General features: G+C 42.4%; 1 protein-coding gene across 1 annotated transcript; it reads left to right on the forward strand.

Annotated features, from left to right (window-relative positions):
• Positions 1-55578: 55578 nt before the first annotated feature.
• RAB38 (RAB38, member RAS oncogene family) lies at positions 55579-118710 on the forward strand. The gene is made up of 3 exons (XM_040256529.1): positions 55579-55864; positions 80997-81277; positions 117802-118710. Exons 1-3 carry the CDS (start codon positions 55663-55665, stop codon positions 117952-117954), a joined length of 636 nt encoding a protein of 211 aa, XP_040112463.1. The 5' UTR covers positions 55579-55662; the 3' UTR covers positions 117955-118710.
• Positions 118711-138561: the final 19851 nt, after the last annotated feature.

Here is a 138561-nt window from a genome sequence, read left to right on the forward strand (position 1 = left end):
AAACCCCTCCAACCTTTCCACACTAGGGATCTCCTTACGTGTAGGACACGGAGTTGTTGTGCGTTGTTCAGTGGCTAACTTGTGTCTGACTCTTCACAGTCTCATGAACTGCAGCACGCCAGACTTCCCTGTCCTTCACTATCTCCCAGAGTTTGCTCAAGCTCATGTCCATTGAGTCCAGGATGCCATCCAACCATCTCATCCTCTGCCACCCTCTTTTCCTCTTGCCCTTAATCTTTCCCAGCATCATGGTCTTTTCCAAAGAGGGGATTATTGGCTAAATGCAAAACTCCTCTGAAAAATGTTTACAAGTGGAATGCCTCTAAGATACTCAACACCTCCTTCTGAGCTTCACATTCTTCCTTAAATGTTAATAAATTCAATCAGACAGGAACAGTTCTGCTGGACTGTAAATTATTCAGACTTGTTCAGTGATTTTGCATATGTCAGCCCCAATTTTAATTTCCAGGGGGCAAATTCATTTCCATAGTATTTGGTTTTGAGAGGACTAACAAACTACACCACCTCCCCCCTTGCTAATACCACCTGCCATATCGAGGCTGTGATTTCATTTGTTCTCACAACCAAGCTTTGAAGTCAGTATTAATCATCCTTATTTTATTCACAAGCAAGCAGATGTTCAGGTCAAGTTACTTGGCCCAATGATGGAACTGGAATTCAAGCCCAGGTTTGTTTTCTAACTCCTGCTTTTTCTGCATACTACCCAAAGGTTATGGTATTGAGCTTTTATTTAAGAGTTGACTTAATGAAAGCTTTCAGTGCTAGAGCAAAGTCTGACAACTCCCAAGGGTCCATCTGGGTTTCTGTGGTGGCTCAATGATATACAATCTCCCTGCAATGCAGAAAATGAGGGTTTGATCTCTGGGTTGGGAAGATGCCCTGAAGAAGGAAATGGCAACCCAGTATTCTTGCCTGGGAAATCCCATGGATAGAGAAGTCTGATGGGCTCAGTCCATGGGATTGCAAGAGTCTTGGACATGACTTAGCAATTAAACAACAACAACAAGGGTCCATCTAGCTCCAAGAGTATATGATTCTTTTCTGCACCTGGCTTTGTTAGACCTCAGAACTGAGACTTTTTTCTAAATAATTCTGAAAAAGTTATTGCTCCTGGTTATTCAGGGATGATAAACTGTGACTGAGTTATCTTTCCAAGTGCCTCAGTTATTCACTCCGCTGACCTTGGGATCACGTTATTCGTCCACGTTACTCATCGTGTTTCCTTCTTAACACACTTTTGCATCTGACATCGATGTTGCGCGAGGAATGAGAGTAACTTTCTAAAGACTGTAAAAGATCTAATTACCCATATTGACCCTGCCCAGAAGCAACCACAAACAATGCTGTAATTAACGGAGTTTGGCTATAAATGAGAGACATATGGGTGACTTTTATTACACAAGAGAAAAGGCAAGCTCAGTAAACTGATGGATAATTTACTTAGCATTCTGAAATGTGTGCAGTGCTGCTATATCTGCCTTTTTCTACTTGCTTCCTCTCTCTCCCCCATTTTTCCTTATTAAAAAAAAAACATTTATTTTCCTATTGTGAAATTAAACAGACTATCATCAAAGAACATTTTTGAAGTGATAGAAATATGGAAAGTAAAAAATATCCATTTTTACTATTTAGAAATGACTACAGTTAACCATGTAATGTATCTTTCCCTTTTGGCTGTGTGTGTGTTCCTATGTAATATATTTTTGGTTTGTTTTAAGAATATCAGTGTATGCTATGTTTAAAATGGATAACCAACAAGGACCTACTGTGTAGCACAGGGAACTCTGCTCATTGTAATGTGGCAGCCTGGATGGGAGGGGGGTTTGGGGAAGAATGGATACATGTATATGTATAGCTGAGTCCTTTTGCTATTCACCTGAAACTATCACAACATTGTTTGTTACCCTACAAAATAGAAGTTAGTTTTTTTTTTTTTCTTAAGAAGAATATCAGTGAAGATGTTGTCATCTGCATCAGCCTTTTTGACCTAAAGGATCTTTGCCTTGATGTACCTCTCTGTTTGTTTCCAAACCACCTGGGATTTGACAGATATGTTTTGTAGCTGTTCTTAAAGAGACATGCACTAATCACAGAACTGCCTGCACAAGTAAGGCCTGGAGGTGTCTGCAAGTTACTTTTGGTGGCTACCATGCTAGGATCTCCCCTCAAGGTGGTTTTTGTTTTCTGTTAGGCACAATCTGTGCTGTGTGCAGAGAAGCCTGGAAGACTGTGCATGCCCCAGCTGCCCCAGGCTGTCCCTGAAAATCTCTGCCCCTTTGCTTGAGCCCTGCCTCCTACACCTTTAAAATTCCCTTTCTCCCCTCCCTTTGGGAACAAGGTGTTTTTAGAGCAGAGCTCTCCCTTCTCCAATCCTAGTTCAATGATGACATTTCTGCTCTGCCATGTGGAGCCCTGTTTTGTTTGATTGGCATTTACAACTTCCAGCAAAGGACCCACTAAGGGGTCACATCCCTTTGCTCTTGTTGTTCCGTTGCCAAGTCATGTCTGACTCTTTGCAACCACATGGACTGCAGCACGCCAGGCTTCCCTGTCCATCACCAACTCCTGGAGTCTGCTCAAACTCATGTTCCTTGAGTCGGTGATCCCATCCAACCATCTCATCCTCTGTCATCCCTTTCTCCTGCTGACCTCAGTCTTTCCCAGCATCAGAGTCTTCCAGTCGGTCAGCTCTTCGCATTAGGTGGTCAAAGTATTGGAGTTTCAGCTTCAGCATCAATCCTTCCAATGAATCTTCAGGGTTGATTTCTTTTAGGATGGACTAGTTTCATCTTGCTAGCCAAGGGACTCTTTTGTATCCCTTGGGGATCAATAATAATGCCCTCTGGGGGAAACACAAGTGGCCACTGGGAGCCCAGTGGGAGGCCGCTGCAGTCTTCAGGCCAGGACTCATCGCCAGTATGACCCCTGTCTGTCCTCTTCCCCATCCCCACTGTCCAGCACCCCTTAGGAGCAGCCTGGTGCCTCGGGAGCAAGGCCGAGAGGACAGCAGGAGGACCGGGCTCTAGACAGCGGTTTTCCCCTGCCTCTTGCTGGCTTGCTATTCACATCTCCCCTTGAGTTAAGGTCAGAAATCTGAGGCTTGATCTCAGATCAGACCCAGCAGATTTCTCTCCAGTGGCAGCAAGAGTTGCTAAGGAAATAAACAAGACAGTAGGGACTTCAGCCCTTCCCCCAGCCCCCCAGGTCTCAGGAAAGGAACTCTTCTCCAGGCTGAAGGACATGGTATCTTACTATAATGGAAACCTGAGCAATTCTCTGGCCTATTAAAAAGCTTTGCCTGCTCCCCGCTGCTCCTTTTTCAGGCTTGCAAACTGTGTGCCAAGTATCGCTGTATTAAGGATTTCCTGTTTATCACCCCCTTGAAGCTTTTAGCAATCCTGTGACAAACTCGGGTTGACTCTGGCCTGCCAGACCCTGCGGAGGTCTCCATCTGGAGTCCAGGCCTTGGCTGAGCTCTCCAGCTTCAAGGCTTGCACTTCTAAGACTCCTGGCCCTTTGATTTTCTGGTGATGCAGAATCGTCTGTGGTCCCTGGAAAATAAGCTGTCTCATATATGGGTCTCTTCTCTCCTTCCTATCTCTGTGCTCAATTCCTACCCATCCTTCAAAACTCAGCCCAAACTCAGGCCCTGTGTACCTGGGGTGCATGCTCAGTCCCTCAGTCATGTCCAGCTCTTTACAGCTCCATGGACTGAACCCCGCCAGGCTCCCCTGTCCAAGGAATTTTCTAGGCAAGAATACAGGAGAGGGTTGCCATGTCCTCCTCCACGGGTATCTTCCCAACCCAGGGATTGAACCCATGTCTCCTGCATCGGCATGGGGATTTTGACCACTGAGCCACCCTACGATCTCAATTTGCTTTCACTGACAGTCTGTGTTTTGACCCCAGTTTTCAGCTGAGTCACACCTAGGTGACTTGAGATGGTAATTCTGTTCTCTTTGGGTAGGCGAATATATTTTTAACTCTGGGCAGGTATGTAACAAAAATTACAGTACAGACTGTGGCAACACATTTTGTGATATTGTTTTGTATGCATTCTAGAAATGCACTGTTCAAAAGGGCGGCCATTAGCCGTAAGTGGCTAGTTAAATATAAATTAATTAAATAAAAATTCCATTTCTCGGTTGTTCTAGTCATATTTCAAATGCTCCACAGCCACATGTGACTAGTGGCAACCTTCTTGAACATCACTTGTATTAAACATTACTATCATGACAGCAAGTTCTCTTGGATGACACTGTATTCTGGTTCTCCAGAGGGTGAGCTGAATCCTCATCTCACAGACAAGCTAAAGGAGTATATCTCAAAGTCAGGTCCAAAAGGACAAAGTGGGGAAAAAATATTCACCACTTATTACTAAGGGTTAAGCTCCCTAATAAATAAAGAGCTTTCAAAAATAAAGTCTTCCCAGGTGGCGCTAGTGGTAAAGAACCTGCCTGCCAGTGCAGGAGACATAAGAGGTGCAGGTTCTGTCCCTGGAGGAGGAAATGGTGACCCACTCCAGTATTCTTGCCTAGAGAACCCCATGGACAGAGGGCTACAGTCCACAGGGTCGCAAAGAGTCAGAGATGACTAAAGCGACTTAGCATGCAGCATGAGATTAAAAAGGAAAAGACCGACTATCCAATAGAAACATAGACAACTATCCAATAGAAACTATCCAATAGAAACATAGACAAAGGAGATGAACAGACAGTACAGAAACTGACACGTTCTGTAAATACATGAAAGGACATTCAAATTCACCCAAAGAAAGAGAAAGTCAGCTGAAACTTCCCTGCGGTGCCACTTTCCACAGATGAAAAAAAAAAAAAATCCAACATTTGAAAACAAGGCTGTAAGAATGCTCTTGTGCACGCGTGCTCAGTCGTTCAGTTGTGTCCAATTCTTTGCGACCTCGTGGACTGTAGCTTGCCAGACAGACCCCATGGAATTTTCCAGGCAAGCATACAGGAGAGGGTTGCCATGGCCTCCTCCAGGGTATCTTCCCAACCCAGGGATCAAAGCTGCATTTCCTCCATGTCCTGCATTGATAGGTGGATTCTTTACCACTGAGCTACCTGGGAAGCCCAAGAATGCTCTCGGACATGGCCTAATAGAAACGTTTCTCAAAATGGCAAGTGCCTATTCTGTGTGACTCAGAAATTACCTCTAAGAATTCATCTTACTGCACATATGTGAAATGAGAGAGGCACTTTGCGGCATTGTTCAGAAACAACAACTCCCCACCCGTCACCGTTAATAAAGAACTGCTAAACCTAAGTTGGTGACATATATGTGTAGCTATTTAAAAATATGTTGCACAGTTCTCTATATATTGAAGCAGAAAGATTCCCCTAGATAAGTGAAAAAAGCAAATTCAGAACAGTTTGCATACAATGCCACCTTTTCTGTAAAAAAGGAAAAACAAGGAGAGTAGAGCCCAAAAGGTTCTGAATGAGCTTGTCTATGCGTGAAGAAAGCTCTTAAGAACCGCACTTAACTTGGTGCCAGGAGCAGAAGTAAGAGCGAAGCTTTCGCCAGACACCAACTTGGACTGTTTAACTTTTGAACTGGGCGATTCTGTATCATCTCTTATGATTACTAAATTGAACCTGATTCTGCTTTGGTGACTGGGCCACCAGATCAATGACAATGCCCATCGAGGAAGGAGCGCGCTGACCCTCTGCAGAGTTCCAGTCCCGCAGAGGCCCCGCCCCTCCACGCTGTGGACAAGCTCCGCCAGGGTTCCCACGCATCCTGCCTCCTCGGGTCTGTTCACACAGAACTGGATCCAGGGGCCCTGGAGTCCTGCCCTTCTCGGCTCACAGAAGGACTAAGACCAGAGGAGTTTGTCGGTCTGCGCCCCTTCTCAGCCGCGCCTGGCAGCCCGCAGAGGGCGGCCCCGCGGAGGCCCAGGCTCACCTTCCCACGCAGTGTCCGGTGGCAGGTCCGCGTGGAGCCTGCGGTCCCTGGCAGGCGGCTATGGCACAGAAGTTGGGCGCAGTCTCCCGTTCCTCATCAGGGGCGTTCTTCGATGGAGAAGTTGTTGAGAGCAGACGGGGTCTGGCGGGGCCCCAGGCGCTCCTTCCATCCAGCGAGGAGCCCTCACTCTTAGGATGTCCGGCGCCTACGGGTCTTGGTGGATCCCCCGTGCTCCTGGAAGCAGCCTTCTTTCTCGATAGACGCCTAGTTGATGGTGGCAGCGGGACCCACTGTCAGCTCGCGTGAGGCAGCCCAGGGCCGCAGGGCCTGCAGGAGGGGCGCAGGAGAGGGCACGGCCTGTCCCTGAGGGTCCCCCATCGCCACATCCCGGGCCGGGCTCTGTGTCCCTCCGTGGCCGCCCTCCTCGCCGCTCCCGCCTCCTGTGTTTCCAGTTAGGGCAGGACCGGCCCGGCATCGGGCTCCAGCATCTTCTTAACCACATCACTTGGAAATAAATACAGGCTGGCCTTAACCATCCTCCTTGTAGATGAAAACACAGAATTTTCTCGGGAAAATCAGAGACTTGCCCAAGATCACAGTCTAATTTAAGACAGAATCTTGCTTAAGAATTTAAGGCAAGGTTCTTCGGAGAAGCAGAATCCAAGGTTGCTAGTTTCTGACACTGGGTGGCTTTCCTGTGCCCCAAGCAGCCTCTGGTCTTCTGGTCCCTCAGTGTGGTCCAGCCGCAGACCCCATCGGAGCAGCCAGATACAGATGGATCCACAGCCAGGGAGAACAGGACCGAGGGTTTGCACATGTGCCATGCCGGGCTCCAGAGTAGATTTCCGGTTGGTGACATTTCAAACATCTTACCTATTGTCGCTGCATGCCCTTTCAGTTCTCCATCCGTTCATCCATCCATCGTCAACGCTGTCATTAACATCATGGCTATTGATATTGAACATCTATTTTGTCTGCTGGGATAGAAAGTCATAAAGTCAAACAAGAGTCTCTGCTTTTAAGGAGCTCATGGTCCAGAGGAAGAGATGGGTATATAAACAAATAACTGCATTATAAAATGGGTTTTACTCTGGGATCCTGAGAGTACCTTATGAATAGAACATGCAACTAGTGTTACCCAACTGAGCAGAGTTCGGTTGCTTCCCCCACCCCCACCCCACCACACCCCACAACTGGAGACATCTGTCTTTTGTAGGGAGAAAAAAGGTTTTATTACATGGGGGTCAAGCAAGGAGACAGGAAGCAAGAACTCCCAAATCTGTCTCCCGGATGGCAAGATGAGGTGAGTATTTAAGGATTGGGTCCTAGGGCTGTGAAGAAAAAGGGAGGGGTGGTGGTCGTAAAGGTTAAGGAAGTGATAAGTTTTTCTTGTTGTTATTGTTGTTTAACTTTTTATTTTATATTGCAGTATTGTTCATTAACAATGTTGCATTAGTTTCAGTAAACAGTAAAGCGATTCAGTTATAAATACACATGTATCTATTATTTTTCAAACTCTTTTCTCATTTAGGTTGTTACACAATACTGAGTAGAGTTTGCTGGGCTATACAGTAGGTCCTTGTTGGTTATCCATTTTAAACATAAAAGTGTGCACCTGTCCATCCCAGGCTCCCTAACTATCCCATCCCCCCTCATCTCTGTTCTCTAAGTCTGTGAGTCTGTTTCTATTTTGTACATAAGTTCATTTGTATCATTTTTAAAAAGATTCTACATGTAAGTGATATCATGGAATATTTTTCTTTCTCTGTCTGACTTACTGCACTCAATATGATGATCCCTAGGCCCATCCATGTTGCTGAAAATGGCATTATTTCATTCTTTTTTAATAGCTGAGTAGTATTCCATTATATTTGTGTACCACGTTGTTTTTCACTCATTCGTCTGTCCATGGACATTTAGGTTGCTTCCCTGTTTTGGCGGTTGTAAATAGTGCTGCAATGAATATTGGGATGCCTGTATCCTTTCAGACCATGTTTTTCTCTGGGTACATGCCCAGGAGTGGGGTTGTGGGACCCTATGGTAGCTCTATTTTTAGCTTTTTAAGGAACCTCCATACTGTTTTCCACAAGTGCTAAGATCTCATGCACAGATCCAACCAGACTTCCTGTGTCTTCGTGTGCAAATTCCAGGTGTGTTGGTATGAAGCATGAGGCAGAAAGTTGGGCTGTGTTATTATTACCATCCAGGATTCTTGGCCTCCCTCCATAATCAATAGAAATTGATCAGAGGCCAGACAAGAAATTCAGGCAAGGCTTTGTTGAGGCCTCTGCTGCAGCGGTGGAGGAGCAAGAACAAACATGTTCCCTTGCTTGCCCGCTCACTCTTTAAGGAGTGGACAGGTAGCTGATTCCTTTGTGGACCCCTCTGTCAAGGTCACAAGTGTGGAGCCTTGTACCAAGGTCACAGATTCGTTGGAGCCCTGTACCAAGGTTCCGGAAAAAAACCTCCAGAACTGACAGAGCCGCAGAGCAACTGTTACCACGAGCCCTGCCCTGACCTAAACTGGCCACTCCCCAGCTCCATACTGGGTGAAATGTCCACTGTATAGCACCCTAATCAATCACCTGATGCTGCCTTGCTAGAAGCAATTTTCCTAGTTTTGAGGCTATAAAAAGTGGTTGCTGCTGCTGCTGCTGCTAAGTCGCTTCAGTCGTGTCCGACTCTGTGTGACCCCATAGATGGCAGCCCACCAGGCTCCCCCGTCCCTGGGATTCTCCAGGCAAGAACACTGGAGTGGGCTGCCATTGCCTTCTCCAATGCAGGAAAGTGAAAAGTGGAAGTGAAGTCACTCAGTTGTGTCCAACTCTTTGCTACCAACCCACAAAAGGGGTCAGCTTTCCCTGGTCTGTCAGGAGGTCAGCCCACTATATTTGCAGTACCCTCATTATCTCTGCTCTTTGCTCTTGATGAACTCCCTCTGTTCTGAAATACTCTGTGTCTGGAAATTACTTTCCATCCTGTATGGACCACAAGACTTACATGGGGTTAGGGGAGGGGTGTGTCCAGGGAGTGGGCCGGAAGGATGTCCAAGGTGATTTGCTGTCCCCTTAGGTGGCAGTGGTCATGTATGGATGTGGGAGTCAGACTGTGAAGAAAGCCGAGCACCGAAGAATTGATGCTTTTGAACTGTGGTGTTGGAGAAGACTCTTGAGAGTCCCTTGGACTGCAAGGAGATCCAACCAGTCCATCCTAAAGGAGATCAGTCCTGGGTGTTCTTTGGAAGGAATGATGCTAAAGCTGAAACTCCAATACTTTGGCCACCTCATGCGAAGAGTTGACTCATTGGGAAAGACCCTAATGCTGGGAGGGATTGGGGGCAGGAGGAGAAGGGGACGACAGAGGATGAGATGGCTGGATGGCAACACAGACTCGATGGACATGAGTTTGAGTGAACTCTGGGAGTTGGTGAGGGACAGGGAGGCCTGGCTTGCTGTAGTTTGTGGGGTCACAAAGAGTTGGACACGACTGAGCGACTGAACTGAACTGAACTAGGTGGCCGTGGTACAGAGGCTCATTCAGCACCCTGCTTTTGCTCCCAGATATTCAGGAGTGGGGGTTGGGCTTTTTGGTCTTTTTGTATCTTGTCTGTAATTTGCCCCACCTGCCCATACAGATCGCTATTTTCAGTCCCTTTTAGTTTGTATTTGTTACTTGAGGAGACCTTTGTCCAGGTGTGGGCAGTGCAGCGAAGCATCCCAGGCTCGAGGTCCCATCCTGTCTCAATTTCAACAGGCCACCCACTGGACAGGCAGGTTTATTCTGCCCAAATTTTCACCAGCTATATTGGCTCCACCTGGAGGAGAGCATGACAACCCACTCCAGTGTTCCTTCCCGGAGAATCCCATGGGCATAGGAGCCTGCTGGGCTACAGTCCACGGGCTTGGAAAGAGTGGGACACAACAGAGTGACTGAGCACAGCACAGCACATTTCCCTCCATCTGTTTTCAGCCAGTTTTATTGTGTTAGAAGCAGAGGGTATTTCAGCAAGTTGGTTCTTTATCTGCTCTCCTAGAAGACTAGCCCAAGAATTTATGTTCAGTGCTAGGTTGGGTTTTTTCCTTCTTTTTTTTTTTAGCCCTATGGGGCAGGTTCTCACTAGTAGGGAGGAGGAGTGTGATGTAGGGAAGGCCTTAATGGGGAGAGGTCACCTGAAGAATATGTAGTTTGGGATGAGGAAGAAGAAACGGTCTTTGGAAGTGAGGCTTGCAGAGAGGCACAGAGTTACTGAACGTTCTGGTGTATTTGGAGAAATGCATGTGTTTTCAAAGTACTGGAGTATAATGTATGAGGAAAGAAGTATAGAAGTTAAGGAGGGGAGGGGTCGGGGAGAGATGGTTCACTGCCAGGATAGATATCATAGCAAGAGGGGATCCAAGAGGAGGAGAGCTGATTTTACAAGAGTATTTCTCTCTGTGTGTATGTGTGTGTGTGTGTGTGTGTGTGTGTGTGTGTGGTGTCAGAGCCCTAGACTCTGAAAATGGAAATGGAGAGAAGACAAAGGGGTCTCAGACTTATCTAGAGTAGAAAGATAAGTTGTTGGCTTCTTCAAGATTCTTAGATCCTTCTACATTAACCATTCTCCAATCTAGTTAATGCTCTTGCTTTTAACTTATCACTGTTATAAATAAACCTTTATATGCAAGTAGCTTTTTCCGTAATTTCCTTAGCTTTGAGTCCAAGGAAACAAATAATGACCCTAAGTATGTAGTAGTTAGGAGTACAGGTCTGGGAGCCAAACAGACGAAATATCAAATTCCAACTCTGACATTTACCGGTGACACAATTTATTTTTGTTGTTATCTTGGCATTTTCTTTTGAAATATTGGGGTAATTCTACCTAACTAACAAATTTACTTGTAATGGATAGGTAAACTAATCCTTATATAAGGCAATTGAAACAGGTCCTGGAATAAGTTAAGTGCTTTGTTATTTCAGTTTTACTAGATTACTGGATTTACATTTTAATTTTACTAGATTATAAAAATGTTTCCTAAATGTTCTTTGCAATATGGAATGACACAAAGTGTGAGAGCACCAACCTGCTTTGCATATTATCCTCTGTGAATGTTATAGGAAGTTTCTAATTTACTTTTTACTTGCAATTTACAAATTTTAAAAATGAAGATGCCAGTGTCTAATTAATCTTTATGTGTGGAGGTATCGAGCATCTCTGATTAGAGTAGCTATTACACGCTATGTACAAATATTTAACTTACATAAAAGCTCTCTGTCAGAAGACAGATCTCTTCTGTTATAGAGATAAAAAGATAGTCTCACTTTAGTTTTTCTTTAAATGTAGCATGTCTGAGAGGAATGAGGCAATGTAGAAAGAGCAACTTTTTTTTTTTTTTTAACACTTTTGTGTATGCCAGAGATTTTGCTATAGGTTTGAATCACATTTTCCCCTAAGGTCACAATCAACCCTGTCTGTTGTGTTATTCCCATTCCTCAGATCACGGTGCATAATTGTGGCTTATCTGTTACGTTCTTTTCTCGGACAGAGGCGTGGTAGAATGAGGACAACCATGGGCAAAGGGAGCTGACAGGATTGGAAGGGCAGAGAAGCTTCCGGTGACAACCCATGATGTTCAGTTTTGTCCTGTAATCCTCTTATCCCAAATCCCCATACCTTCTCATTCTGATTGTGCCCATTAGGCAAAGCAGTCTGTGCCATCTTCCCCCATGGAAGCAGAAGGCAGGAAACTTTTCTCTGAGATCACACAGTTTGTCAGTGGAAGAGCTACAGACATTCCTTTCCACACACGGCCCAAATCCCTTTCCATAGCTGAAGCAGAATGCTGAAATAAGGTCCCTTTGATTATCCAGTGGGAAGAAGCCTGGATACCCTCACTCTAATGCACACTGTTGCAGGCACTGACCATGAAGCCCACTTCCTTTGGCTAAAAGAATATGACTGCGGAACACAAGCTAATTAATGTTATGCCAATACTGTTCTGCTTTGCCACTGAGGAGACTGATTGTGTGTGTCATGTTTTTATTTAAGCTGTAAAAAGCAGAGACATCACTTTGCCAACAAAGATCCATCTAGTCAAAGCTTTGGTTTTTCCAGTAGTCATGTATGGATGTGAGAGTTGGACCTTAAAGAAGGCTGATCACTGAAAAATTGATGCTTTTGAACTGTGGTGCTGGACTTGACTTGAGTCAATCATAAAGGAAATCACCCCTGAATACTCATTGGAAGGACTGATGCTGAAGCTGAAGCTCCAGTACTTTGGCCACCTGATGGGAACAGCTGACCCATTGGAAAATACTTTGATGCTGGGAAAGATTGAGGGCAGGAGAAGGGGACAACAGAGGATAAGATAGTAGGATAGCATCACTGACTCTATGGACATGAGTTTGACCACACTCCAGGAGATGGTGAAGAACAGGGAAGCCTGGCGTGATGCAGTCCACGGGGTCACAAAAAGCCAGATCTGACTTAGCGACTGAACAACAGCAACATCTTTTCCATTCATAACTCTCGTGACAAGATGATTACTGTGGCAAATGCAAAGACCCACAACAAAGCAGACTCTGGGTGCTGATTTGGGGTTTCTACTACTGTTACCAGCCAGAGTCAGAACCCAGCTGATCACTCAAAAGTCAGCGTTTGAGAGACAAGGGTTGATGGAAAAAGTAAGATGCATTGTGCAGGAAGCTGGCAACCTGGGATAATGGTGGACTACTGTCCTCCAGAGTAGCTCCCTCTTATCAGTCAGAGGGAAAAGGGTCCCATAGGCAGGAAGTCCCAGGGCTGTGCAGGCAGGGGCCATGGGCAGAACAGCAGTCAGCTCCAATAATCATCTGGAAACTCTGTGTGTCCCTACGTGGTGCTAGTGGTAAAGAACCTGCCTGCCAATGCAGGAGACTCAGGAGGTGCTGGTTGGATCCCTGGGTGGGGAAGATCCCTTGGAGGAGCGCATGGCGACCCACTCCCGTATTGTTGCCTGGCGAATCCCCTGGACAGAGGAGCCTGGTGGGTGGCAGTCCATGGGGTCACAAAGAGTCGGACACAACTGAAGCTACTTAGTTCGCACACACAGCCTTCAACTCTAGGGTCTGTTTGTTCCCTTTTCCTTCAGGCCAGTTCCCGGGATTGTGCAAGCCGTAGACTCAGTACTGCTCAAGATGGAGACGCTGATGTCATGGTTACAGTCTGGTCACCATGCAGGTAGCTTTTTCCCTTTGGTGGTGGCTGTAGTATCTGCAAAGCAACTCAGGGATGTGCTTCGGACACCGTTATCTATGTCCTTCAGCTAGGAACTAAAGATTCTGTGACTGTGTTGTCCTAATTATTAACTGCTTGAACCTCCTCTTTGGTGATTCAGGGGAGGTCTGGAGGCTACGGCTTTTCTACAGACAAGACAGGGTACATGGAATGGCCTCTGTATCTGGCAGGGTCTCACAGGGCTCTGCCTGGTTTCACTAAGGTGAATGTGTGACCTAGTTTAGTTCTTTTCCTGACTGGCCCCCAGATGCCTCCTCTGTGAAAATGAACGGGTTGGCTTGTCACTTTCTTTGGTCTTTTCCTGCATGAGCACGTGATAAAGTGATTAATAAAGGCCCGAGATGACCAACTCCGGGAGTTGGTGATGGACAGGGAGGCCTGGCGTGCTGCAGTCCATAGGGGAGAGCCAGACACGACTGAGCGACTGAACTGAACCGAGATGACCATGTGTTTTATGGGGCTCCGCCTAGTGGCCTTGCCCCATATTGCAGTTCTAAGTTTTCTTAGGCCTTTGGTGAGATGCTTCAGATAGCTCTGGGTTGCCCATCACACAGTAGGTTCGTAATTAGTAAAACAGGGGAGAATGGGGAGGAGTGGTAGGTAGAAGGGGAGAAGGAAAATACTTACTTTGAGAAAGACTCTGCTTGCAATGCAGGAGAGCCGGGTTCTATCCCTGGGTTGTGAAGATCCCCTGGACGAGGCCTTGGCAAGCCCCTCCAGTGTTCTTGCCTGGAGAACTCCATGGACAGAGGAGCCTGGTGGGCAACAGTCCATGGGGTGGCAAAGAGTCGGACACGACTAAGCACAGCACAGCTCAGACATCTGTTGAGTCTGTGAATGGCTGTGTTTACGCATTAATTAATTAAATGTAAAGGCCTAAAATGTGTTTACCTAAAATGTGATCCAGTTTCTGTACCCATGCTTCCCAGGTGGTACTAGTGGTAAGGAACCCACCTGCCAGTGCAGGAGACATAAGAGATGAGGGTTCGATCCCCGGGTCAGGAAGATCCCCCGGAAGAGGGTATGACGACCCACTCCCGTATTCTTGCCTGGAGAACCCCATGGACAGAGGAGCCTAGCAGGCTACACCCTACAGGATCGCAAAGTCAGGCACGACTGAAGTGACTTACCACACAGCAGCACGCACATCAGTATCAGAACTGCAGCCTCAAATGATGGGAGTAAGCTATTCTTGCTTTGGAGAGATTTCATACATAGAGACCGCAGTTAGTGCATTCCAAGCAAAGTTCTACTGTGGTAGAATCCTTGAGAGAAAAGTTCATAGGGGAGGTAAGAAAAGCATGTCAAAATACTTAGTCCTATAAAATGGTGCAGATGTTTCCACCATGCACCTCCTTTGTTGAGCAAGGGACATAGAAAGATCCAGGAGACACGGTTGCTATTACCCTCAAGAGACTGGTAAGTCAGGAGGAGAGGCAGATGTTTATAAACATATTCATGATATTATATATAAATATAAGATCTATAATAAAGGTTTTTTTTTCAGTAACTACAATTGTACTATAACAGAGACATGTATTTTATTAGGAGACTTAAGGAATCCTTCATTGAAGCAAACACAGAATATTGTAGGAGAATAGAGTAGGAAAAAATCCCTCACAGAATAGAGGCTGGTGCTTAAAGGATAATTCAGCGTTTTCTAACAGGATGGAAGGAGCTCTTCAGAGAAATGGAAGAGCACGTAACTGCACATGTTAGGTGGAAAGTGATTCACAGCACTGATGTCAAATGTACGAGTGTTCAAAGACGGAGGAAAGTAAATTTATCTTGTTCCTGTTTCATTTGCTTCACCAAAAGCCCTGCCCTTATATGCCTTTTCTTTCTCTAAAAGGACTGAAATCGGTATAACCATAACTCCTGTGTACGTTTGAAGGGGGTATGATGTGTTTGTAAAGAATATGGGCTTTTGAGGCTACAGATCTTGCTTTGAGTCCTAGCTCCGTGCTTTCCAGCTAATTAAACACTGACAGCATCTTAGGTCTTCAGGATTCCTTTACTCCTACCCTTTTGTAAAGGTGAGAAATAATAATACTCATTACGTATCACTGTTATGAAGATTAAATGTGAGCACAGATATCAGGAACAAAATTGCTGATATCTTTATTCGCTATGAGAGAAATTAAAATGATAAAAATAATGGAAGTTGTTTGCTAAAAACTATTGAAATTTTGATAAAATGAGTAAGTTACTTTAAAATTCAATTTATTGTAACATACACAAGATATAAAAATTGAATAGTCCTGTACTAGTAAAGAAATGTGTGTAAAAATAAAAACGTTCCCACAAAGGAAACTCCAGGCACAGATAATGTTTCAGTTCAGCTCAGTTCAGTTCAGTCGCTCAGTTGTGTCCGACTCTTTGTGATCCCATGAATCGCAGCACGCCAGGCCTCCCTGTCCATTACCAACTCCCAGAGTTCACCCAAACTCATGTCCATCGAATCAGTGATGGCATCCAGCTATCTCATCCTCTGTCATCCCCTTCTCCTCCTGCCCCCAACCCCTCCCAGCATTAGAGTCTTTCCCAATGATTCAACTCTTCGCATGAGGTGGACAAAGTATTGGAGTTTCAGCTTTAGCATCAGTCCTCCCAATGAACACCCAGGACTGATCTCCTTTAGGATGGACTGGTTGGCTCTCCTTGCAGCCCAAGGGACTCTCAAGAGTCTTCTCCAACACCACAGTTCAAAAGCATCAATTCTTCAGCACTCAGCTTTCTTCACAGTCCAACTCTCACATCCATACATGACCACTGGAAAAACCATAGCCTTGACTAGACGGATCTTTGTTGGCAAAGTAATGTCTCTGCTTTTGAATATGCTGTCTAGATTGGTCATAACTTTCCTTCCAAGGAGTAAGTGTCTTTTAATTTCTTGGCTGCAATCACCATCTGCAGTGATTTTGGAGCCCCCAAAAATAAAGTCTGACACTGTTTCCACTGTTTCCCCATCTATTTCCCATGAAGTGATGGGACCAGATGTCATGATCTTCGTTTTCTGAATGTTGAGCTTTAAGCTAACTTTTTCACTCTCCTCTTTCACTTTCATCAAGAGCCTTTTTAGTTCCTCTTCACTTTGTGCCATAAGGGTGGTGTCATCTGCGTATCTGAGGTTATTGATATTTCTCCCAGAAATCTTGATTCCAGCTTGTGCTTCTTCCAACCCAGTGTTTCTCATGATGTACTCTGCATAGAAGTTAAATAAGCAGGGTGACAATATACAGCCTTGAGGTACTCCTTTTCCTATTTGGAACCAGTCTGTTGTTCCACGTCCAGCTCTAACTGTTCTTCCTGACCTGCAGTGGTAAATTATTCCCAACATTCAACAAAAAAATAACACCAACTTCTGCTAAACTTTATGAGAATAAAAAAGAAGGAATACTTCCAATTTTATATTTCCGGTATAATCTTGTTAACAAAATCTGATGCAAACATTATAAGAAAGAAATATGTCAGGTTAATATCTCTCATGAACATAGATTCAAAAACCCTAAATTGTATTAGCTGGTAACTGAATCAAGTGAGATTAAGGTACGTTTGTTTTAGATTGTTTCAATATTCAAGAAATATTCACTCTAGTTAGAACATAAAGGAGAAAATCGTATGATAATCTCAATAGTTTCAGAGAAAAGCATTGATACCTCTCCTCACTCATTCATGTTATAAACTCTTAGCCTGTTAGAACTAGAAATAAACTTCTTTAAAATGCTAAAGAACGCCTATCAAACCTTTACTGTATACTTCACAGTTAAAGGTAAAATCTTTGAAGTTTGCACCGTGAGCTCAGGAACAAGGTCAAGATGCCCACTCTCATCTCTCCTGTTTAACGATGTACTGGAGATCCAGTCAGGACAAATGGTGTGAGTACTGCAAAGGAAGAAATACTGTCATTATTTGTGGATATCATGATTATAGATGTGGAAAATCCAAAAGGATCTCCAGACCATTTATAAGAATTAGCAAGTGAATTTAGTAAATTTGGCATACAAATATCAATTTGCCCTTTACATACCAGCAAAAAAGTGATTAGAAAAACAATTAAAACTACATAGCTAATGAGTGATATACAAGGCCTGCCTATACACAGAACACTTTGAAACACTATTGAGAGGTTCTAAACATACTCAGATCCAGATCAAAAACAAAAACATTAAAAAATGCCCATGAAATGTTATTTCCAATTTCATGGAAGCCCCAATCAGGAGACAACCTATTAATTGCTTATCAGAGGATGGTTTTCCAAAAAGTTTCGTGAAAAAACTCGTTGATTTCAAGGCTTTGTTCATCTCTGGCAGGAAGGGTTGTGATATGTCTTATGAGTGTCTCGAACATCAGAGGAGCTAAGGAAGATAATGTTAATAGTGATCTTCAAGGTGCAGCTGATGAGGGGTGAAGAAAATGGAGAGGGCGGGTAGAACAGATGAATTCATGCCTGTGTAGCTGCCCCGAGGGTCCAAAGGCGAGCAGCAGGTCACCTGACTTAGGTTTTCAACTGTAACCAAAGCACAGTATTAACAGCAATTTCTGTCTTTTGAGTCAACATTGATGTGCACCCAAATCTAACTTTTAGGGTACTAAAAGTCATTTATAGTCTGTCCTCTGTGAAACTAAGCCCTCGTGGTGAGGAATATTAGGACAGTGTTATTCAAAGCGTGGATAAATTTTGTGTGTCTGTGGTTAGGCTTGCAAATGTATTGAACACATACTGTGTGTTAAGTGCTCTAGAAGAGATTTTACACATATAACACCTGTCAGATATTTTGGTACTTTTCTTAGAGATAAGGGACTGAGACTCATAGAGTTTATGCAACTTGCTCGACGCATCCAGATACTTGAGTCAAAAGTCAGTTTTGAACTCAGACTTACCTGACCCTAACCCTAAAACCTGAGCTCTTTTCTTTACACCATGATGCCTACAAACTTGAGGTGTGTGACAAACCATTTAGTTCAGTAACCGATACATCATTAGAATTCAGTAAGTTCTATTCTTATTTCATTGTTATTAAAACATGGCTGAGTCTCCTAAGGAGTCTTTTATTTATTTATTTTTTTAAATGAACTAGAGTCTGAATCTCTTATCCAATGATTGATAGCTTCTTGGTGGTATACATTGTGAAAAACTATAGAAATGATAATACAAAACATGACAGAGAGAGATTTCTCTAAGCTTTTCTCTCAAGAATTAACAGTAAGTGAAGACAGCTGAGCGCCGAAGAATTGATGCTTTTGAACTGTGGTGTCGGAGAAGACTCTTGAGAGTCCCTTGGACTGCAAGGAGATCCAACCAGTCCATTCTAAAGGAGATCAGTTCTGGGTGTTCATTGGAAGGACTGATGCTGAAGCTGAAACCCCAATACTTTGGCCACCTCATGTGAAGAGTTGACTCATTGGAAAAGACTCTGATGCTGGGAGGGATTGGGGGCAGGAGGAGAAGGGGACGACAGAGGATGAGATGGCTGGATGGCATCACGGACTCGATGGACATGAGTTTGAGTAAACTCCGGGAGTTGGTGATGGACAGAGGGCCTGGCGTGTTGTGATTCATGGGGTCGCAAAGAGTTGGACACGACTGAGCAACTGAACCGAATTGAACTGAACTGAAGACAGCTAGGATTTAAGAAAACCTGTACTGTGGGCTGGGCTTCCCAGGTGGTGCCAGTGGTAAAGAACCTACCTGCCACTGCAGGAAAAGTAATGAGATGTGAGTTCAGTTCCCGGGTCGGGAAGATCCCCTGGAGGAGGGCGTGACAACCCACTCCAGTAGTTCTTGCCTGGAGAGTCCCATGGACAGAGGAGCCTGGCGGGCTGCAGTCCACAGGGCTGCAAAGAGTCAGACACAGCTGAAGCAACTTAATATGCATGCATGTCCTTTCCCTCTACTGTATTCCCTTGGCAACAAACTCTTAAAACTCTGTGATACTCTTCAAAGAGAAGAGAGGTTTGCTCCAAATGCCGAGAATCAGTTTATCCTTGTGGTATATTAATCATTGGATAAAACCTTAACTTATTTCATAAATAACAATTTGGAAAGTCTTATAAATAAATAGCTAGGAACTGAATTAGTTCTTCCATCTTGAATGAGTTAGGTTCTTGTGGCCACTGAGTTTGCAGTAAAGGAATCTCTTCCTGCCTTTTGAGTAAGTTGTTGTTTAGTCGCTAACTCATGTTTGACTCTGTGACCCTGGGGACGGACGCCTGCCCGTCTGCTCTGCTTATGGGATTTCCCAGGCAAGAATTCTGTAGTGGGTTGCCTTCTCCAGGGGATCTTTGCGATCCAGGGTTTGAACCTGTGTCTCCTGAATTGGCAAGTGGATTCTTTACCACTGTGCCACCTGGGAAGCTAAATTCTTCATGAAAAGAATTATTTTTCATTTTGCTATTCTGAAAAAAAGTCCAATAGAAACACAAGAAGATATTTAAAGCGTTTGCATGACAAGTAGAAATGAATAACCATATTTCTAATTTACCAGTTATTTTCAAGGAAAGAGAAAGGCAACTTTTTATTTAAAAATACCATTAAAAAATATTACCCACATGTGAACTCACATTGTGGATTGTATGTGACAAACATTTCATCTTCAGCAATCTTTTTATATTGACACTTGGCATTCCAAATAAGAGAGAATCCTTGTTAGATTGTCCCATTTCTCTTTAGGAAGTTCAAACACTTTTTAAATTTAAGTGTAACAAAACACAGTTACTGTTTCTCTAATCGTTCTTTCCTAGATTCATTTCATCTTTCACAACCTAACAGCTACTAGTGTTCTCACTTTACACCTCTTTCTCACGAAGCTCATCTGCTGTTAAGAAACTCAGTTAGCACATTATATAGCTGGCTGTTGTTTCAACACTCACCTTTATCCCGAGCTCCAATCATTTTTTCTGTAAATGTAATCAGGCAGTGCCCCTTGAATGCCCTACCCCAAAATCAGGTTCAGATTGTATTGACTTTCTTTGTAAAATTTTTTAAAGCTCTACTGAAGTGTAGTTGGTTTAAATATTGTGTTAATTTCTGCTTTACAGCAGTGATTCCTTCACACACAAATATATTATTTTTCATACTCTTTGCCATTATGTTTTATCACAGGATATTGAACATAGTTCCCTGTGCTGTACACTAGGGCCTTGTTATTTATTAAACTGACGTTAAATACCAAGTATCTGTCAGGCAATTTCTAGGCATGCTTATTTCTGTTCTCCAAGTGCAAACTAAAAAGTATCTTGAATTTAAATTTCATAGTCTTCTTTCCACCCCATACGACGTTGCATTATTATAAGAGCTACTGTGTATTGAACCACATAACTGTGCTCTATATACTGTACATGTTACTCTGTATACAGGAGATCTCTTTAATTAAAAAATAAAGGTAGATGATATTATCTTGATTAAAAAATATTTAGATTCAGAACATTTTATGTGCCCAGTTCAGTTCAGTTCAGTCACTGAGTTGTGTCTGACTCTTTGCGACCCCATAGACTGCAGCACACCAGGCCTTCCTATCCATCACCAACTCCTGGAGTTTACTCAAACTCATGTCCGTTGAGTTGGTGATGCCATCATCCTCTGTCATCCCCTTCTCCTCCTGCCTTCAATCTTTCCCAGCATCAGGATCTTTTCAAATGAGTCAGTTCTTCACATCAGGTGGCCAAAGTATTGGAGTTCAGCTTCAACATCAGTCCTTCTAATGAACACCCAGGGCTGATTTCCTTTAGGATGGACTGGTTGGATCTCCTTGCTGTCCAAGGGACTCTCCTCCAACACCACAGTTCAAAAGCATCGATTTTTTGGCACTCAGCTTTCTTTATAGTCCATCTCTCACATCCATACATGACTACTGGAAAAACCATAGTCTTGATTAGATGGACCTTTGTTGGCAAAGTAATATCTCTGCTTTTTGATATGCTGTCTAGGTATGTCATCGAAGAAGGCACTGGCACCCCACTGCAGTACTCTTGCCTGGAAAATCCCATGGACGGAGGAGCCTGGTACGCTGCAGTCAGACATGACTGAGCGACTTCACACTCACTTTTCACTTTCATGCACTGGAGAAGGAAATGGCAACCCACTCCAGTGTTCTTGCCTGGAGAAACCCAGGGATGGGGAAGCCTGGTAGGCTGCTGTCTATGGGGTTGCACAGAGTTGGACACGACTGAAACGACTTAGCAGCAACAGGTATGTCATAACTCCTTCCAAGGAGTAAGCATCCTTTAATTTCATGGCTGCAATCACCATCTACAGTGATTTTGGAGCCCAAGAAAATAAAGTCTGCTGCTCTTTCCCCATCTATTTGCCATGAAGTGATAGGACCAGGTGCCATGATCTTCGTTTTCTGAATGTTGAGCTTTAAGCCAACTTTTTCACTCTCCTCCTTCACTTTCATCAAGAGGCTCTTTAGTTCCTCTTCACCTTGTGCCATAAGGGTGGTGTCCTCTGCATATCTGAAGTTATTGATATTTCTCTCGGCAATCTTGATTCCAGCTTGTGCTTCCTCCAGCCCAGCGTTTCTCATGATGTACTCTGCATATAAGTTAAATAAGCAGGGTGACAGTATACAGCCTTGACGTACTCCTTTTCCTATTTGGAACCAGTCTGTTGTTTCATGTCCAGTTCTAACTGTTGCTTCCTGACCTGCACATAAGTTTCTCAAGAGGCAGGTCAGGTGGTCTGATATTCCCATCTCTTTCAGAATTTTCTACAGTTTGTTGTGGTCCACACAGTCAAAGGCTTTGGTATAGTGAATAAAGCAGAAGTAGATGTTTTTCTGGAACTCTGTTGCTTTTTTGATGATCCAGCTGATGTCAATTTGACCTCTGGTTCCTCTGCCTTTTCTAAATCCAGCTTGAACATCAGGAAGTTCACAGTTCACGTATTGCTGAAGCCTGGCTTGGAGAATTTTGAGCATTACTTTACTAGCGTGTGAGATGAATGCAATTGTGTGGTAGTTTGAGCATTCTTTGGCATTGCCTTTCTTTGGGATTGGAATGAAAACTGACTTTTCCAGTCATGTGGCCACTGCTGAGTTTTCCAAATTTGCTGGCATATTGAGTGCAGCACTTTCACAGCATTATCTCTTAGGATTTGAAATAGGTCAACTGGAATTCCATCGCCTCCACTAGCTTTGTTCATAGTGATGCTTCCTAATGCCACTTGACTTCACATTCCAGGATGTCTGGCTCTAGGTGAGTGATCACACCATCGTGATTATCTGGGTGGTGAAGATCTTTTTTGAATAGTACTTCTGTGTATTCTTGCCACCTCTTCTTTATATCTTCTGCTTTTGTTAGGTTCTTATCATTTCTGTCCTTTATTGTGCCCATCTTTGCATGAAATATTCCTTTGGTATCTAATTTCCTTGAAAAGATCTCTAGTCTTTCCCATTCTATTGTTTTCCTCTATTTCTTTGCATTGATTGCTGAGGAAGCCTTTCTTATCTCTCCTTGCTATTCTTTGGAACTCTGCATATGTGCCCAAGATTTCATATAACAGAGAAAAGATTCGAGCCACAGTTTTTATGATTTCAAAGTTATTTCTTTCACTACTCACTGCCTCTAATATTCTCTCTCATTTTTAAAATACAGTATAGTGGTTAAGAATATTTATGAGTCAGCCCTCAGTTATATCTGACTCTGGGACCCCATGGACTGTAGCCTGCCAGGCTCCTCTGTCTATGCAATTTCCCAGGCAAGAATACCAGAGTGAGTTGCCATTTCTTTCTCTAGAAGGTCTTCCCTACCCAGGGATCGAATAGGGATCTCCTTCATTGCAGGCAGATTCTTTACCATCTCAGCCACCAGGGAAGCCTACTATTAAGAGACATTTCTAAGTATAAAAACAGGTCAACTTAAAAAGTATCAGCAGATACATGCTTGACTTTATCTTATAATCTATAGAAAATAGAATATGTCATGAATCCATACAGCTTTTCCAAAGGAATACCCAAGACAGAAGTAGCAACAAAGTTATAAATGACAGTCATCAATCCAGTGAAACAATTTAGATGAAGCTTATCTGTCTCCAAGAGATGGGGACTGGGCAAGTGGTCAGGAAGTAAATACAATGTGCTTTTAACTTTGGATGAAAAATAATGTTCAGTTCCATGTTGCGGAACATAGTTCTGTTTTTGCCAAATAAATCCTCTACTTCAAATTACTGTGCAAATGCTTAATTAAAACGCCGCCTCTGGCCTTTGTTTTGGAATCTGTTACTTTTGTTGCCACCTCCTGATAGCTGTCCTTGGAAGCTCCCCCTTCTTTCCCGTGTCCCTGAAGCCTTGGTTTCCCTCCCGCTGCCCTTGGAAGCTGCGACATCCTTCCCGTGGTCCTTCCAGCTCTGGTTGCCCCATGCCACCAAAAGCTGCCAGCGCCGTGAGTCGTGCCCCTTTTCATGTACTTCTTCTTCTTTTTTTTTTTTTTTTCATGTACTTCTGTCCCTGCTGCAGTAGGGCTACCCAGGCAAGCACCCTGCTTTCCTTTGAGAAGGACCATTCCCCTCACTTTGGAATCAATATCCTCACCCAGCTGCTCTTTAAGTTCTTTCCAAGCATAACTAAGCTTTGACATTAGAGTTGAACATTCTCAGGTGGTCTTACCTATTCCTGTGGACCTCAGATTGATACACACTACTCCTCTCTCTGGGGCTTCCCGGTTGGCTGGTGGTGAAGAACCCCCCTGGCAGTGCAGGAGACATGAGACCTGGGCTCGATCCCTGGGTCAGGCAGACCCCCTGGAGGGGGGCACGGTTACCAGCTCCAGTATTCTTGCCTGGAGAATCGCATGGACAGAGGAGCCTGGCGGGCTACAGTTCAGGGGGTTGCAGAGTCCGACTCGACTGAACAGTCTTAGCACGCACACACTCCTCTCCCCACACGACAGCCTGATGCCATAGTCCTAGCCTTGTCCACCAAAGGACAGATTTTGTGAGTCACATCTGGCTTTAGGGGAAGAGACTATTGGATACTCGGTTCTCCAAGGAAATATCATGCTCTCCTTACTGTTACCGTTCACTGATTAATCACAATCTGTTGTGAATACACTGCAGGTAATTGTTGACATTATCAAAATTTTGTGGAAAGATAGTTGTGCTGTGTATTCATCAAGGTAATTAATTCTAGCTGCTGGGGAAAACAAACTCAAATCACAGTGGATTAAAAAAAAAAGGTTTATTTTTTACTCATGTTGCCATCTGCCTAGGGTCAGGTGACCTGCTGGAGATCTTGAGGAAGTGCTGGCTTCCAAGCAGTGACTCAGGGAAACTGGTTTCCCATCACGCAGCACGATTCCCCGCATGGCACACAGTCATGAGTGCGTTAGACTGGGAATCAATCACTGGAGTGGTTTACAGCTGGGGTTACATAATAGTCACTGTGGACAGTGACTGCAGGGGCCTCCCGGGTGGCTCAGTGGGTAAAGACTCCACCTGCAATACAATAGATGCAGGAGACATGGGTTCAATCCCCGGGTCAGGAAGATCTTCTATAGGAGGGCGTGACCACCCACTCCAGTATTCTACCTGGAGAATCCCGTGGACAGAGGACACTGGCAGGCTACAGTCCATGGGGTCACAAAGAATCAGACACAACTGAAGAACTGAGCACATATGCAAAGTAACTGCAGCCATAAAGTACAAAGATGCTTGCTTCTTGGAAGGAAAGCTACGACGAACCTAGACAGTGTAGTAGAAAGCAGAGACAGCACGTTACAGACAAAGATCCCTATAGTCAAAGCTATATAGTCACATACGGATGTGAGAGTTGGACCATAAGAAGGCTGAACGAGCACTAAAAAATCAGTGCTTTTCAACTGTGGTGCTGGAGAAGACTCTTGCAGACCCTTGGACTGCACGGTGATCAAACTAATCAGTCCTAAAGGAAATCAACACTGAATATTCACTGGAAGGACTGAAGCTGAAGCTCCAATACTTTGGCCACCTGATGCGAAGAGCTGACTCATTAGAAAAGACCCTAATGCTGGGAAAGACTGAGGGCAAGAGGAGAGGGGATGACAAAGGATGACGAGTGGATAGCGTCACTGACTCAATGTGTTATGCCCAAGGTCCAAATCCCCAAAACTGAGGGAACAAGACCTCCACAGCAATGCAAACGCAAAAAGGGAATTTATTGCTAGCTTGAGCTAGGGGCCCAGCCACATCCAACGCAGTGGAGTGGAGCCAGAGCCCCGAGCCTTGGATTACAGTAGTATTTATAGGTTTAGGACAAAGACAGGGAGTTGGCAAGAGTGGATTGGTTACAAGGGTTTTTTGGCATCTACTAATTGGCTAGATTTTCGTGTGTGCGGGCTTTCTTAGGGGATTTCTATCCTCGTCCCGATTGGCTCAGACCAGGTTACGGGGAGCATGCTGATAGGCTGAGTCCTCCCGTCACCGGCGGGGGTGATTTTGGTCCCGCCTGGGCAGTGTCTCAGCTGTTTCCGGGATACTAGCTCTGGCCTATTTTAGTCATGGCTTCTATCAGGCCTCAACAAATGGACCTGCATTTGAGCAAACTCCAGGAAGTAGTGAAGGACAAGGAAGCTAGCATACTGCAGTCCATGGGGTTGCAAAGAGCTGGGCACCACTTAGCAACTAAACCAGGGGGCTCAGATGGTAAGGAGTCTGCCTGGAATGCAGGAGAGCCAGGTTTGATCCCTGGGTCGGGAAGATCCACTGGAGAAGGGAATGGCTACCCACTCCAGGATTCTTGCTGGGAAATCCCATGGACAGAGGAGCCTGGTGGGCCACAGTGCCTGGGGTCACAAAAGAAGCGGGCACAACAGAGCGACAAAGACAGAGGGGGTAAATGACAACAGTGAGTTAATAGTATATCTCCATTGACATTTTTATTGGCCAGATCCCAGTCACGTGACCTCAGCTCAACACCAGAAGCTGGGGGTTACTTTTCTTGTGTTCCCTGGGAGAGGAAATGGAACTGATCAGCCTCTAGCTTGTCTGTGACCCGTCAACAGTTTCCCCTTGACTGGTATCGATCCGCAAGACTTCTGTGAAGCTATCTCTTACCTGCTCCACCTGAAACCTAGATCATGTCTTGACTATTCCAGTCACTCCCAGATAATAAAGCATCACTTGAGTTCCAAGAACAATCTCAGTCTAGTAATTGAAATGTCCAGACTGACTCTGAAATCCATTTGAAACTAAAGTATTCCTCTTTCCATCCTGCATCCCCATCACAGTGAGAAGCCAGGTATGGAGCAGGAAACACGGTGGGCTTCTCTTCACTAGCGGTGATTCCTGAGACGAGGATCGGCACTGGGAGGGAACCCAGAGGATACACTCAGGGCATACCAGGTTTTACCTGTTTGCTCGAAGTCTGGAGCTAGTGCTCTCTGGGTATGGTAGATGATAATAATCTTTTTCCCCTTCATGTAGTACATTTATGAGCTCTTTGGAGATTTCCCAGTTAAGGACATTTGATTTCCTCACCCTTGATGTTAGTAACATCTTCATCTCGGCTGTCTCAATGACCTCTATCTCTCTTCTTTGTTTTGTTTTTAACTTTGTTTATTGATTTTTGGCTGCGCTGGGCCTTCGTTGCTGCACATGGGCCTTCTCTAGTTGTATCAGTCAGTGGGCGGGCTTCCCATTGTGCTGGCTTCTCTTGTTGCAGAGCACAGGCTCTAGGATGCTTGGGCTTAGTAGCTGCGGTGCACAGACTTGGTTGCTTCCTGGCACATGGAATCTTCCTGGACCGGGGATAGAACCTGTGTGCCCTGCACTGGCAGGCAAATTCTTAAACTCTGGACCAGCAGTGAAGTCTGATCCTTACCCTTATGTTTATGCATCTGATAAACATGTTCATAACGAGACTGACTCTTGGACAGTTTATTTATTTTTTTAAAGAATCCTTCAGACTGGCTCCCTATTATACAATCTTTCTTGGCTTCTTGACAAATCTTCTGATATCAGTGGACACTAAGCTTCTTCCCACTGTAGACAGCACATTTCATTCTGGGACTAGGACGATAGTCCCAGCCTATTCATTTTAGATTTCTCAGGCATTTCTTTGCAAACTCCAAGGTGTAACAGAAAGTGGGGTCCGGCTGCTTGCTGCTCAAGAATGAGGCGATACTGGTGGAAAGGAAAGTTGGCTTTATTTTGGATGCTGGCAGCCTGGGGAAGGGTGGACTCCTGTCCAAAAGCTGACCCCCTTCACTGACAGTCAGTGGGCAAGAGCTTTTACAGTCTGAGGGAGGGGTCTCCGTGCAGAAACAGCACAGTCAGCTCTGACCATCATCCTGAAATTGTCTGATCAGCATTATCTTGGTTAGATACAGTTAATCTTCAGGTTCAAGATCAGTTTGTTTCCTTTTCTTGAGGCCATTTCTCAACATTGTGACAGTGTATGTCATGGCTATAGCCTGATCATCATGTAGTTAGCTTTTTTGCCTGATGGAGGTTCCAGTATCTACAAGAAAGCTCACAGGATATGGCTCAGAATAGCATCTATAGCCTTTGAGAAGGAACTAGAGGTTCTTGACTTGACTTAGTGACTAGACTAGTATTATTTGGTCTCCTTTGACTGTTTTCTTTTCTGAATGTTCTCACTTCTCTGATTCAACTTATTCTTTGATTAACGTTTTCCCACAGATGAAAGGCAGGCAGAGAACAAGAAGGACAGGGAGCATAGGGTCTTGCTGCTATTTGAAGGGATGCATGAGAGTGAAAGTGAAAGTCGCTCAGTCCTGTCTGACTCTTTGCAACCCCATAGACTATACAGTCCATGGAGTTCTCCAGGCCAGAATACTGGAGTGGGTAGCCTTTCCCTCCTCCAGGGGATCTTCCCAACCCAGGAATCAAACCCAGGTCTCCTGCATTGCAGGTGGATTCTTTACCAGCTGAGCCACCAGGGAAGCCCAAGAACACTGGAGTGGGTAGCCTATCCCTTCCCCAGCAGATCTTCCTCATCCAGGGATCGAACCCAGGTCTCCCGCATTGCAGGCAGGTTCTTTACCAGCTGAGCCACAGGGAAAGCCCAAAGGGACGCAGACCAAGCTGTATAAGTGGTGTTTTGTCTTTTTAATTATTTCTTTGACTGCCTCAGGTCTTGGTCGCGGCGATTCCTTGCATCACGTGGGGTAACTGTGGTACGTGGACTCTGTGTGTGGGCTGCGGGCTCAGCAGTCCTGGCTCTGTGGCGTGTGGGATCTTAGTTCCTCAACCAGGAATGGAACTTGCATCCCCTGCTTTGCAAGGATTCCTAACCACTGGATGACCAGGGAAGTCCCTATAAGTGGTTTCCTGAAACCTTTCACAACCTGCCTGAAATAAAGAACATCTTTTCCCTTATGTAAGAGCAAGTGGTGAGGAAAAAATATTATAACATTCTCAACTGTTTTCCTTCAGTATTTCTCTCATCCTTCAACCTCATCTTAGGAGGTTGTGGCTTTTTAGTTACATTGTTTGAAAGATCTGCATAGGTGGTTTGAATTCCTTTTAAATTTTAGGGGAGTGAATGTTGACATATATTGCGTTGTTTCTCTAACCTGAGACAATACTGAGAAAATTATCAGTTTAACATATTGTTGGCTTAATAATAAGCAAAATATCCAAGGAATGATTTGCTTTTAAGAAATAAGTCAGAGTGGATTGTCTAAAAGTCATGGCTCACTCATTTGCATTCTGACTGGGAAGGAAAGAGGAAGAATTAGACCTTAGTGCATTGGGCATCATCTTCAGATTTTTTCCAACCCTATTTATTAATAAACCTACGTTTCCCATTTCTAATTGATTTATGATTAACATACCATATTATATTAGTTTCCAGTATATAGAATAGTGTTTCAATATTTTTAAACCTTATGAAATGATCACCTCAGTAAAACCAGCTGCCATCTGTCACCATACAAAATTCTGACAATATTATTGACTGTATTCCCTACGTAGTCAATTATATATATATGTGTGTGTGTATATGTATCCCTGTGGCTTACTTATTTTACAGCTATAAGTTTGTACCTCTTAAGCCCCTTCACCTATTTCCTCCAACTCCCCAGCCCCTCCTCCCTCTGGCAACTGTTAGTTTGTTCTCTAGGAGCCTGTTCCTATTTTGTTTCATGTATTTGTATTGGTTTTGGATTCCACGTGTAAGTGCGATCTAGTCTATTAGTTTTCCCCTTTCTGGTTTAGTTCACCTAGCACAGTACCCTCCAGGTCCATTCATGTTGCTGCAAACGGCAAGATGTCATTCTTTTTGACGGTTGAGTAATATTCTATTCTGTGTATATACACCACATTTTCTTTACCCATGTATCTATGGAGAGACACTTAGGTTGTTCCATCTTGGTTATTGTAAATAGTGCTGCAGTGAATAGGGCTATATACGTCTTTTTAAATTAACGTTTCATTTTCTTCAAGTAAATATGCAGAAGTGGAATTCCTGTATCATAAGGTAGTTCTGTTTTTAGTTTTTTCGAGGACACGCCGTACTGTTTTCCATAGCGATTGTACCAATTTACATCCCAGCCACCAGTGTTCTCTTTTCTCCACATCCTCATCAACGCTTGTTGTTTCTTGTCTTTTTGATAATAGCCTTTCTGATAGGGGTCAGATGACAACGAACTGTGGTTTTGATTTGCTTGTCCCTGATGATTAACAATGTTAAGCATTTTTCCATCTGCCTGATGCCTGTCTGCATGTCTTCTTTGGAAATGTCTATCCAGGCCCTCTGACTCTTTTTTTTCATCAGGTCATTGGTTTGATATTAAGGTGGTTGGGGACTGAGTCCTTAACCTGTGGAATCTGATGCTATCTCCCAGTAGATAGTGTCAGGACTGAGCTGAACTACAGGACTCCGTGGAGAAGAGCATGGCAACCCACTCCAGCATTCTTGCCTAGAGAATCCCATGGACAGAGGGGCTTGGCGGGCTGCAGTCCATAGCGTCGCAAAGAGTCAGACACGACTGAAGCAACTTAGCAAGCAAGCAATAGGGCACCCAGCTGGTGTCAGACAATTGGTGCTGTGGGCAGTTCTCCAGCACACTGGAAACGGAGGGCAAGATCCCTGTAGCCTCGGAGGTCCCTCAAGTTCCCAGTTTGTTTTACACCAGCCTTGCATGATTGCTGAAAGCTTCCTGGTGTCTCTTTCCTTGGCAGAGGCCATAGGTTTGGGCTAACCCCAGGCCTCCGCTTGCTGTCACAGTGCGCAGATGTCCTTAGCAGGAAAATGAATGGAGATCATCAGCTCACTTTCCCAGGGCACTCCTTTCCCTGAAACTCTAACCTAGTTCCTGTTGTTCTCACACACTCTTGCAACCACTCTGAAGTTGAGCTTTCTGTCCCCTGATATATATGTGTGTGTGTATCTAAAACAAATACATGTATGTGAAAGTGTTAGTCAGTCAGGTCTGACTCTGTGACCCCATGAACTGTAGCCCACCAGGCTCCTCTGTCCATGGGATTCTCCAGGCAAGAATACTGGAGTGGTTCAGTCCAGTTCAGTTCAGTCGCTCAGTCATGTCCAACTCTTTGCAACCCCATGAATCGCAGCACGCCAGGCCTCCCTGTCCATCACCATCTCCCGGAGGTCACCCAGACTTGCGTCCATCAAGTCCGTGATGCCATCCAGCCATCTCATCCTCGGTCGTCCCCTCCTCCTCCTGCCCCCAGTCCCTCCCAGCATCAGGGTCTTTTCCAGTGAGTCATCTCTTCGCATGAGGGGGCCACAGTACTGGAGCTTCAGTGTCAGCCCTTCCAGTGAGCACCCAGGGCTGACCTCCTTTGGGTGGACTGGCTGGCCTTTCCTTTCTCCAGGTCTCCTGCATCACAGTGGGTCCTTTACTATCTGAGCCACCAGGGAGTCCATATATATGTATACATGTGTATTTAAAATTTTCATGCTATCTTATCATTTATTTATGTCTATTTCCATTAGTGATTATTCGTGAGGGTTTATTATTTCATTTTCATGACACCTAGCATTGTAACTGCTCTTAGAACACAATTAAGAAGCTTTGTTAAGTTGAAATATGTTTGGTTTATGGACTAGTCTGCCACTTCCTTGATTTTGACTAATTTTGGAATTTACTTAAATTAACACACGTTTGAAATAAAATAGAATACAAGGTAGTGAAGAATCAGATAGGAAACTTGCTTAAAGCACCTAAAGTCTAGAGTAGAATGAAAGTCATAATGCCACCTCTGAGGTGTCTCCATTTACAGAGGGTTTCTTATTAATTGTCTGAGGGTTAAGGAATTTCTGGGTGGCATATTTCCATTTCATTACTCTCTTCTACCTCTTTCTCCTGGATTCCATTTCTTCTGGTACTTTTCCCAGCAGGCTTGAGAATTTCAGAAATGTAGAGCAAGCCCCCTAGCTACATGTTTACTTAAGGAAAAATTCTACGTAAGATTACTTTTCAAACTTGAGTAAAAAATGTGTTGTACATGCTAAGTTGCTTCAGTCCTGTCCGATTCTTTGTGACCCCATGGACTGTAGCCCACCAGGCTCCTCTGTCCATGCAGTTCTCCAGACAAGAGTACTGGAGTGGGTTGAGTAAAGTATAAACCTCCCTTAATAGGAAAATATTTTCATGGATTTCTAGTGTTGTCTTAACTTATTTTTATTATAGCATTAATAAAGTATGCTTAAGAACAGGTTTAAATTCACTAGCTCTTTTAGAACTAAAATAGCAAAACACATTATAGATTAGTTATATGCATGTGGGCTTCCCAGGTGGCTCAGTGGGAAAGAATCCGCCTGCAATGCAAGAGACACAAGAGATGTAGGTTTGATCCCTGGGTCGGGAAGATCCCCTGGAGGAGGAAATGGCAGGCTGCTCTAGTATTCTTGCCTAGAGAATCCCATGGACCGAGGGTCTTGTCAAACTACAATCCATAGGGTTGCAAAGAATGGTGCAAGTTGAACAACACAGCATATATAAATATAACATTTTATTAAAATGAAGATATTAACTGAATGGGATAGGTGATGTCATCTTTTAAATTTAAAGGCCAAGATTGAATTTAATTGTACAAATATGCACTTGCTCATTTGCTGTTTTACTTTCTGTGTTTTTTTCTATTTACTTTTTCTTGAAGTATAGTTGATTTACAATGTCATGTTAGTTTCACATGTACAGCACATGATTCAGTTTTATACGTCTATTCATTTTCATATTATAGGTTATTATATAATAGTGAGTATAGTTTGTTGTTCTATACAGTAGGTCCTAGTTGGCTGTCTGTCTGTTTTACTTTCTGTGTACTTGATTTTGTTCTTTTGAACTGCTCAGATTGTTTTTTGGTTGTTATTCCTATCATTTTAATTTAATTTTAATAGAACATTTTTGTAACTACCAAAACATGATTTCAGTGGGCCAATTAAAGTAATGTTGCATTATGGAGTACAACACTGGAACATTTTAAGGACCATTTTAAACATTTCTTCATTTTTTATTTATGACTATACATATTGCCAATGAACTTGTATAGGTTGGTAAGCTGACACAAATGATCTTCCCAATGCATTTGCTTGCAACTTGGACTGACTGTTCAGGCACAGAACAGTGTGAGTTCAACATGACCTGTTAACATGATGCTATGACAACTTTCAGCTGTCACAGCACCAAACTGATTATACATCCAAAAACAAACTAGGGAACAGAATTAATTTTTAACTTGGTTCTCTTCAGGGGTCCCCAACCCCCAGGATCTAAGGTCTGATGATCTGAGGTGGAGCTGATATAGTAATAACTGAAATAAAGTGCATCATAAATGTAATGCACTTGAATCATGCCGAAAACGTCCTCCACCCCCACCGCATCCATGGAAAAATTGTCTTCCATGGTAGCACAGTCCTTCGTGCCAAAAAATGTTGGGACAGCTGCTAGATGGTCTATTTTATTCTGTGTTTGGTCTCCCAGATTTAATGAAACGTCACTGCTGTTTCTATGAAACCTGCTTGGGTACTGCTTCCATCAAGACACTTTCTCAGTCTTGGTCATTGTTGGCTACAACACACTGTATGCTGAAGAAGTCACTTTTATTTCTTGTCTCGAGAAAAGGAAAGATGGCATAGTAGCATTTGCCACCTAAGTATTTTCCACTCAAAATATAACACTTGCTCACACTCTTTCTCCTTATACCAGCATTTCCTGTGTTGGCCAAAAGAATTCCTTGTGTCCTTTGGTCCTACAAGAGGTGTGACACAGAGTCCTTCACCCTTGGCTCTCTCTGTATTCTATCCATGGCTTGGTATATGTGTGCATGCGTGCATGCTCAGTCGCTTCAGCTGTGTCCAACTCTTTGTGACCCTGTAGGCTTTCCTTTGTCCAAGGATTCTCCAGGCAAGAATACTGGTGTGGGTTGCCATGCCCTCCTCCAGGGGATCTTGCAAACCCAGGGATCAAACTCACATCTCCTGCATTGCAGGTGGGTTCTTTACCCACTGAGTCACCTGGGAATCCCTACATGTGTGCAGTTAGCTATAGTTAAAGGTAGAAAGACTTGAACATTCCAAGAGACTTTTATAAGATAAAATTGTATAAGATTTCAGATAAGTGACATTCCTTTCATTTAGGATATTTGAAAAGATATATTGAAATATAGCAAATGATAGCAAATACTAACAACCGTGCCTCATGTTCTGGTTCCCCCGATCCCTAGCTAGCATGCAGCTTTCTTCCCTTTTCCTACTAGAGTCTCTCTGCTTGATCGCCAAGATCAGGGTCTACACAAGGCTATGTAGTAGGTTTGTGCGAATGAGAGAAAGGTGCCCCCTTCTCTAGGTGAATGCAGGCCAGCACCAGATTGCATGGTCTAGTGAACAGAGCACAAGCTGGTTTCCGCCCGCATTTTTTCTGTTGGTTGAATGCCCCTGTTCAAGGGGTAACATGCACAGTTGTCTACGGCGGCATTAACCATCATTCACTTAGATATTGTACCATGAATCAACTTAGACTAATGCGATAACGTTAATGGAGGATTTGGGAAATAAAATTCTCTATGGAAGCTACTGAAAAAGCCACTCAGTCTCACTGGACATGAATAAGAAAGAAATAGCCTTAGTTAATGCAGGTTGCTGTCATAGGATCATGAGATCTTGTAACCAGGCCCAGCAGGAAGCTATATTAGGTATAACATACAAAGACACAGAAATGGCTCAAATACAGTACAGGTTTGTTCCTAACTTACATCGTTTAAGTCTTTTATTGCTGACATCCAATCAAAAATTGCCAGCACCCAACAAGATCTTTGTGTCCCTATAAACATTGTTGAGGCTTCCCAGGTGGTAAAGAATCCACCTGCCAATGCAGGAGACGCAAGAGAGGCGGGTTCAATCCCTGGGTCACAAAGATCCCCTGAAGTAGGAAATGGCCACCTGCTCCAGTATTCTTGCCTGGAAAATTCCAAGGACAGAGGTGCCTGACGAGGTAAAGTCCATGGGGTCGCAAAGAGTCAGACATGACTGAGCATGCACGCAACATAAACATTGTTGAGCTTTGTTCTGGGGTGGTCTTATGTTAGTTAGAAACAGTTTTATTCTTTTAGGTTTTGCTTTTAATATTTGTTAGGAACAATGAGAGAGCCTTTAGTTTTGGGCTAATTTAGTCCCACTGCTGAGACAAGACTCTTTTGAAAACTACTTAATACTCCCATGAATTATGAGGGTTTTCAGCCTAGCTGGTGAGTGTATGTGTTAGGCACTCAGCTGTGTCTGACTCTTTGCAGCCCCATGGACTGTAGCCCTCCAATGGAGTTTTCCAGGCAGGAGTACTGGAGTGGGTTGCTGTTTTCCTCTCCAGGGGATCTTCCCAACCAAGGGATTGAGTCCAGGTCTCCTGCGTTGTGGGCAGATGCTTTAACCTCTGAGGCACCAGGGAATCCTTAGCTGGTGAGAAGAGGCACTAATTTCAGCCCTGTGTGAGTTCCAGGTATTGTTCCTTCTAGAACATTCTTTTTCCAGACTCAAATAGTTTCCTCACATGTGCTGATCAGTACTGTGCTGAACACTCAAGGTGTACCCTCTGCACGCTTCCCAAGGGCTCTCTCTCTCTCTGTGCCCCTCTATCCTTTATGATGCTTTATCCTGTGAACTCTAGCTGCCTAGTTACCCCCAGAGTCCTGTCTCTGACTCCTCCTCCAAACAGTGTGCTGGGCCCTGCCTGAAGTCTCACTCCCTGAGCCGTGTCCCAGCACCTCTCTCTCCAGGGTTGGAAGGATGGGGCTGATCTTGCTTAGCTTCTCAATGACAACTGTTCTTTACTGCCTAAAGTCTATGACCAATGCCTTGAAAACCACTGTTTCAAATATCTCGTCCTGTTCATTGACTGCTTCGGGAAGGAGGGTAAACCCAGTCTCTTAACTCCATCTCAGTTAGAAGTGGGAGCACCCCAGCTCCTTACAGCTCCTGGCTCCCTGGATCTCAACACAAATCTTGCAGGATCTCTGTGCTCTTTTCCGTCAAGCCGCAGAAAGAGAAAATGCACAAAGGGTCACATGTGGGTAATTTTTATGAGTCAGGTCTGAAGGGGGGTTGCTCACATCTGTGACATCTCCCTGGCCAGACATGGATCACATGGCCACATCTAACATAAAGGCTAATGGGACTTTATAGTCAAACAGAAAAAAGGAAATGGGTTTTGGTGAATGTCTAGCCAGTTTCTGCCACGTTGCATTTTTATGGACACCAAATGCCTATTTTATCCTTCCTTCCACACAATAGAAGACACTTATTCTGTGTCAAGGAAGATAGTCATCCAGGTATTATGATCTTCAAGTGATGCTTGCTCTTCTCCACTGAGTCTGAATAGCACCTCTAATTATCTTGCAGCATATGAAACAAACAAACAAAAAATAAATTATTTGCCTCCCATGCCCACCCAGCATAAAGTATTGGAGCAGAATCCATTCAGACAAAGGAAAAGAGTTGGAATCTACTGTAGCCCATAGCATTGATAAATGCTCTGCCAGCAGGCACGGGGAGGCCCCTTTCCCCTAACAAATAGGGCAGGTCCTTTGATTAGACTTTATTCTAGTTTCTGAAAAGAACGTTTTCATCTTTTGCTTTCTGCAGGCCCTGGCTCCTCCTTCTGGGAGGTGCTTCCTTGTTAATTATCCTCCCTGATCCTTTTTAAAAAAAATTAATTAATTTATTTTAATTGGAGGCTAATTACTTTACAATATTGTAGTGGGTTTTGCCATGCACTGACATGAATCAGCCATGGGTGTACATGTGTTCCCCATCCTGAACCCCCCTCCCACCTGCCTCCCCATCCCATCCCTCTGGGTCATCCTGGTATACCAGCCCTGAGTGCCCTGTCTCATGCATCGAACCTGGACTGGCGATCCAGTTCGCATATGGTAATATACATGTTTCAATGCTATTTTCTTTTATGGTATCGTGACAGCCGAAATTCTGTCCTGAGGAGCAGTCCTTTCTCAGGGGGTACATAGATTTCATACTTCTTTTCTGTTCATGAAATTTTGGAACCTGTGTCTGAGGCATGTGTGGTCAAGATATCTTTATTTATTTTATTTGTTTTCAAACTTTAAACTTTTTATTTTGTATTGGGGTATAGCTGATTAGCAATGTTGTGGTAGTTTGAGATGAACATCAAAGGGAAACGCAGCTATACATACACATGTATCCAGTCTCTCCCAAACTCCCCTCCCATCCAGGCTGGCACATAACATTGATCAGAGTTCCATGGGCTGTACATTAGGTTCTTGTTGGTTATTTCTTTTAAATGCAGCAGTGTATACATGTCCGAAAAAAAAGAGTCCGAAATGCAGTACTTGGATGCAATCTCAAAAATGACAGAATGATCTCTGTTCGTCTCCAAGGCAAACCATTCAGTATCACAGTTATCCAAGTCTATGCCCCAACCCGTAATGCTAAAGAAGCTGAAATTGAACGGTTTTATGAAGACCTACAAGACCTTTTAGAACTAACACCCCAAAAAGATGTCCTTTTCATTATAGGGGACTGGAATGCAAAAGTAGGAAGTCAAGAAACACCTGGAGTAACAGGCAAATTTGGCCTTGGAATGCGGAATGAAGCAGGGCAAAGACTAATAGAGTTTTGCCAAGAAAATGCACTGGTCATAGCAAACACCCTCTCCCAACAACACAAGAGAAGACTCTACACATGGACATCACCAGATGGTCAACACCGAAATCAGATTGATTCTATTCTTTGCAGCCAAAGATGGAGAAGCGCTATACAGTCAACAAAAACAAGACCAGGAGCTGACTGTGGCTCAGATCATGAACTCCTTATTACCAAATTCAGACTTAAATTGAAGAAAGTAGGGAAAACCACTAGCCCATTCAGGTATGACCTAAGTCAAATCACTTATGATTATACAGTGGAAGTGAGAAATAGATTTAAGGGCCTAGATCTGATAGATAGAGTGCCTGATGAACTATGGAATGAGGTTCGTGACATTGTACAGGAGACAGGGATCAAGACCATCCCCACGGAAAAGAAATGCAAAAAAGCAAAATGGCTGTCTGGGGAGGCCTTACAAATAGCTGTGAAAAGAAGAGAAGCAAAAAGCCAAGGAGAAAAGGAAAGATATAAGCATCTGAATGCAGAGTTCCAAAGAATAGCAAGAAGAGATAAGAAAGCCTTCTTCAGTGATCAATGCAAAGAAATCGAGGAAAAATACAGAATGGGAAAGACTAGAGATTTCTTCAAGAAAATTAGAGATACCAAGGGAACATTTCATGCAAAGATGGGCTTGATAAAGGAAAGAAATGGTCTGGACCTAACAGAAGCAGAAGATATTAAGAAGAGGTGGCAAGAATACCCGGAAGAACTGTACAAAAAAGATCTTCACGACCCAGATAGTCATGATGATGTGATCACTAATCTAGAACCAGACATCTTGGAATGTGAAGTCAAGTGGGCCTTAGAAAGCATCACTACGAACAAAGCTAGTGGAGGTGATGGAATTCCAGTTGAGCTGTTTCAAATTCTGAAAGATGATGCTGTGAAAGTGCTGCACTCAATATGCCAGCAAATTTGGAAAACTCAGCAGTGGCCACAGGACTGGAAAAAGTCAGTTTTCATTCCAATCCCAAAGAAAGGCAATGCCAGAGAATGTTCAAACTACCACACAATTGCACTCATCTCACATGCTAGTAAAGCAATGCTCAAAATTCTCCAAGCCAGGCTTCAGCAATACATGAACCGTGAACTTCCTGACATTCAAGCTGGTTTTCAAAAAGGCAGAGGAACCAGAGATCAAATTGCCAACATCCGCTGGATCATGGAAAAAGCAAGAGAGTTCCAGAAAAACATCTATTTCTGCTTTATTGACTATGCCAAAGCCTTTGACTGTGTGGATCACAATAAACTGTGGAGAATTCTTCACGAGATGGGAATACCAGACCAGCTGACCTGCCTCTTGAGAAATCTATATGCAGGTCAGGAAGCAACAGTTAGAACTGGACATGGAACAACAGACTGGTTCCAAATAGGAAAAGGAGTATGTCAAGGCTGTATATTGTCACCCTGCTTATTTAACTTATATGCAGAGTACATCATGAGAAACGCTGGACTGGAAGAAACACAAGCTGGAATCAAGATTGCTGGGAGAAATATCAGTAACCTCAGATATGCAGATGACACCACCCTTATGGCAGAAAGTGAAGAGGAACTCAAAAGCCTCTTGATGAAAGTGAAAGAGGAGAGTGTAAAAGTTGGCCTAAAGCTCAACATTCAGAAAACGAAGATCATGGCATCCGGTCCCATCACTTCATGGGAAATAGATGGAGAAACAGTGGAAACAGTGTCAGACTTTATTTTTTTGGCCTCCAGAATCACTGCAGATGGTGACTGCAGCCATGAAATTAAAAGACGCTTACTCCTTGGAAGAAAAGTTATGACCAACCTAGATAGTATATTCAAAAGCAGAGACATTACTTTGCCGACTAAGGTCCGTCTAGTCAAGGCTATGGTTTTTCCTGTGGTCGTGTATGGATGTGAGAGTTGGACTGTGAAGAAGGCTGAGCACTGAAGAATTGATGCTTTTGAACTGTGGTGTTGGAGGAGACTCTTGAGAGTCCCCTGGACTGCAAGGAGATCCAACCAGTCCATTCTGAAGATCAACCCTGGGATTTCTTTGGAAGGAATGATGCTAAAGCCGAAGCTCCAGTACTTTGGCCACCTCATGTGAAGAGTTGACACATTGGAAAAAACTCTGATGCTGGGAGGGATTGGGGGCAGGAGGAGAAGGGGACGACCGAGGATGAGATGGCTGGATGGCATCACGGACTTGATGGACGTGAGTCTGAGTGAACTCCGGGAGATGGTGATGGACAGGGAGGCCTGGCGTGCTGCGATTCATGGGGTCGCAAAGAGTTGGACACGACTGAGCGATTGAACTGAACTGAACTGAACTGATACATGCCTGTCCCAAACTCCCTAACTATTCCTTCCCCCCATTATCCCCCTGGAAACCATGAGATCATTCTTTGAGTCTGTGAGTCTCTGTTTTGTAAGTTTATTTGCATCATTTCTTTTTAGATGCCACATATAAGGGATGTCATACGATATTTCTCCTTCTCTGACTCACTTTACTCGGTATGACACTCTCTCGGTCCATCCATGTTGCTGCAGATAGCCTTATTTCATTCTTTTTTAACGGCTGAGTAATAGTGTACCATATCTTTTTAATCCGCTCCTCTGTCAGTGGACACTTAGGTTGCTTAGGAGAAGATGTCTTTAATATCGGTTCATGGGCATGTGTAGCCCATGCACGCTTCTGCACGCTTTCTCCTTCCACAAGCTGTTAGATTTATGCCACTTCTTCTTGGCTGCAACACAGTCACATGACAAAACCTAATTGTAAGGAAGGCTAGGAAATCATACAGTCCACTTGCCTCCTCATCAGGAAAAAAAGCTAAAAACTTTGGTGAGCAGCTAACCAGTTTCTGCATGTAAACCAAAACGGTGGAAGGTAGAGTAGGAAGATCAGAAAAGTGAAATCCTTCTTGACATCCTTGAGCTACTCAATCAAGTTCATTGTATTAATAGCACTGGATTTTTCAATGATGTTAGCTAACATTCTTTTTATTGCTGAAGAGTTTTAGTGGGGTTTTCTACGACTTGCTATGCCAAGTATTGTAATTAATACAGTTCAGTTGCCAGAAGAATTTTCCATTAACATCAACTAACAAACCAAACATCCTGTGATGCCTCCCTGTTATCTATTTGTGTAAAGCAGTCAGAATATCTCATGTTTGGGTTCTCATTGAAGCACCTAATGTATCAGGCTTGCATCCTGGGAGATTCAGCTTGGTCCATGGGATGAGGCTTCAAAATACATAACACAAGAGTTTGGAGGTTGGCTAATTCCAGGTTTGAAGAACACTTGGAGTTCATGTTTATCTGAGAGTTAATCTCGAAGTAGAAATGCGATGTGTGATGCCCCACTGGTGGTGGTTTGCTTGCTAAGACACCTTTACAAGTTTACCTTTACACCTTTACTTACAAGTCACTTTACTTGTCTGACTGGTTTGTCACCCCAGGGACTATAGCCCATCAGGCTCCCCTGTCCATGGAATTTCCCAGGCAAGAATACTTGAGCGAGCTGCCATTTCCAGGAGAAGAAAATAGCAACCCCGACCTCAATTCCCAACTCAGGAATTGAACCTGCGTCTCCTGCTTGCCAGGCGGATTCTTTACTCCTGAGCCACCTGGAAGTCCATACGGCGTCTCAAGGTCTCAGAATCTACGACCACATCTTTGAACTTCTCAAGAGCAGAAGAAAACCCATAGCTTAGTCACTGGTTCAAACTTGACTCCAGGTTTTTGTTTGTTTGCTTTTCCCGGCTGAGAGATCAGTTGAGTCTTAGCCACACTTCTTGGTAATACCCAATCTGAACTCAGGTCTTAAACTAAATTCAAACAATCTTACTTCTCAAGGCCAAAATAAAACTGAGCACAGTTCTCACTTTGTGGTTTCTGCTTCCTTTTGTCTCCTTTGTCAGCAGAGAAGTTCACTGATGTCTGCCTCCCTTTGCTTCCTTATTAAGTAGAGAAACTCATTTTCCCATCTCCTTTTTCTGTTTTTGGGAATCATCCATTCATTCGTCAATTCAGTCAACAAATATTTACTGAATGTCCACTGTGTATCAGACTCTGCACTGTGCTAGGAAAAAAGCTAGACTGAGCAACTTCCACAGATCAGAAAGGAGAAAAGCTCATAGAGCATTTAGGCAGCTTCTAGAGTGGTGCTGTGATATTATAGGGGGAAAATAAGGTGTTGAAATTAGATACTATTGAGTTTAACCTCCAACTTAATTCTTTACAAATTGTGTTAACTGTGAAATTAAGCTATCCTATCTGTACTTTAATTTATTTGTTGTAAATGTGTGGATAATACCATTATTTCAAGGTTAGATTAATAGCTAAATGATACAGTGTTAGTGAAAGCGCTTGGCACAGAGTGGGGCATAATAAATTCTCCCTCTTTCCTCTTTCTTTCTTCTCTCTCACCTTCCCTCTACTTTCTTTCACCTTCTCTTCTTCTCTTTCTCATTTTCTGTTTTCCTTCCTTCTTTTTCAACATCCTAATTTTCTACCTGTCTTTTGCAGTTAAACATGCTAATGGCTAAATTTCCATCCTCTAAGGTTAAACTGAAATTCCAACAAATAGTCATCAGCACAAACAGCACAGATTATATGCCCTTTAAGTATCTAATCAAGACTATAGATAAAAATATCACTTATGAGATATGTACTTTCTTTCCTTCCTAGATATTGCATAGTTGTTTTTTTTTATTCTGACTCCAAAAGTAACACATCACTGTCCAACCAGGTTGATGGTTTAGTGCTACTTCCCAGACATGTCACAGAGGTGTTACTGTAGAGAGCAACTAGACATCCAAAATAATAATCAAAAGTTAAAATGATGATGGAGCAAAATATTTTAAAGGAAGACAGAAAAGCATGAGGACTTAGTAGAGTTTTTACAGCTACTCATTTATCTAATTGACCATACTTGATAAAAAATTACTATTTGGATCTGTTTCATTTTAATAAATAATTATCATAGGTGAATAATGAAAATAAATAGGCTTGTTTGATTCCATTTGCCATATCTTCATCTTGAAATAGATTATTCATTTTAGTGCTCTAGAATTTGAGTATATCATATATTATCATATATTACAGGTAGCATCTTAAAAAGGATATCTTGTAGAATTTATTTGTTGACTATCACCCCAAATTAAATCTGTAATTTAAAAAAACTTTGTCTTTATTAAAATGTGTGAAATGCTTTGAGGCACTCAAGATAAAGAGTGCCAAATACTAAGTATAATTAGATGTAGAAAATTTTCATGTGCTAAAAATTATGTTCAAAGGCCTCATTGATTTTTTTATTGTGAAATTCACATTTTGAATGAATTCCCAAAATATATGAAAGGTAATTTTATAAAGCCCAAGAAGACTTTTTATTACTCCTTATTTATTTTTTTTAAAAGCCAGATGTTTTATTATCTCTTGAATAGGAAATAATATTTTCCTAACATGATATTTCCTGTGATATATCACTTCCTACACAATATGATAAAAGTCAAGAAAAAACTCATTAAGGCTCCTGATGTTATACTTAACAAGCTTTATTTGGGTTGAGAAGTGATAATTTGCTAAGCTTCATCTTGCTGCTGCTGCTGCTGCTAAGTCGCTTCAGTCGTGTCCAATTGTGTGTGACCCCATAGGCGGCAGCCCACCGGGCTCCCCCATCCCTGGGATTCTCCAGGCAAGAATACTGGAGTGGGTAGCTTCATCTTAGATACAGTTTTAAAGGACAACGATCTATGATTGTTTGGGGAAAAAATTTATTTCATAATGTTTGAAATGAGGGAAATCCTCATTATGTAAACAAGTAGAATTAAGAAATCAAGGTACATATATAGTTTGTTATAACTATATTTATATACCTACATATTAAATATACATTTTAAGAATAGAAATAAATAATAAAATAACACACAATATAATGTTGGCAGTAATTGTGTTAGATGATGAAATTATGGCTGGTTTATTTTTTCTACTTTTGATACTTGCCAAACTTCCTGAAAATGAATGTAACTACTTTAGGAATGTAACTACTATTTGTCTTGGAGTGGTGAGTGAAAATTCGGTGTTCAGTATACGTATCAGCAGAAGCATTTATGACTTACTAGTAATTCTGCAAAAATAAATTTTCTTTTTGGTAATTATATTATGTTCCTTCATAAAATGGATACTAGTATGTTACAGATTGGTGAAGGGAAGTTCAGAAAACTATTTCTTATGAAGCAATAAGAGTTTAGATTTTTGAGCACCTACTCTACAAACTTTACATTCTTCTACTTAGTACTCAGAACGACCCTACTAGGGAGTACTAGTTTTATCTCCATTTTACAGAGAGTACACCCAAGCACAGAGAGGTTATGTATCTGGCCCATGGTCACACAGCTAACAAATGACAGCAGCAGAATGAACCCAGGCAGTTTGGCTCCAGTGATTTCCCATGATTATCAGGTAGAGAGTGATAGAGCCACAATTCAAACTCAGGTCTACTTGATGCAAAAGCAGCATGCGTTTTAGACTTTCAGAGGGGCTGGGGAATCACTTTTAGTTGACAGTGCTTAGTGATGCTTTCTTAGGGGAAGTTGAATTCTTTTTGTTTTTTAGATTTATATATGAGCTTTAGAGTTCTTTTAGCCCTACAGGATAAACCTCATAGCTAGTTTTACAGTGTTTAGTCTTATAACAGAGCGCTTTTCCTCTTACAGTATGGGCAATAGGAAGAAGTAATAACTGACTTTTGTATAGTGATCTCTCCAATTTCCTAAACAGTTGTTTAGTCGTTTATCTGATTTGATTTTTACACCAGGGAGGATGATAATATTCATCACATTTTACTGCTAAAGAATCTGAGGCTCAGGGAGATCCAATGACAGTTCAAGGTCATACTCCAAGTGAGTTTTAGAGCTGAGACTTGACCCAGGAATTTATCTTTTTGGTGGAATTTGAAGAATCACGTATGCAAAATTAAGAGTTATTGTTGACCTCCACATTTAGTATGCCCCAAGGATCAGTCCATGGGGTTGCAAAGAGTCAGGCACGACTTAGTTGCTGAACAACAATAGCAAGGATCTGTAATATATGTTTCCTTTTCTCAGCCGAAATGACCACTCCTTCCTTTGCTCGGACCTGTAATTATAACCCTTTTAATAATGCTTGTCAGCCCAGTGTTCCAAATCTTGTTTTTCCTAGTTCTGCTAACTTCTTGTATAATAAATACCAGGCAGCACTAGCTAATTAGCAAACAGCAGACACTGCACACCGATACATAACTCTTACTCTTCCACGGCCCCTGTTTGCTGTGACTTGTGACCTCACCATGAACCCAGATGCAATAAAGCCACCACTGTGATTAGGCTTAGAATACATGTAATCTTCTTAGCCTTAGTTGAAACTGTGAAAATCCCTTTCATCTTCAATTATTATTTATTTGGCCCTTTTCTTCAGAGGGCAAGGGGCTGTCTAATCCCCCAGGCTGAGCCTCAGGAGTCTGTTTTAGCAGGAAAGAATGCCAGCTTTGCATACCAGGAGCTGGAAGACTGGGCGATGGAGCAGAGAGGCCATGACCCTGGTGGGACTGGAGGTGGGGAACTTCAGGACCTTGCTTGTCTGATGGGTATTTTCCAAGGGAGCTGCTTGAAACATGACCCGTGAAAAGTTCCTGGCTATGTAAAATTCTCCTACCTGGAAGAGAATTAACAAACTGTAAAACAACAACAATGATCCTTAAATTGAAATGCTAACAGTGACTCAGGAGTCACTGGTTCAGAGGATTCAGCTGATTGAATTATTGCATTCCCAAAGGACCTCAAGTCAGCAAAGCCAAGGTATGCTCACTGAAGATGCACAAAGTTTATTTCAGAACAGCTGAGCATGTTGGAAGATGTGTTCCTCAAGACCATATGCCCAGATTGAATCGCCTTGGAGGAACTCGGCTTTAATGAGTCAGTGGTAAAGGCTTGGCTGAAGAACTGTTTCATCAGATGGAGGAAGTAGCAGCAAGACAGCTGCCAATGCTGCAAACACTTGTCTAACGGGGCCTGGAGCTTTAGCTTCACATGATCCTGATCTTCCTGAGACTGCTGGAGGTCCTGGTACCATTTTTGGGGGGAATTTATTATGGGATTATCAGCTTTAGGAAGCCTAATGGACAAGTCCGGGGGCATCCGACCCTCTCTATACCATATGCCACGTTGTGCAATAGCATGCCTTCCCTGGGGAAGATGATCCCAGCTGTCAGGATAAGCATCTCTTCTCCAAGGTGCACTGACTGAAGGAGGCGGGTGCCACTCAGTGTGGCTTCTGACTCAGGAACTCTGCTGCTGGCACAGATCTGGAATTGAAACCCTGATCGACAGAAAGGTATTCCAACACCTTTAGTGGGTAGACTTAGTCTATACAGACCAGAGCTAAGAATTTGTTTTTTTTTCCCCTGCTTTGGAAAGAACAATGACAAAAGCAAACTCCCCTCTCTGCTCATTGAGACATTGTCTGTCTTTCCTTTTGGTTCTTCCTAAACCAACTTTCTAAAATAAAGATGGTCATTAGATGCAGAGAGGGTGTAGGGGCAGGGATTACTGAAGGACAACAGAAACATGTCATTTTATCCTGTCTCCCAGTTTGCCCCAAGTTGAGTTCAGCTCAATGAAAGGGTCTTCAGTAATACAGTTCAAGAATTCCTATTTCCCGCAGACCATCTATTATCTGTTTCACAAAACACCTAGGTTGCAGTTAAGGCTTGGGCGCATTAGGACTTGAAAATCTATAGGCAATTTACAATTTCATATGTAAACACTTCCAGTGTGGTGCACTAGGCGTTGAGAAGTGCTGGGTAGTAAACTTTCCAATAATTTTTAGGAAGCTGCTATGAGATTGTTATTAAAAAATCAACTTAATTGATCAAGTTGTATAGTTATGTTTTAGGAAGCTATTACATTTCTTTAAAAAGTAAATAGATCTGAACATTTCTTGGAAATCAAGTAACTGCTAAGAAAATAATCAACTAATAAAACACTCTCAGTGGAAGACTTGGAAAAGTAAGCTGAGGAAATCTTCCAGAAAGCAGAATAATGAGACAAAAAGAATAAAACAGTAATTTTTTAAAGTCTTAATAATGCTGGTCTAGAGTTAGTTAGAAAAAGGTAGAAAAAAATTGTCTAAGAAATAATGCAACGATGCTTCTGGAAAATAAAGTGCATGAGTATCTGGGTGTCAGAAACTACTTAGTTACTTAAAAAAAGGTATATTATGTAAAATCTCAAAATGGCAAAAGTAAATAAAAATAAATAGTAAATCCTGAGAGTTCCAAGATAATCATACATTAATTTTCAACACTTTTAAAGTCAATATATGTATATTATAGAGAATTTAGAAAAGTATGAAGTTGAAAAATCACCAATAAGTCTATCATTCATATTTTCTTCCAGCTATATGTATAACCACGCACATATGTTTGCAAAATAAGGTTGGGTATACATATGTATGTATGTATATGTACACATTTATATTTCATATGTAATTTTATGTCTTGCTTTTTCCAGAATAATATTGTATCCTAAACATTGCATGGCTCTAAATATTCTACATAAACATTATGTTTAATGGCTGTAAATATTAAATTTTATGGATATGACATTGTCTTTTTAACCAGTTTTCTATTGATTGGTACTCAGATGGCTACTAAAATAGTGCTGCATTAAATAGCTAGTGCATAGAGTCTGAAAGACTGTCTGATTATTTCCTTAGGATGGACTCTTACAAGTGGAATAAATGTTTAAATGGCATTTACTTTCTGTTGGATGATTATGCCTGTATTTAAGACTCTTAATGCACATGGCCAGGTTATTGTTGAGAAAGTCTGGACAATCTGGTGAAGCCGTTTGAAGCGGGTTCCAGGTGTATGAGATGAAGTGACCAGACTAACTTGGGAGTTAGTAGCAGAGGCACAAATGGAACACAGTTCTTAAAACTTGTAGTCCAGTAGTCTTTGGACACCCTGCCCCTGCCCCCTTCGCATTGCTTTCTGCAGAAGCTGGTAGCAATGTTTAAGTTCCTTGTAGAAAAAAACAGGCAGTGTATAGCACCCAGGACTCTAAGTGATTCAGTTCAGTTCAGTTCGGTAGCTCAGTCATGTCCGGCTCTTTGTGGCCCCATGGACTGCAGCACACCAGGCCTCCCTGTCCATCACCAACTCCCAGAGCTTGCTCAAACTCATGTTCATTGAGTCGGTGATGCCATCCAACCATCTCATCCTCTGTCATCCCCTTCTCCCGCCTTCAATCTTTCCCAGCCTCAGGGTCTTTTCTGGTGAGTCAGTTCTTCACATCAGGTGGCCAAAGTGGCCGAAGTGATTGGCAGTGACGTAAGATATGGTTTCATATCGTTCATGGTTTCCATCGTCATTAAAGCATTTACTATCTGTGCCAATCAGGGCATTTAATGTCCTGCAGTAGCCGGAATGACAGAATGTCTTGAGCCCACAGTTGGAGCATGGCAGGGGCTGTGCCAGGCGCTGGTAGGGTATAGAATTGGTAGGATATAGAGTGGGAAGAAATCTACAAAAAGAATGCCGATAGGACATGCTGAGACGGCATAAATATAAACTACTGTTTTATAAGTGTGCTTGGGACAGAGACGACCGTGTCCTGTCTTATTCAGGGAGACTTATCATTTGCAGTTTTCTTTGGCTGCATAGGACAGAAAACACAACTCAACAAAGGGTTAAATAAGATGGAATGTTTGCCTCTCACACATAAAGTAAGTTCAGAGACTGTGAGTGGAAGAATGCCCTACTGAAGTAATTTATTTATTTACTTATACACATATTTTTTCTGGAGTATAATTGCCTTACAGCGTTCATTTCTGCTCTCCAGCAAAGTGAGTCAGCTCTGTGTACACACATATCCCCTCCCTCTTGGAGCTCTCTCCCACTCCCACCCATCCCACCCTTCCAGGTCATCACAGAGCACCAAGTTGAGCTCCCTGTGCTTTACAAAGAGGATTGATCTGGGAATAGTGGCAGGTGCAAGCAGGGAAAATGGAGGCAGGGAGATGGCTTTAGGAAACTGCTACTTGGTGAGACGTTAGGAAGGGCTGAAGTGAAGAGGACAGGGTAAATGGGAGAGAGTCTGGAGGGGAGCATCAGAGAATCGGTGTCAGAGTGGAAAAGGGAAGTCGCTCAGTCGTGCCGACTCTTTGCGACCCCATGGACTATGCAGTCCATAGGATTCTCCAAGTCAGAATACAGAAGCGGGTAGCCACACCCAGGGGATCTTCCCAACCCAGGGATCGAATCCAGGTCTCCCGCACTGCAGGTGGATTCTTGCAGAGCCACCAGGGAAGCCCCAGAGTGGAAAAGTGGGGCACAAACAGGAAGGGGGCAGAATGACAACAAGGTTTGGGAGGCTGTTCCCCTGCGGGAAGACGTCAGTCTCCTTCCGGGCCTACACGCCTTGCAGGGAGGCTCCCGTCAGGGTCTGGCCTGCCAGCCCAGCTGCCGCAGCAGCAATCACTCCAGGACAGCATGGGGACCTCGCTGCCCCGGAAATGGAGCTTTGGTTCTCTGGGGAAGGCACGCCTCTCAGCACTGATAAGATAAGTGGAATCAAGATGAGAAAAGGTTGGCTGCAAAATTACCAAAACTTAAAACGCTGATACTCTGTACTTCCTGGAGAGACCTAGAAAAAGTCATTGCGATGATTGCTGGGAATCCTCCTCTAAGATCCATTCAGTGCGCATTCATTTTTTTTTCTTTATTTTGTTTTCTTCTTTTGAAAACAATAATAATTCCTGTAAAAATAGAAACATAGAAAAGTAGAAAAATACATAATAAAGCAAAGCAGTAATTTTGTCATCTAGAAATCATCTCTGATAACATCGGTGTATGATTTTCTATATCTTTATGTGTGTGTTTGTGTGTATGTATAATGGAAATTATGTATTTTATGCCAAACTGGGTTAGTTCAAATATAGTACAAATATAGAGATTATCAGCAGACACTTGATAGTTGAACAAACTGGGTATATATTTTGTAATTTTTTCCAATTTTAAAATACTGTGAAAAATATTGTGACTATCTTTCCAGATAATTCAGTATTTTTCTTAAACATCATTTATAAAGGTTGTATAATATGTCATCACAGATTTATAACATTGTAATATTTCACCTGATGCACATTTAGAAAATGCCAATTGTTTTCTATGATAAAAAACATTGTAATATGCATCCATGGAGTTAAATTTTTATAAACTTCTCTCTTTAATGATAGATGTTCATAAATTCCTACAAATAGAATTTCTAGGTAAAGAGGCCCATGCATTTTTAATGGTTTTGATACATATAACCCAATTTGTCTCTAACAGCTTTTTCTTAAATTATAATCCCACCAGGATCATGCTAACATCCATTCTTTGCATCCTCACTGGTATTAGATATTTTTAGTATTAAAACATATATGTCAGTTTGGAAAGTGAAAAATGGTTTCTTGTTATTGTTCTTCTGTTCTTATTACTGTGAAAAATAATTTTTTACATTATTATTGACTTTTTGTGTGGTCAGTTGTATTCATTTGTTTATTTGTATCCCTGTTCTTTATCTATTTGGATATATTAAAACAATTTACAAAAGCTCTTTATATATAAATTATAAAGTATATTCAAGGCAGGCAAAAATCTTCCCTATTTTGCATTTGCAAAATGTTTTCCCTCTTATGATTTCTTCCTTTTGCATAATGCTTAAAAATCCTTTGACCACAATAACATTGACTAGGTCTTCACCTCTATGTTCCAACAGCACCTTTATGGACTAGAAGAAATTGTACTGAGGGACCTGAGATAGAATCAGAAGACTCCGGCTGCTGGGATGTGTGGCAATAAAGAGGGAGGAGTCGAGTGTGGCTGTTTCCAGGCTTGGTAGGCTTTGGGGAGGGTAGAACCAATGACTAAAACCAGGAATACAGGAAAAGGAACAAGTCTGTTGGGGCAGATAATGACTTCAGCTCTGCACATGTTGCATTTGAGATGTCTTCCAGAAAGCCTGGAAGAAATGCCCAAAAGGCAGTTGGAACAAGGGTGCAGAAGGCAGGAGTTGGGTTGGGGTTTTTAGTACAAACACAGAGATCATCTGCAGACACTTGATAGCTGAAGAGCATTTTCGACACATCTCCTGGGTCAAACAATGTGCTGAGCATTTTACTCTATTATTTCCTTTAGGCTTCTTCCTTTAGGAGGTAGAAATTATTATCCTCCTTGTATTTAATTAATTTATTTCTTAAGTAAATATTTATTTAATTTTTGACTGTGCACGTCTTCGGTTGTAGCCCAAGGGCTATTCTCTCTGTGGCCCGTGGGCTTAATTGCCCCTTGGGTGTGTGGGATCTTAGTTCCCTCACCAGGGATTGAACCCATGTCCCCTGCTTTGGAAGGCAGATTATTAACCACTCAATCACCTGGGAAGTCCCTATCCTCATGTTATACATGGCGGGACAAGCCTACAGAAGTTAGATGACTTTACTAAGGTACTACGCCTGGTTAGTGGTAGACCTTGGCTGTAAAATGAAAGAAGACAGTCTGATGGCTGAGTTTAATCTCTAGCCGGTTTTGCTCTTTTATCACGGGAGTGTCCTCAAGCAAGGAAAGTCCAGGTCCTGAGGGTGGAGAACTGCCCTCTGGAGTGGTGGGCAGCAGAGAAGGGGAGAAGCCAGCGAAGGGCTGTGAGAAGGAAGCAGAGGGCCGTGTGTGCGTGCCAACTGACACTCCAACCAGGATGCTCACAGTTTGATGACAGGGGCTTATGTTCTAAATATTCTCGTAGACACATGAGACCCAACTCCTCAACCTAACCCTCAAAAATTGTGTCACAGTGTTTTACACAAAAATATATCTTGATTTGACCCTGATGCTGTGTCAGCAACTTTCTTGAGTTACCCTCTGAGTCAGACCATCCCAGTCCCTGGGTCCCCACTTGTTATACATGAGGGGCTCGTTGCCTTTTTGCTTGAGTTGTTGAATGAGTATGAGTATGAGCATCCTTTTACCTTTGAAGCATACATTTTTCCCCTCTTTTATTAGATATTTCCCTACATACTTAGGACTGTGTAAAATATGCAGTCAGCCCCTTTTCTTTGCAGTCTGAATGTCTAGTGTGTGCCTGCATAGTTGTATCTGACTCTTTATAACCCCATGGACTGTAGCCTGCAAGATTCCTCTGTCCATGGATCTTTCCAGGAAGAAATACTGGAGTGGGCTGTCACTTCCTCCTCCATGGAATCTTCCCTACCCAGAGATCAAACCCATGTCTCTTGTGTCTCCTTTGCAGGTGGATTCTTTACCACTAGTGCCACCTGGGAAGCCCAAAGAGTGTGGCATATTTCTAGACAACTGCTGCACCCCTGAATCAATACTGGACCTAACTCCCGTTGCAAGTTAACACAGGTTTTAGACCAGCCTAGTAGATTAAAAGCAAATTCTTCAAAGACAATAAAGAAATGAACTGCAGCCTTAACTTGGCAAAACTGTTTATTAAAATAGTGATTTAGGAGATTTTTTTCAAATTCCACTCTCAGCTGTATATCTCATTTGAGAACGCTAATCCTCTGCTTCAGGAATGAACTCTCTTTAGGACATCCCTGACTTGTTCTTGTGGTTTGGTATAATTATTAATAGTGACCCCTTTCACTCTCAAGAGTCCCAGTTTGGATGATAAAAATTTATGGTCTCCTCCAACAGGCCTTTTGGAATAAAGTCCATGTCTTTGAAGATTGTGTTAATCTAAGAAAAATCACTTTACCTGTCCTACAACAGAATATTTGGCACCCTACCTTGCAGACATTTGCATATTTCTTCAGAGCAGCAATTAAAAACCACATAAGCTAATGAATAACTCCTATGGCTCTCTTTATTGTTCAAAGCAAATAAAGTAACTTCATAGGGGCTCACCTAATATAGCAGGCTTGGGAGGGAATCGTGAGGGTTTCAAGTTTGTGTTTGCAAAACCATCATTTAAATTAGTTTTTCCACTTAATATGTGCAATAATTTGTTCCCACACTGGACAGCAAGGGAGCAGAATCTTAGAGAAATCTGACTCTGTGCCGTGTACGGCACCATTCATCTTTGAATTCTGAGCCCTTTGTGGTTTCCTACACCTTTTACAGACTTGAGTCACCTGCTTTACTGTTTTTCAGGAGAGGGAGTGCTGTGGTTTAGCAATCTGAGGGTAGTCAGATTGTCAAAACATCCCCAAAGATGTTCTGAGATTTACTGCAGAAAGCAGGTTTCATGGTGCCGGGCGGCTGCTGGGAGGAGGTGACTCACGGCACGGCAGCACACCCTCCTTTCTGGAGGGAGAACGGCTTGCCAGGATAAAGCTGGGTACCCTTGTGGACAGTCTGAGGCACACGGGGTCTCAGGAAGCCTCGTGATCTGGGGGTAGTGGGAGGATGGGAGACAAGGATGGTCTGCCTGCTTGCTAAGACCCTTGCAATCTAAAGAAGCTCTAGCCTGACTCTAGTTTAAATTCTATCCCCCCTTACCTGGGTCCCTGTTTGCAACCTACTTCTGAGCAAAGGAAATAAGTTCAAAGCAAAGCAAGGGAGAACAGACGCATTTGCCCTCCAAACAAATGTGCTTGGAGAGCGCTTATCTTGGGGGAGAAATATACAGCAGCTGAGCAGCTTACAGAGTCACAGCCAGGAAACTAGAAGAGAACTACGGCGTAAGGTTTGGTTTGAAAAGGCCTTTGCACAGCCTTTTTCCACCTCTCGGGTAATGGTGCCATGGTGGGGGTGGTTAGAAGGCTGGGCTGTCACTTGCTGGAATACATCCAGAAGACCCAGAATACTATTTTAGAGTCAGCAGTGCTCTGCAGAGATCTCGCAACCCAACTCTGTCATTTTACACAGAGCCTTTCAGAATTCTAGCCTGTGAACTGCTAGACCGTGGTTCTCGTCAAGCCACTTTGAAAGTGAAAAGTGAAAGTCGCTCAGTTGTGTCCAACTCTCTGCGACCCCCATGGACTATATAGTCCAGGGAATTCTCCAGGCCAGAATACTGGAGTGGGTAGTCTTTCCCTTCTCCAGGGGATCTTCCCAACCCAGGAATCGAACCCAGGTCTCCTGCATTGCAGGCAGGTTCTTTACCAACTGACCTATCAGGGAAGCCCTTCAAGCCGCTTTAGTCTAAAAGATTTAAAAATTGTAAACTGAGAGTCATTTCTTCCCGCTGGAAAGAACTGTCATGAGACCTAACTGAGTGACTCTGGAAACAAGCTGCAGCACTTCCTGCCCAGCAGGGAGCTCGCTCACTGTGACCGACCACTGTCCTCGCAGAGGCAGCGAAGCGAAGTCGAAACCTCAGGACCCAGTCCTCAATTTTGCATTCCCTGGTGTAAAGAGCCCTCTTCCCCTCAACTGTATAAACTCCAGGTCCTGAATCTTGGTCAGCCTGCTACACACAGTAAATCTAAATGTCTGATGTTCCAACAGGCCCTGGTGAGAAAAGGAGAGGAGGTGAGGATGATTCAGCCAGACCCGGCTGGGAGAACACGCTGGGGCCTGTGATGTTGGATCAGGCAGAGCGCTGACGGCTGGCTCACATGATGTCTCAGACGGCCACCCCCTCCTTGCTTCCACCACCATTAGCTTCTACTTCTTTTTTTAAATTTTAACTTGTGAAAACTTTATTGTTTTAAATTAACTTTTAAATGCAGATCCAATCTCTAATCCACATAGAGTGAATGATTTAGCTTTTCCATGTTTTGGGGGGGTCAATTTTGTTAATTGTGTTTTTCAAGGAGTTTGCCCATGTTGCTTAAATTTTTAAATTTATTCACATAGATCTGTTCACAATATATTTTCATTCATTTTTTAAAAAATGTCTATAGGAACTCATACTGCCAATTTGTGTTTTCTCAAATTAGTACTGGGAGACTTAAGTTTGAATTTGGCTTTTTCATCACAAGCTGTTTGCCCCTACATACGTTACTTAAAATGTCTAGGCTCTTTACTGGATTAGAAATATATATTAGAGGCTAGGATACTATAATATGTTCCTTATTATTTAGTTAGTTTAAAGTGCCATGAGATATGAAAAAAGAGTAATCACTGTAGCCGATATTATTCTTGGAAGGTATCACAAGACACCGATATTTGACCTGAACATTTCAGGGTATGTGAGCTAGCCTATAGGGCTGCGTATGCACACCCCAAATGTCTAGGTCTTGTTTTCCTTATTTGTTTCCCTCATTTCTTCAAAATGGGAAGAATAATCATATCCATTTTTAGTACTGCTGGGATGATTAGATGACATGTGTATAAAACCTGGCACACACCAAGTGCTGGATCGATGCTTGCTCTTATTATCATGTAACATAATCTGACCAGTTGTCTAAACTGTCTTTCAATGCTGCTCAGACCATTTAGGAGAGGAGAGGAGGAAACTAAGCCATGGATGCCCTCAGCACTTACAGCCCAACTATCCTCCTGGGTAGACCATTAATTGGGCTTCTCCTGTGGCTCAGCTGGTAAAGAATCCGCCTGCAACACAGGAGACCTGGGTTCGATCCCTTGGTTGGGAAGATGCCCTGGAGAAGGGAAAGGCTACCCACTCCAGTATTCTGGCCTGGAGAACTCCATGGACTGTACCGTACATGGGGCTGCACAGAGTCGGACACGACTAAGCGACTTTCACTTCATTTCAGACCATTAGTAGTTGAATAGGTGTGAAGGCGTTCAGCGTTCACACTCTCAAGCTGATGCGTCAAAGGATTACCATTACCAGATCACGGAAGAAGAGGCTGGGGCAGTTCAGATGACTAGTGTGAGGTCACTCACCTCGAAAACCAGGCGTGTCGGACCCAAACCCAGCTGGTGGGCCTCCTGAAACTGTTTTGTGTGTTGCCTCGCCTCCAAATTCTGTCTACCCCGCGAGGCGGAGGCGCAGCCCACGACCTCAAGAATTTTGTGTTCCGCCAGACCGGTTACCTACCGTCTGTCTCCCCGCAATTCACTTAACTTTTTAGACACTCTCACTTGCCAAACCTGAAAACTGAAACCCACACCTCCAGCTTTGTGGCCAAGATTACAGGCGAGAAAAGCACTTCGGAAACTGTCAGGGGCTGTAACGAATAGCCTCTGCAAAAGGGCCTCTGCGCGTGAGCCTCCCCAGTCCCGGGGGCCCAGGAATCGCTCGGGTCTCCCCCCGAGCCGCGCGGGCGGGGTGAGCAGGGGTGTCAGCCCGCGGGGCGCGGGTCTGGGCGTTTCTGCAGCGGCCGGGGAGGAGTTCCGCCCTCGCCCCCGTCCCGCCCCGCCGCCGCCTCGCGCCCGCACTCGCGCTCCACGAGTCTCTCCGGCCCGGCCCCCGGCGGCGCTTCCCGGGTCCGCAGCCAGCACCGCGCGGCGGGCGGGCCGCCACCATGCAGGTCCCGCACAAGGAGCACCTGTACAAGTTACTGGTGATCGGCGACCTGGGAGTGGGTAAGACCAGCATCATCAAGCGCTACGTGCACCAGAACTTCTCCTCGCACTACCGGGCCACCATCGGCGTGGACTTCGCGCTCAAGGTGCTCCACTGGGACCCGGAGACCGTGGTGCGCCTGCAGCTCTGGGACATCGCCGGTGAGCCCCGGGGCCGGGAACTGGGGCGGGGGCACCTAGCAGACCATCTCCTGTGCCAGGGCAGCGGCTCGCGGCCCCGCGGAGACCCGGGTCTGCCTCCCGGGCGCTGCGCCGCGAGAGACTTTCCGGGGTGGACTGCAAACTTGGTTTCAAAGGAAACAAAAAAAGTTTCTCCCTAGCGCGCGGCAACTTCACGTGCGTCCCCTGGAGCTTTGCGGCGGCTGCTTTCTCTCCCTCCCACAGCCTCCCCTGGGATCTCTGGGCTCAGCGCGGGCCTCCCCGGGATCCCCAGGGAGACCCTCCGGAATTGCACTCGGTTCTTGATCCCCAGCTCACTTTCCAGGCACCGGCAGTCCTTCGGGTGACGGCGCCCGGAGGGTCCCGCCCGCCCTTTCCAGCCGGTGCCGGGACCGCCGAGGGGAAGCCCCTAGACCGGGTCACAGCGGGAACCCGGAGAGTTCCGAACTAGAGGCGTTGCCCAATTCCTGTTCCTAACTGCTCCCTTTATTCCAACTTTCGACACCCCCTTTTCTACCATTCAGTCAAGAAAGCTGGAGGTTCTCTGCTTTGAGACAGCCAAGGACCTTTCTGTGTCTGCTTTGGGGGTAAATCTCTCACTGTTTCTGTTTGTCCTTCTGTCTCTCTCGTCTATGAAAAGGAGATTGAGTATATATATTCCTGTTAGGGTCACTTTTGTCTAAGGGTCTATTCTTTGCGACCCCATGGACTCTAGCCCACCGGGCTCTTCTGTCCATGGAATTCTCCAGGCAAGAATACAGGGGCGGGTAATCATTCCCTTCTCCAAGGGATCTTCCCAACACAGTGATGGAAGCCAGGTCTCTTGCGTTGCAGGCTGATTTCTTACCGTGTGAGCCACCAGGGCAACCCCTTTCTATGACATTTGCCACAGATTTCTTGATTTGTTCCTAAAGTTTTCACTGAGAGGTCTGGAAAATGAGGAGCCTCTTACAATGTTTGAAATCAGAATTTGATTCCCAGGGTTTGTACCAGGAGTTGGGGCTTCAGTCTAAGGTGGAGGTGCAAAGAGTCCCTGGACCCAGACTGTCGGGGTGTCCAACCCCTCCCTGCCGATCCCGGAGCTCACCATCCTGCTCCCCACAAACCCCTTCAGCTCAGCCGCTTCCCGGTTAAGTTGGAAGTCAGTCAGACAATGGCAACTTGGGGACCCTTCTGCTAAGAAATTTTCAGGTCCCCTGGGATTCCTTGTGAACCCCTTCAAACAATCAGTCCACTTCACCTGGGTCTATTTCATAGTCTGTGGCACTAGGAACCTTTACAAGTGTTGGACCCAAACCGGCCACTTCTCTTTCAGAAAGTAGGTTCATTTTAGCAGGTGCATTTGACTGGAAACTTTATCGTGGCTCGAAGTGAGAACATATGTGGGAAGTTTTCCAAAGGGCATTTCTCATTCTGGGGAGTCCAGTGCCTCTTTACTCGCGAGCTGCCAGGTCTTATGATAAAACTTGGCATGTGAACAGGTTCATGCCTTTAGTGTCATCGTTAACTGCTCTAGTAGTACAGGGATTAGCGGAGACCAGAAGATGTCGGTGGCCACTATCTGATTGGGCTCTATATCTAGAAAGTCCTCTGTGAGTCTGGGCACTTTGCTGCTGCTGTTTTTAGTGTCTAACACCTCTGATGTTGCATCAACATCTCTAGGACCCAGGTGTAGAATTAGCTTACTCTTTGAACAGGGGTGTAGCTGTAATTTAGTTTTTTATGTGAAAATCAAATGAGGATGTGACCTCAGACATGTTACATAAATTAGTCTGTGAGTCTCAGTGTCCTAAGTATACTAGGGTTTAGAGATGAAGAGCCTAAATCCCACTCGAAATGCTTCCATCAGAATCCCTGTTTCACCTCATATTTCTTGGGCAATTTTAAGTAAGTTTCCTAACTTCCTAGTCTCCGTTCCTTATCTGTAAATAGAATGCTTTCTCCCAACAAAGGAGAAAACGAGAGGAAAACCGACAAATGCTAGCTGAACTCATTAGTACTTAACTCCCTAGGAGAACTGCAGGAATTGTTGCTATACTAGCTTTGTTTGCTATTTGTTTTTTTCAATATGTGTAAATGCTAGGCAAGAAGGACATGATATAAGTGTGCTAATTAGATCTTATTAAATGATAATTCCTGATGAACGAATATAACCTGTTCTAAAACACCCAGCACCATTTTCCAGCTTTCTCCATATTACAACATGCTGTCTTGAGCAATTTCATTCCCAAGCTTAGAAATACCTCCTTCAGTTCTGAAGTTGCTGTGGAGGCTATAGTCGCAGAAGTCTGTGTATATAAGAAATCCAAGGAGCCTCGGAAAGTCAGTTCTATAGATATGGTGGTGTACACCATCTCTGTAGGGAAGTTTATTTTTCCCAGAGCTTTGATGTTCAGTGCTAACCTGTCATTTCAGCCTCCAGCCCAAAGAGCCCTGCGGGCTGGGTTTGAAGTTCTTGGTGGTGCTGGTGTAGTCAGTCAGTTGTGTCTGACTCTTTGCAACGCCATGGATTGTAGCCCACCAGGCTTATCTGTCCAGGGGATTTCCCAGGCAAGAATGCTGGAGTAGGTAGCCATTTCTTTCTCCATGGGATCTTCCTGACCCAAGGATCAAACTGGGGCCCCCTACACTGCAGGTAGACTCTTTAAACAACTGAGCTACCCAGAAAGCCAGCTTAGAAGTTGGGCAGTAGGCAAAGCTGGTTGGGGTGGGGTGGAGCTGGGCCATTGTGGGGAAGGATGATTGGAGTGTAGAATGGACATGTTTCCAGCTCCATAGCTAGTTCTGTGAAGAGTAAGTGCATATGGAACCCAGCCTCAGCAGCCCAGTCAGACCCCAGTTAGACCCCCTCAGCTAAGTGTATCTTAGAGCATCTTTAGATCTGCCTGTCGGTCCAACCTTGGGGAATGCTTCCTGTCTCCTCGCTGCTTACTTCTGGCGTGTGTCTTACAGGCCCGGGTAGTGACACTCATTTTGAGCTTGCTACGGGTGTTGATGAAGTAGAGGAAACTTGCCCTGTCCTGAGAGGATATCACATCCATCTGCTATCAAGGGAATCTTTTGCTCAATTAGAGTTTTAATATCCATTTGGTTCAGGGCCAAGTTGGGTCCTATTTGTTCAACTAATTCCTGTGATCTTTGTCTTGTGGTCACTTAGACTGGCCAGTCTGCTTCTGAAAAAAGACTGCAGAAAGTACCTTTTAGGAACTTGTGAAGCAGACCTTGAAATCACTGAGATGAATCCCACAAACCCCATAGAAGACTCTGAATCCCAGTGATTCCACCATAGAGGAGCATCTGAGTTAGCTTTGGATTTGGAAACTCTTGATAGAGTCAGAGAAATTAAGTAATTTTGCCCAAGGCCACCCAGCTAGTAAGTGGAAGAGCTGGATTTGACTCAGGTCTGTTTGATTTGGAATCAAGCCATGCTCTTTATAACCATAGCCCTGTGAGGGCCTGGTGTACAGCTGACCCACTGGGGTTATACACAATTCCTCTTTAAGGGCACTGCTTATTTAGTGGATAGATTATCGTCGCCTTCTTTCCCTTATTGCTAATATGTTTTTGGATGGTACCACAGTGCAGAGAGTGGAAAGAAAAGGAACAGAAATATATTTCTGGGCTTCCCTGATGGCTCAATGGTAAAGAATCAGCCTGCAATCCTCGCGAGACATGGATTCGATCCCTGATCTGAGAAGATTCCACATGCTGTGGGGCTCAAGCCTGAGTGCTCAACTATTGAGCCTGTGCTTTGGAGCCCAGAGCCACAGCTGCTGAGCCCTCGTGCTCCAGATACTGAAGCCCACACGCCCTGGAGCCCAGGCTCTGCAACAAGAGAAGGCGCCACAGTGAGAAGCCCTCACACCGCAACTAGAGAGGAGCCCCCGCTCACTAAAGCCAGCGAGAAGCCTGAGCAGAAACCAAGACAGAGCACAGTCATAAATACATAAATAAATACAAATTAAAAAAAAAAAACACTCAGAGTTTCCACCCAGTTACAAAAACACTAGTTTCAAAAAATAAAAAGAAAGAAAATCTTATTTCTGAAAATTTGATTCTTATAGGGTTTTTTCATTTTATAGAATAATCAAAAAAAAAGAAAAAGTTCACAGTTGAGACACTCTTTTACTACTCCTCTCCGAATCTTGATGCTTTGACTATTCCATTAAGTAACTTGCACAAGTCACAAAGCTAGTAAGCAAAGTTGCAATAAGCTGCTCAGTACTAACGGCACAGAGGGACCACGTTAGAGCAGACGGAGACTGCAAGAGGTACCATCGTATGAACATGTGACATCACAGGGAAAGAAAACGATCGCCATTTGAAAGATGGGCAGCTGAGATCCAGCAAAGTTTCACGGTTTGCCCAATGTCAAGTGTTACAGCTTTAGAATATCCATAATTCATAATCCATAATTAATATATTAGAATACATCTGAAGTATTCTATTGATTACTTTGATGACTCCATTAGCACTTTCAAAGAGAACAACACAATTTTATCTACAAATCTTGCTGTGCTTTGGGAACCAGGTACTGGAATTAGGACAGTGACAGTAATAATAGCTAACATCTTTAGACATTTATTCTTACAATTTTCTGTGCATATGTAATTTTTAATTTCCCAGTAAAATAGCTGGTTAAGTGGTAGTGCTGGAACTTAAAACTTGGTCATTGATTGAATCTAGCACCTAGGTTCCTAATAGTTTTGCGCTACCTCCCACAGTTCAAAAATAGAATACTTCAGATGTAGTCTAATAAATATAAATTATGGCTATTCTAAAATGGTAATACTTGACATTGGGCAAATCATGAAGCCTTGCTGGATCCCAGTCCCCATCTTTAAAATGACGATTGTCTTCCTGTGATATCTCCTGCACGGTGTTCTCTCTTGCAGTCTCTTTAGCTCTAATATGGTCTCCCTGTGCCCAGTAGCTTCTCTGGTAGCTCAGCTGGTAAAGAATCCGCCTGCAATGCAGGAGACCCTGGTTCAATTCCTGAGTCAGGAAGATCCCCCGGAGCCATGGTAGGCTACCCACTCCAGTATTCATGGGCTTTCTTGGTGGCTCAGATGGTAAGGAATCCACCTGCAATGCGAGAGACCTGGGTTCAATCCCTGGGTTTGATCCCTGGGTTGGGAAGTTTTCTTGGAGGAAGGCATGGCAACCCACTCCAGTATTAACATGCCCAGTTAGTATGTAACAGCTTATTCCAACTTTACTTACTAGCTTTGTGACTTGTGCAAGTTACTTAATTTCTGTGCCTTTGTTTCCTGTCTAAAACCTGGGGACAACGGCAGACGCTGCATCTTAGAATTAAAAGAATGAGATGGGTTAATTCACGTAAAGCTGTGCCTGACGCATTCTGAATGTTAACTATTACTCTTCTTTTTTCAACTGTTATCACAAACTTCTTTCACATACATTTTCCTGCTTGATCTTCTCAGAGTTGCTGAGGGTATAGACAGAGCAGGTGGTATCAAACCTATTTTATATTAGATCAAGAATCAGAGACCCAAGATCACAAGAGCTCTCATGTGGCAGAGGAGAGCAGGAAGAGGACGTCTGTTTAACTCCATCTTTGATGCATATATTTGAGAAAAATGACCAGATCTGTGGGTCGTCAGAAAACTCAATCCCAGATTTAACAAACACAGGAGAAAATAAAGTTGGCAAGTGATGTAGAGAATCCTTCTCTCCCACGTGAAAGTTTCACGGCAAGACTCTCCTAAGTAATATATTCCCCTAAATAGTTAAAACCCAACACGTAGGAAAAATATTTCCCCGCAGGGCACATCTGTACTGACTTTCCCCACCTAAGCTGTGTGACGAAGCCCTGGAGGACATTAACTCTCCAACAGGCAGAGGGGCAGCGCGAGGCAGCCCGGGTTTAGAGTTACCCGCGTCTAGAGGCAGGAGCCCAGAGCACCAGTGGCCCTGAGAGTCAGCTGGGAAATGGTGCTCTGTTGTTTTAGTGTCTGTGAAGTGCTTCCACATCGTAAAATTCAGCTGAGGTTTTGGACTTGACCTCTCTTCAATAGAGACTTCAGCTGAGACTTCCCTGGTGGCTCAGACATAAAGCGTCTGCCTACAATGCGGGAGACCTGGGTTCAATCCCTGGGTCAGGACGATCTGCTGGAGAAGGAAATGGCAACCCACTCTAGTATTCTTGCCTGGAAAACCCCATGGACGGAGGAGCCCTGTAGGCGACAGTCCACGGGGTTGCAAAGAGTCAGGAATGACTGGGTGACTTCACTTTCTCTTCAATATCTATTTCTTTTTTTTTTTAATTGTTTATCGGCTTGCTGGGTCTTTGCTGCTGTGCGGCCTTTCACTAGTTATGGTGAGCAGAGGCTATGCTCTGCTTGCAGGGCATGGACCGCCGTGGGCCTCTCTCGTTGTGCAGCCAGGCTGCAGGGCGCAGGGCTTCCGTGCTTGTGGCTTCTGGGCCCTGGAGCACAGGCTCGATGGCTGTGGCTCCCGAGCCTAGTGGTCCTGCGGCATGTGGGATCTTCCTGGATCAGGGATTGAACTCGTGTCTCCTACATTGGCAAGTGGATTCTTTACCACTGAGCCACCAGGGAAGCCCTTTTATATCTATTTCTAAAAGACAAATTCTCTGGGACATTTTAGAAGCATCTTAAATATTAATGCAATGGATCTGAAAATGTAGAGAGTGCTAAATTTGGCAACCGCCGTGCCAGGCAAAAAAAATAAAAATGCATGGCAAGTCTGGGCCACGTTCAAGTGGGCAGTTATTGTCGTGTTTCTAGCCTGGCTAATTACAGAGTTTCTGAATACCATGTGGGTTAACGTGCTAGGTGCTTACAAGTAAATAATATGTATACTGAAGGGAACAGTGAACTTTCGACACAAGGTAAGGGCTGGGTGGGGAACGCACCTCAGGGCTTCTTACAAGGAGGTCGTTAGACTCTCTGGGCATCACAGACACGTGGGCATTAGGCCTGTGGGATAATCTAGGCTTTAGAGGACTGGTTCTGACAGGTGGGCACAGAGGAGCCTGACCAAGGGGCGCTAACATGCTTGAGAGGAGGGAATGTGAGGAGCAGCTCCTGTGTGTGTGTTTGATTTCTTCAGCAAACGTGTCTACTAAATGCCTGCTGCTTCCGGGTGGCTCAGACGGTGAAGAATCTGCCTGCAATTGCAGGAGACCCGGGTTCCATCCCTGGGTCGGGAAGATCCCCTGGAGAAGGGCATGGCAACCCACTCCAGCATTCTTGCCTGGAGAATTCCACGGACAGAGGAGCCTGGCGGGCTACAGTCCATGAGGTCACACAGAGTCAGACATGACTGAGCGACTAACACACACACACACACACACACACACACACGTATCTGTTAGGCACTGTACTGGTTGGGGAAACAAGAATGAAGACTTGAGCAAGACCTTAACAAGTTCATGGCTTAGTGGGCATGATAGCGTGAGAGCAAATACACTGTAATGGTGAGCAAATTGTGTTGGTGAACGTGACTCCAAAATTCTCTGGTGATACAGAAGGGGTCCTGTCCACACCACATCCTTCCATTCTCTGAGATTAAGCCTGATCAGACTAAACAAAGCCTCTGGCTAGGGTGATTTCCTGAGCTCTTTCCTAGTACCAGTGACTCCCCGGGAGGGCTTAAAGGCCACACACCTTGAGACAAAAGTTCATCCTCTGGCCCTTTTTAATTCTGTCTCCTTCTCCTAAGGAGCTCATGCATTCCTGTGGCTTTAAACTCTGTACCGGTGACTCCCAAACCTTGCCTTCTCATGAGGTTCAGACCTACAATTTCATCTTCCTACTGGACATTGCCTTTATGATATCTCAGATATATTGCAAGATCAATATGTCATAGCCAAGTTGCATGAAAAAGGAAGATTGCTTGTTTTCTCTAGCAATAAAGTAAAATATGCTCAATGTAGCAAATGTGGAACGTACAAAAGAAAACAAAAATACGACACAACAACAAAGAATATAGACGTGACCGCTCTTAATGAAAGCAGTAAATGATGTCTTTGTAAATCTTAACCACGTATAGCTCTCCACATATTGATCTTCATAGTGTAGTGAGCTATACCGCTTTTCACCCAGTTACTAAGACCCGAAACCTCTGCCATCCTTTCTCCCCCTCTTTTGAGCTTCACATGCTCTCTGTCATCCAGGTCAGATAGCAATTGTGCCTCTCCAGCGCCTGCTCTAAACCAGGCACAGCACTGTTATCCCCTGTCCTGCTGTCATAACTCCCTGGCTAGTTCTGGTCTCCTTCTCCTCCGGTTCTTATGTGGACTAAGGTCGCGTTTATTGTCCCAGAATATCGCTTTGGTGGTTCTTCATTGCCAACAGATTATAAACATCATGGCGAAAGGAATGAAAGTCCTTGGGATGAGATGATTGGAGAAATGATGGCTAGAAAGAGGACAGATTCTAAATTTTAGAGCTGTTGAGGGAGAAGTTCATGGGGTCCTAGATGGTCAGAAGTAAGCGGAGTCCTTGAGGCCTGACCTGGTCCAAAGGAAATCCGGGATCTGTCTCATTGTGGATTTGTCAGAACACAGTTACTCTCACTGAGCATCAAATGATACTTAACATTTTTTTAAAAATGTGTTTAACTTAAAAAGTCATTTTACAATGAGAATTTGAGAAGTGTAAGATCCTGCCTGGGAAAATTTGTTCATTCATTTGATAAGCACAGGGTTTTTAGGAGGGGATGAAGTAGGCATTGGTGTGGAATCTGATATTCCACAGGGGACATAAAGTTATTTAAATATAATCATGGAGATGATTACTGACTGTTTTGATAAACCTCTGAAGGAGAAATGCCAGGTGCTAAAGAAAGTCAAATCATGGCCCCTGCCATCGCCATGGTATGGAGGAGAGGGCTGTGGGTAGGAGGAGGTGGAGAGAGGCAGCAGCTGACAAATTACAAAAGGGTGCATTTGCTCTGCCAGCGGTTAAGAGGGGTCATTCTGTACATTTATCAATTTATCAGACTAAATCTTTGCAGTTTAAACAGCACCATGATTCTGGCAAATAGGTCATTTTATTTCCAGATTTATAAGTGAGGAGACTGGGCCAAGGGTAAGTAGAACGTGGTGACTGGTACGCTGTAGTTGCTCAGTAAAAGTGGGTTTGGTGTTAAATGGCCAGTGGGGTTGATACTACAGTCATTGCTCAACTGAAACATTTTGAGGAGAGTTGTCTTGTGGAATGTTTAAACTTGATTGCTCCCTCTTCTGAAAATTAACTTTGGAAAACCCTGCAAAGCTTTCAACCCATTGAGAATCTTTTTAACATTGTATTCTCTTTGCTTCTGGAATGGACCTTCCCAGATGGATATGGTGGCCCTGCTGCTCCTTGGGTGGAAATAGGTTTATTCTGTGAAGGGAAGAGCCTCATCTTCTAGGTGGGTGTATTAGAGTAGTCTCCATCAACTTGACAAGGTCAAGTCTGAGACTCTAGCCTGGGAGTCCAAATTATTGAGTTCCACTAACTTTTTCCAGTTGTTTGAGAGCTTGCTTGAGAAGTTATATGGTCTTAAATTACTCTCTGAAAATATGTCAGGGTTTAAACTGCACCATTCCCCACTCCCTTTAGTTTTCTATTCTCAGGTATGAATCCTGTCCTATCTTTTCTATCTTAGAAAATGGCTCTCTCTTCTCCCTCCTTTCAGTAGCCACGTCTTCCTCACAACTCGTCTGAACTGCTGCAGCATTGCACTAAAGCTCATCCCTTCCTCCAGCTTTCCCGCCCATCAACTTGCAATCTGCAGAGGTGAAGCTTCGTAACACAGTGTCTGTCTCCAGTTAGGTGTTCTCCAGTGTGGCAGCCTCAGTGGGCCCTCATCACTTTCAGAATGAGAGGCTAAGCATTTTAGCATGAAGTTCAAGGCCTTCCTTGATCTGGTCATTGTTACCCATCCTAGTCCCATCTCCTGTACCTGTGATTCTTGACCATTCTGGATATCTTAACTGTGGCTTCAGTTCAACTACCGTTCTCTTTCTACTGTGGCTTGTACAGTTGTCTCTGGCTAACTACACTTTCCCCTTTCTTTTCTTAAATAGCTCCTATAGGCCTTTTGTCATCACCCCTCTCACTTCCTTTAGGAAGTCTCTTTTGAGTCCAGGTGACCGAGGAAGATACTCTTTATCTGCTCCCATAATATCCCATGCTTCCCCCAGATTAGAAGTCCTCTACCACTGCACTGAGATGCTTTTCTTCCCAATTATAACCCTAGAACTTGGTTCTAGTCCGTGTTTAGTGAGTTTTATTCAATAAAAAGCTTCAGTCAACTATTTCATCATTGCTCTAAAAATTTCTTCAATAAACAAAAGAAACTTTTTGTTTACAAACAAAAGGTTATCATGCTTCAAAGACTGTAATTTTCTCAATACTAACAGAAAAATGCATGCCTTTTAGAACTGATGAATACAGCAATCATTTTTCTTAAGGTGGCATTCCATTTTATTTTTCCCCGTAAAAACTGGGGAGTGACCTTAAAGAGCATTCTTAAGAACTGTGCTTCTTCATTTAACAAAATCTTCCTAATTCAAAGTGAAATGTCATTCATTTGGAGGTCAAATGACAAAGCTGTATTTTCCTTTTATGATTTTTGAATAGATTAGATGAAGTAATAAAGGTAATTTTCACAGAGTTAAAACCTGTAGGTCATCAAAACAAATCCTGCATTTTAAAGGTGAGGAAGCTGTGCTCCGAAAGGGGGTTCCTATTGATTTCTCAGGCTCAGAGAGCTAGTCAGAGGTAGAACTGGAACAAGAATGCTGGCTTCTCTGGTTTATTAGGGATGACATGTGAGGAATTAAAAAATTATTTTTAAACACCAGGTGTTTTGGCATTGTCTTAGTCCTGGGGCACATGAATAAATGAATTTAGTAGGTGCTCAGCTTTGAGAGTTCACAATAAAGCAATAAAGAAGAGAGAATGTTGGTATGGCGTTGAGGTGAACCAGAGGCACCCACGGTTTGGGTTCAAAAGACATGCCTGATTTAATTTCCCCAGTGCTCCATTACAGGCTCACTATGTCGCCCCTTGGACTACCTCTTCCTTATTCACACCCCCTATTTATCACCTCCGCACCTCTGCTCCTGTGCGTCTTACTAATTCACGTGCCCTTCCCTTTATCTCCACATACCCAAACCCTATCTGATGTTTAAGAGCCGTCTGAAAGGGACCTCCTGTGCAAAGACTTCCCTACTTCCCTCCTCCCGTGGTAACTCTTTCCTCCCTTGAGTCAACACAGCTCCACTCCCTCCTGTCCTGTCTATTAGCAACTTATTAGAGTTCTATTGTACCTCTCCAGATATCCTTTCCAGTTTTTAGCAGAGCTTGCTGCAATTATTTGTCTCATGATTTAATGAAATGACTGTGGAGTTAGCCAAGAGGTGGAGAAAGAGAAAGTACCGCGGACGAGAGTGAAGCAAAAGAGGTTTGGGATGCAAAGGCAAGCGAGTTCAAGAAGAAGATAGTCAGTCATTTCAAATGTCCGGGAGAAATCGGAATTATTGCTTTTTGCTCTGAACCATTATGTTTTCTAGTCTGTGTTATCCTGATTCATTATTTAATCTTCCTTCCTCATCAGCCTTGTATAAATGTGCTCTCTCAGGAAGGACAATGGACAGCTTAGCTTCTTGTCTACCACCTCAGCCTATTGGAGATCAAGAAATTATCTATTGTGTGAGGGATGCAAACACATTTCAACCTAATTTGTAGGATAAAGTTTGACAGCAAATGATTTAAATTACTTTTTGACAGGCCTGTTTCCCCCTGTAATATAACGTATTATTAATACCACCATTTATTGGGTGTCAGGCATGGTACTGTGCATTTTTTATGCATCATTTTATTTACTGCTCACAAGGAACTGATCTTATAGTTTCTGTTACTAACCTCATCATAGAGGTCTACGCTTACAAGGGCTAAAAAAACAGATAAACACGCAAAACTCTTCAAAAGGTGCATAGAAGGGAAGAGATAGTGCTGGGATATGAACTGAGATATACCTGGTTACAAAGTAGTAGCTGTTTTCTAACTGCTCCATCTACTATTGCCTGTGGGGTAATATGACAGTGCGATAGTTTGACAGTGTGATAGTTTTCACATATCAAGGATTAAGTTGCATTTTGAAAATGCATAGTTTTTATTTTAAAGGAATATTTATTATTATTTTTAACCCTTCTACTTTGGATGGAGCTAAGAATTGAATGAGCTGAATTCTTTGCATACATCATTGCTTAGATCATGTGGTTGGTTTGACTTAATAAGAAATATCTAAATATACTATATTTAGACAGGAAAACCACAGTACATAAGGGATATAGACTCTAGTTTGAAAATTAAAGATAAGAGTAGCTAAGATGCTTGATGGTATTGGAATAAAAATTAAGTCTTGATGGTGGTAGAAGATGGGGTGTGTGTGTGTGTCTGTGCATTTTAAACTTAATAAAAGAATCCTCTAGGCCAGACTCGAAAAGCTACAATAGAATTTCTCAAACTCCTCAGTTCACAGAACCTTTAGTATCAAAGTACAAATAATTTTTTCATGGTGTCTTTAGGCCAACAGAAGTAATTAAAAGCTCTGTTATTTTTTAATTAAATTTTTTTAAATATATATTCATCAATTTTTTATTTTTTATTATTTTTTGTAATATGTATTTTATTGAAGCATAGTTGACTTACAATGTTTTAGGTGCAAAGCAAAGTGATTCAGTTATACACATACATTATTTTTGAAATTATTTTCCATTAAAGCTTATTTTAAGATATTGACTATAGTTTGTTAAGTAATTAGCACCAAACAATTTCATAAATATTATAGCCTAATAATTTAATAGTCCTTTGGGAAAATGGGGAACATAAGTGAAAATGATTTTTATTTCATTTCTAATAGCTATGACTGTTTACTATAGGGACATGTATTGCTTTGGGCCATAGAATAGCTTCTCAAAACTGAGTCCAAGTGGTCACTATCACCCTCATTTCCTGTTTCTTATTGATTTTCACATGATCTTGCTTTTTATCACACAAACTGCAAAAAGGCCAGCTTCAAAAAGATATGAGCACATCAAAGGGAACGTCGCACAATCTAATGTTAAAATTGTGAACTGCCTCTAGCTAGTAGCTCCTAAGGTGTCTGATTGATCTTGAGCACCACTGCTTGCCTTGAAATTTAAAATTATCCAGTTGCAATCCTGTGACTTCACTGAGGCACCCCAGAGCACCTTGGCACACATTTTGGGAATTGTACCTACGAAGGAATCTGTGAATTATTTAAAAGTGAAACCCTTAGAGTCCAGGATCCCTGGACCCCATGAGTTATTTATAAAAGTATCTTTAAAGAAACTGTGGCGAGGCACTTCTGAACTGGGGACAGACTCTTTTCCAGAGTGGATTTTAAGAGTGAGCAGGAGTTTAGTAGTCATGGAAAGTCAATGAGCTGGATCAGAGCTCTTGCTTTATTCAGTCAACTCCTCTCCCTGATGGGGCTCCCTCTCTCAAATAAGAAGTCATTATTCATTGTTACTTTATTGTGTAAAGAGTACGTATGTTACCAGCTCCATTCTGTTTCGCAAGTCCATTGTGAACACAGACTAAGAGCTTCTCAAAGTGCATGTGCGAGAGAGAGACTGCTGTCGTTAAGTCGCTATGTCCAGCTCTTTGCAACCCCATGGACTGCAGCATGGCAGGCTTGCATGTCCATCACTATCTCCCAGAGCTTGCTCAAACTCGTGCCCATTGAGTCAGTGATGTCATCCAACCATCACATCCTCTGTCATCCCCTTCTCCTCCTGCCCTCTATCTTTCCCAGCATCAGGGTCTTTTCCAGTGAGTTGGCTCTTCCCATCAGGTGGCCAAAGTATTGGAGTTTCAACTTCAGCCTCAGTCCTTCCAATGAATATTCAGGGTTGATTTCCTTTAAGATTGACTGGTTTGATCTCCTTGCTGGCCAAGGGACTCTCAGGAGTCTTCTTCAGCACCACAATTCTAAAGCATCAATAGGGATCAGTATTAGAGGAATTCCACAGCGGGCCTGAGGAGACTACAGCGTAACTGGGCACACGGTCTGCAGAGTTTGCGGCACGTAAAAAGCGGTATGGGGCAGGGCCTGATTGGACGGGCGAGCCAGTGACCCATTGTCAGCGCTGTCTGATATCCGGGAGGAACAAACTGAGCCTGGGGCCAGGTAGTCAGAAAAAGCTCCAAGGAGGTAGGGTTTGGTACAACCTTGAAGAATAGGTAGGATTTAGTTCAGCAGAGAGTCAGAGATGGTGTATGTTCCAGTGAGGATGGGAAAGCCGTGGAATGGTGAATGAAAGCAAGAGGCAGAATTTAGTGAGTCCAGCAAGGCATAGATTGCTGGATTGCACCCAGCAATCCGCAGTCTGAGGATTAGCCTTTGACTTGTAGATCAAGCTGTGCAGCCTTAAAAATACCACAGGAGCCCAAGGGGGAAAATAAATGAACTCTTTTCTCTACCTGGCAATCACTCGTTCATCTTTCCTAAAGTCTTCTCTGAAAAAATCTGTTCTCACTTCTGGACCACTCACGCTTCTGCTCCCTGTTTCCCTAGGAACTGGGCGTAAAACTTCCCCTAAATCCTGGCTCCCATTTTGTTTCTCTGCAAAATTTCATGTACAGCTGGATAGTTGTATAGAAATGAGGCTGAATGTGTTGAAGAGTATTTTGAGGCAAAGAACCAACCATGGGATCCTACGTAAGCATGTATAAGAGACTTAAAATAAAAAAAAGTGGATCAATAGCAATGATTTACTTTAAAATTATATAAATGTCATTGAATTCCAAATAGTTTGTTATAATTATTTGAATAAAATGGATATGAATACATACATTTACGTTTAAGGCAGTGTTATCTAACAATGTGAAAGGAATAGTATCTTAGCCATTTTTTTTTTTTTTTAAGTTTCAGTGTTTGGCTATGGAAGACAGTTTGGCAGTTATTTACAAAACTAAATATACGCGAACCATATAATTCAGCAGTTGTGCTCCTTAGTATTTACCCAAAGGAGCTGAAAAATTATGTCGACACAAAAGCTACACACAGATGTTGATAGCAGCTGTGTGCCTAACTGCCAAAAGTTGGGAGCCACAGAAATGTCCTTCAGTAGGTGAATTGTTGGGGCTTCCCCGGTGGCTGAGCTGTAAAGAATCTGCCTGCCAACGCAGGAGACTCGGGTTTGATCCCTGAGTCAGGAAGATCCCCTGGAGAAGGAAATGGCAACCCACTACAGTATTCTTGCCTGGAGAATCCCAGGGACAGAGGCGCCTGGTGAGCTGCAGTCCACAGGGTCACAGAAGAGTCAGATGCGACTGAACACACACACACGGGGGCATGGTTAAACTGATACATCCAGATAATGGAATATGATTCCGCACTAAAAAGAAGTGAGCTATGAAGCCATGAGAGGACATGGAGGGAACTGGAACGTATATTACTAAGGTGACAGAACCCAACTCGAAGAGGCCGTACAGTATGTGATTCCAACTCCATCACATTCTGAGAAAGGCAACACTATGGGGACAGTGAAAAGAACCGTGGTCGCCAGAGTTGGGGTGGGGAGAGGGGAAATAATGGAGCAAGAGGATGTTCAGGGCAATGGAAGAACCCTGGATGTCTGATACCGTAATGAGGAATACGTGTCCTTAAACGTTTGTCCAGTGCCACAGAATAGACAACACTAAGAATTCACCCGAAGGTACACCGTAAGGGATTATGACATGTCAGTTTAGCTTCACCAATTATAACTGTTAGTGCATCACTCTGGTGGGTGATATTGATAACAAGGGAAGCTATACATGTATCGGGGCAGAGAGTATATGGGAAATCTCTATACCTTTCACTCAGTTTTGCTGTGAACCTAGAACAGTTTTCAAAAATTTAAGTCTCAATAACGATAAACAGATAAAAAAGACTGAGGGCTTGGTACTGATCAGCTCAAATGAACTCAACAGAGTAATTCATAAAATATTGACCCCAGATTTCTGCATATACTGAATTTTCAAGACATTGCAATGTTTGTATTTATCTTCCAATTTGCAACTGTTGGGAAATTGTTCAAGTTGCTTTAAATCTTGTGTGGGTCACATAACATGTGAGCAGCCCAATCTCCCATTTTGGCACTTGCTTTGGGCAGCAGTAGATTTAATTAAGCAAATTATAAAGTGACAACAGGGCTTTGGATGGTAAATCTGGGGGAGGTGTACAGAAATTAAAATACAAGTAAATCTCCTGTCCTGACCCCCTCAGCCCTGGAACTTCAGACTCACGTATCCAGCTGCCTACTCACCACATCTGCATAACGGACATCTCAAAGTCCCAATCAACTTCCATGAAACCTGAGCCTCCCAAAACCCGCTCCATTTCAGCTAATGGCAGCTCCACACTTTCAGTAATTCAGGTCAAAAGCTTGGTAGTCATGTCTGGATCATCTCATAAGTTATAGTTCACCTATCTTCTCTGTCTCCAAATATATCTGGAAAGCAGCCAGTCTAGACCATCCTCACCACCCTTTGGTCAGCATCGTTGTCTCTTGCCTGGACTGTTGTTTCCCCACTTCCAACCTCGACTCCTGCGTGTCATCCCTCAATGCAGCAACCATAGGGATCCATTTACTTCTATCGGTTCTTGTTTCTCATCTGTGCAGTCTTTCAGTACTTTCCTCTTTCATCCAGAATAGCAGGTAGCCTCAGGATAATGGCCTGAAACTGTCCACAGTCTGGGTCCTGTGATCCAGGATCATTGCACATTCTTCTTCTCCTTGCTCAGCTCTCTCCAGCCAACAACAGTCTCCCTGTGTTCTCTGCATGCATGGCAGACACTTCTGAGCCTCAGCATCTTTATACTTGCCACTCCTCCTGTCTGAAGCCCTTTTCTCCTAAACATCCTAATAGCTTGCTCCTTTATTTCTTTTTGGTCTTTACTCAAATGATACCTTCTCACTGAGCCTTCCTTATCCATCTTGCTTTTCTTTACCCTGGCCTCTTGTGGCTCAGCTGGTAAAGAATCCGCCCGCAATGCAGGAGACCTGGGTTAGATCCCTGGGTTGGGAAGACCCCCTGGAGAAGGGAAAGGCTACCCACTCCAGTATTCTGGCCTGGAGAATTCCATGGACTGTATAATCTACAGGGTTGCAAAGAGTCAGACACAACAGAGCAACTTTCACTAGCATACTCATTTCTCCTCTGCTGCTTTATTTATTTAATAATAGGTATTTGGCTGCATTGGGTCTTAGTTGCAGAGTGCAGCCTCAGTAGCTGTGGCATGTGGGCTTAGGTGACCTGTGGCATGTGGGATCTTAGTTCCCTGACCAGGGATGTATCCTTAACCACTGGACCACCAGAAAGTCCCTGCTTTTCTCCATAGCACTTTTCACCAGATAATATAATATGTCTCTTACTGTTTTTGTTTACTGTGGATCTCTTTTTACTAGAATGTAAACTTCATGTGCGCTTCCCTGGTGGCTCAGTGGTAAAGAACCCACCTGCCAGGAAGGCAACAGTTTTTAATGTTTTTTTTTTTTTCTTTTTCCCCTTAGTTGCTGATTTCTTTCATTGCATGTTTCTAGTGCTTGGAAATTCATTGCCATTGAGAATTTTTTGTTAGATGAATGAAAGAAGTAAAGTGGTAGGACATAACTTAAATAAAGTGATTTCAGTGGGAGTGGAAAGAAAGTGATAATTGCTAGTGACATAACAGAGGATGATTCTTAAAGACTTGGTAAGCCTGAAAGTAATCACTGGGAGGGAGTGAAGAGTCAGGGGTTATTTATTCACTCAGTAAGGAGATCTTATTGACCACCTACTAGGTGCACAGGTCAGTGTTTGTCATGGAGTTGCAGAAACTTGGCTCTGGGCAGGGAAAGAGGCTGGCAATTTTGTAGGGGATAATTACCCAAGGTTAATTCTAGAATAGAAGCCTAAGTGACTTGGAAAAATGGTGATTGATTGACACTTCTCTGTCACTGATTTGGTGGAGCAAAGAAGTGAGGAGAGATGATGAAAAAGTTCCAGAACCGCTGCCAGAGGGTCAGATGGGCTCTTGAAAAATGATGAGAACCGTGCTCTCCAGCAATAGCCTGACTCTGATCCTTGTTGGGGGGTTTCCCTGAGCCTTCAAAACCTGCTTATACCACAGGAAATTCAGTGGCCATTTAATCTTCGCAGCAACTGGCTAGTTTTGTTTTTTTTCTTTCTCCAGATCCTTGTTCAAAGTTCATATTTACTTTTGGTTTTATCTACCTGCTTTTCATGCCATTTCTCTCTAGAAATAAAGAGTGTACCTTGGTGTGGTATACTTTTAATCCTATTGATTTTGCCATGACCCCCAAAATTTATATTTGGAATAAATTGATTCCAAGGGATTATTTCTTAAGATGAGAATTACTGTGAAAGCACAACATTCCAGTCTGAAATTCATTGCAAAGATATGCACGTAACCCTGTTGTAGTAATGTTAATTTTCTCCATCAATGAACATCTATTGATTATTTACTGAAAACAAGAGTAGAATATAGAGTAAGTGTATTAGTAGGTGGCCCTGGCTCATGAAAACAAGATAATGCTGTATTTTAGAGGAAGGACGAATTCTAATTTCAGTTTATTTCTACCACAATACTTGGAACTCTTAACTATATCCAAACAGTAGAGGAATAAACTTCAGATATAAGTTTATGTGACCAGCCTGCTCTCCAGGTTTTTGCAATGCCAAGTTGGAGACAGAAGCATGAAGACAGAGCATGGTAAGTGTGGATGGAACAGGATAAAGAAAATGCTGTGGGGTTGTGAAAAAGGGAGCCAGGGTTCTGGCTGGCGGGTTCTGTGAGGTTTCAGGGCACAGAGATAGGATACACAGGATGTAATTGAAGGTGAGAGGGGAGATGTGGAAGGAATTCAGACTTTGGGAACAGAGCTGAAAAAAAAAAAAAAAGGCCAGGAAAGCCAGAGAGTCATGAAGGATGTGTTCTGGGAAGGACAGGTCATCCAGTGTGGCTTGGTTGTGGGGTACTTGGAAGGAAGGGACGGGAGAAGAGCTTGGAAGGGTGGTTGGAGGCAGTCTCCAAATGTGTGGTCTTCATTCGAGTGTCTTTTTTTAAAGCATGGAAGAGTCACTGAAGGGCTACAATGGCAGAGAATAATGGTAATATTTGTATTTTGAAAGTGATTCTAATAGAAATAGAAGTTTTAAAACTTCAGCTAGGGAAGGCTGAAAAAAACAGTTTCCTAGGCCCCACACAGAAGCAGTACAATAAGAATCTCTGAGGAGGATGCCCTGGGGACGGGTGTTCTGTAAATACTTTGGGTGATTTCTTTTGTCCCCCCAGCCCTACTGAGATATGTGTTAGTCGCTCAGTCGTGTCCGACTCTTTGTGACCCTATGGACTATAATCTGCCAGGCTCCTCTGTCCATGGAATTTTCCAGGCAAGAATACTGGAGTGGGTAGTTATTGCCTTCTCCAGGGGATCTTCCCTACCTAGGGATCGAATCAAGTCTCTTGCACTGCAGGCATTTTCTTTACTGTCTGAGCCACCAGGGAAGCCTCTGTTGAGATATAAGCTTACTCAGTTTAGGTAAGTTTAAGGTGTATGACATGATGATTTCATATATGTGTATACTGTGAAATCATTACCACAGTGAGGTGAATAACATCTCCATCACCTCCCACAGGGCCTCCAAGGTGGCTCAGTGGGTAAAGAATCTGCCTGCAATGCAGGAGATGCTGGAGTTCAATTCCTGGTTCGGGAATATCCCCTGGAGGAGAGCACGACAACCCACTCCAGTATCCTTGCCTAGAGAATCCCATGGATGGAGAAGCCGGTCGGGCTACAGTCCATAGGTCGCAAAGAGTCGGATGTGACTGAGGCGACAGAACACACACCTCACCTAATGACCTTCTTGTGTTTGCTGAGAATATTTGAGGCTTACTCTTTTAGCAACTTTCCATTATGTAATACAGTATTGTTGACTATAGTCACTGTGCTGTACCTGAGATCTCCAGAATTTATTCATCTTATAACTGGAAATTCAGACCTTTAACCAACATCTCCCCAGGTCTCCCATCCCCTAGCCCCTGACAACCGCTGTTTTGCTCTTTGTTTTTATGAATTTTTGGCTGTTATGGAGTTTTTAGTTTCTTCATATAAGTGAGATCAAATGGTATTTTTCTTCCTCTGACTTATTTCTCTAACATATTACTAATGTTATTGCAAAAGATAGGATTTCCTTCTTTTTTACGACTAGTATTCTGTTGTACATGTATATAGTTGGTCCTCTGTGTCTACAAATTCCACATGCACAGATTGTAAAGGACAGAGTGCATTTTATAAGGGACTTGAGCACCTGCGGATTTTAATGTTTAGTGGGTCCTGGAACCAGTGTTCTGCATATACTGAGGGAAGACCAACCACATTTTCTTTGTCCATTGCTCTGTCAATGGACATGAGTGTGCCTGTTCAAGGTAGTGATTTCATTTCCTTTATATACACCCATCAGGTGATTTCTTGTGCTGCCAGAACAGCAACTGTCTGAAGACCTGTGTTATATTTATATTTATTTTAAGGGGAAATGGGGGTGATAAAAACTGAGATGCCAAGAACCTCAGGAGCTTTCAGGGGTCCAGATGAGAGCTTGAACTGGAGCAGAGAGACTGCTGATGGAGCAGAGGGGCAAAGTCAAGAGCCCCTTTTGAACTAGAAGTGTTGGTGCGATGTGGGAGACCCTTTGTATGTGGCGATGAGGAAGGAGCTGGAAGGTGACTTTAGGGACCACTCTGGTGGCGGTGTGGATGGTGTTTCTGGGAACCAGCACAGGGAACACAGGAAGAGAGATAGCTGGATGTCTTCATATGGGGGAGGCTGATCAAAGGGGGTTGGCCAGAGGCGATAATGAACTTAATGTAGGTGTGTAATTCAGTTCCTTATTTTCCCAATGAAGTAACTGAGACTCTGAATGATGAAGTGACCCATTTGAGGTCCCACAGCTAGTTGGTTATTAGAAAATCCTCTTGTTTTTATACCTGTCTAGAAGATTCACAGGCATAGGGGAGCCTGGTGGGCTGCCATCTCTGGGATCGCACAGAGTCAGACACAACTGTAGCAACTTAGCAGCAGCAGCAGAAGATTCACTGCTTGGTTATGTTGAGAGCATTTAGATAATACTATTAAATAATTACCAAGTGAAAAATATTATTAAATATACACTATAGCAGTGTTGCTGGTGTATGTTTTTAGCTGAATCAATGACAGCAAATGGGCCATTGCAGGCCATTGGAAGAGAGAACCAGGTCTTGATTTCATGGTGTTATCATGGGGCTTTGTGCATGTGTGCTAAGCCTCTTCAGTCATATCTGACTCTCTGTGATCCCAGGGACCGTAGCTGCCAGGCTCCTCTGTCCACGGGATTCTCCAGGCAAGAATACTGGAGTGGATTGCCATGCCTTCCTCCATGGGATCTTCCTGACCCAGGGATCGAACCCGCATCTCTTAAGTCTCCTGCATTGGCAGGCGGGTTTTTTACCACTAGCACTGCCTTGGAAGCCCAACATAGAGCTGCTGCTAAGTCACTTCAGTCGTGTCTGACTCTGTGTGACCCCACAGACAGCAGCCCACCAGGCTCCCCCATCCCTGGGATTCTCCAGGCATGAAAATAGCAAGCTGACTTAGAGACTGGCCAGAACAAATTCATTTTACAGATGAGAAAACTGAGTCTCAGGGAGAGACGTATAGTTGTATAAGGACGCACAGGTAACAAGGGATTAAAATGAAGCCTCCCCACCACCCCTGCCCCACTCCCACCTGCCAATCTTCTGACCCTTCGACTTAGTGATTTCTGTGGGAGGTTATCCAAACTATTACTCAGCCATTGTACTAACCTTTGTGATTCGGCTGATTGCTTTATCATTTAACACCCCTTTAGACTGAAAACTGAATCATGAGCCACGTCTACACGGCTACGGAGTGTGCGTTTAGGTTCGACAAGTAATGGGGACCTACGTGGAGAACCAACTCATTTTCAATCTGGGCCTCTATGACACTTCTTGGTTTAGAAGTTCCTTGAGGACAAAATTTCTGTATCTACAGCACAAAGCACAGAACCTGGACCATACTGTCTATTCAATAAATGTGGGTCAAATGTGTGATTTGACCCCAGTGGCATTTTTTTTTTTTTTTTTTGAATTATAGTCTTTGTTTAAAACGTAAATCACCTGTGATGGATTCATCAGGTCTCTACTGGGCCCACATGTAGGCACTTACTAAGCATCACATGGTTCTCATTCTTTTCTTAAGACACAGCAGAGAGGGCTGTCAGCTGACAAAGGCACGATGAAATGAGTGCTGGAAAACCCTTGGTCTGAATGTGACCTCTTGCTGGAATGCCAAAAATACAAACTTGCCAAGTCTCCTGGCCCAGTGACCTCCATATACAAAGGTCTTTTCTTTCTAGAAACAAACCTTTTTCTTCTGGTTTCTGATCTGACACACATACCCTCACAAACTCAAACACACACACACACAATCCCTACAAAAGTGTAAGTCTACGCGGTGTATGTAGTATGTCTTTTTTTTTTTTTTTTTTCTGTATAGACCCTTTGCCATATATTTGAAATGTAAAATCTTTCTTCTTAAAGGCTGCCTTATTGTACTATGAAAACCCCGGACAAGCAGATTATTGAATTACCCATGACTTTGCCCTTCATCTGATTATTTCTCTGAAAGGGATCATAAGACATCCTGAAAAAGCCCAGAGGCCTTCAGAGTTCCAAATGATCACAGAGGGCCTTTTTCCCCTGTCTTCTTGAAATGTCATGGCCACCCTGATCAGTATCAAAGGAAATCTCTGTATGCATAAGGATCTAAAACAACAAAATACAGAAATAAAAGAAATTTAGAACTCATTTCGGAAAAATGAAAGTTCATCTGTGGGCTTTGGGTTATATGAGGAGTGTTATACCACTCTCTTTCATTGACTAGATGACTGTGGGGAGTTTTTTTTAAATGCTGGTATAACCCAAGTGACGGATATTTTAGGACGGTCATGTGGCTCTGATAAAGTGCTCTTCTTTCCAGGGATACGTGCTTGAGGACACAGGCTCACACACTAGGTGAGGCAGCCTTGACCTTCATGTGTTTTCATTAAGTGTGTATGGATCAGTTCCTCTTACAATCCGCAGTTCTAATGCCAGTGTGAACATGACCTACGAAAGAATTTGGTAACTTGAATTAAAACTCACCGTCACAAAACCTTGAACGGAAATGTTAAGTGTCCTTAGAGGTATATTGACCTACAGGCACATGCCAGTTTCAGCATTTTTTTTTTTTGAAAGAGAAGTTGGCTTTTTCAATACACACTTGACTTTGTTATAATTTCTGAAACTTTATAAAACTCTGAACACGAAGAAGTTCCCAAATCACAATAAAATAACTCTGCCTGGTCATACACTTCTGGAGTTTGGGGTTCAGAAAACATAAACCCAGTCTTCAGTATCTCCCATCTTCAGCAATTACTTGTGGACAGAGTTACAAGCAATAGGATTTTTTCCATATTTGTTGATCAGCTCAAATTCCTGTAATGTTCTTTCATAAACTCTGGTCTAGAACTCTGATTTCACTACCTTTGTCATATTGTCTTTTATAATTTTTTAACATGCTGGAGAAAGGGAGGGAAAGCTCAAGTACCAGCTAGTTGCAAGGGACTGTGCTGGGTGCTCTGCATACATCAGTTCTTTTCATCCATGTAACAGCCCTGTGAGGTACATATTATTACTTCTGTTTTGCAGATGAGGAAGGCTAAACTTATTGTGTTTAAGAAACTTGCTAATATTCATTTAGAAAATTAAGAATCAGAACAAAACTGATTCTAGCTGATTGGTCTAAATAAGACCAATCCATTTATTTATTTATGTATTTATGGGCTTCCCTTGTAGCTCAGCTGGTAAAGAATCTACCTCCAGTGTGGGAGACCTGGGTTCATTGGGAAGATCCCCTGGAGAAGGGAAAGGCTACCCACTCCAGTATTCTGGCCTGGAGAATTCCATGGACTGTATAATCCATGGGATCGCAAAGAGTCGGACATGACTGAGCCACTTTCACAACAACAACAATGTATTTATATGTCAGAAGGTTTTCCTTATCCAATAGATTGCAGACTAGTTAAGGGTTTAGGTCATCTAGTTCACTGTCGTATTCCTAGCATGTAGCTCAGAAACTGGCATCGATGGATAAACATGTGTTCTGTTCAGTTGAGTTGAATGGGACACTTCTGGTACATAAACCCAGGGGAGAGATAGTACAAGACTATGGTTTAGCAACTGAGGGTATTCATTGTTGGTAAATGACTATGAGCTTTGGATTCGAAAAGCTCAACTTTGGATTGTAACTTCTTAAGCCTGCATCTATATAATTTGAAGAAGTTACTTAGCCTCTCTTGGTCTTACTTTAAAATGGGAATATTAGTTGTACCTTCATGATTATTTATGGAAATCATATTTCTGATGGTTAGTGAATGTCCTATTATCCTTAATAGGAGTTGACTGCGGATGCCTTTGTAACATGCTAATCTAATTAGTACTAATTGTCCCACTAAAATGTAAACTCCATGATGGGAGGTATTTTCACGTTTTAATCATTGTATTCCAAATATTTAGGACAGTACTGTCCAATAGAGCATCCTATGATAATGAAAATGTTCTCTATTGGTGCGTCTAATACTGTAGCCACAACCACATATGGCTATTGAACACTTGAAATGTGATTGAGGAACTGAATTTTAAATTTTGTTTCATTTTAATTAAACCAAGGTAGGCATATGTGCTAGGGGTATACTGTATTAGCACAGTCCTGGAGTGTTACATGGTCCAAGGATATTTCAATAATTACTTATTACATGAATGAATCCCCTTGGGATTAAAAAAAAAAAAAAACCCTAAACAAGAGTATCCTGGTCGTGTATTTAGTGCATTTTTTTTATAGATAAGCAATGAAACACTTTACGGAGTGATCTGCTCATTCTGGAAGCCTTGTTAGGGTCCAATGTATGATTCAGTTTACAACAGAAATGAATTTTTGATTTCTGTTTCTTTTTGGTGATAGGTCAAGAAAGATTTGGAAACATGACACGGGTCTATTACCGAGAAGCTATGGGCGCATTTATTGTCTTCGATGTCACCAGGCCAGCTACATTTGAAGCAGTGACAAAGTGGAAGAACGACTTGGACTCAAAGTTAAGTCTCCCTAACGGCAAACCAGTTTCAGTGGTTTTGTTGGCCAACAAATGTGACCAGGGGAAGGATGTGCTCCTGAACAATGGCCTCAAGATGGACCAGTTCTGCAAGGAGCATGGTTTCGTGGGATGGTTTGAAACATCGGCAAAGGTAATGTGACCTTAAAGGATAAACTTATTGTAGGCAGGATTCACAAAGAAAATGGCATATAATCATCATCATTATTACCATAATGATAGTATATGTTTGTTTAGTGATTTGTAGTTCTCAAACTGCTTTAAGCTCTTTCTCATTTCAAGGGGATGGGTGCAACTGTGACCCACAATTTAAGGTGTTTGTGGCTAAGGCAGCAAAGCAACCTGTATGTGATCACACTGACAGTATTCAATAACTGTGTTCATGTGTGGAGTGCTTATGATATGTCATGGGATTTTTGTGTTTTCTCATTTAGGCCTCACAATAGCCCTCGTAGGTAAGAATGATTTTAGTCAATGAAAGAAACAAGCTTCACCTTCAGTGTCAGTGCTTTACTCAAGTATTAGTTGACTCCATCAACACTTAATATGTTTCACTGTGTATCAGGAACTGTGTTTTGCCCTAGAAATGAAAAGATGGCCAAAGCACAGAACAAGCACATTGGGAATGTTGGAACAGTGGGCAGAGAGTGAGTGGATGGCAAATACACCTGTAAGGAACATAGTGTGGCTTGGCACTGCTCACCCTCCTGGTGGCAGCCAGTAGCAGGAAGTGCGGGCAGAGTCAGGGCTGGAAGACGCAGAATCCAGTGTGAGCTGGTGAGAGGCTGACACTCCCCTCTGTGCCCCACGCTGTTATCTAACGTATCAGGGGCACAACATTTACTCTGCTCCCTTTCTCTCTGTGTCAGTATCAGAGAGAAAGATAGCTTCGTCATAGATTTTGAAAAAAAATTTAAAAATCATAAATTAAAAGTAAATGGTTTAATATGTTTTTCTGATATTCTCTATGTGCATATATATATATGTATGTTTTCTATTACTAAGATTGCATTCCGCATAGTTGTAAATCACAATTTTTCTACTTATTTATTTGTGGAATACACATATTGTATACTTGTGGAGCACAGGCACTGTGCTAATTGTTTGGGATTCATCTTTGAGTAAGATAGGCATTGTCTCTGTACTGAGGGAAATTAACACCTAGGCCTTGCTGTGAACCTTTGAGCGCACGGTTTGGAACTACAGCTTGAATGGACATCATTTAAATAGGCTTAAAGAAAGAAAGTGAAGTCACTCAATTGTGTCCAACTCTTTGCGACCCCATGGACTGTAACCCACCAGGTTCCTCCGTCCATGGGGTTTTCCAGGCAAGAATGCTGGAGTGGGTTGCCGCTTCCTTCTCCAGGGGATCTTCCCGACGCGGGGATTGAACCAAGGTCTCCCGCGTGGCAGGCAGAAGTTTTACCGTCTGAGCCACTAGGAAATAGGCTGAGTAGGAGCTTCTGAAGGATCTTATACCAGAGCGTAGAGTGGCCAGATTTGTCCTTGGGGACTCTGGAAAGGCAGATCGACATGGTAGTTATTGCATTCTTACGAGAAAACGACAAAGCCTTGAGCTAAGGTAATGGCTGTAGAGATTACAGAGAAAAACCTGATGTGAGACTATCACTACAGTGAAAACTTGAGCAGGAAGACTGAACTGCTCGGGGTGGGAGGCGCCGGGGCAGGAGGCGGTGATGCCTCTTATCTGACCTCTTGGTTCAGTCTTTGGGGGCGGGTCTCAGTGCCCGCCTTCTCCCAGGGCTGCCTCTAAGTTGGCCTTATGTTTAGAAAGTTTTACTTCTTGGTTCCTTGTTTTCCTTCTTGAGGCCTCAGCATGCTTGTACGTGCTTCCCCCTTTTTCCTTTTAAAACCCTTTGTTTTCCTTATTATTTTTGAGGATTTTTTCCTTAGATTTGGGACACAGTACCTGTTTTCTATTTCCTGGCTCCCATTGAACCATGTCTGTTTGTTTCAAGAATTTACTGTTGTAAAGATACATCAGCCAAGTAGTACTCGCGGATGTGATTAAGTGAACATTTAAGAAACACTATCCCCTCCTCCCTCCCCACCTGCCCACCATCCCCCACACCAAGTGGCTCATGGAATCTCGGTTCCCTGACCAGGGATCGAACCTGTGCCACATGCATTGGAAGCAGAGTCTTAACTGCTGGACCGCCATGGAAGTCCCAGAAATAGGACATTTTTAATAGTCTGGTTATTGGGTGTTAGTCTGGCTTTTAAAAAAATCCAAAATGTGGGTGAATACATCCATTTACCCATTCCTTAGCCCCATACTCAACTTCATTCCACAGATTTTGAATATTCTTTCAAATTCCTTTCTTTCCCAAGAGTCTCCAGCCCAGAAGCCTCTAGGCACAAGGGTAGAAGACCAAAGTTTTGGAGAACTCCTTTTCTCAATTAATTACCTTACACCTGGAGGGCAGTCTATATCGAATGACTCATATTATATAAGGATATATTTAGATCCATCATTCTTTCATTCAGCCAATGTTATGGAATGCCTGTTATATACCAGGCACTGGGAACAGAGAAATTTATGAAACAGGATCCTGACTTCATGTATAACAATAACAACAAAAGCTAAGTAAAAATATATGGATATATCCAATATATATTGGACAGCCAATAAGTACCAACAGAAAAATAAGAGAAAAGGAAGGAAGAGGCCTGTGAATTTGTGGGGAGGGCTGAAATGTCTTGTGGGACAAGGACTTTCTTTCACTTCACGCTGACATTCCTTGCTCAATGATTGCAGTGTCAAACTCTACTTAAGGGCATGATGTTAATTAACTTCAGGCCTGGCTGACCCACATGCACTTCAATGCTGGATTTCTAATCCTCCAAATCCCCGAAAGTGTAAACTTTGAAGAGAAGCTTTGTACAGAGAGAGGGCGGAGGGAGTTTTCCAAGGCTAAAGGGCATTGAACGGCTAATATGACCAAGAGGGTACAAGGCCTCACTGTAGAAGGCAGAACCTACACCTCTCTTCCCTCCAAGCATACTGCGGTTGAAATTGTCCTTCCGGATGTCCTGATAATGAAAATGGTTTCCCAGAGCCGGGCTGGTTTTCAAAGCTGACACGAGGTGTGCAGGAACAATCCTGCATCCTTGATTAGTCAAATTGTTCCCAAAGTCTTTTTATTTTTAAGATCTCTGATAAAGCTCTGCTTCCTTTCTGAGGATAGTATTTCAGCATTTACAAAACAGAGGCCCAGCTCAGACTGTCTGCCTGAAGCTAAGATGGCAGCATTTGGAGGCAGCCACCAATTCATTCTTTGATTACCTTCGGGCCCGGGGAACATTTCCCATAAAGATCTTTGTCTTAGAAAAGTGTCTCTCCTAACAACTTGAGTCCTCTTGGGTCACATCAGTATCAGTCTGGTGATAAACATCTGATTTTCTTTTTTTTAGTGTTTCCAAAACTTCTAATGAGCTAACGTCCACAGCCTCTGGCTTTGTTCTCCCGGCGCCTCTTGCACAAATCCTGTGGGTATCATCAGCAGTTTGGCCATGCCCGAAGCTGAAAGTAGCAGGATGTTAGAGGAGCTTGTTCTTTAGACAAGCCTCCTTTCTGCTGCTGACCCCACTGCCAAAGTAAATTTGACCTCTTGCTCTTTAATCTTCTCAAGAAACTTTCTGCAAGAATTTTCAGGCCGTGTGCTGTTGCTGGAATAAGCATGGTACCCTCTGGCTGTGAATTAAGAGAGGGGAAAAAAAAAATTAAAAGTAAATGTTTGCTAGCATCTTTGGTTTTTCACATCATCTCTTCAAATACCAAAAGCAAAGGAAGGAAAAGAAAAGCAGTCTCCTAAGTCAGGTTTTCTTTAGTTTTCAGCCTTTGCATTATCTTCTTTTCTTAGCCATGTTTAGTTGAATTCTGCCTGGGGATTCACTACAGCCAGGTAACATATAACTGGGGTGAGCATATGTCCCATTTTCTGGAACCTTCCTGATTTATGCTTAGGATCCTAGCACAATTATTTTTAACACCTCCGTTTCTGGTCTGTAATTTAATTTAATTGGTCAACCTGTAGGTCAGGAACTCTGATGCATCGCACTGTCCACATCATACCTTATCTCTAATAATGGCTCTTATGCATTTTTGTGTCCAAGCCCGGTATTTATAATATGCTTTGGTAGATTTGTCTATTTAGAATGAGGGCCCTGGCCTGCTCTTGCTAGAGCATTCCCAAGACTGAGAATCCTATCTTTTGAGCCCATATCAATGGCTGATGGAGCCCCCTGACCTTCTGCTCCATTTACCTGGTGCCTTCTTGATGCTTTTTGCCTGAATCTCCAAAGCTACTTCCTTTGGATTCACGCTATGGCCGGATCCAATTACCTTTCAGAGTTTCTATGAGATTAAGCAACCCAGGGGTCCCTGGATGTTTTATGTCTGATCTCACCGCACACACATCCCACCTTGTCTCAATCGCTTGTTCCCATAGCCCATCTGCCCTTGTGGGTGTCATCATCTGTAGCTTACTCTGATGCTCACAAAAGCTGCACTCAGAAGAAGGGTCTGTTTCTGCATCTCAGTCCTTCCCAGGCTGCTCCATCTTACTCTTATGCTGTAGTGGTTCCCGTGAGGTTGTGTTCAGAAGCAGGACACCAGGAAAATGCCATGTAGATGGGAAAGAATGGGGCGGGTGGGATCTCCCCGAGTGGCCACAAGAACAATCTCAGAAAGAACTGCAGTGTCTTCTGTTCATGCAGCCTCCACGGTATGCTCTACTTCTGGCAGATTTCCTTGTCTGTTTCTATACAATTTATAGTGACCTTTAGGCCCACCCTCGATCTCAGAATATTCTAAGATCAATGGGTACCCTAGAAGAAACTTTCTGACATTAAACTCGATTGAATTTTAGTCTCTTCCCTACAACTAAAAAGCAAGATGTTGATGTGTGGCCTGCTAAGGGAAGGAATATACCCAGTAGTATTCTCTATAAGACATTAGTAGCTTTTAGGGGGAGGAGAAGACTCTTGAGAGTCCTTTGGACTGAAGGGAGATCCAACCAGTCCATTCTAAAGTAGATCAGCCCTGAGTGTTCTTTGGAAGGACTGATGCTAAAGCTGAAACTCCAATACTTTGGCCACCTAATGCGAAGAGCCTACTTATTGGAAAAGACCCTGATACTGGGAAAGATTGAAGGCAGGAGGAGAAGGGAGCAACAGAGGATGAAATGGTTGGATGGTATCACAAACCCAATGGACAAGAGTTTGAACAAACTCTGGGTAATGGTGAAGGACAGGGAAGCATGGCGTTCTGCAGTTCATGGGGTCACAAAAAGTCAGACACAACTTAGCAACTGAACAACAAATAGGGGTTTCATGGTGCAGTGAAACACCTATTTTTCATGTGTTTTGGGTTTCCGGTAACTGTTGAAAACGCATTTGTTATCTTTAGGGAGCTTCTCGCCAGGGAAGGCTCACCTCCCCAGGGAGAGCCCATAAAACTTTCTTCTTTTGCTTTCTTTGCAGCTAGAAAACAGACATATGACCTAGATTCCACCTACAGACTGATTCATAAGTGAGCAACTAGAGGATGAAGGGACAATGCAGAACCCGTTTTTTGCCCCCTCTGTGAAGGGTGGTGGCAGAACAGACTTCCATTCTTGGGAGAGAGTGTGGTTTGCTGAGTCCTATGCTGGATGCAGAATCAAGATCCGGCCCCAGGAACAACTGCATTCAAGTTGAGTTCCTCAGAGCTTTGCAGATGACAGGACCTAGTGTTCAGTGGTGGTTGGTAGCTGTGTTCTCGTCACACTTGTTCTATATGGGATCTGAGTTTCTGGAAGCTTAGGCTAAATCTGGTTTTTCTAGACTACTTTTCTGTAGGCTACTGAGTAATTCTGCAAGCAACCTAACATGCCTTGAATAAATGATTTCATGTTTAGCTAGCACTGGCTTCTGAGTCTTATGACTGAAAATTCAAATTAATATACATGATCAGATGGATTTGAGAAAACCAACTTCACTGTCCCCTTTGCTGTTGGAATTCTCAGGCCTTTGATATCTTAGGCACATGCTGAATCTCTAGTAATAACAATGTCTAGGTTCTTCCTGTTTGCTGAATGTTAACTTTGTGTAGAAATTTTTATGTGTATGAACTCATTCAATCCCGGCATGATCCTATAGAGTAAGTAATAATGTTATTACAATTAAAAAAAAGTTGAGATGAAACCTAGGCAATTTCCCTAAAGCTATATAGTTATTACCTTACTTCTTTGATTCTAACAGACACTTTTTGTTTCTTCTTAGATTAAGATTTCAAAATCAAGATATGTCTCTAATTAGTGTGGATTTCTAAAACGATAGTGTGTCACACTTGTAGTGGTATTTTTTTGTATTATCTCCTCCAAAGTACACTCTCTCAGGCATCAGTTTGTAAATTATTTTTGGCCACATAGAACACTGACAAACTAATAGAACACTTTACGGAGAAGGCAACGGCACCTCACTCCAGTACTCTTGCCTGGAGAATCCCATGGACAGAGGAGCCTGGTGGGCTGCAGTCCATGGGGTCGCTACGGGTCAGACACAACTGAGCGACTTCCCTTTCACTTTTCACTTTCATGCACCGGAGAAAGAAATGGCAACCCACTCCAGTGTTCTTGCCTGGAGAATCCCAGGGACAGGGGAGCCTGGTGGGCTGCCGTCTATGGGGTCACACAGAGTCGGACACGACTGAAGTGACTTAGCAGAACACTTTAAGGAAATGCTGTGAAAGGGAAAGACTGAAGGCAAAAGGAGAAGAGGGCAGCAGAGAATGAGGTGGTTGGATAGCATCACCGACTCAACGGACATGGATCTGAGCAAACTCCGGGAGATAGTGCGGATGGCGGAGCCTAGCATGCTGTAGTCCATGCGGTCGGAGAGTCAGACACAGCTGAGCAACAACAGTAAGGAAATGCTGGCCTAGAATTCTCTTGTAAAGGGAGTGTTTTCTGTATTTCCTCCTATTGTTTTAAAACTGTTTTGAATTTGTTACAATATTGCTTCTGTTTTACCTTTTGGTTTTTTGACCCTGAGTCATGTGGAATCTTAGCTCCCTGACCAGGGATCAAAGCCTCACCTCCTGCATTGGAAGGCCAACTCATAACCACTGGACTGCCAGGGAAATCCCTGTATTTAGTTGTTTAGTAAGCTTTTATTCATTATCATTATTATTTTTTAATTGCTCTGAAAGCTGAAATAAGCAGCAGTTAAGTGGCTCGTTTTCTAGAAACTGCTTGAAGGGTAGGATCACACATCATTTATTTTTATAGGCTTTTAGAAAATATGTAATTAGAAATACAATGCATTTATACAAACCGGAAATGCATTGCTGAGCTTGGGTATGGGTAGATGGTTATTCTAATTCATTTTTTAATGAATTGAGTATAGGACATTATTCTTAAAAAATCCTTTTATTTTTCAATCGAGGAGTAAGCCATGGCTTACTCCCAAATTTTAAATGTCAATCCATGAAAAAATTCTTAATAGTCACTGGTGCATTCATTGATTCAACACAATTTATATCGAATGACTGTTTAAGTCTGTGCTGTGAACAATGTATATTAAACCTTTTCTGGGCTCAGAGCATGCTTTTAGTTTCCTGTTCCTAAAATGTCAGAATTCGCTATGGGAAGTAGATATGCCACATTTTAGGCATCTGTCTCCAAAGACTATGTGGAGTTGTAGGCTGTGCCTCCCCTGACTCGGTTGGGGTACAACATGTTTAACCTGGCATTTTTAACCAATCTTCTTAAAGCTGGTTGTCCTTAGGAACATAAAAGGGCAGGCCCAATCTGAAAATCCAAAACTAGAGCAAAGTTAGAAGGTATCTACAGGTATTTACAGGAAATGGTGCCAATGGTTAAGAGTCATGATCATTTCATACAGTGACCACTAGTCTGTGGTACAACTGTTTGCATCATCATTTCTGACAGATTCTTAATGCCCTGCATGAAAAATGGAATCATTGCTTGAAACTGAGAGTAGCTTAAGTATGAGTCTCAAATTCAAGCAACTCATCTGTTTAGGAGTCAGTATAAATTAAGAATAACATTTTAATTTTTAACTTTAGCTAATTAATTCTCCAGAGGTTTTCTAGGTCTATGCTAATTATTTGCTAGGTAATATGGGAAGAAGCACAACCTGGAATCAAGATTGCCGGGAGAAATATCAATATCCTCAGATATGCAGATGACACCACCCTTATGGCAGAAAGTAAAGAGGAACTAAAAAGCCTATTGAAAGTGAAAGAGGAGAGTGAAAAATTGGCTTAAAGCTCAACATTCAGAAAACTAAGATCAGGGCATCTGGTCCTATCACTTCATGGCAAATAGATGGAGAAACAGTGGAAACAGTGGCTGGCTTTATTTTTCTGGGCTCCAAAATCACTGCAGATGGTGATTGCAGCCATGAAATTAAAAGATGCTTACTCCTTGAAAGGAAAGTTATGACCAACCTAGATAGCATTTTAAAAAGCAGAGACATTACTTTGCCAACAAAGGTCCATCTAGTCAAGGCTATGGTTTTTCCAGTGGTCATATATGGATGTGAGAGTTGGACTGTGAAGAAAGCTGAGCACCAAAGAATTGATGCTTTTGAACTGTGGTGTTGGAGAAGACTCTTGAGAGTCCCTTGGACTGCAAAGGAGATCAGTCCTGGTGTTCACTGGAATGACTGATGCTGAAGCTGAAACTCTAATACTTTGGCCACCTGATGCAAAGAGTTGATTCATTGGAAAAGACCCTGATGCTGGGAGGGGTTGGGGGCAGGAGGAGAAGGGGACGACAGAGGATGAGATGGCTGGATGGCATCACGGACTCGATGGACATGAGTTTGCGTGAACTCCGGGAGTTGGTGATGGACAGGGAGGCCTGGCGTGCTGCGATTCATGGGGTCGCAAAGAGTCGGACACGACTGAGCGACTGAACTGAACTGATGGGCTCCAACGATGACTAAGCCATTGTAGGAAAATACAGACAGACCCTCAGCGGGTATTACCGCAGTTGGGTGTGCGGGAGGCAAGGAGCTGCGATTGCCATCTTCTCCTGCAGGGTTCGCGTTTGTATCACCCACGGTGCAGGTCCTTCCTGTCTCATGCCTAGACAATTGTTATAGACTCCAGACCTGGCTTGAGGTAGACTAGACAGCATGATGCAAAAAATTCAGCCTATCCAAGGAATCACTTTGATGTTTTCATAGTCCAGTTCAAGAATCTTTTGTAGAGTGTACTTCTTGATTCAAATTTAGACATCTGAAAGCAGAGGTCAGCGGCTATGACCTGCGGGCCAAACGTGGCTGCCCCTCTATAGTAAATGAAGGGTTAGCAGAGCACAGCCATGCTCATTGGTGCACATGTTATCTGTGGCTGCTTTTCTACTACAAGTGCAGAGTTGAGTAGTTGCAACAGCAGCCTTGTGGCTTTCAAAGCCTGAACTATTTATCATCTGATCTGACCCTCTACTCATTATGTCTTACAACAGCAACTGCTTCTCTTTTGTGCTTGTGGCTTTACATGTAATAGCTCATCCTTAAAAGATTCTTGTAAGTCGTTTGATTATTCTTGTTTTATGGATGAAGGGATTAAAGTTTAAATTGGAGAACATAAATGACTTGCTAAAGATCTCACAGTTGGGAGGTTGTAAAGTTGGGATTTCAAGCCAGATGTGCTAATTGTACACACAGCCACCACCCTGCACTATCTTATAGCCTTTTCCAATCTAGCCTTATTATATAATAACTGTTTATGGAGCAACTGATACTTGGTTGGCTAGAGACTGGGATTGATCAATAAATATCGCATTGGCCAATAAATATCGCATTGGCCAAAAAAATTCATTTGGGTTTTCCCATCGTGTCTTATAGACATCCTAGAGTGCACCGTACACACCCTCAAACACACTTCCCGAAAGAATGATTTGGCCCCAAATTTCAATAGTCCTGAGCCTGAGAAACCTCATAGATCATGCTTTATATTAGAATTTTCTAAACCCTCTAAGGAAAAGGTACTAATTGAATACAAGTTCCTGCTGGTTGGCAGTTTTCTCTTAAGGAAAATCAAGTAGGGTGGACTTTTGAGTTTTGTCTGTTTACCAGGTATGTAACTATATTAAAAAAGTTATAATTCTTGACCAATGGTATCAGTTGTTAGATTGTGGGATTGTGGGTGATCTTGTTTTCTGGTTTTCATCTTTTAGTGTGATTATGTTGTTTTTACAATGACAAAGATAAATTTATAAATAAAGATATAATAAAATAAAAAAAAAGAAACTGTTGAGGCTTCTGTAGCCTTTTAAGGATTCTCTGCCTGAGGAGCTGATGCTAAGGGACATAGTCCGACTCATGGTGGAGTTTTGCTTTCTCTGTTTGCCACCCACCTACTACTTTAATATCTGAATTTTAATATTCCCAGTATTCATCTCCCTGCTTTTTCATGCAGCTCCTTCTGCTTCAGATATCCTTCTCTGGTCTTTAGCTTAGGTAATTCCTGACTTTCCACATCATTGTTCTCTTCCTACCCACACCGTACAGCCTCTACAGATGTTTCCTTAAGGGACTCCATCTCTGCCGCCTATGCGTCTGCTGCTGGGTGGTGGCCCTCTGCTGGGCCAGCTCACCCTGGCAGGCTCAGCCCTCCCTCCAGATGATGGGTGTTGCTTACAGGCTGAGGCAGGCTACGAGTCTCTGAGAGACCATGTCTCTCTGAGCCCAGAAAATCCACCTTTTCCTCTGCTGGATCCAGGCTGTAGGATCACTGTGGATTTTTGAACCTGGGAAAAGACTCTGAGAAGCACAGAGAGGTACTAAGGCAGAGTATGGTGAGTGTGGGCATGGAGGCCATGTAGATGGGGGTCAGGCTCTCGCCTTGGACCCAAAGTTATGTGGTTTGGGGCCAAACACTTAATCATGCTGAGCCTCTATTTCTCATATGAAAAATGGAGCTGTCATAAAAATCAATGATAGTAAGTACAAAATGTCTGGAAGATTAGTATGCAATAAATGGCTGGTCTCTCTCTTAAAAAAATACACGTATGTACAAAAATTGCTCCCAGTTTCAGAGGCTTCCCAGGCAATCCTGCCCACTGAGTCACAGATGCTTGTTCTAGAAGCAGCCCATGGCACCTTCAATTGCTTAATTCCTTTCCAATTATATCTTTAGAAAAATGTGTTAGGATTAGGGGACTCCTGGAGAAAAAATTCTATTCAGCTGGGGCAGGAATTTTATGTTGGGGTAGAGTATCAGACCCAGAAAGGGAACAGGGAGCCTTGTCAAACAAAACTCTCTCCTCGGATTTTTGCACAACCCCTCTGTTGATGGTTTGTTACTGTCCACTCATCCCCTTTGAGAATCTTTGCGTGTACTGAGAGATGTTGCCCCTGGGAGTGTGTTGCCTTCCTTCATGGTGTGGAAGCAGGACCTGGAAGCTGGCAAATGATGTGCTTAATTAGAGGAAGAGTGGAGACTGAAGAAAGGATGTATCAGCTCTGTTCTAAAGGACAGTAGAAGAGTTCAGAACAACTCGATGGGTTTCCTGGTGCCAAGACAGGGCATCAAAATTCGAGGCAGGGAAAATCTGAAATCTTTGTAAGATTTCCATGTTTTCACTTTTAAAAATCGTATCCTATCTGTCCATCATAATGATTTCTGTAAAAATCTTTTAAAGGAAAAAGGCCTATCTTTCAGGATTTCCAGGAGGAAGGATATTCCTGAGGTTCTATCCTGTCTGGAACTTAATCTGCATCAGAGGCAAAGGGTATGGAAAAGTGTAGGTGAAGGAGGATGGGAAAAGCAAGTAGAATCCAGTGCCTTTGGGAATGAAAATGTTGCCTGGGTGCAGACCATGACAGATATGTCCTATTTGGTCTCTGATTTTCAGTAGTAAACCATGGTTGCCGTTCCCAGACTCAAAGAATGATTAAATACCAGACCTAGCTTCTGGAATCAGCATTCTTCCTGGATCTCTACCTCCAGCATGGCTTGCTTCCAAACCTCAGACTTCCAGGTCCCTCTGGATCTCTGCTTAGATCTCACCTCTATGACTCTTCAAATCCAACATGCTGGAAACGGAATTTATTAGCTCTTCTGCAAATTAGATCATCTTCGTGGGAGACCTCACATCCACCCAGACATTTGATCCATACTCCCATAGAATAAGATCCATACTCCCATAAGTAACCAGGTTACTTATCCTTCAGAAAGCCCAAATTCCTGAGCAAAAACGAAAAAAAAAACAAAAAACAAAACCCATAGTGACGCTCTTCTCTGCCTCTCTGAGTCTATCCCTGGCTACTTCCTACCTGTTTATCCCCTAGTGATCCTAAACTGCATCAAGTCCCCTGTTCACATTTTGGAATTCCTGCTTCCTGGAACACGCTTCCTACAGTTAATTCACCTGTCCTCCACTCTTCCTTCAGGACTCAGCTCAAGCATCATCTGCCACTGACTCTCAGGTAGTCTGTCCCCTCTCTTACCACATATGTTAAACTTCTTTCTCTATGGACCTGTCTCCTGCGCTGCGCTTTGAAATTCTCCTGCGCTTTGAAATTACCCATCCAAGTGAACATTGATCACTTGGTCAGTGATTACTTGGTCTGTTTATTGGCTGAAACAGAATTTTTCTGCTGCAGTGCTTTTCAAGCACTTATTCAGAAGATTCTTTTTTCTGTATTATTCTTTCTTCTGCCTGTTGTGGGGATATTTCTGTCCTTAGAGAACCGTGAAGAAGAAGCAGAAAAATTAATTTATTGCTGTATTTCCCAGGAGCATACCACATTATGTAACTCCTTTCATCCAGAAAGCTCCCTAGACACTTTGCACAGCAGGGAGATTGCAGCGTCCCACAGCATGAAGTGGGGGTAGAGACAAAAACTGAAGACGAGGGAGACTGTTCCCCCTAGTGCCTTGGGCCCAAACTAGCAACTGCAGAGTTTTTAGCTTGGTGATTCCACTAACACTACCCAAGAATCTACCAACAGCCTGTGGATTTTATTAGCCAGCATATTCCTTCTTCATACCCCAGAACCAGCATCGAGAAGTTTCCTCCTCATTGAAATTCTCATGTACCTCTCACTGGTTTCAGCTATTGTCATTTGAGCCACACAGACTATTGTATTTGTCTTTTATTTTTTAACTAATAAACAGAGTTGCAGAGAGGTTTTTCAGCGATTTTCATTGAAGAAACGAAGCCTAGACAACAGATCTAGGCTAGAACTCTCTCCAGTGATGTGATTCTTGGATAGAGTCGTATATCAGGAATACCCGAGGAGCTTGCTGAAATATACTGCCGGTGCCTTGGCCCTAATTTCGGAAATATCCGGAGGGGCAGAGGAGGTATGTTTTTGGAAAACAGTCCTTTGGTGATTTTCATATGCACAAGCTGTTTTACACTTGCTCACTCACTCCTTCATTCATTTCTGATATATTCCTTGAAGACCTGTTGTATATCCAGGCACTTTTCTAAGCACTGAGGCCCTGGTGATGAAGGGTACAGTTTCTTCCCATTAAGACGTTCTCAGTCTCCTGGAAGAAAAATCATACAAATGAATAATTACAACATAGTAGGAAGTTCCGTAAATACTAGTGGATTCTACAGGGCTGTGAGAGCACTTGGAGGAGAAGGTGTTACCTCTACCTGCGAATGAGGCAGCTTACTTGATATTTGTTCTGAGTTAGCAAGGATAAGAGAGTCCCCAAAGGAAGAACCAAGGAGACCGCTGGGAGGAGCTTCTTTTTAACACGTCTGTGCAGAGGGGCATAAGGAAGCCACCTTTAGAAATCCCTGGGTGTTTTAAAAAGCAAGGACAGTTTCTCATCTTTTAAAAATATTTTTGCTATTGAAATATACTTGATTTACAATGTTGCACTATTTACAATAGCTAAGACGTGGAAGCAACCTAAAGTGTCCATTGACAGATGAATGGATAAAGAAGATGTGGTGTTTATATACACAATGGAATATTAGTCATAAAAATAATGGAATCCCATTTGCAGCAACATAGATGGACCTAGCCATCATCATGCTAAGTGAAGTAAGTCAAGACAGAGAAAGACAAATATTATCTTTACCGTAAAATATCTAAGTAAGAATGTGTCACTACTGCAGTTACCTAGCTTTATCAGCTGTCAGAGAATTGTCAATATAAGACCATGGAGACTTACTATTAAAAATAATAGTATGACATCCCCTATATGCAGAATCTAAAAAGATACCAATGAACTTATTTATAAAACAGATGCTTAGACTTAGAGAATGAACTTATGATGGCCAGGAGAGAAGGGCAGGGAAGGGGTAGCTAGGGAGTTTGGGGTTGATATGTGCACACTGCTATATCCTCAATATATTGTCAAGTAAAAAAAAAAAGCAGATTAAAAATTAGTATGTTCCCTGTGAATTCTTCTATGTAAAAATAGAAATCTATATATACTTAGAAAATCTGGAAAGTTATACTGCACATTAAACTTTTAAAAATAGCAAGCTTTGGGAAGAATTTAAAATTTCCTATTTTCACCCTTCCGGATTAAAAATAAGCTTTTATAATAAAAAATGGATAACCAACAAGATCTTACTGTATAGCTCAGGGAACTCTCGATGTTATGTAACAACCTAAGTGGGTAAAGAATTTAAGAAAGAATAGATGCATGTATGCATGTATACCTGAATCACTTTGCTATACACTTGAAACTATCACAACATTGTTAATCAGCTACACTCCGGTAGAAAATAAAAAGTTAAGTAATGATAGAGAAATGTAGAAAATAAAGTCCAGCAGGATTTAAGACACTCACCCAAAGGAGTACCAGAGTTAGGATTTAAGCTAGGTCTGATTGATTCTGAATCTACCTGGTGCTTTCTTTCCCACCTCCCTACTCTTAAAAGCGTGGGCAAAGGCTCTGTCTCCTCTCTCTACACCAATGTCAGAAACTTCTGGAAGGGGTTGCTTCCTTGTTGCATGAGGGGTTTGTGGTGGAGACATGTTTGCTTTCCTCCTCTGTGTGTCTCCCCGCTTTTTTTCAGTGTTGCCTTGGTCTGTTCCTGTTTTGTGGTCCTTTCCCTCCTTCAGTGGGTCTTGTGTGCCAGCCTTGGAGGACCCTTAGGTTTGTGAGCAGCAGCGTTGCCCTTCCACGGCCTTGTTTCATCTCTGCTTCGCTGACCAGTGAGGTATTGATTTCTTGGGAGAAACTGCTGGGACAGGGGATGAAGGCAGGGGATTAGTAGTCCATTAGACAGAAGCGGGAAGCAATGGCAGCTGCTTCCCAGTCAGCCTGCTCACTGACCCAACATGCAGGAGTGCTGTTCAAGGGTGAGGTTAGCCTGGGGTGTCCAAGGGTGATCTGAAGGGGTGAGGTTGTTCCTGGAATAATGTAGCAAAGCCACGGACAGAAAGATCGAGAGCTCTAAATCACATCCTTGAACTAAATGAAGCGGAGCCATCTTTTGAGAATAAATTTGCCTGTCACAGGTTGCTTCAAGGGAAGGAAATTCTGCTGAGACCTTTTCTAATTCTTAGGTCACTTTGAATTCTCTAATGTAAGCATGATCTTTGTGAATCGTGAGGCAAGTCATTTAGCTTTCATTTTGGGGGCTCCCGAAATGAAAGAGAGGGGTGGCTGCAGTGGGTGCCTAGCAGTGCTTGTACAGTGTGTTTCTGAAACGTTGTATGTAAATCCCATTTTTACATGCTGCCTCAACGGGCTCATTGTGGCAGGTCTCCCAGGATGAGTCCCTTTGAAAAGGAAGAGTTTCTTGGGAAAGAGAAGTATCATTGTCTGTTTCATGTGGTTATAATGTAGTTCCATGTTGCAGATTTTTGTAAAGAAGGACAGATATGGGCAGTAAATTTAAATTATCAAAGTCTCAAGAGGCCTTGTGTTAGCACAGTAATAGAAACTCATACTCAGATTCCCATTATCACCTCATTGTGTCTTCTACCATTGCATGGAAACCCAGGAAAAATTAGATTTGGAGAGTACCTCAAAATCTTCTTGTCATCTAACTCCTTATTTTACGGTTTCCTTTATTCATTCTTTAGAAAATCTGAGTACCTCTCTTCCATGTGACGGACACTGTTAGGCTGTAGGATTATGCCTGGGCGAAACAGATCAAGTCCTTGTCTTCTGAGAGCCTGTATTGTAGTGTGGCTGCAGGTAATTAAAAGATAAATACGTTTGTCCCATAGAACTAAGAGCTAGAGGGTTCCTTTGTACAGGAAAGGAACCTAGAGCTTGAGTCACATGTATGCATGGGGATTCAGAGAGGAAAGCAGTTTTAGACAGGTGACTAGGGAAGGTTTCACTCAGGTTTTTTTTTTTTTTTAATTAAACATTTGGAAGAGGGCCAGCATGGAGTCGTTTAGATTCCCTGGAGGGGAATGGTCATGGAAGAGGGTTTAGCACGGGCAGAGGTGCCTCTGGAACTGGTAGCTGGGCTTTGCTAGGATGACAGAGATGAAGTAAGAGGTGATGTGTCCAGTCTTTAAAGCATTGTGACAACTTTGGGTTTTGCTCTCAGTGAGATGAGAAGACATCTGCTTTGAGCAGTGCTATGATTTGATTTAGACAGTTGTTCTGGTGGTTATGTTGAGCTTGGACTATAGTAGGAAAGGTTGGAAGCAGGAAATCAGCTAGGACTCTATTGTGTATCTAGGGAAGAAAAATTCTGAAAAATAATCGAACTCTATATGCTTTAAAAAATATATTTTATCTTTTAACTTTTTGGCCACATGTGCAGGAACTTAGTTCCCTAACCAGGGATCAAACCCATGCGCCCTGCAGTGGAACTTTGAAGTGTTAATCATTGGATCACCAAGGAAGTGCCTACATGTATTTTTGACAGGACTAACTGATGATTTGGATAAAGGTTATGAGAGGAAGAGGACGTTTGGGGATGGCTCCACAGATTTTGTTCTGAGCAACTGGAGAAGTCGAGTTGCCACTGTCTGAGCTGGGGGTCCTGAGATGTGGATGGGCCGTAGGGAAAGCTATAAGGACTCAGTTTTGTGTATGTTAAAATCTAGGAGACATCTAAGAGCACCTGTCAAGTAGGTAGTTGTGTATGATTCTGGAGTTCAAGAGAAACATCTAGGCCGTGATAAGAGGACCAAGGACTGATCTCTGGGTATGACCAACATTTTGACAAGAAGATGAGGCCACCGAGAGAGGAAGGGGTAGAGGAACTGTGTATTTCACAGAAGAGCTAAGATTGGAAACAAGTGGACTCTTCTCAGTGCACAATAAGGTTCCATTTAGGTAGCCTGGGTTTTCATCTTCTTTTCCTGTGCTACTCCTCTCAGTAATACAGTGGGAAGATGTTGGACAAGAGAAAAACAAAAAGCAAAACCAGATTGCACAGCATTGGTGCTCTCTCTTTCTCTTTCTAAATCACCAACAATTAGATTTATTCATTGTGTCTCTGCTAGGCGGTGGGTCTGAAAATCAAAGCAGACAAGTAAGATGACTAAATGATGGTCTCCCTCTATGCCAACAACCGTGCACTTTCTTTTAAGTTGCCAGTAGTTCTAACATAGGTCAGAGGTGTCTAGGATATGATTGAAGCATGCCTTCTGCTAGGTTTTTGGCTGGCTGGAGATATTTAAATCTAACTTTAAGAGTAATTATTCAAATTTTTTTCAGATCTTGAAAGGGCCAAAATATTTAGAAACCTTGTAAATTACGTTCATCACATAAATCAAAAGTCTGCTTTTGTTATTTGCCAAGAATATTTAAAATAATGATATTTAACATTTGTATAGTCCTTTAAAATTTAGAATGCTTCCAGCATCTACTTATGTATTTGCTGCTGCTAACTCGCTTCAGTCGTGTCCAACTCTGTGCGACCCCATAGATGGCAGCCCACCAGGCTCCCCCGTCCCTGGGATTCTCCAGGCAAGAACACTGGAGTGGGTTGCCATTTCCTTCTCCAGTGCATGAAAGTGAAAAGTGAAAGTGAAGTTGTTCAGTTGTATCCAACTCTTAGCAACCCCGTAGACTGCAGCCTACCAGGCTCCTCTGTCCATGGGATTTTCCAGGCAAGAGTACTGGAGTGGGGTGCCATTGCCTTCTCCAACTTATGTGTTTGGTTGGCTACAAATCCTCAGCACAAAAAGATTTGTTTCACTCTTTTGTAAGACTTCTCTTTGTTAAACTCCTGCCTGTAGTTGATGTGAAATGGCTTTAAGAACCTTTACCATTCTGGTTTCCCTACCTGGATATTCTCTAATACGTCCATATGCCTTTTTCCTTTTATTAATGTAGTGACCAGATCTGTTGTCAACATACCAGATGTAGAAGCATAGCATAATGAAACTTTAACTTACCTTGCCTAAGTCACATTTCTATTTTAGATAGTAAAATTAGTCCTGTGCTAATTTCTTTTAACAGCCAGATCAAACTGTCGACACATGCTGCACTCTTGGTCATCTAAATGTCCCCACCCTTTTTTTTCTGCAAATAATAGACCATCAAATAAGGTCTTATGCATTTAAGCTATTGATAATTCGAACCAAAGTGTGGTATTTTAGCTATGGGATTTCCCTATAGCTCAGATGGTAAAGAATCTGCCTGCAATGCAGGAGAGCTAGGTTCAGTCCTGGGTCAGGAAGATCCCCTGGAGAAGGAAATGGCAACCCAGTCCTGGAGAATCCCATGGACAGAGGAGTCTGGCCAGCTACAGTCCATGGGCTCACAAAGAGTCGGATGTGACTAAGTGATTAACACACACACCTGGTAGTATTTTATATTAATGTCTATTAAATCTTATTCTGAGGCTTCAATTTATGATTCCAGCTTCATTTTAAATCTACTACTTTGCTTATCAAAGTCAAATGTCAGTTTCCCTTAGGATCATGTCCATCTACCTTTGAAAGAGACTCTAAAATCAGTGACAGCTGGCAGTTGGCCGTGGTTGCGGTTAGATTCTAGAGGCTGACTTGGGTTCCCAGCCACAGCCTTCTCACAACACAGCAGAAGAAGAATCTCCTTCCAGTTGGCTATGACAGAGGCTTATATAAGGCAGCGTAACCAAGGGGGTGACTGTTCCACCTTGTTTACAGGTCCAGTCTATACTCAGTGGTCACGTGTCCCAGGAGGTAGAACTCTCATCGACAGCTCTGAGATTTCTGTGTGCCGTAGTGGTTTCCAGGCAGAAACAAGTTTTCTGGAAAGTTTAAGAGCAAACGACATGTAACAACTAAGTGCCCTCTCCATCCTTTTTGACTGCCAAAAAACAAGTTTTACTGGAAGCCCCACCAGCTGACTTCTGCTTATATTTCATTACCACAACTACCACAAGGAAACCAGGAAAATCAAGTTTTCACTATCTACTTGTAATTAGGATTCTATTAGAAAGGAAAAGGAGATGTTACATACTGCATAAATATAATAGCCAGGGCATGAATGGAAATGCCAAATGGAGAAAACAAATCTTGTCTAGTTTAGGAAAAATGGAAGTTAATAATGAAAAATAATCACATAAAAACTCCCACACAGGATTAATCAGTGTTAACATTGTCATATTTCTTAACTACATCGTATTATATGCAACTAAAATTATGAACATTTTTGTGATAAACTCTTTGCAAATATAGTTTAATAACTGTATAATGTTCCATCATAAGGATACACCATAGTGAAAGTGAAGTTGCTCAATCATGTCCAACTCTTTGCGACCCCATGGACCGTAGCCTACCAGGCTCCTCCCTCCATGGTATTCTCCAGGCAAGAACACTGGAGTGGGTTGCCATTTCCTTCTCCAAGGATACACCATAATATCTCATAATTAATTCTCATCAGTTCTTCAGTGCTCAGCTTTCTTACATCTGTACACAACTACTAGAAAAACCCTACATTTGGGTAGATTTCACTATTGTAAATAATGTCATGATGAGTACTTTTTATGTAAAATATTTTATATATTTAAGATTATTTTATTAGACTTTATTTTTAGTCTTGTTGTTCCGTTGCTCAGTCATGTACAACTCTTCATGACCCCATGGACTGCAGCACACCAGGCTTCCCTGTCAATCACCATCTCGTGGAGCTTGCTCAAACTCATGTCCATTGAGTCAGTGATGTCATCCAACCATCTCATCCTCTGTCGCCCCTTCTTCTATTGCCCTCAATCTTTCCCAGCATCAGGGTCTTTTCCAATGAGTCAGCTCTTTGCATTAGGTGGCCAAAGCATTGGAGCTCCAGCTTCAGCATCAGTCCTTCCAATGAATATTGAGGGTTGATTTCCTTTAGGATTGACTGGTTTGGTCTTGCAGTCCAAGGGACCCTCAAGAGTCTTCTCTAACACCACAGTTTGACAGCATCAATTCTACGGTGCTCAGCTTTCTTTACAGTACAACTCTCACATCTGTACATGACTACTGGAAAAACCATAACTTTGACTATATGGACCTTTGTCAGTGAAGTAGAATTTAGTAGAATTACTGAATCAAAAGATGGACTTTTTATGGATCTTATTACATAATTTCATACCTACTTTCCAAAATGATGAGCTAATTTATACTTGCCAACAATGGATAGATGTTTTCATATTTCTATGAAAACACTCTAAAATCCCAATTTTATCATGTCAGTCTGCTTTTTACCTTTGTATCTAAAAAAAATTGCTAAGTATGCCTTTTATGACTTCCTCAAAACTTCTAATAAAAAAAAATGAGGTTAATTGTTTATAAGATCAGAGGTTTGAGTTTTGTGTCATTACATGAAAAACTATTCTTGTTTAGCGTAATCAAATAATTAGTAGTCCTCAAGCACCATTTGAGACAATTAAATTTACCAAGTTCACTTTGCCTCCAACCTACAGCCATCTCGTCCATAGGGCATTATGGTGGGTATTATACTAAACATAATGCAGAAGGCAGTCTTCTGAACATTCAATCTGAAATCTTTATTACAGAAAAAAACAGAGTTAGTCTTTTTGTGTTAGCCTTCTCTGTGTCATCTATTTGTCCCATACCATATTCTTCAAGCATTGGCCTGCCCCTTTGTGATACTACTTTGCTCTGAATAAACTCCAATACTGTGTTTTTCTGGCTTTAGCACTTTCTCCAGGCATGTTCTTAGACTCGGTCTGAGCTTCCTGACCCAATCTGGATGAGTTCAGACCACCCGTGAATCTGTTCTGAGTTCACTTCCCTTCTTCTATCTTTTGTATGTGTTATTTTTAAACCTGATCTTACCTGAGATATTCCTGTAGCCAAACTGGTCTGTTTTAAAGACCTCTTTCCTCTTTCTTCTTCACTGGGTTACTTGTGACTGTATAGTTAGAATCCCTGTTTCTGAGCGTCCTGATCTTATTTTTTCCTAGACTCAGTCTTATGGATAGTTTTCCATCTGTGAGGAAAACCTACATAACTTTCCATTCATTCTCGTCTATTTCTGTTTTAAAGTTCATGAAATATTTATAGATGTACTCTTTCCTTCCTGCTGTATGGGATTCAGGGGTGAAATAAAGATATTAGGACTTCCTACACCATTCATGGTTCAAAATTAATCACTCTTATTTTCTTTGTGCTACACTTTTGAATGTCAGTATTCAAAAATATATACTCTGTATGAAGAACTTAGAAAACAGCTAGAATTCTGAAACAGAAGATAAAAATGATTTGTAATCAAACTACCAATAGATTTCAGTGTTAAGATTTGGTCTGTTTCCTTTCTAATCAGAAATTTGTATATATTAAAAAGAATTTCATCCTATATTTAAGCAATATTTATCCATAAAGTGTCAACCCATAGAATTGGCTTGTTAGATACAGACTTATAGTTACATACATATAATACCAGCAGGAGGAGGAAGGAAAAAAGAAGTAAAAGGTACACAGGATTAACAACAACAACAACAAATTAAACGGTCTTCTGAACAATATTTTACGATGCAAGAAAGCATGTGATACATCTTAAGTGGTTCTCAGGAATAAAGTCAATATTTTTAAAGTTTACATTTGAAATAGAAGCATCCTTTATCTGGAAAAGTTATTGTCCTTTTGAACCTATTTAATTCAGTAGATTTCTATCAAAAAAAGAAACAGAAAATCAGAACTGGGGTTGTTTTAAGCTCCAAGTAGCCTCTTTTGTTCTATTTTATTTTGTTCCAGAAGAAAGTATTCAGTAACTACTTATGCCTTTCTGAAGAGGTATTTCTTGTCAGGTCATTTGTGTTTCAACTTCATTTTTCTCTTTTTTTTTTTGTCCAATATGGGAGCCTCAATTTCCCACTTATTCTGCATATGTTGAAGTTATCAGATGCCACTAGATATGTATCTGACAGCACACAACTTTGTGGAAAAATAGTTTTCTATTTCTTTTACAAATTATACACTGCTTGTATCTGTTTAAAAAGTTCATGCATATATCTGCACTGCTATAGATGATTGCAAATGTCCATAAAACAATATAGTGTTAATAAAAACCACTGAAGGTTTCCTGATATTTGCAGTGATTCTTTCGTGGGCAGTTTTGTGCTTTTACCCCAGGCGTTCCCTTTCAGCTCTCCTTACAGGTTGTCCATAGATAAGTCTCCATCTCCTATGTATTCCATCTCTGAAATCACAGTTTTAGCCCAAAGTGTTCACATGACCTAAATCGGGCTCACTCCTAATACCACTTCTCTTCTGGACAGAGTCGCTTTAGTCTCAAGTGTGAATGCGAGACCGAAGCCAAACTCATCAGTGTTCTCCCGCAAGATTCCTCCAACTGAGATTGAGGGAAGGAGGCTTTTTCTCTTTAGTGCCAAAGCTACAAGGATATAAGCCCAGAGGCTGCTGGCATCTGTCTCCCTCTTTTTTGTGTGTGGCTATGCTGGGTCTTAGTTAAGGTATGCAGGCTCCTCTAGCTGAGAAGGGTTGAGGGGAGGTTAATTGCCCTAAGGCTTGTGGGCTGTGGTTCCTGACTAGGGATCACACCCAATTCCCCTGCATCTGCATTGAAGAGGGTTTCTTAATCACAGAACCTCCAGGGAACTCCTATCTATCTCCCTCTTTATATGGAAAAAAATAGCTGGACAGAGAAAAACAAGCTGACCTGCTGGTGTTTGAGAGCCTAAGGGCATTTTATAAGGGTCTTGGTGTGGACTGAATCTTTTACCAATTCTGTTTCCCCTGGGAGCTAGCCTCCAGAGGACCTAGGCAATTCAATGAGTTCCTGATTTTTGCAAACCAAGAACTCCTGGCTGATCATGTAGATGGAGCACACTCATGCTAGTAATTACTGGTTAAATGAACGTCTCATACTTAAACTTTCCATTTGAGAAATGTTTCCCATTAAGGAAGCATTATTCTTAGGACTCTTATGAATTTAACTACACTAGTCAAGCACTGGAGATGGTATCAAGAGTCATCTTCAGTCCTGTTTGGAAAAAGGCAGAGTATAAATACTCTCCTCCTGTGCCTGATGAAACTGACGTCAGAGAGGAGGCTTGATCCTTTTATAATGTCTGAGCTAATTTGTAGCAGCATCAAGGCTAGGACCAGGGGCCCTTAATTCTCTTGTCTAAAGCTATCCCGAGTTTAAGGGGAACTTCACTATAATAGATTTCAACATAGAGCAGCTCACAGTATTTTTTGTGATTTTTAATCAGTCCATTTTTCTTTCCCTTCCCCTGGCCAGTCCATTCATAAGATACTTGTTGAGCACATACCATGCCAATAGGCCCTGTGTAAGGTGCTGGTAACACTCCCAAATGCATAAAGGGCCACTTTCTCTCTTAAGAATTTTACTATCTGGTGAGAAGGTAAATTTCTAGGAGTCATTGCAATTGTGCCTGACTAGAATTTCAATAGGGAACTGCTATGGATGCACCTAAGAGAACTACCCAGCCCTACCTTGCTCAGGGTGGGGTGAGGCGCTGGTCGGAGAAGACTCACCGGAGGGAATAATCTCAGGATCTCATCATTCCAAACCAGGCCTGTGGCTTACAATTTTGTTATGAGTGTGATCTCACCCTCCTCTGTTAAAGTCATGTTAAAACAAAAAGTAAAAACAAACGAACAAAAGAAAACATGTCAGAATTTCCATAATGGTCTATTGGCTAAGACTCCACACTCCAATGCAAGGAGCCTGGGTTCGATTCCTGGTCAGGGAACTGGATCCCACATGCTGCAAGTAAGGGTTTGCGTGCCACAGTGAAAGATGCTGGAGTGTTGCAACTAAGAACTGGCCCAGTCAAATAAAAAAAAATAACAAACAAACAAAAGCATGTACTTCTTTTCAGGTGAGGCTCAGAAAAATGGAAAAAGGCAAAAATGGAGGCAGCACTCCCTAGGAAAGGGTTAAAAAAGCCACCAGTATAACACAAAATCCGGTAATAAGTGTCTCTACCCACCCAGCCCTCCAGAGGCCACCACAGCCACTCCCATTTATTCTACCACTGCTCTCAATCAAAAGTTGCCAAATTGTGCAAAGAGGAACACCAGCCCTGTGAGACAGAGCCTGAGATCAGTGTTCTATGATCAGATAAGTTCACAGACTCCTGCATACTCATTCTCTGCTTGGAGATAGGAGGGGGGAAGGGGAACAGCTTGCTTCTTTCTAAGCCTCCCCTCCCAACCTGAATCTGCCTGAGGAATCCTGTGATAAAGAAACATTATGAATTATTTTTAACTTAACATGCCTAAAATTATTTAACCGTAGATGCTTTTTTCCCCCGGTACCACCTTACAAAACTGCAAAACTGCAAAACTGCTTTAAGATAGTTTACTCTGACAAAGAAGTATGTTTGTCCCTTCAAACATTCTCATATAAAACTTACTATGCAATGTTGGATTATTTCCAAAGTGTTGTATTTTCTTCTCAGGTGCTCTTGCGTGCCTAAACTATTGCTGCGTTCTTTCAAATATCTCATCTCATCTTATACACATTCACAACAACCTTGCAAAACTATCATTATTTTAATCACAGATTATAGGTAAAGTAATTGAGGTACAGAATGAGGAGAGTGAGGTTATGGTGACTTCTCTGAGGTTACTCAGCTAGCACTGATGGAGCTAGTATAGTTCTGAGTCTTTCTACCACACTGTTCCTCTTCAATAAATACATGCGCAAGTAATAAACATTGAAAATAACTAAAAGATTCTAAAACTGGGTAACGTACTTGAATTTCATCCAAAAATTCAAAGCAGAACGCAATGGAATCCTTGTGAATCAGGTAGACACCAGCAGCTATATTCTTCCAAATGAATTGTGTTTGGCAGATACAGATGGAATAAGAATAACCCAAGCAAAACACACGGAGGGAATGGCCTGTGGCTTAACTCAACTGGAACTTAGCCAAGTGAGGAGAACCGGAGGAGAGGAGACAACAGAGTCAAGGCGTGGCTGAGCTGGCTGGCCCTCAAGGGTCAAGGGTCAAGGGTCAAGTATCAGGGTCTGCACTGATTCTGAGCAGGCAGTGGGAGCCAACTCAGAGTTTTTGAGCTGGGAATGGGATTGAGGCATGACCATCAGTACACTTTAATGAGAGTGGTCAGGAGACAATCTGGCAGGAACATGGAGGACGCTTGCCGTGGGAAAAAACCGAAGGCCTATGATCAGAGAAGAGAGGCGATTACACAGGGCTGACTCAGGCTGAAATGTCAGAATCTGATTGTGAGAAAGGAGCATATCACCGTCCTCATCTCAAAGCAGGGGCGGAAGAGGCCTGGGCTAATGAGATAGTCACAGCCTGGCTGACTCCGTAGTGTAAGAAAGCACAGAGTGTAGACTTTGATGAATAGTGCCTGGTCCCTGGAGAGTGCTCAATGATTATTTGCTGAAAAATGAATTATTTCGTTTAGTTACATGATCTTTCAACATTACATGATAGGAACTTCAAATTGATGTATCACCTCCTTTTTTTTTTTTCCTATTACAAGTGTGTAGAAGGAAGAAAAGGATAATGTTATTCCACATCAGGAAGAGAAAAAATTATATAGCAGATGCAAAGTACTGCCTCAGCGAGGTGGCCCAGGCTAAGAATGACTTGATATCTGACTGAGGAATTTAGGAGTTAGACATCAGGGGTTAGTGGCAAAGAGTAGACATAGATTCTAGGGTTGGGGCCACAGTTCTGGTAGCTAGCTTGCATCATGACCTTCCTAATATAAAAAGGGGATGGAAAGATGGATTTGTTTAGTTTTATCCACATATTCACTTTCACTCATAGTTCTTTTCTCTATATTTTCACCCAAGAGAGTATTATTCTAAACAGAGGATGTTTAAAAGCTCCTCTGTGCCCCCCTGGAGGAGAGCATGGCAACCCACTCCAGTATTCTTCCCTTGAGAATCTCATGGACAAAGGAGGCTGGAGAGCTATAGTCCACAGGGTCACAAAGAGTCGGACAGGACTGAAGCGACTTAGCATGCACACACTTGTTTCTGTATGTTTTCACTTGTTTCTGTATGTTTTCTATAAGAGAACATTATTTTAAACAGAGGATGTTGCAGCCATCAAACCATCACATTACAGCCACCTGCACAGTAGGCCCTGAGGGATCTCAGGGTAGAAATGGGATGCCCTCCACTTAGCAGTCAGCTACTGCAGCCACCCTTGAGGAGACTCAGGATGAAAAAGCCCAGGATATTGGCCCCAGACAGCTGATGTGCATATCAAAGGAATAATTCGATTGAGCCCAGACCCTTGCATTTTCCCATACATAGAAAAACGCTAAATTCCTTCACTTGCGATATCTGGTTTTCCTTAGTTAACAGTAATTTTTTGACGTTCTAACTACCTGATTATTGTTGCAAAACCTTCTATGTATCCAGACTTCTCCTTTCCATCTTCAGAACAGCCGCTCAGAGCTATCAAGAGGCTATGTCCTGGGTTTACGTCCTCAGTTTGGCCTGCAAACACAGCATCATTCTCAACTTTACAACATTTCAGTTTTCTCAGCTCTTAACTTTTCATTCCAACAATACTTTCTAAAAAAGTAAAGATTTCAAACTCTCTACTAAAAAGTGAGTTGAGGGCTGGATAAAAGGAGCATATGTAAAGAAAAGATAAACTAAATAAATTTTTCAGCTAGAATTGACCTTCCATTCAGTTTCATAAAAGTTCTTAAGAGGAGATGATGATATTAAAATAATTTTGTATAATATAGTCATTAAAATACATAATGTTACCCACCTTCTACTTTTTGCCCCAAATAAGATATTTCTAATCATGCTAATTCTGTCAAGTGGGTGTTATTCTCTCTAAATTGCAGGTAAGGTCCAGAAAAATTAAGTATTTTTCTAAGAAGTTCACCTACTTATTAAATAGCATAGGTCACCTGAAATAGTTTTTGAAGCAACAAGATATGAAGAGTTATTTTTAAAAGAGAAAAGTCAGTACTCTGACATAGGTCCACTCGACTGCAAAGCCTTTAGCAGTTCAGCTCAATTTTTATAAACTGGTTCAGTCAGTCTTCCTTCATTTTACCTAAAAAGAATTGTGTCAAATTGTAGCTGGAACACAAGATAGGAACAGGCAGTTTGACTTGTGAAGTAAATTCTGTTGTGTATATGTTTTCCTTTTTACCCCCTGCAGAAATACCTCACATCTGAAATTATCTTCAGGTTGAAACCTGAACTTGTTGCTGTTCTGAGGGCCTCCTTGATTAGGTCATGCATTCCTTACCCAGTATCTTCCAAGTGCCTACTACTTGCAGGCACTGTGCTAGACACTAGGCGACAGCAGTAAGCCCCCAGGAGCCTCCTGTGCTGTGAAAATACGGACAAACAAGCCATCATAGTGACTAGCGATAGGTGCCCACATAGGGGGCACTTGTCTCAGCCCGGGGGAGTTAGAGGCAACTTCTTATGAAAGTGATCACTGAAGAATGACCTAAAGGGAGAAGGTGAAGAGAGACAGATTCAAAAACGGAGCATGTATTCATCTGAGGGCATATGTGTGATGTCTAGGTGCTTCCTCTGTGCATATCATTTAATCTAACAGTTACCTTATCAACCATAGTTGTTATTAGCCTCATTTTACAGACTAAGCAAAGGAGGCTCAGGCTTTGGACTTTCCCTTGGCCCTGCAGTAAATGGCAACCAAGTTTCCAAGTTTGACTCCAAGCCTCATTCTCTTTCCATTACTTCCTGGGACGGCAATGTTCTAGTCTCAGTTCTCTACTTGGCACATAGAGATATCAGAATGGAAACCTTTAATCATGGTAGAAATGTCCGACTCTGTGAGCCCATGGACTGCAACCCGCCAGGCTCCTCTTTCCATGGGATTCTCCAAGCAAGAATACCGGAGTGGGTTGCCGTTTCCTTCTCCAGGGCATCTTCCTGCCCTAGGGATTGAACTCGTGTTTCCTGCTTGGGAGGCAAATTCTTTACTACTGTGCAAGATAAGAGCTTGGTTGCTCAGTCCTGTCTGACTCTATGCAACCCCGTGGACTGTAGCTGGCCCACCAGGCTCCTCTGCCCATGGAATTTTCCAGGTTCCAGGAAATCTTCCCAATCCAGGGATCAAACCCGTGTCTCTTGTCTCTTGCATTGGCAGGTAGATTTGTCACCAGTAGCGCTACTTGGGGAACTAAGAGGTAGCCTGTGTGATGCCAGGAACGTCACTTCCCTCCTCTGTTGTCTTAATTTCCTAATGCATCAAAGTCAGGCTGAATTAGTGCATCACCTAAATTAGTGATGTCTAATTTCCCTCTCTCTTTAATACTGGGTGGTTCTCTATAAACTTGGAGATGCTCCATGGCTGGACTGGGGCTCTAGGTGCTGGGAGAGGGATGAGAGGGAGATAAGGAGAAAGGGCTGGAAGGTAGGAGGCCCTGGGACTGTAGGAAAGCGGGGAGAAAGAAGGTGTGAAATGGACTTTTACATCGAGTGTGTGAGGGACACGGGCTGAACTTGGGTGACGGTGGGGATAGGGGAGTTATTGTCAGAGGGACACGGTCTTTGGAGCTGATCTTATCTGTGAATGTTCTCTTCCTTCATATGTCCATGCTGACAATGGGACTCTATCCTGTGTTGAAATCAGTGACAATATGATTCCACCCGTCCTTCCCAGTGCCCATTAGGTAGACCAAAGTCTGATATCTTTCAGATCTGTCTTCCTTTCATTGAGAACATGTGGCAAAATGCAAAACTATGGGCTCTGGACTGAGGTAGACCCTTGCTTGGGCCCTTACAAACTGTCAGCCGGGAACTATAAGACATTAATGAGAAGAAGAAGAGAAGATATAGAACCTTTGAGGATTGGATTGGAAGCCAGATTTTGCTCCTTGCTGTCTTTGAGACCTTGACTATGTCCTTTTAGCCACTCTGAACTTCACTTTCCTGTTCTCTCAAATAACGTCAATACTTCCCATCTCGGCTTTGTCGTGAAGATTATATGAAATTCCAGCTTCTGAGAACAAGGTCTGAGATGTAGGGTTCAGTTTAGAGGAGTCTCAGGAGAAGCTCATGACTGCCAGTGGGAGGAAGTACTTGCCCAAAGGCAGGGAGGAGTGGTCTAGGGGGTGAGGGAAGAAAACGCGCTGTACACGCAGAAATATTGGTGTCAATCACGCTTGCCCCACATTAGACTGGACCGACAGTCAATGGGAGCTCGCAGAAGGTTTGGCACTTATGCACTCCATAAACAAGCACTGGATCTTCTTAGAGAAAGTATTTTCAAAGCACTTGTTCTGCGTAAGACTTCTTGCACTGGCATTATTATCTGGTGGGCCATCTGCTCTAATTAAAATTTCACGGAGCTGAGGAATTTAGTACCCTAACCTCAGAGTGCCTGGTACACTTGGTGTGTTGGAGGGTGATGTATTTGGAAAGATTAGAGGAGGATGAATTCTCTGCCAGCTTCTAACGAAGCAGAAGTGAAGGTTTTCTGCTAGGATGTTTTTGCTTTCTGGCACCGGGGGGTCAGAGATTAAATAATTTGCCACCAGACAGATGTTCTAAAGAGCTAATTAAAAAAACTGACACGTACCCAAGACCTCAGATAGTTAGATTTATATGCCTTTCTCTCTGGGAAGATCAAAATCACTGCAGCTTAAAATCGCTGCACTCAATGCTATTTCCAGAGAGTTCACAATTGAAATGAAAGGAGCATCTTTAAAGACATTCTTAATGATATGATATGTGTCTCTTAATGATATGAGTGTGTCTGAAATCTGAAGGCACATTTCAAAGAAGTGGAAAATCTTAAAAACAAAAAAAATGCCCATGCTGGGCCTCATCCCTGGCAACAACTTTTCTTGAACTCTCTGAATGAATATGCAGCCGGGATTGTGTACTGCTGATTTAGAAATAAAACTACTTTAATATCTGTTCTAATCTTGGAGATAAGGTCATGTCATATATGGGAGCAGGATAGAAAATGGAGTTAGGCCTATTTGGTTAGAATGACAGATTGGCCAAGCTCTTATTCTGTTCTAGTTAAGTTACTTAACCTTGGTAAAGGTTAAAGTTTCCTTACCTTTAAAATATGGCTGTTAGTTCTTTAATAGATTATTGTAAGGATTGGATGTGAGCAGTGTGTCCATAAGTAAAGCACCTGCTATACGCCCAACACAGAGTGGACACTCAATAATACTATGGTAGTTACCACCTTTTTTTTTTTTTTTTTTTTTACTAAAATGCTTTGTTGGCCATTTTAAGCCTACTTCTCGGGGCAAGCGCATTGATATAAATGAAAAGATGCTGAGCAGAAATGTGAAGATGAGCACACATCTACCTAAAGTAGTCAGCATCGTAGACCACCTTGTCATACTGCAAATACATAAAGAAATCACAGCCAGATTCAGTCTAAGTGAATGTGTCTTGGAAGTCATAGGAGCGATAAATTACCTTTACTGCGAAAGATCCTCCTGAAAGTGTTGTTAAAACTCTCTAGAAGAAATGTCAATAAAAATTCCTAGGTAGTATTTTGCACTTAAACCAACAGCTGATTCTCAACAATCACCTAGAAAGTGTGGGCCTGGCTGTGTCTACTTGGCTGCCAAGAAGCACAGTCAGTTATATCACAATATAATTGCCCCAAAGGTCCAAACCTATAGTTTTATCAGGCAGGGTTTGATTGTTCATGCTCATGTTTCACAGAAATGGGAGAGGGAAGTTAGTTCTGTATTGCTCTCCCTTCTGCTAGTCTAGACTTTGGCTGTGACTTTAAGAGTGAACAGAAAGACAGAAGGACCAGCAGGGCAGAGCAGCCGTGCCTGAGGCCCCGACCCCAACTTCTTACCCTTTTAAGGATGGAAATGAATGCCCTGTTTATACTGTGCTCCTTTATTTCTTTGGGGAAAATACTTAGGGGGAGTTGAGATAAGGCTGTGCCCTAAACGCCATACAGCTTGCCTTTTTGCAGTTGGTATATTATAGAGATCATGGCAAACATTGGTGTTTACTGTTCGCCTTAGACTCACATCTGGCTGTGGGCCAGCCACCTGCCCCTTCTCAATCTCAGTTTCCTCAGCTGCAAAGTAAAGGCATAGAATACACACATTATCATGTTCTCCTGATGATTAAATGAGGAGAATATGTAGATAAATGGCCGAGAAAAGAAGAGAAGCTAAAGGCAAAGAGAAAAGGAAAGATATACCCATGTGAATTCACCTGCATGGCGGGAGACCTGGGTCCGATCCCTTGGTTGGGAAGATCCCCTGGAGAAGGGAAAGGCTACCCACTCCAGTATTCTGGCCTGGAGAATTCCATGGACTGTATAGTTCACGGGGTCACAAAGAGTCCGATATGACTGAGCAACTTCACTTTCACTTTCACCCATCTGAATGCAGAGTTCCAAAGAATAGCAAGGAGATATAAGGAAGCCTTCCTCAGTGATCAGTGCAAAGAAATAGAGGAAAACAATAGAATGGGAAAGACGAGAGATCCCTTCAAGAAACTTAGAGATACCAAGGGAATATTTCATGCAAAGATGAGCACAATAAAGGACAGAAATGGTATGGACCTAACAGAAGCAGAAGATATTTTGAGGAGGTGGCAAAAATACACAGAACTATACAAAAAAGATCTTCATGACCCAGATAACTACGATGGTGTAATAACCCACCTAGGGCCAGACATCCTGGAATGAGAAGTCAAGTGGGCCTTAGGAAGCATCACTACAAATAAAGCCAGTGGAGGTGTTGGAATTTCAGTTGAGTTATTTCAAATCCTGAAAGATGAGCTGTGAAAGTGCTGTACTCAATATGTCAGCAAATTTGGAAAACTCAGCAGTGGCCACAGGACTGGAAAAGGTTGGTTTTCACTCCAATCCCAAAGAAAGGCAATGCCCAAGAATGTTCAAACTACTGCACAATTGTATTCATCTCACATGCTTGCAAAGTAATACTCAAAATTCTCCAAGCTGGGCTTCAACAGTACATGAACCGTGAACTTCTAGATGTTCAAGGTTGTTTTAGAAAAGGCAGAGGAACAAGAGATCAAACTGCCAACATTCACTAGATCATCAAAAAAACAAGAGAATTCCAGAAAAACATCTACTTCTGCTTTATCAATTATGACAAAACCTTTCACTGTTTAGATCACAACAAACTGTGGAAAATTCTGAAAGAGATGGGAATACCAGACCACCTGACCTGCCTCCTGAGAAATCTGTATGCAGGTCAGGAAGCAACAGTTAGAACTGGACATGGAACAACAGACTGGTTCCAAATAGGGAAAGGAGTACGTCAAGGCTGTACATTGTCACCCTGCTTATTTAACTTATATGCAGAGTGCATCATAAGAAATGCTGGGCTGGATGAGGCACAAGCTGGAATCAAGATTTCTGGGAGAAATATTAGTAACCTCAGATATGCAGATGACATCACCCTTATGGCAGAAAGTGAAGAGGAACTAAAGAGCCTCTTGATGAAAGTGAAAGAGGAGAGTGAAAAAGTTGGCTTGAAACTCAACATTCAGAAAACTAAGATCATGGCATTTGGTCCCATCACTTCATGGCAAATAGATGGGGAAACAATGGAAACAGTGACAGACTTTATTTATTTATTTATTTTGGCTCCACAATCACTGCAGATAGTGACTGCAGCCATAAAATTAAAAGACACTTGCTCCTGGGAAGAAAAGTTATGACCAGCCTAGACAGCATATTAAAAAGCAGAGACATTACTTCACCAACAAAGGTCCATCTAGTCAAAGCTATGGTTTTTCCAATAGTCATGTATGGATGTGAGAGTTGGACTATAAAGAAAGCTGAGCACTGAAGAACTGATGCTTTTGAACTGTGGTGTTGGAGAAGACTCTTGTGAGTCCCTTAGACTGCGAGGAGATCCATCCAGTCTGTCCTAAAGGAAGTCAGTCCTGAATATTCATTGAAAGGACTGATGCTGAAGCTGAAACTCCAATATTCTGGCCGCCTGATGCGAAGAACCGACTCATTGGAAAAGACACTGATGCTGGGAAAAACTGAAGACAGGAGGAGAAGGGGATGACAGAGGATGAGATGGTTGGATGGCATCACCGACTTGATGGACATGAGTTTGAGTAGGCTCCAGGAGTTGGTGATGGACAAGGAAGACTTGTGTGCTACAGTCCATGACATCCCAAAGAGTCAGACATGACTGAGCAACTGAACTGAACTGAACTGCTCCTTGGAAGAAAAGCTGTGGCCAACCTAGACAGCATATTAAAAAGCAGAGACATTACTTTGCCAACAAAGATCTGTCTTGTTAAAGCTATGGTTTTTCCAGTAGTCATGTATGGATGTGAGAATTGGACTATAAAGAAAGCTGAGCGCCAAAGACTCGATGCTTTTGAACTGTAGTGTTGGAGAAGACTCTTGAGAGTCCTTTGGACTCCACGGAAATCAAACCAGTCCATCCTAAAGGAAATCAGTCCTGAATATTCATTGGAAGGACTGATTCCAAACTAAAGTCCATCACCAACTTGATGGACATGAGTTTGAGTGCGCTCTGGGAGTTGGTGATGGACAGGGAAGCCTGGTGTGCTGCAGTCCATGGGGTGACAAAGAGCTGGACACGACTGAGTGACTGAACTGAGATGTAGATAACATTTATTAAATGTATGCTATGTCCTCTTCACTGTTCTAAGTGTCTTGCATGTTGTAAGTATTAACATGTATTAACTTACAATCATCTGTAAAATAGATTCCCTTTACAGATGGGGAAACTAAGGTGGGGAGTGGTTGAAAGAGTTTTGCACCAGAAAGGGAGCTGCAGTGTTTGGCTTCAGGCTTGCGCCATGTGTATTATATCCTGTGCTGTTTTGTGGAATGCACATGGTCAGTATAGTGCTTGCTCCTCTTCCTGGCTTCCTCTGATAGGCTCCAATCTGAAATAGATGTGCCGTGGCAACCATGGTACACATAACAAGTATTTCCCAAGTGCTCACTGATAAATTAAGTAATTAAAAAGAGTACAAAGGGTCCAGCGCTTCCCTGATGGCCTACTGGTAAGAAATCCACCTGCCAATGCAGGAGACATGGGTTTGATCCCTCGGTCAGGAAGATCCCCTGGAGAAGGAAAGGATAAGCCACTTCGGTATTCTTGTCTGGAGAATTCCATGGTTATAGAAGCCTGGTGGGCTACAGTTAATAGGGCTGCAAGAGTTGGACATGACTTGGTGACTAAACCACAACCACCCAAGGGTCCATCTAGTTTTGTCTAGTAATGGATTTGTATTGAATTGTGTGTTTTGATACTTCACTTGCAAAGAAATCTCAGTGGCTCTATCTGGCCGAGTTTTCATTCAAGGCTCATAGTAGCCAGGTTCCAGACGCCCTTTTCAACCTTATTATACCTCTGCTGTTTACCTTGCTAGTATAAGGTCTCACAAGGACAGACTTTAGCATTGTCTTTGTATGCCTCGTACTTAGAAGCAATCTAAGATTGCTTAGATTGAATGATTGAATGACTGTGAGTCATCATGAATTGCTACCCTTGTTCCCAGGTACAATCTAAAAGCAGGCACGGCCACTCCTGGGCTCTGACGGTTTCCTTAGTCTAGAGCCCCATCCTCCATAATCTCACATCCTAGTCCCGACACCACCAGCTAATGTGTTAAAAGCCACAGTTTCCCTGGCATCATCTTATCTTTTACTAAAACGACCCTGCTAGGCTGCCACTAATTTGGCTTAAGTTTTAGTTGTTTTTCTCATGAGGATGATGGATTTTCATTCATTTGTCCATACTTCACTCTCTTCATTAGTAGATTTTGCCAATTTATGCTTTACAATGAAAGAACCCTATTTTACTGGCAAGTTAATATAGGAGTGGAGGTTTAAAAATACTACTGTCAAATCTAACTTATATTGCTTATCCAGGAGGGCCCTTTTTAATGCATAAAACTAGCTTTATGAAAGAGAAAGGATCTAAGATTTATTTTGCACCCACTGGTCCTAACATTGTAGTAAGAACTTTTGTTATTGCTCTTGATTTTGAAAAGTTGAAAAAGGAATAAAACTTGGTAAGAGCCAGGCTTTGATGTCAGCAACATCTGGTTGTGAATTCTGGCCCTCAAACCCTTCTGCTGTATGATCTTGGCACTGGGAGGAGTCTCTTAATCTCTCTAAATTTAAGTTGTCTTACCTGTGAACAGATATGATATCCCACATTTTATATTTGTGACTGAGCAGGCAGCATGTGCATTATCATCAAGACTGTCACATAGATGAGGAAAGGGAGGCCCAGGGACACGAATTCTGGCTCTCCAGCTTCCAGTCCAATGGCAGGACTGCACTGCTCCGGCCACTCTGAAGTTGGGTGTGAACACATGACTTTCATGGGGCAATGAAATGGGAGGATAAACGCTGTGTCTCCCTTTCACTTTTCTCCGGAAGCAATAAGAGCCAGTGCTCAATTCACCATGTTCTTTTCTCCCTGCTTCTGCAAGCATGGCAAGCACGGAGATGGAATTTCTCTTGGCCTAGGTTGATGGCGGAAAAGCCAGGTATCCTATGATGCATGTAGGATGAGTGACAGTTATGACTTTGTTGCTTTAAGCTGCTGATTTGGGGGTGTGAATGAATTCTGGTATAAAAACCAGTAAGACCAACAACAACATCACAAACAAACAAAAAAACAACCAGAACTTCACCTTGTTTTAGATTTAGAAACCCTCAGAGGAATTTTTATTAAGGCTCTATTGAATGGGAGAGGTTTGTTGTTTGTGGAACTCGAAAAGTTACCGTAAGCTTTCATAGCAAGTGAACTCAGGGTTGAGCTTGAATGACCAAAAACGTGTTAAGGAATATTTACAAAACAAATCCATATATTTACTTTTGTGAAAGACTAAAATGTAAAGTTCTTAGAAGGCATCAACGAGAGTGAGGGGAATAGAAAGAGGATGCATGGGACAGGGTTTGCAGCTGCTGCTGCTGAGTCGCGTCAGCCGTGTCCGACTCTGTGCGACCCCAGGGATGGCAGCCCACCAGGCTCCCCCGTCCCTGGAATTCTCCAGGCAAGAACCCTGGAGTGGGTTGCCATTTCCTTCTCCAATGCATGAAAAGTGAAAGTGAAGTTGCTCAGTCCTGTCCGACTCCTAGCGACCCCATGGACTGCAGCCTACCAGGCCCCTCCGTCCACGGGATTTTCCAGGCAAGAGTACTGGGGTGGGTTGCCATTGCCTTCTCCGGGGACAGGGTTTAGAAAGAGATATTTAAATACTGCCCTTTGTTTCATATAAATCTCTGCGCTAGTGTTATTCTAGAATACTGAATACTAAAAGCTGTTTTCTCCCCTTAGGAAAATATCAACATCGATGAGGCCTCCAGATGCCTGGTGAAACATATACTTGCCAATGAGTGTGACCTGATGGAGTCCATTCAGCCTGACATCGTGAAGCCGCATCTCACATCGCCCAGGGTTGTCAGCTGCTCCAGCTGTTCCAAATCCTAGTAGGGTCCTGTGCTGGAGTATGGTGGTGGGAGGAATCCATCATCTCATGAATTGTGTCTCAAATCCTACCATCTTGGATAAATGTCAGGATGGGGATACACCTGGGGCAAGCCAAAGACCTATGCCTATAACTTTCTTTCCTCCAAGAGAAATAGCAAATCTTCCTTTTTATGTTTTTTTTTTTTCCCACCACAGCATCAGCACAGTGTTTACAAGCTTTTAAAATATTTAGTCTGTTACAAAATTCTGCCTTGTAGCTGACTGTAATTCTGCACAAACAGAGTTGGCCCTATTATTTGCCTCTTTGGGTCAGCCAGGGCCTCAGGTCTGAAAGAGAAAGGGGACAAGAACAGACTAGCTGTCAAGTTAAGCGCTGGCTTTCACTTTGCCCCTGGTGTCTTTGTCCAGACCTCAGTACATCCTCTGCTGCTCTGACAGGCCTATTAAGTAGAAGCTGTCCTTTCTCCAGAGATGACCTCCATTCCCAGCAGACCTGGAGCTGTCTCTGATTTAGCTCTTCAGAGTCTTGGACACAGGCTTCCTGTGCTTTCGTTGCTTTTATTGTCAACTGCCGTGCCCTGAATGTTGGTTTCTCTGAAAACTTTATGAAAAGACCTCCCCTGGTACATGCCTTTCTGTTAGCTTTCTCTAACCCAAGCTGTGGGACTCTTCTGTATGTGTAATATATATTATATATATTTTCACAAGTGAAAAATAAAACATGAAAAGATGCTGTTTCCTTATTTCTGCAAGTGCTTCAAGTTTCTCAGTATTCTGAACTTTTTTTTTTTTGACTGTGTGTCCATTGTTCTCTCGACCCATTTCTAAAATTTAATTTCAAAAAAGGGATGTGAGGGACACATTTAAAGGAAGGGTACTGTTACAACTGAGATGAGTAATGCATCTCATCGGTATCTACGGTTCATATTGGCATGTAGGCCAAGAGTGCAAGCAGTGTTTCTACACAATTTTTGGTTAAGCAGGGGAATATATTTTCATATATTCTGGTCAGGAAAGCTGCCAAACCGATCAACATACAGAGAAACAACTGAAACACGCATGTTGATATCTTGCTTTACACGATGGTTGTGGTGCAGGTACGCTGCAGGTAGCTACTACTCTTGAAGGGCGTTAGTTTTCATTGATGTTGATAATATACTCATAGGAACTTGGTAACAGATGTTTTTTGGGGTGTCCTACCCATATTATCTTGGCATTCATTGTCTCCATAAATACCAACCACACTGCTTCCTATTATTCGTGCTTGTGATCCTTTCCCTAAGGGCATTCTCTGGCCCCCGGAACTCGTGATCCATGAGGCAGGCAGGCCAGTGAGTTAATATCTCCAGAGCATCCCTCAACCAATGACAGCAAGGATTGGGGGATAAATACCTTAGGTTCTTTTTCTTTCAGGAAGATCAGTTCTGAGCATGCTCTCTGCAGTCTCTTAGACGCCCACAGTGGGATTAATAGCGCTTGGCTCCCATAGGGGAGACCTTCCCACCTGCCTCATCATTTATGGTCTTTATTTCATCCTTATTGGCTTTCATACTTATTAGCTTCATTTCCTTCCTTCCTCACTGCCTCACTCTTCTCCAAGTGCTTCCTGGGTCACTTTCTAGATAAGCTACTTTCACTCAAATCCTTGTTTCAGGGCCTTATGGTAGAAACCAAAACCTGCCCAAGTTAGTTGAGACAGAAGTGGTTTAGGAAGCTGAGGCTTGACACCAGCTTTTGAATCAGATGACTCACTACCTAGGTGGTAGCAAGGACCCCCTTACTGGTGGATAATATGGGGGAACCAGTCCCTGGCCAGTTACAGCATCATAATTATTAACAGTCTCATCAGGTGGACTGAGATAGAATATAGTCAAAAGTAAATCTTATATTGCTCTTGTGTTGGAAAGACATGCAATTGCAGAGTTCATTAACTTCCATGAAACTCTACAAGGGGAAAAAAAAATTACAGGCTTGTGTCAGTCAACACTCGACTCGAGATTTGGTGTAAAAATTTAAAGACTTCCAATCAGCAATCAAAGTGACCCTCACTTCCTTCAGCTCCAGGATAGACCATGCTGAAAATCAGGCCTAAGATTTGATTTTAGGAAAAGAAAAATATAAAGGAGGCCAAGTTCACAGAGCTAGCAAGGCTTCTCCACTAAAATCAGGGTCTTTATAGGGAAAGAGTTGGATGCTGAAACATGTGAGGAAACATTTGGGTAGATGCTTTTAAGAGGCTTGAACCCAGAGAGTCTTCTGAAACTCTGCTCCAGAAAAAGAGGCCCTTACCCTCTCCTGTGGAGAACAGCCGGTTACCACGTTAAAACTCCACCTCAGCAGGATGTTTTATAAGGTGATGTTTGCTTGGCGTGCTGCGATTCATGGGGTCGCAAAGAGTCGGACACGACTGAGCGACTGAACTGAACTGAACTGAACTTCCCTTCTCAAGCTCTGCTCCCACCTCCCTTCATTGCCTCTAGACAAATAACTAGGATCAAATCTCAGTATGACTTGAGTGGAAAAGTATGATCCATGTTTCAAGATGAGATGGATTATTAATCAAATGAACTATTGAACCTGGCTAATGATTGCTTCTAGGAATCAGGAGGATATTCTGAGGAACTGGTCTGGAGACACTGGATCAGAGAGGACAGAACGTAAGATCAGGTAACAATCTGTTTGAGAGCACTCTTATATGAGTTAATTTTTAACATTCTGGCAAGTACACCTGGAGCTGATCCCAACATGCTACTGGAATAGCCCTTAAAAGCTTGGAAATGATGTTGGCCTAAAATAAATGGTGTGGTTATGCCAGAACCACCTTGGCAAAGCACTGGAGAAGAGTTCCAAGGTCTCGGAGAGGTGGGCATGTTATAATGTATTTATTCTGTAATGTCAAAAAAACTACCAACTGATTATGTTCCCTGGGAGAGCCCAGATGACACTCGCTTCTCTAGAAGAATAAGGTTGTTTAGTCAATAAAGTGAAAGTGAAGTCGCTCAGTCATGTCCGACTCTTTGCGACCCCATGGACTGTAGCCTACCAGGCTCCTCCCTCCATGGGATTCTCCAGGCAAGAGTACTGGAGTGGGGTGCCATTTCCTCCAGAGGATCTTCCCGACCCAGGGATCGAACCCAGGTCTCCTGCATTCCAGACAGATGCTTTAACCTCTATGCCACCAGGGAAAGTCATGCCCAAATCTTTGGTGACCTCATGGACTGTAGCCCACCAGGCTCCTCTGTCCATAGGATTTCCTAGCAAGAAGCCTGGAGTGGGTTGCTGCTTCCTTCTTCAGGGGATCTCCCCCACCCAGGGATCAAATTCACATCTCCTGCATTGCAGGTGGGTTCTTTACCACTGAGCCACCAGGGTGGTCCCCCAAAACCAATAAGGCATATCCCCAAAAGAGGGATGCCAACTTCAGTGAGAAGGTCAGTGGTGCCTGTTCCCTGTAATCCAGTCTTGAGACTGCATGGTTCAAAATGTGGTTGTACTATTAAGTGATACTGTTTGTGTAGTGCTGAGTCCTAGGTAGCTATCATCAAAAGGGAGAACAAAGCCTTCTGCTATCACTTTCAATAATCCAGTTAAGAAAGTGGGCTTCCTGTCCTACTGTGTAGCCCAGGGAACTATATTCAATGTCCTGTGATTAGTCATAATGGAAAAGAGTATAAAAAAGAATGTATATATTTATAACTGAATCACTGTGCTGTACGGCAGAAATTAACACAACATTGGAAATCAACTATGCTCCAATAAAATAAATTGGGGAAAAAAAGGAAAAGAAAGTGGTCTTCCCCTTTTTATAACTTCAGGTTTTGCTGGGTTAGAACTCTTGATAGTTCCACCAGGGGACACAGGAAATCTACAACTTTGGCAGCAGCCTGATCGTTCTTGGCTCTTATGCCAAGCAGTGGCCAGCAGTCAGAGAAGGCAGTTACTATATGGACAAGGGTAATTCATCCTGATTGTGACGAGGCCATAGAGTTGCTGCTAAATAATGGAGCAAGAAGGAGTATGTCTGGAAATCATGGGACTCACTGGCCTGCGTCTTGATGCGACCCTGGTGAGAAACGAGACGGCAATTGCAGCTACAACATCTTGATGAGGACAGGCAACCAGGGGCTCATCCTCTAAGGGCTCAAAACTGACTCACTGCACCACACGACGCACCAGACAAGAAGCAGCTTGGTCTACGGAATGGAAGCAATAAAGGAGGGAAACGATGAATATCAGTTATGGCTTCAGGATTAACTACAGCAGGAGACTACAGGCTTCTTGTTTTAAGTTCTCTCTTTCTTGGTCTCTCTTTTGGAACTATAACAAGCGATCTAAAAAAAAAAAAAAATCAGTGAAAAGACAGAATGAACTTGACCTGCAACATGAGTGAATCTGGGTAATGCATGCAGTGGGCTATGGTCGACCATAGCAGAGGAAAGACTGATGGCAGGAGGTGAAGAGGGCGACAGAGGATGAGATGGTTGAATGGCCTCATGGATTCAAAGGACTTGAGTTTGGGCAAACTCCGGGAGATAATGAAGGACAGAGAAGCCTGTATGCTGCAGTCCCTGGGGTTGCAGAGAGTCAGGCACGACTGAGCGATTGCATAACAACAGCAGCAGCAGCAGAGGGGGTGAACAATCCATTGCAGTCCCCTGACATCCCCCGCGATTCTACCTTAAAATGGTCTTTAGGTGCATGAAGCACGCTGGACAGATGGGAGTGCTGCAGAGTTAATGCCTTTAGGAGCAGCCTCATCTGAGACTAACGTAAACCGGTAGATAAATACTTCAGCTGCCTCACCCCTCAGGTAGGATACACCTGAGCCTCGCTGTATTCACTCAGAGACCCTCAGCACAACTGAGTCAGGTTTCACTCAGTGGCAACCTGCGCATTATCACACTCTTTTTTTTCCTTTCCTTCCCAGTCTCACTGCTCCTCTATCAATGCTCCCAAAGATCACCTCCCAGTTCAGAGATTTTCATGTTTGATTGAGTTATAGTTGCAGTGGCTCTTAAAATGTCTGAGCATTGAGACAATAGCCCTTATTACCATGCAGTCGCTAGTCCACTGCCTTTGTATCTAAACATGCATTGAAATGTGATGTCTAAGATATGCATGGTAAGATCAGAACTAAGTATAATAACCCTCATCCATCACAGAAAATTGTTATGTATACTGTCTGCAAAATGAATATTCATGGATTCCTTCTCTCCCTTGACGAATATTCATTGAACAATGACTGTATTCCCACACTTGGCTGGGCACTGTTGTGGACATGTGAATAACTAAGTCATGGTCTCAGATCTTAAAGTGTTATGATCAGCTAGCAGACACAGACATGTAAATAATTCACCATGAGTCAAGAGAGAATCAGATGTCCAAACCAAGACATCTCTTCTGAAAACACGATTTGTTTCTAAATGCAGAGGCTGCAGCTACAAACATATTTAAGGAAACAGAATATAAGGGCCTACATACATTCTTCCTGGGACACTGGGATTTAGCCACTTTAGACTACTTTGTTCGGCTAGCTCTTCCTGCTGTCTGCAATATTCTTTTCCTTTCTTTGCGTGGAAATCTTACCCATTCCTTAAAGATGAGCACTATGGCACAGACTTTTAGTCTCGCCTATCTCTGTGAGTGCATGGTAAGTCGAGTCAGTTGTGTCCAATGCTTTGTGACCCAGTGGACCATAGCCCACCAGGCTCCTCTGTCCAAGGGATTCTCCAGGCGTGAATACTGGAGTGGGTTGCCATGCCCTCCTGCCATTCCCTACCCAAGGACTGAACCTGGGTCTCATGTCTCCTGCACTGGTAGGTGAGTTCTTTACCGCTAGCGCCACCTGGGAAGCCTGTCTATCTCTGTAAATGATGCCAATTTTCTTGCAATTTGCACAGCTCTTGATTGATTCTGTCATCAACACTCATATACCGCTTTATAGTGCTGTATCAACTTTTATTTATAGAACACATACTATAGGACAATCACTGATGTGCAACTTTATTATGCCATTCAATTCCCATGGCAACGCTACACAAAAGTATTCATCTCCTCATTTTATATTGAAGTGGAAGTACACAGATATTGAGCAATTTGCCAAAGCTCACACAGAAACCAACCGGCAAAGCAAGGACTCCAACCCAGCAGCTTAATTCCATCATGCTTTAAATGGGTGAAATGTGTAGTGTGCAAACAAATAGGAATAAAACTGTGACAAGAAAAAAAGTAGGGCCATAAGAGAAAGCAGTATGAGATTATTGTTTCCCCCACAGCAATACATTAGTGGCATTATGGAGCCTAGTCCTGGCGTTTTTCCACAGGAAGAAATCCCAGGAATCCTTTATACCACTATTGTCATCTACCTATTTTTTCATCACTTCTCCATTCATGACTCACACTGGGATGTTGGAACTAGCATTATACATGGGTTTAAATTTAGATGCATCTCAGTTTTTTTCTGTCTGAAAATATTCTTGGCTTTCTGGGATCTCCAAGCACCACACAACTCCCCAGCACTGTAAGAGAAGAGAGCATGAGAAATTCCAATAAACAGGTCAGAAGTGCTGATGGACTAGTCAAAGTAACTCTCAAAGATGAGGGCAAATACCTCTGAGGAGCAAATGAACAGTATTTCACTGCATTGATGAGTGAATTTTTCATCTCAACAAACCCACTTATTTTGTTCAACCTGATAGTTTCTCAAACTAAAAGATGCTTACTACTTGGAAGAAAAGTTATGACCAACCTAGACAGCATATTAAAAAACAGAGACATTATTTCGCCAACAAAGATCTGTCTAGTCAAAGCTATGGTTTTTCCAGTAGTCATGTATGGATGTGAGAGTTGGACTATAAATAAAGCTGAGAGCCGAAGAACTGATGTTTTTGAACTGTGGTGTTGGAGAAGACTCTTGAGAATCCCTTGGACTGCAAGGAGATCCAACCAGTCCATCCTAAAGGAAATCAGTTCTGAATATTCATTGGAAAGACTGATGCTGAAGCTGAAGCTCCAACACTTTGGCCACCTGATGCAAAGAACTGACTCATTTGAAAAGATCTTGATGCTGGGAAACACTGAAGGCAGGAGGAGAGGGGATGACAGAGGATGAGACAGTTGGATGGCATCACTGACTCAACAGACATGAGTTTGAGTAAACTCCGGGCATTGGTGATGCACAGGGAAGCCTGGCATGCTGCAGTCCCTGGGGTCGCAAAGAGTCGGACACGACTGAGCGACTGAACTAACTGATAGCCTCTCAGAATGTTAATATTCAGGCACAGGCTTTAGTATATACCTACTTCCCCAGTGGTTCAGTGGGTAAAGAATTCACCTGCAATTCAGGAGACATAGGAAACGCTGGTTGGATCCCTGGGCCAAGAAGGTCCCCTGGAGGAGGAAATGGCAACCCATTCTAGTATTATTGCCTGGAAAACTCCATGGACAGAGGAGGAGCAAAGAGTCAGACACGAATGAGCACACGGCATGCAAGTGCGATATGCTCACTGAAACTGTCATGGTAGACATAAATTCTGAAACTCAAAACTCCAGTTGGCCCAGATTATGCTTTCTATTAGGACAAAACTTTGTTTCCAAAGAGCTTAGAGAAACCTGATGAAAGTTTTGTTTTAATGTGAAATATCAGAGAGTTGCTATTACTTCTAATACAATACAATGTGTATGTTCTGTTTCATCTTCAGCTAAACTTTTAAGAAGTTACCTTATGCCAGATGTGTGACATCAATCAGTTTGCATTCATTGAACAAACAGTTATCATATGACTGCTTGAGCAAGTTGCTGTGCATTTGAGTAGATCACATGTTAAGGTCTCTACTGAAATGCAGAGTGCTTAATATATGTTGGTTTCTTTCCTTTCTCTGTGATAGTTGTTGTCATGGAAACATGAGGAATAAAAGTCACGGGTCTCTGCTCTTTAAATTTGCTCTTTCCTTGGGGAGAGACAGGCAAAAGATACCATTACAGTTCAAGAAATGAAGATGGTTTCTGTTTCCACTACATAAAGAGTCCTCATTTTTATTTCACTATTATAATAATTATTAATAGTTATCATTTATTGCTGAGTTCTATACTGTAACTTTCAAACGGAATGTCATTTCATTATCACTACCACCCTATTGGGGGGAGAGTGATTTCACATTTTATGGATAAGAAAAGAGAATGATGAAAAATAATATCCACATATATTATGTGATTCTGGCAGGATTTCTAGTCAACACATCTTCCTTTATGTTCTCCAAATCAAAGGCCCTCATCCCTCCTGGCTAAAGTGACAGCTCTAGAGAGGAGCCTGTGATCCAACCGACCTGCAGAATCCTCTCCTGCGCCTCCTGCCACTTTCCATCAGTGCTTTAGGAAAGGGGGCCACAGGAAATTGCCATCATTTTCTCGCCCCATGTAACATGCGACAGATGACAGAGGAGCCCTAGTGGTTCAGATGGTAGAGAATCCGCCTGCAGTGCAGGAGACATGGGTTCAGTCCCTGGGTCTGGAAGGTGCCCTGGAGAACGGCATGGCTACCCACTCCATTATACTAGTACTCTTGCTTGGAGAATCCCATGGACAGAGGACCCTGGCGGGCTGCAGTCCATGGGGATGCAAGAGTCGGACACGACTGAGCAACTCACACTTTCTTTCATTCCATTACACAGAGAGCCGAGGAGGCCAGCCTGAGAGAGAGGAGGGCGGCGAGAAGTGATAGGACTTGGCCCAGCTGTGTATGACCCCTGATTTAAACTTTAACTTGCCAGTTCGCATGAAGCAGTAAAATCCTCTGGTTTCTTTGTTCATCTGTTTGAGGCATTTTGAATTGCTGTTTTGCCACTTGAAACTCAGACTCTACTGAAAATACAATCACACAATTAAAAGTGGCTTTGTCATCACATATCTGTGTACTGGCCCATGTTTTTTTTTTTTTAACTAATTTTATTGGTTTATGACATTATATAAGTTTTATGAATATAATATTATAGTTTTACTTCTACACTATAGCGTGCTCATTACCAAAAGTTTGGATTCCATTTGTCATCATACAGCTGATCCCCTTACCCATGCCATCCAGCTATCCTCCTGCTCCTCTGATAATCACTATTCTGTTCTCTGTATCTATGTGTTTGTTGTGTTCCTTTATTTTAATTATTTTAAATTTCACAAGCGAGTGAACTCATACTGTAATCTTATTTCTCCACCTGATTTATTTCACTTAATGTCATAACCTCACGGTCTAGCCATTCTGTTGCAAACGGTAAGATTTCTTCTTTTTTATGGATGATTCGTATTATATTTTATACATATATATATGTGTATATATATACATATATATATATATATGTATATATATACACCCACACACATACCACATCTTTATTCATTCACCTGCTGATGAGCACTTAGGTAGTTCCTATGTCTTACTTGCAGGAGATAATGCACTAATAAGCACAGGGGAGAAAACAACTTTTTAAATTACTGTTCTCACATTCTCTGGATAAATACCCAGAAGCACATAGTAGTTCTATTCTTAATTTTTTGAGGAATCTTCATACTGTTTTCCATACTAGCTGTACCAATTTACATTCCCAAGAAAAGTAGATGAGGATTCCTTCAGGTGTCTAAAGTTTACTTAAAATAATAGCTCTCATGTAAAAAGGAGATTTTTATAAGCATTGGGGGCTTTACTTCAAATATTCTACTGGTAGGGAAATAGGTAGAGTCATGACTGATGGAAGAACAATGTTTTATGTTAACAGTAACTAAACAGTCAGTATCCCCAAAGTAAATAGGTAAATAGTGACAAAGGGCCTATAGATTAGAAATAAAGCATACAAATGTTTTTTGGGAGTAGATGACATTGTGAAATTACTGTAGATGAGTTCTAATAGGCATAATATACCACTTGTAGTATTTAAATTAATATTTTGAAATTAATATAAGAACACTTTTTAAAAAATTCTAATTTGAATTGGAATTTGGGATTAACAGATAGATGCTACTAGCAAGGACACTAACAAGGACCTGCTGTATAACACAGTGAACTATATTTAATATGTTGAAATAATCTAAAATGGAAAAGAATCTCAAAAAGAATGTATATATATTATATATTTATTATACATGTATATACATAACTGAATCGCTTTGTTGTACACCTGAATCACTGTAAATCAACTATGTACACTTCAACAAAAAATTAAATTTAAAAATGCTTTAACCAGATGGTATTTGCAAATCAAGAATCAGGAGACAGTTATTACTGAAATTCCATAATGCAAGTTCTAGGAATCTCTATTTTACAGAGAGAGAGAGAAAGAGAACATTGAGAGGAGTCCAAAAAACATGGAAAATAAAAATTTTTTGAAAGTGCAAAATAGTGTGAGATCATGGACCCTCCCCAAAGAAGCATGAGAAGGAATTTGATAAATGACTCAAATTCTGGTTAACTTTAATAAAAGTGATATTCAGGTCTCCCCTTTAAGGAAAAAAAATGAGAGGACAAAGATTAAGTTACATTCAGAAATGCTTTGTTTGGACATAGCACACAAAGAACCATAGGGAGTTTATGGAGGAACACAATCACGTGTCTATGACAAATAAATTAATGCTAAATCACAGGAACTGAAAAGCTACCATCAGTTCAGATCAGTCACTCAGTCGTGTCTGACTCTTTGCGACCCCATAGACTGCAGCACACCAGGCTTCCCTGTCTATCACTAACTCCCAGAGCCTACTCAAACTCATGTTGGTGATGCCATCCAACTATCTTATCCTCTGTCATCCCCTTCTCCCTCCTTCAATCTTTTCCAGCATCAGGGTCTTTTCAAATGAGTTGGTTCTTCACATCAGGTGGTCAAAGTATTGGAATTTCAGCTTCAGCATCAGTCCTTCCAGTGAATATTCAAGACTGATTTCCTTTAGGATGGACTGGTTGGATCTCCTTGCAGTCCAAGGGACTCTCAACATCACAGTTCAAAAGCATCAGTTCTTCAGCACTCAGCTTTCTTTAGAGTCCAACTCTCACATCCACACGAGTACTGGAAAAATCATAGCTTTGACTAGACAGACCTTTGTTGGTAAAGTAATATCTCTTGTTTTTTAATATGCTGTCCAGGTTGGTCATAGCTTTTCTTCCAAGGAGGAAGCATCTTTTAATTTCATGCCTGCAGTCACCATCTGTAGTGATTTTGGAGCCCCCCCCCCAAAAAAATAAATAAAAAAGCTACCATAGTAAATTATTATTTAAATGCTACTTATTTAGTAACTACACTGTGCCCACTACTGTATATATGCTACTTTATCTTCATAACAATGCCACAAGATCATCATTGTTAACCCAATTTTACAAATGAGAGTCAACCCAACTTTAGAGGTTAAAGATATTTAAAAACTCTCCCCAAGTCACACAGTTAGCAAGTGATAGAGCCAACAGTCAAGCTTAAGACTGGCTAATGTGACCATATTTTCATACCACCATAGTTTAGATGGCACCAATTTTTAAATTGAATATTTATTTTGTGAATTTATCAGTTAAGGTTCAGCAAAGAGATGAGAATTCCATGGACAGAGGCTCTAATCCACGAGGTTGAAAAGTTAGACACAACTGAGCGACTAATACTTTTACTTATACAGTAACTGAACAAAGAATATCTAATATAAGGAATTATTGGTGAAAGAGATTAATTAAAAAGAAATTAGAAAGAACCCCCCAAAATACTGGAGTCGAAGGTGCAGGGTAAAGCTTCCACTTCTGTGGCTTAGGAAGAGCGTCCAAAGAAGGAAAACACTCGGCAGTCTCTCCACTCCCTACCTCTTGACTCCAGCTGTGATTCAGACCTTGATGGAGAAGGTATTGCTAAGACCTATAGGATGGTGATGTTCGCTGAGGTGCCTTGTGCCAGAGCTGATGAACAAGAATCCGGTCGCTGGGAAGTTGCCTGCTGGGGTACCACTGAAACTCACCAGAGGGCATCCACTACTTGCTCTCCATCACTGCCAATGCTTTCTGGAAAAAAAGAAAAAACAACACTCTGTCTGCTGGTAAGGACGGTGCCCTCTGGCAGTGCACCATACAAGCAAGAATAAAAGCGCTGACTCCAGGCACAGAAGCCCATTCTTCCTCCAGCATTCCTCTAGCACCCTCCACTGACAAAGTCATATACGGTGCTGTCTGCAAAAAGGGGAGATGTTTACAGCATCCAGATCTAGAATCAAAAAGCCTGGGAAAGATGGTGGATTTGGAGGACCAAGGCAATACGTTGATAATGGGCACAGTGTATTAATTAGGGTCAGTCATGATAATTGTGAGACCAAAGAACTCTAAGTCAGTTTCACAATAATAATGATCATGACATTGAAATCATGATCAAGAGACTCTACAAGGTTACTCTTCTATAAGCAGAAATTCAACCACAATTCTTCTCTTGTGGTGCTCCATCTCCTGGAAGTCTTCTGCTTCTGCAAATGGGAAGAAAAAAAACAGAGGAGATTGAGGACCAGGCTTCCAAGCCAATCCTGTACATTGTTATATCACATTTGCCTACAGTGGACTGACCGTAACTTAGAAGATGCCATCTATTTGTAAGTGCAGCTGGGAATGAACCAGAGAAAAAAACAATGGAGAGTGAACATTTGTCTTGTCTCTGCCACATAAGATAACAAATGCTTGCTCTGTCTTATTAGCGGTAGCCTTGTATAAGTTGTTGTGCCTCTTAATGGACTTATTAAGTTAATTAATTAACTTATTAACTTAACTTTTTGTTAAGTCTTAATGAACTTATGTATCATATAAGATAATGGTATTTATCTGATACGAATGCCATGGGATTTAAAGAAATACTATATAAAGCACTAAGCAACATGATCAATGCAACTTAGACCCTGCCATTTAGTATTCAGTACATACTTAGATATTCAGTAAATATTAGATTCTCTAAATCAGTCATCATCAAGGATAGAAGAGAGAATGGGTAAGGCATTAAAACCTCAAAAAAGATGGTGATAATGGGAAAAATACTTCATCTATTAGTTTTATATTTGGAAAAATAAAATATTTAATATTTTTACAATAGGCATCTCAGAAGATTTAAAAATCCTCACGGATTTGTGACGGTAAGGACTGGAAGATGGGAGTGATACATAGAAGGTAGAGAGGGTACCAGGAGAAGGATGTATCAGAATCTGATGTGTGTTTGTGAGACTAAAAGAAGGAAAGAGAAGAGAGGGATAATGTAACACTGACTGAACAGTCATGTGCTCAGGGAGGGGGAGAAATAGTGCCCTAAGTGCTCAGTAGGTGCCTACCTAAGGAGCATCATCACACCCATTGGCTTAACTGGTACACTTGAAGTTCAAGACATGCTTTCTTTACAAAATGATATTTGTTGTTCGGTCACTCAGTCATGTTTGACTCTTGTGATCCAATGAATTGCAGCACGCCAGGCTTCCCTATCCTTCACTATCTCCCGGAGTTTGCTCAAACTCATGTCCATTGAGTTTGTGATGCCATCCAACCAACTCATCCTCTGTTATCCCATTCTCCTTCTTCCCCTTCTCCCTGAAATGATAGTACCTACATTCATATTCCAGCCTTATGACTCGATACTCACTGCCCTTGAAGAATCTACTTAATATCTCTGTGGCAGAAATGGCTAGTTGCCATCTGCTATTGCCTGAATGTCTGTGTCCATCATCAACTCAGTGGACATAAGTTTGAGTAAACTCTGGGAGTTGGTGATGGACAGGGAGGCCTGGTGGGCTGCAGTCCATGGGGCCACAGAGTTGGACACGACTGAGCGACTGAACTGAAGTGAACTGAATATATATATATATAATGTTTTTTTTTTTAAATTAAACCATTAATACTGGACACCTAAGTTACTGTCAGTAGCTATGCCTTTGCACAAGCTGGAATCAAGATTGCCAGGGGAAATATTAACAACCTCAGATATGCAGATGACACCACCCTTATGACACAAAGTGAAGAGGAACTAAAGAGTCTCTTGATGAAAGTGAAAGAGGAGAGTGAAAAGGCTGGCTTAAAACTCAACAAAGAACTAAGATCATGGCATCCGGTCCCATCACTTCATGGCAAATAGATGGAGAAACAATGGAAACAGTGACAGACTTTATTTTCTTGGGCCCCAAATCACTGCAGATGGTGATTGCAGCCATGAAATTAAAAGACACTTGCTCCTTGAAAGAAAAGCTATGATCAACCTAGATAGCATATTAAAAAGCAGAGACATTACTTTGCCAACAAAGGTCTGTCTATTCAAAGCTATGGCTTTTCAAGTAGTCATGTATAGATGTGAGAATTGGATGGTGAAGAAAGCTGAGCGCCAAAGAATTGATGCTTTTGAACTGTGATGTTGGAGAAGACTGTTGAGAGTCCCTTGGACTGCAAGGAGATCCTACAGTCAATTTTAAAGAAATCAACCTTGAATATTCATTGAAAGAACTGATGTTGAAGCTGAAGCTCCAGTACTTTGGGCACCTCATGCAAAGAACCTACTCATTGGAAAAGACCCTGATGCTGGGAAAGGTTGAAAGAAGGAGCAGAGTGGGCAACAGAGGATGAGATGGTTGGATGGCATCACCGACTCGATGGACATGAGTTTGAGCAAGCTCCAGGAGTTGGTGATAGACAGGGAAGCCTGGCATGCCTCAGTCCATGGTGTCGCAAAGAGTTGGACGAGGCTGAGTGACTGAACTGACTGATGCCTTTAAATAGTGCTGCTGCTGCTGCTGCTAAGTTGCTTCAGTCGTGTCTGACTCTGTGCGACCCCATAGACGGCAGCCCACCAGGCTTCCCTGTCCCTGGGATTCTCTACAAAGACAAATTTTCATGCATACCCATGATCCATTCTTTAGAATAAATTCCCAGTAGTTAAATTGCTGAATCAAAAGTTAAGCAAAATTTTAAAGCAATCTTATAATTGCTTTTGGAAAGTGTGTATCAATTTCTACTCTCATCAGTGATATTTGAAATATCCAAAGAACACAGTAGGATATGATTATAGCTCCTATTTATATTCACAAGCACAGCAGATCCCCTGGAGAAGGTCTTCCAATGTGTTTGGGGGAAGGGTAGTAAATATATAAACAGAAGACAAGGCTTTGCTGACACTAAAAACATGATGTCAGATTACAGCAATGTCACTTTCCATTGGAGATCAGATTAAATTCAAATGTAAGTCTTTTCTCTCCCCCTCTCCTGCAATACCCTTGAGAAAGATCAGTTTGTTCTCTAACAGTCAAAGTATTATGGCAGTAAATAAAAATAATTTTAAAAGAAAACAGGGTTTACTAAAAAATATTTTGTCTACTTAATAGGTGAAATCTGCAGGCTCTTGCAAAACCTGCTTGCCCATAATATTACTAAAATTAATAAGTTGTCATTGTGTTTTATAGTCAGTATCATGGTACATCTTTGGTACCAAAAGTGCCATTACAATTTGGACTGCTGAATTATTTTAGTTTGTTCTAAATCTATGGCAATAAAATATACTTCCCCAAACTACTGGCAGAAAGTAAAGAAGAACTAAAGAGCTTTTTGATGAAAGTGATAGAGGAGAGTGAAAAAGTTGACTTAAAACTCAACATTTGACTTAAAACTCAACATTCAGGAAACTAAGATCATGGCATCTGGTCCCAACTTCATGGCAAATAGATGGGGAGACAGTGGAAATAGTGGCTGACTTAATTTTTGGGGGCTCCAAAATCACTGCAGATGGTGATTGCAGCCATGAAATTAAAAGATGCTTACTCCTTGGAAAGAAAGTTATGACCAACCTAGACAGCACATTAAAAAGCAGAGACATTACTTTGCCAACAAAGGTCCATCTAGTCAAAGCTATGATTTTTCCAGTAGTCATGTATGGATGTGAGAGTTGGACTGTGAAGAAAGCTGAGTGCAGAAGAATTGATGTTTTTGAACTGTGGTGTTGGAGAAGACTCTTGAGAGTCCCTTGGACTGCAAAGAGGTCCAACCAGTTCATCCTAAAGGAGATCAGTCCTGGGTGTTCATTGGAAGGACTGCTGTTGAAGCTGAAACTCCAGTAGTTTGTCCACCTCATGCGAAGAGCTGACTCATTGGAAAAGACCCTGATGCTGGGAAAGATTGAAGACAGAAGAGAAGGGGATAACAGAGCATGAGATGGCTGGATGGCATCACCAACTCAATGAACATGAGTTTGGGTGGACTCTGGGAGCTGGTGATGGACCGGGAGGCCTGGCGTGCTGCAATCCATGGGGTCTCAGAGTTGGATACGACTGAGTGACTGAACTGAACTGAAGTGAAACTACTGAGGTTGTTCATACATTAACTTAGCATAAACTAGAATTCTAAAAACAGGATATATACAGGCATGACAATTTTCCCCTCAGTATATTCACTCTTCTATTTTAATTAAAAGGGGAACCAGGTTCTTTGATAGATTAGTGGAACATAAATTATGAACATCAACAGTCAGTAGGGTATGTGTTATAATTTTAACACACCATTTTAAAGTATTTTCTTATGCTATCTCTTGTTCCCCCCGCCCCAGGTTATGCATCATCTCACCATCCCCTTTCATTTCTTTGTTCCCTCAGAAGAATGCTTGTTGTGTTGTACTTAGTTGCTAAGTCGTGTCCAACCTTTTTGCGACCCCCTTGGAATGTAGCCCATCAGTCTCCTCTGTCCATGGGATTTCCCAGGCAAGAATACAGGAGTGGGTTGCCATTTCCTTCTCCAGGGGATCTTCCAGACCCAGGGACTGAACCTGAGTCTCCTGAATTGGCAGGCAGATTCTTTACTGACCCACCGCAGAAGCCCCAGAACGCTGCTGCTGCTGCTAAGTTGCTTCAGTCGTGTCGCTAGCCTCCTAGAAAACAGTCATTCCGTAAATGCTTCTCAATTTACCTTGACCTTAATTCAGAGTTTACAACATCTATGAGACTGTGCTATCCTCATTCTTGGGGATTTGAGATAGAGGGTGGGGTGAGTTCTTTTATTTGTGTCTGTGTGTGGAGAGGAGGGGATGTGTGTGATTTATCATTAAGGGAGGTCATCAGAAGTTGCCAGGATTAAATACTTTCTAATAATACAGCAAGAGTAAAATTCCTAATCATGGAGTTTCTGACTGGATTGAATGAGAGAATTTACTTGAAACAGGGGTTCCCTGGTGACTCAGATGGTAAAGAATCTTCCTGCAAATGTGGGAAACCTGGGTTCCATCTCTGGGTTGACAAGATCCCCTGGAGGAGGGCATGGCAACCCCATTCTAGTATTCTTGCTTGGAATATCCTCATGGACAAAGGAGCCTGGAGGGCTACAGTCCATAGGGTCGCCAAGAGTTGGACATTACTAAGCACTAAGCACACACACACTTGAAGCAGAGTGTCTGAAATCTTTAAGGACATGTTAGCTATTATTATTCTGGTACGAATTAAAATTCAAGTTGTCACAAGGCAAAAGTCATAACTGGATGCTATGTTCAAGAGTCTCTTCTGTGGCAACCATGTGTTTAGATTTAGAGAGATTAGACCCCAACACTCCTGTTCTAAGTGGATGTCAAGCACTGCAAGTGCTGGAGGAGGCTCATTTGGCACACCTTTATGTATGCTTCCATTCATGAACCTCCTAGCTGGGAGCTCCGAGTTTGTGAGGTGTGTGTGTGTGTGTGTGTGTACATGCCCACCTGTCCCTGGACTGTGTCTTAATTTAGCTATGCTTACACTTTGGCTTCGTTTCCTCTCCTTAGGCAATTCTAACTGAAGGCAATGGAATGTTAATATGATTTAAACAGAATTTCCTGTGTCAATTTAAAGTTCTCTTCCTCCTCTTCATGTGATTTCTTAAATGTCACACACACACACACAACAACAACTTGAGAGACTCAAGAGGGAATGAATTCTGTGAAAACTGAAAAGCAAAATAATATAACAAGGAAAAGGGTTTCCTTGAACTCTAGAGCATAAAAGTCACTGAATATTTAATAGCAAACCAGATTTTGTTTTAATCCCAGTGTATTTTTCATTTTATAGCATTTTAATATATTACACATAATCAGTTTGCATGAGAGAAAATTACATAGACAAATTTCTTATTCTATTGAGATTGCATTTGATTTTTTAGATCAGCTATAATTCTATTTGGCTTTTAATAATCATGAAAACAAATAAAAATGATTAAAGAGCTTTATTTGAAACAAACAAGTAGGGAAGCATTTTCATTTCTATTGTTCCATTCTATGCTCAGTTAAAAACAAAAACAATGAAAAGATTCAGGATAGAACTAGCTTCTCTACAAAGAATCTATTTTATTACTTTTTTTTTGGTTTCATGCCTGTTAAGAAGACACAAATTGAAGATGGACTGTTTTTACACAATGTAGGGGTCTGTTCTCTCTAGGACATGATGAGGATGTCAGGAATAAACATAATACATAAGATTTCCTTAGTCATTGACTGTTAAATCAGACTTCTAATAAGAGCAGCCCACCGAGGTCAGCTGAAATGCACATTAATAGCACTGGCCCTGGGTTTGACTCTTCTGTTGCGTCCCAGAGGTGCTTTTGTAAGACATTAGCAAAAGCACAAAGTATAACTTTCTTTCTATATTGTCCCCCAAAGCTAAGTTGCTTTAAAAACATAGAGTGGTGATGTCTTTAGAGTTTTACCCAAGCCATTCATTTTACAAATGAAATTGAAGTTCAGGGAGGTCAGTGACATATGTGAGGTCATGCAACAAGGTAAGATATAGAATAATGGCTAAAAAATACATCTCTACCATTCCTCTAGTAATATTTCCTGCCACTGAGTGTCTATTGGGTACAGGCCATTCCACTCACATTAGTTTACTTAATTGTCATCACAAATTTGCAATGCAGATTTAAATTTATGTTTGATAAATACAGGAAACAAGGCTTAGAGAGGCTAATACATTGCATGAGGTCACACAAAAGTAAAAATGGGTTCAAATCCAGTTCTGACTCAGCAGGGTGTCTTTCTGGTACACTGCCCTATCTCCTTCACAACAGCCGCTCTATTCCATCTTGCTCTCTATAGCTGTTGAAGTATCTTTCATTGTGCTTCTGTCTGGTTTGTACCAAATTTCCAATAAGAAGTCAGGCAGGCACTGCAAATATGGGTATATGTGATACCTACATATTAAAAATACATACATATAAAACATACATTATAGAGTGATGTGTATTATCTGCCTCTCTAACATTACTGGTCTGTACTGGCTCAGAAGGGGCTCTGGGCAAATGCCAAAGGTGCTTAGCCATTCTCCTTGATATATCAAATAGAAAGGCAAGTTGATGGCTGTGCAGAGGGGCTGACTTCACAAAAGAGAGTCCTGAGCAGTGGAGTATTGCTACAGGGACACTGTGTTCAATGTTTTTGGATCTTTACTATATTCAGTGTTCACAAGCAAATATTTCTTTTTTACATATATAACTCATTATTCATTTATTTACATAAATAGCACCAGAATCAATTTCAGCACAATAGTATTCAAAATATCGACATCTTAACATCTTAAAGTTAACAATCTTACGTATTATCATTTAGAAGGCTTCATAATGCTTTAACATATTTAAATATTTTGGCTTGTTTGTTTTTTTGCCAGTCTTATTGAGAAATAATTGACATATATCATTGTATAAGTTTAAGGGGTACAGCATAACGGTTTGATTTAATATGCTGTGAAATGATGACCACAAAAGTTTAATTAACATCCAGCATCTTATATAGATACAATAAAAGAGAAAAAAAAAAAAAAAAAAAAACCTTCCCTGTGATGAGAAAATTTAGGATCTACTCTCTTAATGATTTTCCTTTATATCCCACTATGGTATTAACTATAGTCATCTACACTGTACATTATATCTGTAGTACTTGTTTATCTTATATCTGAAAGTTTGTATTTTTGACTACTTTCCTCCTATTTTTCCTCCCTCCACTTCCCTATCTCTAGTAGCCATCAATTTGATCTCTTTTTCTATGAGTTTGGTGAGGTTTTTTTTTGTTTGTTTGTTTTTGTTTTTTAGATTTCATCTATAAATGAGATTGTATGGTATTTGTCTTTCCCTGTTTGATATATTTAATTTTGCCTCAAAGGCCCATTCATGTTGTTGTAAATGGTAGGATTAGTATTGCAAATGGTAGGATTCAAGATTCATTTGTGTTGTTTCAAATGGTAGGATTCCCTTGCCTTTTAAATAGTTGAAAAATATTCCATTTATTATATATATATAATATATCCATTTGTTTATATATATTTATATATATATATTTATATATATATTTATATATATATATTTATATTTCTGAGGCCAGGGGTGGTGGCTGGGAGGAGCAACCCAATGTCCAAGGAGAAGTGGCTGCTCGGGCACAGGAGGGCCTAGAGGAGCTATCCCACGTTGACACCATCCTTATGGCAGAAAGTGAAGAGGAACTAAAAAGCCTCTTGATGAAAGTGAAAGTGGAGAGTAAAAAAGTTGGCTTAAAGCTCAACATTCAGAAAACGAAGATCATGGCATCCAGTCCCATTACTTCATGGAAAATAGATGGGAAACAGTGGAAACAGTGTCAGACTTTTTTGGGGGGC

The sequence above is a fragment of the Oryx dammah genome, unplaced genomic scaffold, assembly GCF_014754425.2.
Source record: "Oryx dammah isolate SB20612 unplaced genomic scaffold, SCBI_Odam_1.1 HiC_scaffold_15, whole genome shotgun sequence".
NCBI lineage: Eukaryota > Metazoa > Chordata > Mammalia > Artiodactyla > Bovidae > Oryx > Oryx dammah.

Bases quoted from the DNA above. Each gene is read 5' to 3' on its own strand.
- RAB38 (XM_040256529.1), top strand. From the start codon at position 55,663: ATGCAGGTCCCGCACAAGGAGCACCTGTACAAGTTACTGGTGATCGGC. The intron at 55,865-80,996 runs GTGAGCCCCGGG...TTTTGGTGATAG, and splicing joins GCAGCTCTGGGACATCGCCG to GTCAAGAAAGATTTGGAAAC. The intron at 81,278-117,801 runs GTAATGTGACCT...TTCTCCCCTTAG, and splicing joins GGTTTGAAACATCGGCAAAG to GAAAATATCAACATCGATGA.